This window comes from Humulus lupulus, chromosome 6 (assembly GCF_963169125.1).
Source record: "Humulus lupulus chromosome 6, drHumLupu1.1, whole genome shotgun sequence".
NCBI lineage: Eukaryota > Viridiplantae > Streptophyta > Magnoliopsida > Rosales > Cannabaceae > Humulus > Humulus lupulus.
This window is the reverse complement of record NC_084798.1, coordinates 5567225-5711403: the sequence shown is the minus strand read 5'-3', so window position 1 is coordinate 5711403 and position 144179 is coordinate 5567225. Positions and strand designations below refer to the sequence as shown.

Below are 144179 nucleotides of genomic sequence, written 5' to 3'. Positions count from 1 at the left end.
TAGAATAATACTTTTAGTTGTGGTATTATTTTAATTAAATTTAGAAAAAATGAGATGATTGCATAGAATTCTAGCTTGTTAGATAAATTGGTATCAAGTTATGTCTAGCTTAAAAAAAAATGGTTGAATAAATTTTGGAGAATAGATTTTAAGTTTTATTTAGTTGTTAGTAATTTTCCAATTATATAATGTTAGTCACGTAGTGACTACATTAGTTCAAAGTTATATATATACTTTGAAATTGAAAAAAATAGAACAATAGATGATAGTATGATATGGTTATTAAGATATTTAAGTATTTGACTTAGTCAAATGTGGAAACTAAAATAATAATGATAACTAAGTAATTGAGATATAAGTAGTTAAGAATTTCCGTATGTGAAGGCTTTTGTTTGAGGTTAGTATATTGATAGATTAAAAAAAAAAAAAGATATTTATTGTTATTATAGAGAGAGTTCGGTGAGTAGAATTTGTTAAAGAATGATTTTATATAAAAAATATATATATAATTACTTAGTAAAGGATGAGAGAAATTTCGGATAGGCTAGTATTAGTTAGGGTCAAGGATAGTTATGTGGGAGATAGATATTTTAGGACTTTCAAATTTGAATAGTTTTGAATATTGAAAATTTAAAATGGAAACGTGATATTTTTTTTTAAAGCCTATAAATAAGAGTAGTCAATAGATAGTGAAATTAAGAGAAAATAAGTGGCTTTTGGGTGCTTGAGATTTTGGCTGGTAGAGTATTCAAGGTATGGTTGAGTTATTTATTTTTAGTGATTTAAATAATTTTTTTAGAAAATCATTGATGGGGTTTTTGATGATATTAAGGTTCAAATAATTAGCGGCTAAGAAGGTGGTCTTTGTTGTTTCGATCATATTCTTGGGGTTCTTCGTTTTGCAATCTCTCGCACTCGTTATTTGATAATCTTTGAGGTAAAATTAGATAGTTTAGTATTATGATCCAGTGTATGATATAGTTTATTTTTGTATGACCTAACATTTCAGGTACAATAAAGGGGTAAGTGTGTCTGGACCTAAGGTGTCCAATGATGTATGACGGACTATGTCCGGTAGGTTCGGTTGCCAAAACTCTATGACGGACCTATGTCTGGTGTATGACGGACTTTTTTCCGGGGCTTAATTGCCACCTCTGTATAAGCACTTATCTTTTTATTATATCTGATTTGTTATTTTTAGTTATGATTATGAGTTATGACCTATGATGTATGATCTATGACCTATGACTTATGACTTAGAGTATGACCTATGATTTATAGATTATGATTTAGAATTATCTCTTAAGATATGATATTATCTAGATGTTTGTGTGTTGTATGACTATGGTGAATATATGTTATGTTTGATTATATGACTAACCCTTGTTTGTATTTTCCTTACTGGGCTTAGAAGCTCACTCCTTATGATCTTGTTATTTAAGGAAATTAGGGATAGAAAGGCCGGTGGCGAGTGGGACCTAAGAGCTTCGTGATGTATTCGTTGGGGACCATATAGTCGAGCAAGATCGAGCGGGCCAAATTATTTATTTATTTAAACTTTTATTTTAAAATTTTGTTTTATTTAAATGTTGCTCATTTTTATGTTAAAGACAAGTATTTTATTTTTTTATAAAACCATGGATCCATGTATTTATTTTTAAGCTTTTATTAAATAAAAGAGCAATATTTACGATTATGACCCAACGATGTGTTCTTGGTAATCTATGAGAAATTAGGGCGTTACAGGTGGTATCAGAGCCACGACTATATTGGTCCTGAACGTTCCCACGAAATACACACGATAGCTACAAAGGACCTACTCGTTACCAAGTAAGTATATACATTGTTTTTGAAATATGTTTGTAATGTTTTTTTTTCTTGTATTATTTTCATAAATTAGCTCAATGGACAAAGGTTAAAGCTATAAGAAAAATACCAAACACTGAGTATTATAATGGATCCGATGTGGAGGATTAGACGCATATAAGAACACATCGTTAAATTTTAGAATATTTTCACTAGTTAAAAAAAAAACATGTTATTTGCTTTTATTGTTTAGTAAGTGTTAAGTTTTTATTTTTTATTTTTTGGATTCAATTGAAAGTGTAAAGTTTAAATTCCTCTCTTATGGGTTAGCCTATTTGTGAAGGCCCATTTGCTTTGCATTATTAGATTGGATCTAATTTAAACGAATAACAATTAATAAAGCAAGGGTTTAAATTCCTGTCTTTTGGGTCCAAGTGGAAGTTAGGGGGCCTTGGTAGTGGGTACGATATACTGAACCCAGCCCTCCTCCATAGAAGATTCAATTGTTAAGGCCCATTTACCCGAGTTGGACTTAAATGTAATAGGGTAGTTTTAATAGATAGATGGACCTAATAGACAGTAGTACAATAGGCTAAGTTATAACCTCTACTTGTTTTGTTTTTCTTAGATTTTTTTTTTTCTTTTTCTCTTTTGGGGAAACAGAAAAGAAATATGGAACAAGAACCAAGAAGATCTGAAAGACTAAATGGCCATGGAAGAGGCCGAGGCAGAGGTCGAGGAAGGGGAAGGGGGCGAGGAAGAGGAGTAGCTGCCACCCCTTTATATGAAGAATTTCCAGCAACCCCAGGAGTGCCAGAAGCACCCAATGTAGTGGAAGAGTCGGCATCTGCTGCTACTCGAATAAATTTGGAAAGAGAAAATGCCCGTCTTAGGGCAGAGCTAAGGAGAAGGGAAGAAGAATTCCAAATAAATTCAGGGCAACAACAAGTGGCGCAACAACTCATTCCTCTAGCACAATTACTACAGTTGGCAGAACCTCGCTACGAGGCAGTGTATGAACGCTTTAGGAAGCAGCAACCACCGAACTTCGATGGTGGGTCAGACCCAATAGAAGCAGAAGAATGGCTTCGATCGGTGGAGTCTATTTTAGAACACATGTGATTGGGGAACGAGGACCGAGTCTCATGTTGTAATGACCCACTACTCTAGACTTTTTGGACCATTAACGAATCTATACATAAAACTTACATTTTTGCGGAAATACAATAATTTATTATAAACTTGTAGAAACATAGGTTACTTTCATAAAAATAAGTAGGAAATGGGTACCCATTGTCTTTAAAACAAAAATAACTTAAAAACTAAAAAGAGTTACATAGAAAATGCGGAAAATACATTTAAAACCATAAAAACATAAACAAGACTACATCCTCGAATCGAATAACGCTCGGCCCTTTGACTCCATTCACCATCGATACACATCCTCTAAGCGTCACGAATCTTTCCGCCTCTAAAGCTTATTTTCCTGCACATAAAACAGAAAGGAATGAGCCTAATGCCCAGCAAGGAAAAATCTAACACATAGTCATAAACATAAACATAATTTCATAATAACGTAAAGACATATTATAACACATAATTCACTTATTATAATGGCCATTATTACTTGGGGTCCCATAGACTAAACAAGCTTATGCCCATGAGATTAGTGGGGTCCTACCAGCTAAATAGGCATATGCCCACAATCTTTTTGGGGTCTTGTTAGTCAAATAGGGCATAAGCCCAAGCCTACAACAAACACATTCATAACATATCATAACATAACACATAAGATAACATAAACATAAGCATATAGATTCTAGCCTATTTTCCTTACCAAAGTTACCGGGATAAAATGGACTGAGTTGGGACTTTTTGGAACACTCCTAAAACCATAATGAACAAGAGTGAGTCTAAAGAAAGGAGATGAAATGAAAGAGAATAGGAAGACTAAACCATTAAAAGAAAATATGCTTACCACAACTTAAGTGCTTAAGAACTTGGATTCCCTAACCAAAATAAGAATGAGGTTAGGAAATTGAGTAGAAGACTAAGAGAAAGGAAACATAATACAGAAAGGAACTAGAGTTTTGGTTACCTCAAAGATTTGCAAGATCAATCTAACCTCCACCGAAATACTATAGAACTCACTTCCCAAAGTGTTTGATAAGCTTATGATGTTTAAGCTTATAGTTTTTCCCCAAACCAGGTGTTTACACTCTCACACTCACTTAACACTAGCAGCTTCTGAACTTAGAGCAAATGGTGAATAATGGCTGGGTACTAGGTCCTATTTATAGAGTTTGGGAATGAAAATATCTTGATTTTACTTGAATAAAGATAATGGCTTTTTAGGTGAAAATCATTTGAATAATCGTTCAGCAGAGGCTGAAGACTCGTTCAAAAGATGCTGGACTGTTGAAGGAGTTTGAATGGCTGAAAGGAAATGAATTCAAAAGAGTTTGAATCCATGCTGAAGGAGGCGATATATCGCCCCCTGTAGGAGATATATCGCCTGGGCCAGTATGCCCGAGGCGACCGTGCATCGTTTCGTGTTTTCCGTATCTACGTGCTGCGACATATCGCCCCCTATAGCTGCGATATATCGGCACACGCTGAATATTTAAACACGAAATTACACATTTTTAGCTAAGTTTGAATGGAGTAAACAGCCTTGACTAAGCCCTCAACGTACTCAAAGCTGCTGACTGACCCTATAACATTCAAACTTTACTCCTTATTATATTTAATCCTCAAAAATCTTTAATCCTTAATCACCATTCATAACATGTGCTTAAAATCCTATTGGTTGATGTCTAAACCTTATAATATAGTAAATATAATCCTTAATATCAGTCACATTAATCAACCTTAGGTTATACTTAATATTCTTAAACTATAGGTTAAACTTAGAAAATCTATAAGTACTACTATGAGTGTCCAAATAATTCCCGGTCTGAACCAAAAATCCATAGTAACAAAGATAACACTAAACATACTATAATACTACTAAACAATTAGCTAAGTAAAGTTCTTGGACTCTACAATTCTCCCCTACTAAAAAGAATTTCGTCCTCGAAATTTACTTATCACATAACTCCGGATACCGGCTCTGCATGTCCTCTTCCAACTCCCACGTTGCCTCGCGTTCAGAACTATCGCTCCATAGGACTTTGACTATAGGAAAGCTCTTGGACCGTAACTACTTCATCCCTCTATCTAGGATGCTAACCGGTCGTTCCTCGTAACTTAAGTCTTTCTGGAGTGCTATCGTATCGTATTTGAGGACGTGAGATGGGTCTGACACATATTTGCGTAACATCGAGATGTGGAAGACGTTGTGACTATCGGCTAATGCTGGCGGTAGGGCTAGTCTATACGCAACTGTTCCCACTTTGTCCAATATCTTAAAGGACCTAAGAATCGGGGACTAAGCTTGCCCTTCTTTCCGAACCGCTTGACACTTTTCATAGGAGATATCTTGATCTCCAACTTGGAATTCCACATTGCGTTGCTTGGTATCCGCATATCTTTTCTGATGGCTTTGAGCAGCAAGCATACGCTATCTAATAAGCGTTACTGCTTCTTGTGCTTGTCTAACAGCTTCGGGCCCTAGAAGCTGCCTTTCTCCTACCTCGTCCCAGTGCAATGGTGATCGGCACCTTCTTCCATATAGCAACTCATAAGGTGCCATTCCGATCATCGACTGGTAGCTGTTGTTGTACGAGAACTCGATCAGCGGTAAGTACTTGTTCCACGATCCTCCGAAATCAAGTATACACGCGCGTAGCATATCCTCTAAGATCTGAATCGTACGCTCTAACTGCCCATCTGTCTGAGGATGGAAAGCTGTACTAAGGCTTAATTTAGTACCCATAGCTTGCTGTAAGCTTCTCCAAAATCTTGACGTAAATACTGATCCTCTATCTGACACTATCGTCTTGGGGATTCCATGCAATCGTACAATCTCCTGGATGTAGATGTCTGCATATTGGTCTGCTGTATGAGAAGTCTTAACAGGCAGAAAATGAGCCGACTTGGTTAGTCTATCTATGACTATCCAAGCAGAATCATGCTGCTTATTCGTCTTTGGCAGACCCGTCACGAAGTCCATGGCTATATCATCCCACTTCCATTCCAGTATGCTAAGCGGTTGCAATAATCCTGCAGGCCGCTGATGCTCTGCTTTCACTTGTTGGCATACCAGACACTTAGATACATACTCTGCTATATCCTTCTTCATCCCTGGCCACCAATAGACTGCCTTGATGTCATGAGTCATCTTGGTAGACCCTGGATGAACTGAATACAGGGTGCTGTGTGCTTCTTCCAGAATCGTCTTCTTAATACTTTGATCACTTGGCACGCATACCTGATCCTTATTTCTCAATAAGCCTTGGCTAGATATTGAGAAATATGTATTCTTGCCTTCTCCGACTGCTTCCATATGTGCTGTTAGCGTGTCATCAGGCCTCTGACCAATCCGTTATGTCCTCTAGCAGATTCGATTGGATAGACAAGTTAGCCAGCTTGCCTACAACCACTTCCATTCTGGCACTAATAAGCTCCTGCTGTAGCGGCTTTTCTATTCCGGATAAGACTGCTAAGTTCCCATAGCTTTTCCTACTAAGCGCATCGGCAACTACGTTCGCCTTCCCTGGGTGGTATAGGATTTCACAGTCGTAATCCTTGACTAATTCTATCCACCTGCGCTGCCTCATGTTGAGCTCCTTCTGCGTAAAGAAGTATTTTAAACTCTTGTGGTCCGTATAAATCTCGCACCGTTCTCCGTAAAGATAATGGCGCCAGATTTTCAATGCAACGACCACCGCTGCCAACTCCATATCATGAGTTGGATAGCGTTGTTCATACTCCTTCAACTGACATGAGGCGTAGGCTATCACCTTGTCGTTTTTGCATCAACACGCATCCCAATCCTAGCTTTGATGCATCGCTTTAGACAACGAACTTATCGTTGGGTGTCGGTACACTAAGTACTGGTGTTGAGCAAAGCTTATCTTTAAGCAACTGGAAGCTTTCTTCACAATTATCGTTCCAGTTAAACTTTTATTGCTTCCGGGTCAGGTTGGTGAGTGGAGTGGCTATCTTAGAAAAGCCCTCTACAAACTTTCTATAATAACCTGCTAGCCCTAAGAAGCTTCTTACTTCCGACGCGTTCTTTGGTCTAGGCCAATTCTTCACGGCCTCTACCTTTGATGGATCTACTGCAACTCCGTCTTTCGATATGATGTGCCCGAGGAACGCTACTTGCGAAAGCCAAAATTCGCATTTCTTGAACTTGGCGTAGAGTTGATGCTCCTTCAATCGCGTCAAAATCATCCTCAAATGTTCCTCGTGCTCTACTTCATCCTTGGAGTAAATTAAAATGTCGTCGATGAACACAACGACGAATTTATCCAAGTAGTCTTTGAAGACCCTATTCATTAAGTCCTTAAATGCGGCTGGTGCGTTAGTAAGACCAAAAGACATAACCAAGAACTCGTAATGTCCATAATGAGTCCTAAAGGCTGTCTTAGGAATATCTTCTCCCTTTACCTTGAGCTGATGATACCCGGACCGTAAATCGATCTTAGAAAATACAGTCGCGCCTCAGAGTTGATCAAACAAGTCATCAATCCGAGGTAGTGGGTATTTGTTCTTAATTGTTACTTTGTTCAGCTTATGATAGTCTATGCACATCCGCATACTTCCGTCCTTCTTCTTCACGAATAGTACCGGAGCTCCCCATGGTGAATGGCTTGGCCTAATTAACCCCAAGTCTAGGAGTTCTTGTAGCTTTAACTCCTTGAGTTTCGTAGGTGCCATCCGGTATGGTGCCTTAGAGATAGGCTCGGTGCCTGGTACTAATTCTATCGTGAAGTCTATCTCTCGAGTTGGCGGCAATCCTGGCAAGTCATCGGGAAATACCTCTGGAAATTCTTGTATAACTCGAACATCTCCATCCTTAAGTGGCGTCTCCCTTTCCACGTTCGTGATGCTAGCTAAGAACGCTTGACATCCTTTCTCTATCCTTTGTTGAGTTTTGAGGGATGACACTAACGGGGTGTGTAATCCTGAAGCTTGTCCCATGAAGCATTGTCTCTGGCCGTCAGGGGTTTCGTACATCACCTTCTTGCGTTTGCAGTCGATCATTGTGCCATGCCGTGCTAGCCGATCCATGCCTAGTATTACGTCGAAGTCCTTGATCACTAGCTCTATCAGGTCTCCTTCTAGTTCTATGTCCTCAATGTTGATCGGTACGCCTCGTATTATTCGTGATGATAGAACTACTTTGCCCGAAGGCAACTCGGTTACAAACCTAGTTCTAAATATTTCACTAGGTTTGTCTAGTTTTTTTTCTATCATTCCTAACGAGATATACGAGTATATTGCTCCCAAATCAAGTGATACTAGAGCATATACTATCGAGGATAGGATCTGACCTGTAAATCCTTGTTACTAGCATGGGTTCCTCCTTGGGTCAATGCAAAGACTTTGGTCTGGAACCATCGTTTAATCCTTTTTCTCCTCACTAACATTCATCAGAATCCTTTCTACTTCGATTGCCGTTTCTAGAACATTGACATAGGTAGTGGTTCCCAGGTTTGCTAACTTAACCCCTAATTCCATCTTTGGTCTAAGTCTTCTGACGAACTTGGTCAACCTCGTAAAGTCGGTTGGGACCAACTCTGGTGCAAACTTGACTAATATGTTGAACTGACGAGCATATTCTTCTATCATTAGCGATGACTGCTAAGGTGTAATACTTCTTGTGGAACGACTCCACAAATCTTGTCCATATCATGGTGGTGACATCGTTAGTCTGCTGAACTAAGTCCCACCATATTCTGGCATCCTTCTTGAGTAATGACGAGACGCAGGATATGCGGTCCGTCTTACTGAGGTTCATGTGCGTAAGAATTGGCTCCACATTCCTTAGCCACTCTTCTGCCTCAAAGGGGTCTATAGTCCCTTCGAAGTTTGGAGCGTGCTGCTTGCGGAACCTTCTCATACACTGACTCCATATTCGGTACTGGATGTGGCGCGTAGTTCGTCACTGGCCATCCCCCATATGGACCAACTTGTTGGGGTGCTAGGGCCATTTGTTGTAGCTGCGGCTGCGGTTGCGGCGGAGGCTGAGGCTGAGTCTGCGCCTGTTGACGTTGTTACGGCAAGAGTTCCTCGACTTGTTGTTGCCGTCTAGCGATTTCCGCGGTGTTGTCAGCTGGCGGTGTCAGCGTGTTGCGGCTAGTAGTAGCACGCACTCCTTTTCTGCGAACTGGAGGGCATCATTGGTCGTTGGAACAACGTTGGAGGCGTTTCCGTTGGTGCGTGCAGATCTTCGGAGCGACATCTTCACCAAAAGTTCTAACAGTCGAGAACTTGTTAGAACTTACCCTAATAGGCTCTAAGGCAAAAACTTATTCTAAAACAAACATATCTCGGACCTATTTATTATGACTTCTTATGAAAAATTATATTGGTCTTTATTTATTATTAGAGTGGGTTTCTATACTTAGAAAAACAAGTCATCTTTATTTTCTAAGTGTGTGTCTAATCATCCTATATGACTTAATTCTCAGGCTCGAAACTTATCTTTGTTCCAAAGTTAACCATATTGAGGGAGGGCTGGGATCAGTAAAATCGTTCCCACTACTAAGGCCCCCTAACTCTCAATAAGGAAACTTGGTTCATTGATTTGTATCCACCCTCACTGAACTTAGTCATTATTCATTTTATTTATTACTTATTATGATTGTGAAAATAAAATCAAACTCATACATGATGATAAAATAACATGAAATTAATTTGGAAAAATAATAATTTTCACGTATTACAATCATAATATAAAGATTTAAACAAAACAAACAATGAAAAACTAGCTATTCTAAAAATCGGGATCTTCTACATCCGATCCTTCATCTAGCATATCATTATCTATCTCCTTATAATCATCATTGTCTTGAGCCTCAAAATTTCCTCGGGGAAGATTCAAGAAGATCCTATGTTGTTGCTCATTAGTGAATTGAAACTCTAAATCATAGGTGAACTTAAGTATGAGAGAATAATATCTTAGGGTTGCTTGTAAGTCATCATCATTATTTATATTCTCCCATATTTCTTCTAAAGTTAAAATTGCTGAAGGAAAATCTTTTAAAAGCCTAATTACTAGGACATATTGTTCTGCAGCTCTCATCATGATTTGCTTAGACTCTTGAAGGTGACCTATCTCTTTGTGGAACAAGATCAATCTTCGAGTGATCTTTTCTAGTGCTCCTACGGTGTTCCTTGGCTCCCTTATTCTTTTTAAAGCCTTAATGGCTCGGATATCCTCATTGCTTAAAGCTCCGTTCATTCTTAACTGAAAACATAAACACTAAAAGTGTTAGCTATACACATAAGTAACATAACTAGTAACTTAAGCACTTACTTGGCGGTCCGATTCGGAGCTTTGAGCGTGTGTATCGAGGAGAACTTCATGCAAAAGAACCGTTGTCTCTGATACCAACTGTAATGACCCACTACTCTAGACTTTTTGGACCATTAACGAATCTATACATAAAACTTACATTTTTGCGGAAATACCATAATTTATTATAAACTTGTAGAAACATAGGTTACTTTCATAAAAATAAGTAGGATATGGGTACCCATTGTCTTTAAAACAAAAATAACTTAAAAACTAAAAAGAGTTACATAGAAAATGCGGAAAATACATTTAAAACCATAAAAACATAAACAAGACTACATCCTCGAATCGAATAACGCTCGACCCTTTGACTCCATTCACCATCGATACAAATCCTCTAAGCGTCACGAATCTTTCCGCCTCTAAAGCTTATTTTCCTGCACATAAAACAGAAAGGAATGAGCCTAATGCCCAGCAAGGAAAAATCTAACACATAGTCATAAACATAAACATAATTTCATAATAACGTAAAGACATATTATAACACATAATTCACTTATTATAATGGCCATTATTACTTGGGGTCCCATAGACTAAACAAGCTTATGCCCATGAGATTAGTGGGGTCCTACCAGCTAAATAGGCATATGCCCACAATCTTTTTGGGGTCTTGTTAGTCAAATAGGGCATAAGCCCAAGCCTACAACAAACACATTCATAACATATCATAACATAACACATAAGATAACATAAACATAAGCATATAGATTCTAGCCTATTTTCCTTACCAAAGTTACCGGGATAAAATGGACTGAGTTGGGACTTTTTGGAACACTCCTAAAACCATAATGAACAAGAGTGAGTCTAAAGAAAGGAGATGAAATGAAAGAGAATAGGAAGACTAAACCATTAAAAGAAAATATGCTTACCACAACTTAAGTGCTTAAGAACTTGGATTCCCTAACCAAAATAAGAATGAGGTTAGGAAATTGAGTAGAAGACTAAGAGAACGGAAACATAATACACAAAGGAACTAGAGTTTTGGTTACCTCAAAGATTTGCAAGATCAATCTAACCTCCACCGAAATACTATAGAACTCACTTCCCAAAGTGTTTGATAAGCTTATGATGCTTAAGCTTATAGTTTTTCCCCAAACCAAGTGTTTACACTCTCACACTCACTTAACACTAGCAGCTTCTGAACTTAGAGCAAATGGTGAATAATGGCTGGGTACTAGGTCCTATTTATAGAGTTTGGGAATGAAAATATCTTGATTTTACTTGAATAAAGATAATGGCTTTTTAGGTGAAAATCATTTGAATAATCGTTCAGCAGAGGCTGAAGACTCGTTCAAAAGATGCTGGACTGTTGAAGGAGTTTGAATGGCTGAAAGGAAATGAATTCAAAAGAGTTTGAATACATGCTAAAGGAGACGATATATCGCCCCCTGTAGGCGATATATCGCCTGGGCCAGTATGCCCGAGGCGACCGTGCATCGTTTCGTGTTTTCCGTATCTACGTGCTGCGACATATCGCCCCTATAGCTGCGATATATCGGCACACGCTGAATATTTAAACACGAAATTAGCCATTTTTAGCTAAGTTTGAATGGAGTAAATAGCCTTGACTAAGCCCTCAACGTACTCAAAGCTGCTGACTGACCCTATAACATTCAAACTTTACTCCTTATTATATTTAATCCTCAAAAATCTTTAATCCTTAATCACCATTCATAACATGTGCTTAAAATCCTATTGGTTGATGTCTAAACCTTATAATATAGTAAATATAATCCTTAATATCAGTCACATTAATCAACCTTAGGTTATACTTAATATTCTTAAACTATAGGTTAAACTTAGAAAATCTATAAGTACTACTATGAGTGTCCAAATAATTCCCGGTCTGAACCAAAAATCCATAGTAACAAAGATAACACTAAACATACTATAATACTACTAAACAATTAGCTAAGTAAAGTTCTTGGACTCTACACATGTGCTTCGAGTTTACTAAAGAAAGATGCTCGCATCTGGTGGGATATAGTAAAATAGACTAGAGATGTGAACGTTATGACTTGGGATGAGTTTATCCAAGTGTTCAACAAGAAATACTACAGTCCTGCGATTCTAGCCACAAGGGTGGACGAATTCATCGCGCTTACTCAAGGGAATTCGTCTGTGACAGAGTATGCCAGGAAGTTTGATAAGCTGGCTAAGTTCGCAGCGGACATGGTACCCACTGAGACTCTAAGAATTCAAAGATTTGTGAAGGGACTGAAACCTATGATAGCCCGTGATGTGAAGTTGATTCAGGGGATAACCACTTATGCGGAAACATTAGAGGTAGCCTTGGAAGCTGAGCAGGTTGAAGAAAGGATTTGGAAAGAAGGCGCGGCCAGAAGGGACGCCAAAAAGAATAGCAATGAACAGAATGACCACAAACGAAAACATGACGGTGGTCAAAATCAAAAGGCTGATAAGAAGAACAAGACTACATCAGAAAGTAACTGGAATAAGAAGCCCTATGTGGAATATCCCCAGTGCCCTATCTGCAAGAGGAAGCATTCAGGAGAATGTCGATATAAGACAAAAGGTTGTTTCAATCACTACAAGAAGTTTGAGTAAATATTACGTTAAGATATAGCACCTTTTTTAAAGTGTTATTAATGATTTAGCTCTAAAATATTCGGGGAGAAATATTTAGCGCCAAGTGAATTTGTAATGGCGCCTTTACTTTTAATTTTTTTTATTATTTTACACAACACTCTCATTCTGAATATGGGTTCTCTCTAAACGCCTAAATCCCTTCATTCTCACCATTCATTTCATCGATTCTCTCTAGCCTCCACGAGAGAGTGCTCAAACCACACGGCGTCGTTCTCTGTAATGATCCACTACTCTAGACTTTTGGACCATTAACGAAACTATACATACAAATTCTTACTAAAACTTATATTTGTAAAAATACCATAACTTTATTAGGTAACTTGTAGAAATAAAATTTACTTACATAAATACCAAAAAGGATATGGGATCCCATTGTCTTTAAAAACAAAACATGATTTAAAATAAAAAAAACATTACATAAATAGTGCAGAAAATACATGTAAAAGACATAAAACCGAAACTACGTCCTCGAATCGCATAACGCTCGGCCCCTTGACTCCATTCACCATCGATACACATTCTCTAAGCGTCCACGAATCTTACCACCTCTTAAAGCTATTTTCCTGCACATAAAACAAAAAGGAATGAGCCTAATGCCCAGCAAGGAAAATCTAACACGTAGTCATAAACATAATTTCATAAGAAACATAAAGACATATCATAACACTTAATACATACACTTATTATAATGGCCATTATTTCTTGGGGTCCCATAGACTAAACAAGCTTATGCCCATGAGATTAGTGGGGTCCTACTAGCTAAGTAGGCATATGCCCATAATCTTTTTTGGGGTCTTGTTAGTCAAATAAGGCATAAGCCCAAGCCTACAAACATACACATTCATAACATATTATATTTCATAACATAACACATAAGATAACACAAGCAATACACATATAGATTATATCCTATTTTCCTTACCAAAGTTACCGGGATATGGTGGACTGAGTTGGGACTTTTTGGAACACTCCTAAAACCATATGAGAAAGAGTGAGCCTTATGAAGAAGAAGAAATGAAAATGAATAGGAAGACTAAACCATTGAGAAATATGCTTACCACAACTTATGTGCTTAAGAATTTGGATTCCCTAACCAAAATAAGAATGAGGTTAGGGAACTGAGTAGAAGGCTTTGAGAAAGAAAATAACATGAAACAAATGAAATAGAGTTTTGGTTTACCTCAAAGACTTGAAAGACCAATCTACACCTCAACCGAAATACTATAGAACCTCACTTCCCAAAGTGTTTGATAAGCTTATGATGTTTAAGCTTTATGATTTCCCAAACCAGGTGTTTACACTTTCACACTCACTTAGCACTTGCAACTTCTGAACTTAGAGCAAAAGGTGAATAATGGCTGGGTACTAGGTCCTATTTATAGAGTTTGGGAATGAAAGTATCTTGATTTTACTTGAATAAAAATAATGGCTTTTTAGGCGAAAATAATTTGAATAATCGTTCAGCAGAGGCTGAAGACTCGTTCAAAAGATGCTGGACTTATGAAGGAGTTTGAATGGCTGAAAGGAAAAGAATTCAAAAATGTTTGAAAACATGCTGGAGGAGGCGATATATCGCCCCCTATAGGCGATATATCGCCTGGACCATTGTTCCCGAGGCGACCGTGCATCGATTCGTGTTTTCCGTATCTACGTGTTGCGATATATCGCCCCCTATAGCTGCGATATATCGGCACACGCTGAATATTTAAACACGAAATTATACATTTTTAGCTAAGTTTGAATGGAGTAAACAGCCTTGACTAAGCCCTCAACGTACTCAAAGCTGCTGACTGACCCTATAACATTCAAACTTTACTCCTTATTAAATTTAATCCTCAAAAATACTTAATCCTTAATCCCCATTCATAACATGTGCTTAAAATCCTATTGGTTGATATCTAAACCTTATAGTATAATAAATATAATCCTTAATATCAGTCACATTAATCAAACCTTAGGTTATACTTAATATTCTTAAACTATAGATTAAACTTAGAAAATCTATAAGTACTACTATGAGTGTCCAAATAATTTCCGGTCTGAACCAAAAATCCACAGTAACAAAGATAATACTATACATACTATAATACTATAATACTACGAAACGATTAGCTAAGTAAAGTTCTTGGACTCTACATTCTCCTCCACCGGCGGTCAGATCGGTCTACTCCAACATCACGAAGTCGCTCTCCACCCCATCGACTCGACTTAGCAAACATCAAAGGTACTCTTTCTTGTCCTGACCTCACTCTGGTAATGGTTCCTACTCTTCAGTAAATGAGAGAGAGCCCTAAGCCGCTGCCCTCTCCTCTCTCACTCCTATCCGTTATTCTTCTTTTTCTTGGAAGAATAGGTGACGACGCCTGGCGGAGGCAGAGGCAAAGGCGAGGTCACGGGTTCGACGATGCGTGGGTCTTCTTCTCCTCAGCACACGACGGAGGCGAGATCTGGTCTGTTTCCTCTCGACTTATTTTTGTTGTTGTTGGTTGGTTCATGGTAGTCGAAGCCTTAGAATGGGGTATTTTAATTACTGTGTGTTTAATAATCTTATAGGTTTTCTTCATAGTATATGTTTTGTCTTTCATTTTAGTTATTATATGTGGATTTTTGAATATGAGTATGAGTTTAATGAAGTTTGAATCTGGGTGTTGTTCTTCTTTCCTAGTCACTCATTCCATTGTTATCTTTCTGGCCTCCCTCCCCCGTTCCAAAACCTCACCATTCATCTCTCAATATTGCTCCATCAATTTTGATTTCTGCAATTTTTTGTCTCATGTGTATATATAACTATAATATTGTGATTATTTGTGGGAATTTTTGTTTAAATTAGGGATTGAATATACTGTACTATGTTTGAAGCAAGAAAGAAAGTTTGTGAATCATTATTTACAGTTAGCATCATTTTTTTATTGGTTTATTGGAGCATAAAATGAAGGTATGAGTTCTCAAATCGATAGTATATTTTTAAATTTTACTTGTACGTTCAGGCTCGCGATGGACTCGTGAGGTTAGCAGAATTCTTGTGATGATTTTTTGTTCTTAATCTGATTGTGGTAATAATTTTTGTTTTCAAGTTCTCTCCCTCTTAATGTAATCTGTCATGATTTTTAGGCTACACTTTCCTAATTGCAAATGCTGCAAGGGTGAGAGCCTTCTTTGGATGCCCAGTTGATGAACGCAAGGACTTTCTGCTGCAGATGATGTATAGTCCTCAGGACTGTTGAGGTACTTTGTAAAATTGCAGATAAGTGAGTCTAGGCTTCAAAAGTGATGTTAATTTAACATACCATAGTTGCAGCAAGAATAAAAAATAATAATAATTCAGTGTAACAAACATTTATAGTTTTTTCAGATGACTGTGTTCGGTTGTTTTGATTATCAAGTTAATAGATAGAATCATTTTCTAGTTGATGGCTGATGGTACTTTAAACTCTTGTTCATTCTGAAACATGAATCTGGGCTGTTTTTTTAAATATTAATATAGATAAATGTGCCTTGACAAGGCTTTCTTTTAGAACATAAATACGCATGACTTGAGTCATATGGTAGATAATAGATATGCATATACATATTCACAAACGGTCCACATCACAAACAAGCAAATTATATATGAGCCAGAGCCTCAGAATCTAGATTGGTTCCATTGTCCTGAAGCTTCTGAATCTGGTAACTGACAGATTGTTCCTTCCACATGTCTTTTTCCAGATAAGTCTCGTAAAAGGTAACTTCACCATTTGTTTTTGCAGTCAAAGCAACACTGCTCCTAGTTCCATAACGACCCTGCAGATAAGACAAAATCCCAGGTTATGAACACTGACTTTTTTTATGGAACACTAACTTTAATGCATGTAAATGCAACTTTTAAACATAGACTGAATGAGTGATTCAATACTCACCAGTGGGGTGTCAACTTCAACTTTTAAACATATATGTTTACTCTATCTTTATTTGCCAAAAGTGATGCAGTGAGGTTTAAAGTTGTAGTGTTTATTGTAATCATCTTGAAAATTAAATTGGCAGGTAGTTTATTAAGTGTTTGTATCGTTTGTTTCCATTTCATAAGATTCCATCCACAAATGTATATAAGTTATATTTTTGAGTATTGGACAGTCCATAATTTTTTCTATAACTTGCTTTGTTTCTGGGTGTTTCATTCATTTGCCTTGAAACTATTTTATTAATTTACTACAAGAAATTTTTTGGGTGATATTTCTACTAAAGACCATAAGAATGCCCAATCGTAGTGTGAACATAATTGAAATGTCCTTGAAGTAACCATAAGTATGGCATGATTTAGATTTTCAATTCTTTTTATCTTAATAGTTCAACCCTTTTGACACTTGCCTGCCTCCTTTATTGAGCGAATTTTCAATTACTTCAGGTGACTATTATAGTTCTAGACCAAGAACTTGATTTCTCTAATGTGTTTTCTGTTTGAATCTTGTAGTTGATCCCTATGGCTTCAATCTTATAGCCTTGTCTCTTCATTGAAGTTATTTCTGTCTTTGCTTACTTTCAAAGAAGTAGAAATAAAGACACCAACTGTGCCAGTTTCTTCTTTCCTTTTCTTTCTTTTAATTTATTATTATTATTATTATTATTATTTATTAAAATAATTTTTATATGGATTTTTCATTATTTATGTGGATTAATGATATAGTTGGTGACCTCCATACGTTTTAGCCAACCTGTGAAATGTTGAGTGATACCAAGTAATTAACTGGAATTTGATTAACTCTTGAAGTAATATACGTGAAACCTTGAGTCAACCTGTTCAATGAAACTTACATTGTCAAAGAGCATTTGTGATATTGACCCTTCTTTTTAAGACATAAAAATTGATTCTTTCTATTTGTGCAACAAAGTTTTGATGCCTGATTAAAACTTACTGTACTGATCTCTGAAATAAGAACAGTATAAACTCTTTACTGTACTGATCTTTGATTTAGGATTAAAATATTTTTTTTGATTTGATTTCCATCTTTTCTTGATGCTTTTCTGAACATCAAAAGCTCCTTTTAATTTTGGTTTATGGGTGGATTTTTTTATTTTTATTTTGTTTTGGTATTCAGAGAGATGAATGTGATCTTCACAAGGTTTGCGAAATTAAAGCCTTGAAGAAGTCAGTAGAGAACCAAGAAATACCATAGGAATATTGGAGAGAATCACTCGGAGATTTCTTTTATTCCATAATCAAATAGTTCATCTCCAAGAAACTAAGCAAATAATGATGAGAGCTACGGAGCAATATATTTTAGTAATTAGGCTTTTTAGAGATTTTCCTTTTGTAATTGCTGCTTTGGAAGAAATATGGGAGACAATGGATGTTGAGAATGAAGTACCACCGGCTATGAGATATTATTTTCTCATAATAAGGCTTACATCTAAGATGGAATTCCAATTCACACAAGAACAAAAGAATATAATTTTTACCAATCTTCCAAGAGGAATTTTTGAGGCTCACGAAAATGATGATTATGAAGAGATAGATGATGACATGTTAGATGAAGGATCTGATGTAGAAGATCCCAATTTTTAGAAAAGATTAATTTATTTATTTATTGTTTTGAATTTATGATTGTACTTAGTGAAAATTGCTTTTCCAAATTAATATTATTGTTATTTTGATGACATGTATGAGTTTGATTTTATTTTTGCAATCATAATAAATAATAAATTTAATAAATAATGACTAAGTTCGGTGATGGTGGATACAAATCAATGAACCAGGTTCTCTATATTGAGAGATAGGGGGCCATAGTAGTGGGAACGATTTTACTGATCCCAGCCCTCCCTCAGTATGGTTAACTTTAGAACAACGATGAGTTTCGAGCCTGAGAATTAAGTCATATAGGATAATTAGAAACACACTTAGAAAATAAGAAAGATGGCTTATTTTTCTAAGTTTAGAAACACACCCTAATTATAAAGAAGGCTTATATAATTCTTTTCATAAGAAGTCATAATTAATAGGTCTGAGTTATGTTTGATTAGCTTAAGTTTTGCTTTAGAGCCTATTAAGGTAAGTTCTAACATGTTTTTCTCAACTGTTAGAACTCTGCTGAAGATGTCGCTTCGAAGATCTGCTCGCACCAATGGCAATGTCCCCAACATCACCCCTGAGATGAATGAAGCCCCTCCAATTTGCAGAAGGGGGAGGCGTCCAAATGCCAACCGGAATGCGCCGCCGCCGCCACCACCGCTGGTTGACAACACTGCGGAAGTTGCCAGACTACGACGGCAAGTTGAGGAATTACTGCAACAACAGCGACAGCAGGCTCAACCTCAGCCTCCACCTCCGCCGCAACCACAGCCACAACAAATGGCCCCAGTACCCCATCAAGTTGGTCCATATGGGGGATGGCCAATGGCGAACTATGCGCCATACCCAGCTCAACATGTGGAGCCTATCTATAAGTGGTTTCGTAAGCAGCCCGCTCCAAATTTTGAAGGGACAACTGACCCCTTCGAGGCGGAAGAATGGCTCAGAAATGTGGAGTCGATCCTTGTGCACATGAACCTCGGCAACGCGGACCGCATATCTTGTGTTTCGTCTCTACTCAAGAAGGATGCAAGAATATGGTGGGACTTAGTACAACAGACTCACGATGTCGCCACTATGACTTGGACCAGATTTGTGGAGTTGTTCCACAAAAAGTACTACAATTTAGCTGTCATTGCTTCAAGGGTCGAGGAATTTTCTAGTCTAAAACAAGGCAATTTGACGGTAGCAGAGTATGCTTGGCAGTTCGACCGATTAGCTAAGTTTGCATCTGAGATGGTTCCAACTGATTTTCTGAGGGTGAACAAGTTCGTTAGAGGACTTCGACCAAAGATCGAGTTAGGGGTTAAGCTAGCAAACCCGGGGAAGACTACTTATGCCGATGTTATAGAAACGGCAATAGAAGTGGAAAGGCTTCAAGCAAACATTAGTAAAGAGGAGGCTAGTAAGCCTGAGCCTAAGCAGCAGGGTCAACCCCAGAATGGTCGAAACAATAACCACAACAACAACAACCAGCATTCCAACAACAATAACGGTCAGAAAAGAAGGCATTCTGACAACAAGCAGTCCGACAACGATAAGAGGGCACAGACGAACAATGGAGGAAATAGGCCGGGTTATGTAGAGTACCCGCAATGTGCTAAGTGCCAAAAGAAACATCCTGGTGAGTGCTGCACAAACACCAAGGGATGCTACAGCTGTGGTCAGGAAGGGCACCAGAAGAAGGACTGTCCTCAGCTCAAGTCAGAGGGGAAAAAGGATGATAAGATGGTTCCTGCCAGAGTTTTTGCTCTCACCCAAGGAGAAGCTGATGCTAGCAATAAAGTAGTTACAGGTCAGGTTTCTATTCTCCATAATAAGTGTTATGTATTATTTGATTCGGGAGCCACTCATTCGTATATCTCGTTAAGAATGATAGAGAAATTAGACAAACCTTGTGAAAAATTTAGAACTAGGTTTGTAACAGAATTATCTTCGGGTGAAGTAGTCCTATCATCACGGGTCGTACGAGGCATACCAATCAAGATAGAGGATGTAGATCTAGAAGGAAACCTGATAGAACTAGAGATTAAAGACTTCGACGTGATATTGGGAATGGACTGGCTAGCAAGACATGGCGCAACCATCGACTGCAAACGTAAGCAAGTAATGTTCGAGACTCCTGACGGTCAGAGGCTATGTTTTATGGGAAAGGTTTCAGGTTTACATACACCGCTTATTTCGTCACTTAAAGCTCAGAAGATGATAGAAAAAGGATGTCAAGCATTCTTAGCTAGTGTTACAGATGTCGTAAAGGAAATACCACTAAAGGTCAGAGATGTACGTATTGTAAGAGAATTTCCAGAGGTATTTCCTGACAACTTGCCAGGATTGCCACCAACGCGGGAAATTGACTTCACAATCGAGCTAGTACCGGGCACCGAGCCTATCTCCAAGGCACCATACCGGATGGCACCTACCGAACTCAAGGAGTTAAAGACGCAGCTACAAGAACTTCTAGACTTGGGTTTCATCAGACCGAGCCATTCACCATTGGGAGCACCAGTTTTTTTGGTGAAGAAAAAGAACGGCAATATGCGGATGTGCATAGATTACCGCGAGCTGAATAAGGTGACAATTAAGAATAAGTACCCGCTACCCCGGATTGATGACTTGTTTGATCAACTTCGAGGTGCGACCGTGTTTTCAAAGATTGAATTACGGTCCGGGTATCATCAGCTCAAGGTACGGGAAGAAGACATTTCTAAGACAGCCTTTAGAACTCGTTATGGGCATTACGAGTTTTTAGTCATGTCTTTCGGTCTTACCAACGCTCCAGCCGCATTCATGGATTTAATGAATATGGTCTTTAAGGACTACTTGGATAAGTTTGTTGTAGTATTCATTGACGATATCTTGGTGTACTCAAAGAATGAAGCCGAGCACGAGAAACATTTAAGGTTAATGTTGTTACGACTAAAGGAGCATCAGCTTTACGCCAAGTTCAAGAAGTGCGAATTTTGGCTTTCACAAGTAGCATTTCTTGGCCACATAGTATCCAAGGACGGGATTGCTGTAGATCCATCTAAAGTAGAGGTTGTGAAGGATTGGCCAAGACCAAAGAATGCGTCAGAAGTAAGAAGCTTTCTGGGATTAGCAGGCTATTATCGGAGGTTTGTTGAAGGTTTTTCCAAGATAGCCACTCCGCTCACCAACCTGACTCGAAAGCAGCAGAGGTTCAATTGGAATGATAAGTGTGAAGAAAGTTTCCAGTTGCTTAAAGATAAGCTATGGTCAGCACCAGCACTTTGTGTACCGACACCCAATGACAAGTTTGTAGTCTATTGTGATGCGTCGAAGCAAGGGTTGGGTTGTGTGCTGATGCAGAATGACAAGGTGATAGCCTACGCCTCAAGACAATTGAAGGAGTACTAGCAACGCTATCCAACTCACGATATGGAGTTGGCAGCGGTGGTCTTTGCATTAAAAATCTGGCACCACTATCTTTATGGAGAACGGTGTGAGATCTATACGGAACACAAAAGCCTAAAGTATTTCTTTACTCAGAAGGAGCTCAACATGAGGCAGCGCAGGTGGTTAGAGCTAGTGAAAGATTATGACTGCGAAATTTTATACCACCCAGGAAAGGAAAACGTAGTTGCTGATGCGCTAAGTAGAAAGAATTATGGAAGTCTAGCAGCGTTAGCTGGAATAGAAAAGCCACTACAGCAGGAGCTGATCAATGTTGGAATAGAAGTAGTCATTGGAAACTGGCTAACTTGTCCATTCAGTCAAGTCTTTTGGAAGATATACAGAATGGGCAAGTGCATGATAACACGTTAGTAACACATATAGATGCAGTTAGAGAAGGGAAGGCCACGGATTTCTCAATATCAAGTTAAGGGTTATTAAAATATAAGGATCGGGTATGCGTGCCAAATGATCAAGGGATTAAGGTGAAGATTCTAGAAGAAGCGCACAATACCCCATACTCAGTTCACCCAGGGTCGACCAAGATGACTCACGACATCAAGGCAATGTATTGGTGGCCAGGAATGAAGAAGGATATAGCGGAGTACGTGTCTAAATGTTTGGTGTGCCAGCAAGTGAAAGCAGAACATCAGCAGCCTGCAGGCTTATTGCAACCACTCAGCATTCCAGAATAAAAATGGGACGACATAGCAATGGATTTCGTGACGGGTTTGCCTCGCACGAATAAGCAACACGACTCGGCTTGGGTAGTAATAGATAGATTAACCAAGTCAGCTCATTTTCTACCTGTCAAGACGTCATACACGGCTGAGCAATACGCAAATATTTATGTTCAAGAGATAGTAAGACTGCATGGAATCCCCAAGACAATAGTGTCCGATAGAGGATCGATGTTTACATCGAGATTTTGGAGAAGCTTGCAGCAAGCTATGGGTACCAAGTTAAGTCTTAGTACAGCATTTCATCCTCAAACAGACGGTCAGTCTGAGCGTACCATACAGATTTTAAAAGACATGTTGCGCGCTTGTGTACTTGATTTTGGAGGATCATGGAGTAAGTATTTGCCACTGATAGAGTTCTCCTACAACAATAGCTACCAGTCAACGATCGGGATGGCACCTTACGAGCTACTTTATGGAAGGAGGTGTCGATCGCCACTACATTGGGATGAGGTAGGAGAAAGGCAACTACTTGGACCCGAAGTTGTTAGAGAATCTCAGGATGCAGTAGCGCTGATTAGACAGCGTATGCTCGCTGCTCAGAGTCGTCAGAAAAGTTATGCGAATGCCAAGCGACATGATGTGGAATTCAAAGTCTGAGATCAAGTTTTCTTAAGAATATCTCCTATGAAAGGTGTGAAGCGGTTCGGGAAGAAAGGCAAGCTTAGTCCCAGGTTTATAGGTCCTTTTGAGATATTGGACAAAGTGGGAGTTGTTGCATATAGATTAGCCCTACCGCCAGCTTTAGCAGATAGTCACAATGTGTTCCACATCTCAATGCTGCGTAGATATGTGCCAGACCCATCTCACGTCCTCAAGTATGATACGATAGCACTGTAACGCCCTGGCTACCCCAGAACAGTTACGGTGAACAGTGAACCGGAAATTTGACTCGCTACCCGAGTCCTTTGGTTAAAAACGTGATCTAAGTGTTATTATCAGGTTAAGGTGGAAAACCAGTAAAAATGAAAGGATAAATTTCATTAAGTAAATAAACTGCTCATGAGCCTTTTAAAATGTTTACAAGATGTTCATAATACAAAAGGGTTTCTACTGTAGCAAATTTACAATCCCCGCCGGCCTAAGCGGCAAAAATAGGGTAAACCCCTAGTCCCTCTGAGAACTCCTTGACCGTGGTGGTCAAGCGGCCCAGTATGTACACAACATCGCCCAAGCTCTCCACTCAGGGTTGGGTGAGCTTCTCTTTCCCTTTACCTACACCACATAGCACCCATGAGCCAAGGCCCAGCAAGAAAACACAATAAAGCATGATATAATATCAACAACGATCATAATAACCATTCAGGACTATCAGTCCAAACAAATAGGTGACAATAGCCAAAAGTCACAATAATGAGCACAGCTTCTTCTAGCCATGTGACGATAGGGTCACCAGGGCTCAATTGATAAGTGGTTCTTTCATAAGTTTGATCAGGACAGGTGTATGGTGATTGGTCACCAACATAACCTTCCTCCCGACTCTAGAGTCGTAACTATGGACAGCGTCCCCTACCCATGTGACAAACAGTCACCGGGGTCATATACCTTGGCTATGAACATCTGGTCTTAGACCAGGCAAGCGCTTATAAGTTCATCGACCTTAGGGTCGGTCTAGCATTAATGCCATAGAGCCATTCAATGCGTGTTCATCGACTCTAGGGTCGGTCCCTGACTAGTCAGTGCCATAAACAAGTAATCAGCGTTCACTAGCATTTGATATGCAATCCATGTTCACATATATCAACCAACATGCTTCAATAACAAATCATGCATGTCATATACCTATACAGGGTGCAACTGTATTCATACACTGTTTTCTTACCTCTGGTTCGAGTGATAATTATTATATGAACGACCCCTGAGAACGATCAACCTTTAAATTCTTTGACGGTCACCTGGTCATAACCAAGATATAGGATTCATCAATAAAAATGATCACAGAGGGTTCCTAAACCAAAACCCAGCCTCCGAGACATCAAATACTACCCAACCGGGTACTAGGTTCAACCCCGAGGCCTAAGGTTTGAATCCCCAAGCTAAAAACATGATTTTGGCTGAAATGACCTTAAGGGTCACGGCCCTCCCCTGCTGCGCCGCGGCGCGCCCTACAGACAGAAGGGCTCTCCCCTGCTAGACGCCAAGGGCCGCGGTGCACCACAGCCGCGCCGCGACGCCCAGCCCAGACTAGCAAAAACGGCCACACGCACCAGAAATTCTCCCCTGTGTTTTTCCTGTCAAACCAGCCCTTCAAACCATCTCCAAACTTCCTCCAAACACACAATTAAACCCCCAAACAACACCCATAACTCACCCTCATCAAATCCCAACCAAACATACACAAAAACTCCCCTTGATTCCCACTTTCTACATCAAAAACCATAAGCTAAAAACTAAAAGGAAAACAGAGCATAACCTGAGTTCAAGACTATAACTCACCTTAAAACCAGCTTTGAAACCTCCTTCAACAGCTGAACTAAGCCCACCACCTCAGCCTTTGAGTTTCCTAGCTTAATACCCCACCTTAAGCTCAAGAACACCAAAGAGAAATATGGAGAGGAGTAACGTACGGGAAGGAAGAAGATTGTCTCTGTTTTAGTCTACAACTTTCTACAGCCAACAGCCACTTAAGTCATATATATCCAAACTTAAATGACCAAAATACCCTTGAGTCATCAAAAGCTTCTCAAACTATCCTAAGGGTAAAATTGGTACTTTCCACTTATCCCGTTAATCATAATTAATGCTTCCCAATTCCCACTAATCTCAATATTCTCAAACTCTAATAATTCATATCCTGTTACCCTATAATCCCCAGTAACGCTCTAATCACTAAAATCACCCCGAGACTCACCCCGAGCCCCGAGCTCAAACCTGTTATGACCAAACCGATAAATCATGTTTAAAGATCGTCTCATGCCGAGATACTCAAACCAATCCACATTATAATGTGGTCTCACAATATATCATTGACATGCAAACAAATATACATTTATACCCTCAACGGGCCAAATTACCAAAACACCCCTGTAAACATATGGGAACCCACATGCATGCATTTAACATCATATTATAATATAATTCTCATAAACATGCATAAACACATTTAATAGCATAATTAAACAGTTATGGCCCTCCCAGCCTACTAATCAAGCCATTAAACCATATTAGGGAATCCGGGGCATTACAACTATCCCCTCCTTACAGAAATTTCGTCCTCGAAATTTACCTGAACAGCTCGGGAAACTGACTCCGCATATCTGACTCCAGCTCCCAGGTTGCCTCCTCGACCTTGCTGTTCCTCAACAACACCTTAACCAAAGGTATCGTCTTATTCTTGAGGACTTTATCTTTCCTGTCAAGTATCTGAACAGGCTGCTCCTCAAAAGAGAGATCTGGCTCAAGCTCCAGATCTTCATAACTCAAAACATGTCTCTCATCAGATACATACCTCCGAAGAGCGGATACATGGAACACATTATGCACGGCCGACAACGCCGGAGGCAAAGCTAGCATGTAAGCCACCTGACCATTCCTCTCCAGGATCTCAAATGGACCTACAAACCTAGGACTCAGCTTGCCTTTCTTCCCAAACCTTCTCACCCCTTTCCATGGCGAGACTCTAAGGAAGACATAGTCTCCTACTTGGAACTCCACGTTCCTGCGTTTGGGATCTGCATAGCTCTTCTGTCTACTCTGAGAAGCAAGCATCCGAGCTCTAATCTTGTCAATAGCCTCACTGGTCCTCTGAACTACCTCAGGACCTAAGTATCGCCTCTCACCTGTCTCATCCCAATGAATGAGAGATCTACATTTCCTACCATACAGCATCTCATAAGGTGCAACCCCAATGGTAGACTGATAATTATTATTATAGGAGAACTCTATCAAAGGCAGATACTTACTCCAAGATCCACCAAAGTCCAGCACACATGCCCGCATCATGTCCTCTAATATCTGAATCGTCCTCTCAGATTGCCCATCTGTCTGAGGATGATAAGATGTACTGAACTTCAATCGTGTACCCATGGCTGTCTGTAAACTCTTCCAAAACTTGGAAGTAAAAGTAGGGTCCCGATCTGACACGATCGACCTAGGAGCTCCATGGAGGCGCACGATCTCTCTCACGTAGAGATCTGCATACTGGTCAACGGTATAAGTAGTCCTCACTAGAAGAAAGTGAGCTGACTTGGTATAGCGATCCACTATCACCCAAATGGAATCATGCTGACCAACGGTCCTGGGTAAGCCCACCACAAAGTCCATTGTGATGTCTTCCCACTTCCACTCTGGGATATCCAGAGGCTGCAATAACCTTGCCGGCCTCTGATGCTCAGCCTTGACCTGTTGACATGTCAAGCACTTAGCCACGTACTCTACTACATCTCTCTTCATCCCCGGCCACCAATACAATGATCTCACATCTTGGTACATCTTCATGGTGCCTGGATGCAAAGAGTAAGGTGTAGTATGAGATTCATTCAGAATCTCCCGCCTCAACGCAGTGTCTAATGGAACACAAATCCGTCCCTTATATCTCAACAACCCCAAATCAGACACTATATAATCCCTGGATGCTCCAGCCAAGACATCCTCTCTAATCTTGATCAGTTGTGGATCTCTCAACTGACCCTCCTTGATCCTCTCTAGCAGCGTAGACTGTAGCGTATTATTGGCCAACTGGCCCACCAGCAACTCTATACCAACTCTGGTCATATCATCAGCTAACTCCCTGGCTATCAGCCTAATACCATGAATCTGTCCTGGACCCTTCCGGCTTAAAGCATCAGCTACCACGTTGGCTTTCCCTGGGTGATACAAAATCTCACAGTCATAATCTTTTACTAACTCCAGCCAACGCCTTTGCCTCATATTCAAGTCCTTCTGGGTGAAGAAGTACTTCAGGCTCTTGTGGTCTGTATAAATCTCACACTTCTCTCCATAGAGATAGTGCCTCCATATCTTTAAAGCAAAAACCACCGCTGCCAACTCCAAGTCATGAGTAGGATACCTCTTCTCGTACTCCTTCAACTGACGAGAAGCATAAGCTATAACCTTCTCTGATTGCATCAAAACACGGCCCAAAACCTGATGAGAAGCATCGCAGTAAATCACAAACTTCTCCTGGTCTGTCGAAAGACTCAGAATCGAAACTGTAATCAACCTCTGTTTCAATTCTTGGAAGTTGTTCTCACATTTATCTGACCACACGAACTTCTGACCCTTGCGTGTTAGCTCAGTCAACGAAGTAGTAATCTTTGAGAACCCTTCCACAAAACGCATGTAATACCCTGCCAATCCAAGGAAACTTCTAACCTCAGAAGCATTCCTTGGCCTTGGCCAATCTCTGACCGCTTCAATCTTTGCTGGATCTACTTTAATCCCCTCCTTACTGACAATGTGCCCAAGAATGGATACCTGAGACAACCAGAACTCGCACTTCTTAAACTTTGCTAATAGTCTGTGTTCCCTCAATCTATGTAGGACTAACCTCAGATGTTGTTCATGCTCTAACTCAGTCTGAGAATACATCAGAATATCATCGATGAAGACGATCACAAATTGGTCTAGATCCTTGAACACTTTGTTCATCATATCCATGAAAGCAGCAGGGGCATTAGTCAATCCAAATGACATAACTAGAAACTCATAATGCCCATACCTAGTATGAAAAGCGGTCTTTGGTATATCTCCCTCCTTGACCCTCAACTGATGATAACCTGAACAAAGGTCAATCTTAGAGAATAACGTCTTACCCTGCAATTGATCAAACAGATCATCTATCCTTGGCAAAGGATACCGGTTCTTAATTGTCAACTTATTCAGTTCTCTGTAATCTATACACATCCTTAGAGAACCATCTTTCTTCTTCACAAACAGAACTGGCGCACCCCAAGGTGAGAAACTAGGTCTGATAAAACCCAAATGTAACAACTCTTGCAACTGTACTTCTAATTCTTTCAACTCAGTTGGGGCCATTCTGTATGGTGCTCTAGACACTGGCTCTGTCCCTGGTGCCAGTTCTATAACGAACTCAATCTCTCTGTGTGGTGGCAACCCTGGTAAATCTTCTGGAAACACATCCAGAAACTCACATACAAGTCTAGTATCCTCTGGTCTCACTGGCACGACCCGAGTGGTATCAACCACACTGGCTAAGAATCCAATGCAACCTCCTCGCAATAAATCCCTAGCCCTCAATGCAGAAATCATAGGAATACGGGGTCCATGCACAGCACCAACAAACATAAAAGGATCCTCACCCTCAGGCTCAAAGGTGACCATCTTCCTTCTGCAGTCAATGGTTGCCCCATACTTTGCTAACCAATCCATACCCAGTATCATATCAAAGTCAGTCATAACCAACTCTATCAGATCAACTGACAACTCTCTGCCCTCCACTATCACTGGCAAAGATCTGACCCATTTCCTGGATACCACTAACTCCCCAGTGGGCAACAAAGTACCAAACCCCACAGCATAGAAATCGCAAGGTCTACACAACCTATCAATAATACTACTAGCAACAAAGGAATGTGTAGCACCAGAATCAATCAATACATTATAAGCGGATCCAGCACTAAGAAGCTGACCTGTAACAACTGAGGGGGAAACCTCAGCTTCTGTCTGAGTCAATGCAAACACTCGCGCTGGGGCCAAGCTGTTTGCCTTCCTGGGTTCTTCCTTTCTTGCCTTAGGGCAATCCTTTTTCAGATGACCCACTGCTCCACAAGAGAAGTAAGTCCTCGCCCTACACTCTCCCAAGTGATGCCTCTTGCATCTAGGACACTCAGGATAAGACCTCCAGGCTTCATTACCACCTGGACGACCCATAGAAACACCACGGGGCCGTTTGTCAGGACCTGGAACTGGGAAGGTGTCAGGAACCTTCCTCCTCTAATCACTGGGGCCAACACCCCTACCAGAACCCACAAATGGAGGACCCGGCCTCCTAAAATCCCTTCTGGCTGCATTGTCATGCCAGATCTTAGTCTCTGCCAACACTGGCCAGACTAAGATCTGTTTTCAACCCCAGGTAGTTGCCCAATAACTGGCACCGACACAGAAGGTGCCTCTGCAACACTGGCCACTACCGGCACTTGCTGCTGTCTTAGGAGACGAAGCTCCTCTCCCTGTTTCAGCACTGTAACCTGCAATTCCTCAAACATCTGCTGCCAGTTTGCAGGTGCTGGCTGTGGAATCTGGGATTGGTCATTCTCTTGACCCTGACTGTTATTATTCTGGCCTGGATCACTCTCGCCAGCTGACATGTCTGTCTGTCCTGGGTTCATTCTGTCACTGATACCGTACTGAAACAATAATCAATACGGCCGGTCAGGTAGTAATAACTAAACCTCTTGCCGCCTCACGGTCCAAGAACAAACAGACAACTATCACATTCCACAGTCATTCAGTATTCACAAACAGATACATGTTTATGGCATTCAGCACTCAGCATGTATCGCATAATAATTCATAAACAACCATACTAATAAGCAGATGCCAGCAATCTCAGTACTAATTAGCACACATTTGCTGAAGATATAATATTTCAGGGCACAAGCTCAACATGATATCTCATGCGCATAGGTAAAGCATATATATATATATCACATTCAGACAATTATACATGTAACCACATAAATAGTTACCAAACCATGAGTCGAGCTTGACTTCGGTGATGTGTGTACATGCCCAGCCAGTCTACAGGAACCTTAACCTTGGCATTGCTCTGATACCAAGTTGTAACGCCCTGGCTACCCAGAACAGTTACGGTGAACAGTGAACCAGAAATTTGACTCCCTACCCGAGTCCTTTGGTTAAAAATGTGATCTAAGTGTTATTATCAGGTTAAGGTGGATATTGATAATTCCAGAAGGGCATCAATTTCACTGCGCCATTAGATTCGATCTCACGGCTTCAAACAATGAAGTCAATTACGAAGCACTCATCGCCGGACTGAGATTGGCCAAAGACATGAGTATAAAAGTGTTGGATATTTATAGCGATTCATAGCTGGTAGTGAATCAAGTCTTAGGGGAGTATCAAGCACGAGGTCTGAAAATGATGGCCTACCTGAAGAAAACCAAGGACATGTTGGCGCAATTCGAGAAGTATACCCTCCAGCAAATACCTCAAGATCAAAATTCAAACGCAGATGCCTTAGCCAAACTCGCGAGTGCGAAAGATGCTGACACTTTAAATATAGTGCCAGTGGAACGGCTACGTGAGCCGAGCATACGAACAGATGAAGAAAATATGGAGATCCGGTTATAAGATACATGGATGGCGTCGTACTTGGAATATCTCACGAATGGTGTACTATTGGCGAATAGAAACAAAGCCAGGACTCTGCAAAGACAGGCTGCTAGGTACATATTGGTCGATGGTATTATATATCGAAGAGGATACTCCATGCCATTGCTCAGATGTGTTACACCAGAAAAGGATAAAGAGCTGATGAGGGAAGTACATGAAGGCTTCTGTGGGGATCACGCTGAGGGGCAAAGCTTATCAAAAAAGATTCTGAGGCAGGGTTATTTCTGGCCGACTATGAACGAAGACTCAATGGAGTTTGTACGAAAATGTGATAAGTGTCAGAGATTTTCCAAGATCCCACGCGCAGCTCCCAATGAGTTAAAGCAAATGCAAAATCCATGGCCCTTCGCAGTATAGGGTATCGATCTAATTGGGTCCTTGCCAACAGGAAAAGGTGGAGTAAAATACGCAGTTGTAGCAGTCGACTACTTCACCAAATGGGCCGAAGCTGAGCCACTCGCTACCATAACGAAAAGAAAGTTCTTGACTTTGTCATCAAGAACATTGTTTGCCGGTATGGATTGCCTCGGAAGATTGTCTCAGACAACGACACCCAGTTTGACAGCGACCTATTCACAGACTTCTGCGAAAGGCACGGAATCGTCAAAAGCTTTTCTTCAGTCGCGCATCCACAAGAAAATGGGCAAGTCGAAGCAGTGAATAAAAAACTTAAGGATACCCAGAAGAAAAGGCTCGAAGAAGCTAAAGGAGCATGGCCGGAACAACTGTCCGAAGTACTCTGGTCATATAGAACTTCTCATCGAACAGCAACAGGTCATACCCCGTTTTCCTTAACATACGGGTATGAGGCTATGTTGCCAGTCGAGTTAGATCCGCCATCACATCGAAGAATCACATACGACCAATACCAGAATAGCCAACTGTTGGTGGAGTCCCTAGACTCGCTTGAGGAGAAATGAGAAAAAGCCCAACTCCGAGTAGCTGCGTACCAGCAAAAAGTCGCCTGGTATTTTAACTCAAAAGTAAAAGAAAGAAAGTTCAACGTCGGAGACCTAGTACTTCGACGAGTTTTCTTAAACACTCACGACCCAGCTGCTGGAGTACTCGTACCAAACTGGGAAGGACCTTACCAGATTGAAGAAGTCCTTCATCCAGGAAAATACAAACTTGCACGCTTAAATGGAGATCTCGTTCCGCGCTATTGGAACGGAGAACACCTGCGCAAGTATTATCAATAAACAGTCCTTCTTAAAGGACTGGCTTGTATTAACTTTTACTTTTTACAAGTTTTGAAAAAGGGTTAGTCATGTTATATGGCTAATCACTTATAAGTGTAAGATCTTTCTAAAAGATCACTCGTAAAGACATGTTTAGTCCATTTTAATACGAGAATTATAAGGGACTGTGCGCAGCCAGTCATTCTTGCCACCTTTGTAAACTTTTTTACAAGTATTTGTTCATTACATATGTTGTTTTGCTGTATTATCAGTGTTGCATTTTATACCGAGCAGTATTGTTCGTACAGGTCGTGGTCAAGGCAAGTGACCAAGGACCTAAAGCTCCTCAGTCACTTAAGGGGATATAAGGTACATCGATAGCAAAGCATACCAAGAGGTATGTAAACACATGAACAAAATAAGTGAAAGCATGCTATGGTACTTAGAGTATTTTTCAAAATTTATATTTTGTTAAATCAAGCCAAAGTACTATGCTATGGCCAAATCTCAACGAATGATGGAGAAGGGATTTCAAGCGTTCTTAGCTAGCATCACAAATGTGGAGAAGGAGACATCACTTAAGGTTGGAGATGTTCGAGTTATACAAGAATTTCCAGAAGTATTTCCCGATGACTTGCCAGGATTGCCGCCAAATCGAGAAATAGACTTCACAATAGAATTAGTACCAGGCACCGAGCCTATCTCTAAGGCACCATACCGGATGGCACCTACGGAACTCAAGGAGTTAAAGACACAGCTACAAGAACTCCTAGACTTGGGTTTATTAGGCCAAGCCATTCACCATGGGGAGCACCGGTACTATTCGTGAAAAATAAGGACGGAAGTATGCGGATGTGCATAGACTATCGTGAGCTGAACAAAGTAACGATTAAGAACAAGTACCCGCTACCTCGGATCGATGATTTGTTTGATCAACTCCAAGGCACGACTGTATTTTCAAAGATCGATTTACGGTCCGGGTATCATCAGCTCAAGGTAAAGGGAGAATATATTCCTAAGACAGCCTTTAGGACTCGTTATGGACATTACGAGTTCTTGGTTATGTCTTTTGGTCTTACTAACGCACCAGCCGCGTTTATGGACTTAATGAATAGGGTCTTCAAGGATTACTTAGATAAATTCGTCGTTGTATTCATCGACGATATCTTAGTATACTCCAAGGATGAAGTAGAGCACGAGGAACATTTGAGGATGATTTTGACGCGATTGAAGGAGCATCAACTCTACGCGAAGTTCAAGAAATGCGAGTTTTGGCTTTCGCAAGTGGCGTTCCTCGGGCACATTATATCGAAAGATGGAGTTGCAGTAGATCCATCAAAGGTAGAGGCCGTGAAGGATTGGCCAAGACCAAAGAACGCATCAGAAGTAAGAAGCTTCTTAGGGCTAGCAGGTTATTATAGGAAGTTTGTAGAGGGCTTTTCAAAGATAGCCACTCCGCTCACCAACCTGACCCGGAAGCAACAAAATTTTAACTGGAACAATAAGTGTGAAGAAAGCTTCCAGTTGCTTAAGGATAAGCTTTGCTCATCACCAGTACTTAGTGTACCGACACCCAACGATAAGTTCGTTGTCTACTGCGATGCATCGAAGCAAGGATTGGGTTGCATGCTGATGCAAAATGACAAGGTGATAGCCTACGCCTCACGACAGCTAAAGGAGTACGAACAGCGCTATCCAACTCACGATATGGAGTTGGCAGCGGTGGTCTTTGCGTTAAAAATCTGGCGCCATTATCTTTACGGAGAACGGTGCGAGATTTATACGAACCACAAAAGTTTAAAGTACTTCTTTACTCAAAAGGAGCTTAACATGAGGCAGCGCCGGTGGTTGGAGTTAGTAAAGGATTACGACTGCGAAATCCTATACCACCCAGGAAAGGCGAACGTGGTTGCCGATGCGTTTAGTAGGAAAAGCTATGGGAATTTAGCAGCCTTATCCGGAATAGAAAAGCCGCTACAACAGGAGCTTATCAGTGCCGGAATAGAAGTGGTTGTAGGCAAGCTGGCTAACTTGTCTATCCAATCGAATCTGCTAGAGGACATACGGATTGGTCAGAGACATGATGAATCGCTAGCAGCACATATGGAGGCAGTCAGAGAAGGCAAGAATACCGATTTCTCAATATCTAGCCAAGGCTTATTGAGATATAAGGATCGGGTATGCGTGCCAAATGATCAAAGTATTAAGAAGACGATTCTGGAAGAAGCGCACAGCACCCCGTACTCAGTTCATCCAGGGTCTACCAAGATGACTCATGACGTCAAGGCAATCTATTGGTGGCCAGGGATGAAGAAGGACATAGCGGAGTATGTATGTAAATGTCTGGTATGCCAGCAAGTGAAAGCGGAGCATCAGCGCCCTGCAGGTTTATTGCAACCGCTTAGCGTACCAGAATGGAAGTGGGACGATATAGCCATGGACTTCGTAACGGGTCTGCCAAAGACGAATAAGCAGCATGATTTCGCTTGGATAGTAATAGATAGACTGACCAAGTCAGCTCATTTCCTGCCTATTAGAACTTCATACAAGGCAGACCAATATGCAGACATCTACATCCAAGAGATTGTACGGTTGCATGGAGTCCCCAAGACAATAGTGTCAGATAGAGGATCGGTGTTTACATCGAGATTTTGGGGAAGTTTACAGCAAGCTATGGGTACTAAGTTAAGTCTTAGTACAGCTTTCCATCCTCAAACAGATGGGCAGTCCGAGCGTATGATTCAGATTTTAGAGGATATGCTACGTGCGTGTGTACTTGATTTCGGAGGATCATGGAATAAGTACCTGTCGCTGATTGAGTTCTCGTACAACAACAGCTACCAGTCGACGATCGGGATGGCACCTTATGAGTTGCTGTATGGAAGAAGGTGCCGATCACCGTTGCACTGGGACGAGGTAGAAGAAAGGCAGCTTCTAGGGCCCGAAGCTGTTAGACAAGCTCAAGAAGCAGTAGCGCTTATTAGACAACGTATGCTTGCTGCTCAAAGCCTTCAGAAAAGCTATGCGGATGCCAAGCAACGCGATGTGGAATTCCAAGTTGGAGATCAAGTCTTCCTGAAGATATCTCCTATGAAAGGTGTCAAGCGGTTCGGGAAGAAAGGCAAGCTTAGTCCCCGATTCATAGGTCCTTTTGAGATATTGGACAAAGTGGGACCAGTTGCGTATAGATTAGCCCTACCGCCTACACTAGCCGATAGTCACAACGTGTTCCACATCTCAATGCTACGCAAGTATGTGTCAGACCCATCTCACGTCCTCAACTACGATACAATAGCACTCCAGAAAGACTTAAGTTAGGAGGAACGACCGGTTAGCATCCTAGATAGGGGGATGAAGTAGTTACGGTCCAAGAGCTTTCCTATAGTCAAAGTCCTATGGAGTAACAGTTCTGAACGAGAGGCAACGTGGGAGTTGGAGGAGGACATGCAAGGCCGGTATCCGGAATTATTTGGTAAGTAAATTTCGAGGACGAAATTCTTTTTAGTAGGGGAGAATTGTAGAGTCCAAAACCTTTACTTAACTAGTTAGATAGTAGTATTATAGTATTTATAGTATTATCTTTGTAGCTGTGGATTTTTGGTTCAGGCCGGGAATTATTTGGACACTCATAGTAGTACTTATAGATTTTCTAAGTTTAACCTATAGCTTAAGAATATTAATTGTAACCTAAGGTTTGATTAAGTTGACTGATATTAAGAATAATATTTATTATACTATAAGGTTTAGATAAGAACCAATAGGATTTTAAGCACATGTTATGAATGGGTGATTAAGGATTAAGTATTTTGAGGATTAAATTTAATAAGGGTAAAAGTTTGAATGCTATAAGGTCAGTCATCAGCTTTGAATACGTTGAAGGCTTAGTCAAGGCTGTTTACTCCATTCAAACTTAGCTAAAAATGTGTAATTTCGTGTTTAATTAATCAGCGTGTGCCGATATATCGCAGCTATAGGGGGCGATATATCGCAGCACGTAGATACGGAAAACACGAGACGATGCACGACAGCCTCGGGCATACTGGCCCAGGCGATATATCGCCTACAGGGGGCGATATATCGCCTCCTTCAGCATATTTTGAAACATTTTGAATTTGTTTTCCATTCAGCCATTCAACCTCTTGATAAGTCCAGCACCTTTTTGAACGAGTCTTCAGCCTCTGCTGAACGATTATTCAAATTATTTTCACCTAAAAAGCTATTATTTTTATTCTAGTAAAATCAAGATCCTTTCATTCCTAAAACTCTATAAATAGGACCTAGTACCCAGCCATTATTCATCTTTTGCTCTAAGTTCAGAGGCTGCAAGTGCTAAGTGAGTGTGAGAGTGTAAACACCTGGGTTGGGGAATTATAAGCTTAATCATCATAAGCTTATCAAACACTGGAGATTTAGAGCAAGCCATTTTAGGTGGTGATGATTGAGGTCTAGAAGAAGAAAGTCTTGAGAATGGAATCTCGTGAACACGCTGAGCCGGTTGTTCTTTGCCTTCAAGCAGTTGCGCAAAAAGATCGTCCTCGATTGGCCGCTCACCTCCCCACAAATCTGGCATTAAAATCTGCGAACAGAAAAATGGGGAGGTGAGGATGGAGAATCTAGAAAGTCTGTTAGAATAACGCTGGCGTGTATAAAGGTCAAACTTTTATACAACAACATTCTAATAAAAAACCAATTTTTCACACGAACAGTTTGAAAAGTAGATCAAAAAGTGAAAGTAACAAGTTTTTTGAAAAATCTTTTTCAACTCCTTTAAGGGCAGGAAAAACTCAGTTTTTCAACTAGCATAAAAATCGAATTTTTACTTCGGTTTTACGTCCTAAATTTATGATCTCGGTTATCAAATAACTCGTAACTCCTAAATGGCAAAGAAACGTCATCCTATCAAGTATCACTCGACAAATCTCCTACTTTCATGCGTCTCAACCCAGGAACACAGACAACACCAGAACTTAACAGTTAACTCACAGAGGCATGCACGGCAAAAATAAAGAGCAGAAAGGTTCTGAAACTTACCAAAGCAAAGATCGTGGAGGTTTGAAGGAGTTTCAAGCGTAGACGAACGGACGGATGATTCTTGAAACGCTGAAATATGGCTTTCAGAGAGAATGAAGGTTCTGATTTTAGGGTTTCTTGAAGGAGAAATAACTTGCGTAAAAAGGAAAAGAAGACTCTGAGAAGGCTATATATATTTTTTGTCCATGGCATGAAAGAAGAAGTAATCATCAGTGCCCTTTTTTCGAAGCATGGGGAAGGGTGATAGCCGTCAATAGGTTACTTGGGAACCGAAAAGCCGTGATTAGACAGGGGTAGGTTACTTTTCCCAAGGATGCACGAACTACTCTGACAGATCTGGTGGGGTAATCGAAGAGTCTTTTTCCTTAAAGTTTATTTATTATTGGTCGTAATAAATAAACTTGGGGGGCAAATGTTATCCAAAAAACAGGCACGGGTGACGTGGCAGGTGTTTTTAAACACGTGGCTGACACCTGGCAGAGTTCTGTTCGAACATCGACCAGTAAGACCTTCCTGGCGTGGCAGTTGAGTTTTCCCTATGACCAGCATGGTCGTACACTCTGCATATTTCAAGATGATCTTGTGGAGATCATAATCAATTCCGAGATTATCTCCAATGATTCCTGATTATCCGATTAATTAGGAGGGAATATCTGTAACAAATTCATGTAACCCTCCTTGAGCCTATAAATAGAAAAAGATAGCTCAAGGAAGGGACTTTTTGGCTTTTGGTTAATTGAAGATATACACTTACGAGAGAATTAGAGCTATTGAATTACGAATATATTGCTTATCCCTCTCAGGTTTGTGAAACTCAGAGAACCCTAGTTCTTTGATCACTCCTTTGAGATCTCATATCAATAAAAGCTTAAGTGGACGTAGGTCATTACTAGTTCCTGGGGTCGGACCACTATAATTTCTTGTGTTCTTTACTGTTTTTGTCATTATATTCATTCCAACACATCTATCCACATCAAGCGTTTTGACTCCGTGTCAGTTGACCAAAACAAGGGTCAACACGGTGGTACTTCATCCTCAACATCTATTGCCTCCCATATTTCTTCCAAAGCAGCAATTACAAAAGGAAAATCTCTAAAAAGCCTAATTACTAAAATATATTGCTCCGTAGCTCTGATCATTATTTGCTTAGTTTCTTGGAGATGAACTATTTGATTATGGAATAAAAGAAATCTCCGAGTGATTCTCTCCAATATTCCTATGGTATTTCTTGGTTCTCTAATCCTTTTTAAGGCTTTAATGGCTCGGATATCATTATATGATAAAGCTCCATCCATATCTTAACTGAAAACATAAGACTAAAATGTTAGCTATAACACATAAACATAATAACTAAAACATAAATACTTACATTGGCGGTTAGATTCGGAGCTTGAGCGTGTGAATTTCATGAAAAATAGACCGTTGCTCTGATACCAACTGTAATGACCCAACTATCTATGAAACTTAGGTCATTAAACCTACTAGACATAAACACAACTTTGAAAATAACATACATAAGAAAATTCATAACTTTATTGAGAACTTTAAAGAAACAATATTTGTAATACATAAATGAGCTCATTGTTTAAAAATAAAACATAACTTTAAATAAAATTGTTTACAAAGCTACATGCGGAAAAATACATAAAAACATAATTTTAAAGAGACTAAAAAAAAACGTTGTCCTCGAATCGACACACAGCCCATCTACTCCATTCACCTCCATACACACACCAAGCTTCCAAGAATCCTTCCGCTTCTGCATCTATTTTCCTGCATCATACTAAAAGAAAAGGAGTGAGCCTAATGCCCAACAAGGAAAAACTACTAACAACATAAACATACACATAAAATCATATCATAACATATGTTATAAACATATCATAACATATACTAAAAACATATCATAACATATACTATATAAGACTATAATAATAATGGCCATTATGACATGTGATAAACCATCTACGTCCCCTGTCTAATATTTGAGGTAGGTTAGATCACATGTAGTGTATGATAACCCATCTACGTCCCCTGTATAATATTTGAGGTAGGGTAAATCATAACATAACATAACATATAAAAAGATAAACTTATCATAACATAAAAAACATAACATATCATACAAACACACACGATCTAGCCTATTTTCCTTACCAAAATACCGGGATGATGGGAACAAGGTCAGGATTTTGGAACACTCCTAAAAACCATTAATAGAGAGGTGAGTTTCCTAAAAGAAAGAGATGAAGAGGAATGAACTAAACCATCGAGAAGATACTTACCAACAAGAAATCTCAAGTTCGAAGAACTTAGATGCCTAACCAAGAATAGAGAAGATTGGGTTAGGAATTGAGTAGAGAAAAACTATAAGAACTAACAATACAGAAAAGGAACTAAGAATAGGAATACCTTTGAAATTGCTATGACCGAACTACACCTCGAAACCGAAATACACTCTATGAACCTTACTTCTCAAGTGTCTAATAAGCTTAGAATGACAAAGCTTATAACGCCAACCCAAGTGTTTATCACTCTATAGTCTCACTAGCACCTAGAAGGCTCTGATCAATGCTTGAAGAATGAATGAAAAAGCTTGGTGCTAGGTCCTATTTATAGAGTTCTATGAATAAAAATCTTCTTTTTGGCTTTGAATAAAAATAATGAATTTAATTGAAAATATTTGAATATTCTTCTGCCAAAGGCTTATGACTTGGTCAACAAAGCTTGATTTTTAAAAACAAAAAAAATAATCAAAACAAATAGAATCCTAACTTCTAACTCCCTAAATCTCGTAACTCTAAACTAACCTACAGTAAAATCAATATATCTGGAGCTGTAGGACTCCGATTTAGAATATCTTTAAACCGTTAGAAAGCTAATTAAATTATCTACAACTTTTTAGAAATACTATTTTTAGAAATTCATAACATAACTGGGTCAAAAATAGGTCGGAAGTTACAGTACCCTAAAGTTACAAAAAAAAAATCTATTCAATTATCTAAATAACAACCTAATCCACAAATAAATAAAATTGTGATAAATATCATGCTCCTAACAGATTCTGGTGAAGACTAAGTCTTATATTTCCCTTATTTTATCATTCAAATAATAATTCCTTAATAATAATGCATATGACAAGTGTCATAATCCTATTGGCTCTATCTAAACCTTAGGAATAACTATGCTCATGACAAGTGTCATATTCTTATTAGCTCTATCTAAACCTTAGGTTATAATAATCATCATATTAATAACCAGCAATATTAATCAAACCTTATGTTATAATTAATATTCTTAAACTATAGGTTAAACTTATAAAATCAATAGCTATTGCTAGGAGTTTCCAACTAAATCCCGGCTTGAACCAAAATCCACAGTAATAAACAATACTTATAACTACTACTAGCTGTTATCCCAAAATTTGAAAACGGTGACGTGGCAATAGAATTGACACGTGGCATGGATTAGTTGGGTGATCTGGCTTAGTAATAGCCCAGTGCATCAGTGAAGAGTTTGGACTGCTTGAGAGATGTCATAATCAAGCTAAATGCACCCGAGGAGAATACTTGGGCTAAGGTTTGCTTGGCTCGGACCCTAGTCCGAGGAGCCCAAATGTTGGCTCGGACCCTAGTCCGAGGAGCCCTTAAATGCTTGGCTCAGACCTTAGTCCGAGGAGCTCTTAGGTGATTGGCTCGGACCATGTCCAAGGAGAGGCCAAAGTGATTGCCTCGGACCTTGGTCCGAGGAGAGCCAATGCATGTGGCTCGGAACTTGATCCAAGGAGGCCAAGGGAGAGAGTGGCTCGGACCTTGATCCGAGGAGCCCAAGGGAGAGCCAAGGTGAATTCCTCGGACTATCCGAGGAGAAGCCAAGAAGAATGCCTCGGACCCTAGTCTGAGGAGAAGCCAAGATGAATGCCTCGGATCCTAGTCCGAGGAGAAGCCAAGGTGAATTCCTCGGACCCTAGTCCGAGGAGAAGCCAAGGAGAATGCCTCGGACCCTAATCCGAGGAGAAGCCAAAGAAAGTGGCTCGGATCTTGGTCCGATGAGAGTAAGGGGTATGGTCCGTATGCAGGTGTTTAGCATGCATATGTCCGACCAGAAGACGATATTCATCAACGAAATAGACTAGACTACGTCAAATTCCCAGAAACGACTTCAGCAAGAATCGGTCTGGGCACCGCGGGAATCTCTCGTTCCTCACTCAAATTGAGGAATTTTTTGTATTTTGAATATTTCTTGTAATTTAAATATAACATGAGCAATAAAATATCCCGATCTTAGGGGATATCAGTTTAGGATCCCAAGCCTATAAATAGAGGGTTGATGGGATCAGAAAAGGACTTTTTGGCAATTTGAGAATTGGTCTGAGTTATAGAGAGAGAAAGTGCATTTTCTTTGAGAGAGAACCCTTTTTTGTATTTCTGAATATTTACACTGAAGAAACTCAGTTGACACTGGTTCATCTGATCTTGAGTGTGAATAAAGTAATAAAATCTCTAAGTGGATTAGGCTATTACCGACTGATCGGGGTTGAACCACTATAAAATCTCTTGTGTTGTTTACTTTTTTCTGGATAAAATTGTCTGTGTCGTTTACATTCTCTTGAAGGCTTGTCGTTATTGACGTTCTCACGTCGTTGGCTAAAAACAAGTCAACACTAGCTATTACTATTACTACTACTATCTAACTAGCTAAGTAAAGTTCTTGGACTCTACAGTGTAACAAACATTTTGTTAGTGTGATATGGTTTTTATATATCGCACGATGATTATTATGCTTATGATGTTTATTTATGTTTAGTTGAAAGTTTATGTTTTCTAGTTTGGGGAGTTATGTCCTACATAGCTCTTCTTACTGGGCGTTAGCTCACGGGTACTTTGTGTAGCACCCATATTATTTGGATATAATATAGCCAATAATCACATGATTGCATTGCATTACATATCATACAATATGTATAATTTGAGCATATGCATATTCTTATAAGTGTTTTGATGTATAAGTATAAAAGTTGTGTATGTGATGTCTATATGTATGCTCAATATTATTAACCTTGTGGCATTTAAGTTGTCTTTTATGGGTGTTTGATGTGCTTAAGATATAAGAAAGTATGAAAAATATGGACAAGGCATGGAATTAAGTGAGGAAAGTGAGATATAGAAGGAAAAATATGTTAAGTGGTGAAAAATAGTACAATGTCGATTACTAGTATTTCGGGGTAAAATTGAGTATTAGTGGATTTACCAAATATAATTGAGGTATGATTAAGGTCTCATTGATGAAGTAAAAATGTTTTTAGAACAATTAGATCAATTCTTGATGGGAGGTATACATAATCAGTGGTATTGATGCAAAGTGAAAACGAGCTTAGCATAAGTGCGCTACGCTCGATCGGGTAAGCATAACTATTGGGTATGAACTCATATGGACCTAAGGTTTGGTGTGAGTGTTTTACACATAAGGATAGTAGGCCTAGCAGATGATTAAGTCGAAATTATTGAAGTGATAAGGTTTTCATAAGTCAAAAGGTGAAATGATGAGGTGAAAGGTGTCAAATTTTGATACAATAAGGCCAAATCATTGAAAATAAAGAATTTTCATCAACCTTATCACTTTGCACGACCATTACTCTAAAAAACAGAGAGAAAAGAAAACCAAAAACCATTTCTTGGCTGGTTTGAAGAAATTCTAAGGAGATCCAAGTGAAATCAAAGCCAAAGAAGTGGATCAAGCTTAGTTCTAGCCTTTTTATGGTAAGTTCTTGTGCTTGGAAGTTAAACTATGTTTTTGAATTTTGCTGAGAGCTTATCTATGGTATCTCTTGTTAAGATATTTCTTGGTGTTTTCCAAGTGGTTTGAGGTTCAGAAAAGCTAGAAGAGATTGTTTTCGCCGAAAAGTTGCTCGGTAAGTGAAATTTTATGTTTTATGAGGTTTTTGGGGTTCTTGGAGTAAAAACTGATTTTTGGTTATTTTATTGAGTTTATAAGAGAGTATATATGTTTATAAATGTTTGAATAGATGTGGAGACTCATTTAATTTGGGTGATGATCTAGGAGATTAGAATTTTATCAAAATCGGTATATGATAACTTTATGATGAATCATGTTGGTATTTGGGATATATGGTTATGGCATGTTATTTGATGTTGATTATTGGTTGGTTTTGATATTTGAGGATAGCTATTAAGAGGAAACTCTGTCAAAATTTCTCCAAATGTCTAAGATAAATTTAACGCTCGATCTAGGTGGTTTAAGGCATTTTAGGCATGAATTGGATATGAAATTTGATATGATGTTTTATGGGTATTTTTAAATGAGAGTTCAATGTATTACTGCCATCATTATGATGAGAAATCCATGCCATTGTCAGGATAAGCACATCAACACCTAAGACACCACTTGTTACACGGTGAATTATATTTTGGACAGAAGGTAAGTAAAGTACTCAACTGCAACACAAGAATTACATGTTATGTGAAAGTATGCATTATATGAATATTTTGTGAGTAAGTGGTATTAACATACATTGACACTTCATCATAAATTTGTATGCATGGCATAATAGTGATATGGTAAATTATTATATGATATAAGACCATGCATGATATTATGATGATTAATTATATGATGCCTTTGCAAGTTTTGTGCAACATACAAGAAAGTTGTAATAAGAAGTTTAAGTTCAGTGCCACTGTTTTGAAAAGGCAAATGAAAGTGTTAATAAGTATAAACGGAGGCCTATAGTAGGCTTATAGTGGCTGCCCAATAATTTGGGCTAGGTTTTAGTGAACCAATTATATTGTTTGCCATGTGTCCGTTTTTATTTCTCCTCCATATGAGTTATTGTTATATGTATTGACACCACAGTGTGTGGCCGCCTTAACTCTTGAGCCCGACGGGGCAACGATGGAATAACGTTTTTAATGCGCCCTACTGTGGTGATGGTTAGCCGGAGGAGAACCCATGGGATTTTATATTATATGTGTAACAAGCCCTGCAGACATTGACCAATTCAAACAGTGTGCATAATTTTAAGGGGCCCAAAATTTAAAAAGAAGTTGTGTATGTCCATTGACATTGGGTAATCATTAGCATTGCATGCATTACTTTGCTTACTGAGCTTTAGGCTCACAGTTGTCTTGTGTTGCAGAAAGAAAGAAATGGTCCTGACCCTGATTTGTACATATGAACACATCGACCTTTTGTGGGTTATTTCAGTTTACCAATGTGATATTTGTAATAAAGTGTGAAGTTATGTTTTGAAAAAAAATTGGGTTATTTAATACTTATGTATAATATGTTTGAGACACACTTTATGTTTAATGTAAACAATGTGAAATAAGTTTTCAAGTTTAAAAAAAAAATGTCCAGACTTCCGCAGAAATAAATTATGATATAGTTTTAAAACGTAATACCTCAGATATGGTTTTAACTAAAATAAGTGAGGGTGTTACACTTTGTGTGCAGGTAAAGGCAAAGCAAAGCAGTGAGTAGTGCGGGCTCGAGGCATGGACGGAACATGTTAGAGGCTGGGCTCCAGTTATTTTATATTTTTAGAAATAAATGTTATGTTTTTAAATTTTCTGTAATAACCAAGTTTTTTATTTTATTATGTAGAACCCAAGTAGCCTAGCTAACTGATTACTTGTCTGTTATTTGATTATGTTCTCTTAAGGAATTTTGGTAACAATACTTTTAATTGTGGTATTATTTTGAGTAATGTTAGAAAAATAATTGCATAGAGTTGTATAAAGTTAGTTTATTAGATAAATTAGTATTTATCTTAGTCTATAGTTTATTATTATTATTTTTTTTTATTATTTTCTTGGTGGGTGTATAGATTGTTAATAATAGTGATAATTGCTTATAATGTAATATTGTAGCCACACGTGTGTGTGGTGTTTATTTTTTTGAATAGATTAACTTGTTTTATTTTATGTATTAGATTATATGAAGATGATGAGTATGATAGTGCATGGTTGATTCGGTCAACTTTTGTGGGCTAAGATTTGAATGTTAGTTTTTTTTAAGTTTTGGTTAACAAGGAAGTAGGGAATCATGTTGTAGTGAGATAGTTAGTATTTAAGAGATAAAGCAAGAAACCTTATTAGGTGAGTATTTTAATAAGAAAATAATAGGGATAGTATTTATATATATGTTATAGGATTTTTAGAGTAATCTGTTTGAGGAGATATTTGGGTTAAAGGATTGATATACATGTATTCCTTAAATGGTGGTAAGTATTTAGACTTAAGTTTATTTAAAATTTATATAGTCAAATAGTTAGAGTTGATTGGTGATACTCTTTGTTGACCGAGAGAAACAAGGTTGGTAGATATTTTAGGGAATTTCAAATAGATACTTTTCTAAGGTTGATACATCCTTGGTCTATATATAGAGCTTTCAAAATAAAATGAGCTTTCAAGGTGATAAGAAATGAAGAGAACGTAAGTGACATTTGGTGCTTCAGATTTGGCCTAGTAGAATATTCAAGGTACAATTTTGTTATTTTCAGTGATTTATAAAAATATTTCAAGAGAGTTACTGATGGTGCTATTTTTGCATTAGAGTTCAAGAGATTAGTAGCAAGGAATAATTGTGGGTATTTTGGTCACATTAAGACGAGGGTTGATCTTTGCAATCACTTGCGCCAGTTTTTGATTTCTTTGAGGTAAGGAAATTAGGTAGTTATTTATGTTAGAATATGCATGTGTGATATGTTTGTATGGAATATGTATGACTAATGTTACAGGGACAGGAGGGATTTTTACGTGAGGTAATGTGGCTCTAGTTTGCCTATTACGGTTATCTCTACCCTCATAAACTATATGTTTCGTTATTATGTATGAAGGGATATCCTTGGTATTTCTATAATCATGTTTGGATTAAGCTATGATATTAGTAAGGTTATGTATGGCTATGTTAAACATGAATATGAATATGATATAAAACTTGTTTAGAAATTCTCTGCTATGTGTTATATGATTGTTATGCCTACGTATTTGTTTGCATTTCCTTACTGGGCTTAGAAGCTCACTCCTTATGTTTTATATATGCAGATAAAGCCAGGTAGAATGTTAGAGTACAAGTTGATTCCAAGCAGCAGTGTGTGTATCAGTGAGAATCATATAGCTGATGGTGGTCAAAAGGGGCACGCGCGTTTTTTTTAGCACTTATTATTTTAAATAAGATATTAATAAATGTTGCTTCGTTTTGTATTACTTAATGCATTAAAAATTCTAAAGTACATTTTCCTTTTGACTGGGTACCCTATTGCATTGTTTATAATAAAAAGGGCAACATTTATTATTTTATTTTCAATGTTTAAAATATTATGTGTTTTTATTTTATAAAATGCGGATGTGACATTTTCAGACTTGAATGGTTATTTTCTTTATGTTTTTGTTATTAAACCTAGCGTCCAACATTTTTATTTTTAAATAATGAGATCACATTGTCTGCTTAAATTTTAAATAAATATTTTCTCTTAGTGTCTTAAAGTATTTATTGTTTATTATTTTTAAATTGACTCCCTAAGTAACGTCTCGGGAAATCGGGGAGTTACAGTGTGGGATTGCACAACTTTACCCGATCTTTCCCCCCACGGATCACGGGATACTGACTGTCACAAAACAGATGGTCTGAATTGTTTATTTAATAAAATACAGGGGTCAATCGAGTATTCAAGAAAAATAAAATTATTTGAAAATATATGTTTGTGACATTTTTTTGAATAAAATTACGTCGATAATATTTTTGAGGTTTATGCATTTATGTTCACATTTAAGTTGTTTATTTTCTTATGCCTATGTTTCTAAAAATATTTTTTATTCATAAATGAGAACTTATAGGTCATTGTTTATATTAAATATCATTTTTGGTGAAAAATAAAAAAATCGATACATTCATGTTGTATCATGAAAATTATCTGAACAAAATGAAACATAATATTACCTTAAAGTTTTATCACTTATAGATCAGATAACATCAACGATAAAGTTCAATTAACATATAATTTAGTTTTTCGTAAATGAATTAGTTTGGATTAGTCCGATCTAATTAGATTGATTTGCTCAAATATATAAATACATTAATAAATTGTGTTGCACCCAAATTTCGAGATTAAGTAAACAATCTTGGAATGTTGGCTTATAAAAACATAGGCTCGAAATGAATGAATTCCCATGTTACACTTGTGCAAATTATCATGGATCTTCTCTGAAGGACGAGCTCGACAAACTTAGCAAGGGAGGAGGAAGCAACAACGGAAATGATGAGCTTGAGGCTGTGAGCGATCTCGAAAGCGCATTGAAGCAATGTTCAAGCTCGACAACGTGTTTACCACATGGAAAAGTTGTTAGGATATTCTTATTTCTTTGGGATTAGTTAAAACCGTGTGTCTAATCCCTAATTTTATGAGATATTTGTTTAAACAACGCATTTAAGTCATATTATTAGAATTATTCAAACATTAATTTGAATTTGAATATATGTTGTAACTTCCCTAAATTAGGAGAAAATATTATTGTAGTCAGGTCTATAAATAGTATGAATCTAGTCATTTGTAATGACACACAATTTTGTATTGAGAAAGTCTGCCAAATTGTTTGAAGCTTTCGCACAAAGTCCATAATAACAATGACCCGTGGATGTAGGTAAATTATAAAATGATGAACCACGTTTAAAATCTTTTATCTTTTCTTTTATTCCAAAATTAATTATTTATTTCTCTACATAATTAAATTGGCGAAAACGACTTCAACAAATTGAATTTTGTATTCACTTAATTTATAATTTTGTATTCTTGAATCCAAATTATTAGACATGATCATGATTTGATGGCTTTCTTCCTCATATTGGCAGAGCTCTTTATGGACTCTCCTATATAATCACATTGATGACTGGTGTTTGTTTTCATATAAAACTCCTCTGTTTTCTTTCTTTAATCAAACTTTTGTTTTGTAATTTACTTAGAGACTGACACCTTTGGTTGTATTATTTTATGGCTAAACTGTGATTGTGTTTTTGTAGAAGAGGGCAGCATACGATTGAATTCATATTTTTCTGTCAATGTTAACATATATTTTTCTTCATTTGATTCTAGGCATATACAATTGAATTAGCTTTCTAACGAAATAAAGATGGTCAAAATCGGAGTCATACAGCTCCAGTTATGTTGATTTTACTATAGGTGAGTTTAGAATTACGAGATTTAAGAAGTTAGAAGTTATGATTGTATTTGTTTTTATTATTTTTATTTTTAATTTTAAAAATCAAGCTTTGACTCCTTAAACCTACCTGAACGATTTGACCGAGTCATAAGCCTTTGACTGAAAAATAGTATGCTTATATGATATGTTATGATTATATGAATAAAAATCTTCTTTTTAGCTTTGAATAAAAATAATGAATTTAATTGAAAATATTTGGTGACGAGATTTTAGGTAATATAATTTTTGCAATTTAATAAACTAGTGAGATGACTTTCAAATATTTAATTTTTTTTGTTTTACTTGCACATTTTATACGTTTTGAATTGTTCCCTTCTCCTATGTATAAAATTTTTTTTTTGAGGCTTTTTATGTTATATATCATATTTGCACTTTTAATAGTTATTTTCTTACTTTCTTATTTTTTCCGACCACCAAATAAGAAAGTACGAAAATAAAAATGAGTTACTTGATAATATCATAAACAAGACAAGAATATTGAAAACTATTGGCTTGTTACTTGTGAGAATTGTAAACTATTTGTATCAAAGCTAAAGCTATAATAAGAATAAGAACGATATCTTCTATCTTTATTAAAATATTAGAGATGAAAAAGGATCTTCTAAGTCATTGAGAAAGCAAACGCTAATATACGAAAGTGCATATAAATATATGATTTTACACAAAAGAAAAATTAGAATCAATTACTCCCAACAGATGAAGTTAAGAATATATAAGATAAAGATAAAAAAAAAAATTATTGCATATTACTTTACTATTGCTTTTAATGAAGTTAAGAATAAAGTAAAGAGATAAAGATAAAAAGAAGAATATAAATTATAGGATAACTTTTATTTTGTACATAAGCATAATTGTATTTATCACTTCATTGCTTATTTGTTACATAAAATTGGAAATATTATTATAGTCTTATCTAAATTTAAGATCATCATATTCTTCACGTGTCTCATATGTTATTAGTTGTTCAATAAACTAGTTTAATTCCTAGTAATTATTTCAATATATTACTATTAAATTTGTTAATAAAATTATCAACTTTTTAATACAAATAATTGTGAATATTGTAAAAAGGAATTAGATTAAGGCTACAACACTGAATACGAATGACTTGTAGCTTACTTTTTAATAAAAAGGTAAAAAAGAGTTATAAATTATTATTTAGAGAAAGAATTTCATTAAATTTTACATGTCTATTTCTATTTTACAAAACAAAATTTTAATGGGTTTATACATTTTTGGACCCTGTGTTTTTTCCTATTAGCTGTTTGGACCATACGTTTTGTAAAATGGTTAAAATAAAATCATAAATCCGATTTTGGTCAATGTTTTCTCAACTAAAATCACAAATAATTTACTAAACTAACAATTGAGAACAAAAATAAAATCATTCCGTTTAAAAACTGTGTTGATACATTAATTGGTAAATCATGTTAAATTAATGTGCCAAAAATTTCTTTATAAAATCTTTGATCTAATCAGTTGCGGATATATATTCAGACAAACCAAATTAAATATCACATGAATTTTTTTTTCTTTGTTTACAGTGTTTTGTTTAAGAGTATAATATTGGTTACTTATGGAATGAGTAAAGCAATTGATTTTTAGCTAATAAAGAATGTATAAGAAAATGTTTTATTTCTTTAATAAAAGAGAGAGAGTCTTCTAAGTCTTTGAGAAGAAAATATATATATATACAAAAATATCTAGCTAGTACAATATATTGTTGCTTTTAATTTGAAAAATTATAATCATATTTTCTCTACTGAAGTTAAGAATAAAATAAATTGATAAAAATAAAAATAAAAAGAAAATGTATATTATAGTTTTTACTTTGTATATATATATATATACAAAAATGCCTAGTTTGTACTATATATTGTTGATTTTAATGAGAAAAATTGTAATCATATTTTCTCTACTAAGGTTAAGAATCAAGTAAAGAGATAAAGATAAAAACAAAAAAGAAATTTATATTATAGCTTTTACTTTATATATATATATACAAAAATGTCTAGCTAGTATTATATATTGTTGCTTTTAATGAGAAAAATTATAATAATATTTTCTCACCTAAAGTTAAGAATAAAGTAAAGAGATAAAGATAAAAAGAAAAAGAAAATGTATATTATAGCTTTTACTTTGTTCATATATATATATATATATACAAAAGTGTATAGCTAGTACAATATATTATTGTTTTTAATGAGAATAAAGTAAAGAGATAAAGATAAAAAGAAAAAGAAAAAGAAAATGTATATTATAAATTTTACTTTATATATACAAAAATATCTAGCTAGTACTATATATTGCTTTTAAGGAGAAAAATTATAATCATATTTTCTTTACTGAAGTTAAGAATAAAGTGAAGAGATAAAGATAAAGATAAAGAGAAAGAGAAAGAAAAAAATAAAATATATATTACAGATGTCATTTTTTAAATTAAAAAAACCAAAAACAAAACAAACAAATATGTTTGGTAAACTATTTTTGACTTATGTATTTTAAATTTTAATCAAAATTTTAAAACACAAGTTTTTTACACTTTTAATTTTTTTTTAAACAGATTTTTTATGGCTCCTCCATTTTGTCTGATTCTCCATTTTTAAAGATAAAAAAATAAAACGGTTTACAGAATATAATTTTATTTTTCAAAAACCAAAATATCAAATTATTTTTATTTTTGTATTTTAAAAAAACTAAAAAATAAAATCATTCCGAAACGCAGCCATAATTTTTACTTTGTACATATATATATAAGAAAAATTAAATTAATTAATTATTTTAGAATATTTTAATTTATAAATTGACATGAATCTCATTTAATATTAAATTAAATTTTAACACTATATATTATTATTCCAAGAAATGAATAAGATGTTGGTTGGGAGATGGGAAAACCCTTTTTATTTTAGTTAAACTTTTTCTGTTTTTATCTTTATTTTTAATAAATAGATGAAAAAGAATTACATGACTGAGAAGCAAATATATATTAATTCTTTGTCACAAATATATAATTATTTTTCACTCACTTTCAATTTGGAATAATTTACAAAGATATTTCATTTGATTTCATTTTGTTATAATGACACCCTTTTTTTTTTACAAGAGTTCCTTTTCCAAGGATTCTATTTTATTTCTTAATTAAAAATATCTACAAATAGACTTTTTCATAATAATAAAAAACAAATCAATGCGGTAATTAAGACTGATCAGATACTTCATATGATATGCATTTTTTTTATTTAAAAAAATACATATTTTCGCTTGTTACTGTAAAAAAATAATAATTAAAAGTAGAAAAATGTAATTTTGTAATTTTTTTATGAAAACTACCTAACCTTTTTGTTTGTATAATCTATATGTGAATTGGTGGAGTGCTCCATTCAGTTGAGCTATAAAGTTAATAAAAATGAAAACGTTTTCTATCTTTAGTCAAAGAATGGAAAAGAGTTAAGTCATTCAGAAGCAAAAGAAAGAAAGAATGAAAAAACATGTACAATAATGCTTAGTGCTTTTTGACCATAAAAATTGGGACCATATGTCTTCTATTGAAGTTAAGAATAAATTAGACACAATCAAGATATGTATAAAAAATATAAAGAAAAAGAAAGTATATATTACTTTAACTTGTTATGTAGGGAATAAAGTGTAATTATCATTTATTTGTTACATGGAAAAAAACTATAATATATTTATAAAAAATATACTTTTACTTATTGTCTTGTTATTCTAATCTTATAATAATAATAATAATGATAAAATATATTTATATTAAGAATTGATGGAAAATTTAACACATCTCATATATTTTTTGTTGTTCGACAAAACTATGTAGTTGCTAGTAATTAAGTTATTACTTTAACATGTCTCAAATGTTATTATATATATTGTATAACTTAATATAAAACTGTGAGAGAATTGATGGAGAACAATTTTCGACATTTCAATATTGAGATGCACTATATACAATCAATTTATTAGAAATATATTTCGTTTGCGATCGCGACTATTGTAACTATCTCATCCACATGTTGAGCTTATCAATAATTATTTGCATAGCACACACTCTCTTAGTCTCCTAAAAATATCTTCATTGGAGACTTCTATTCGCTGCTTTTACTGTGAGAATTCATTCGGAGATGATTTGCTTACACTTGCAAAGAGTGATTTCTACATGCATGTCAAATGTGGTTTGATCCCGCAACCCACATTGATAACAAACCACGGTGTTGAAGAAGAAGAAGATGATGATGATGATAATCATGGCATCATTCAATTCTCATGCCATCAACATTACATTTTGAGTCCGTGAAATTAATATTTTTGTTTATTTTTCAAGACGAGAGAATTTATGAGATGATTTGTAGTTATTTGTACTCTATTTTTTTAATGTGAGTAGTAGTGTCGTTCCAAATAGTTCTTTTAAAAACATGATTTTTTTTTTCTTTTTAATGATATGATCATCAATTCTTCATCTTTTGTGTAACTGAAATTAGTATTTATGTTTACTTTTCAGGATGAGGGAACTGATGAGATGATTTGTGTGTTTATTTGTACTATGTTTTTTAAAGTGAATATTACGGGAGACTTCTATTCGTTGCTTTTACTGTGACAAATCCTTCGGAGGTGAATTTGCTTACACTTGCAAGGAGTGTGCTTTCTACGTGCATGCCAAATGTGGTGTGATCCCACAACCCACAATAGCATGTGATGATCATGGCGTCATTCAATTCTCATGCCATCAACATCCAATGCCACTTGTGGTCGAGCATGGAGATGGTGAAGATATTATTCTTGGTAAGAAATGCATAGCATGTCAATTACCTTGCTCCTATCCAGCCTACTCTTGCACAACACATTTATGTCTGAATTTTTTTCATAAGTCCTGTGTAGATAAACTGCCACAGAAAATTCAACATCCTTTTCATTCACACAAACCTCTTACCCTTAAATTCAGTAACCTTCAATGTGATCTTTGTTATAAAAAGGATTGCAGACTCGTTTTTAGCTGTCGTGAAATTGGGTGTACTTTTAAGGTTTGTACCGAATGTGCATTTCTCGATGCAATAATTGTAAGATGTCGAAGTCATGATCATTTGCTTTGTCTTGTGGAAGGAGCATATTTTGACAATATCAAATGCGATGCTTGTCAAAAATCTTATATAGAGTTGAACAATCATGCTACATCTGAAATTCATTCGACTCGAGCATTCCTATTTCGTTGTATGGAATGTGATTTTAACCTCCATTTCATATGCGGTCCATTGCCATCAACCATTAAATTCAACTACCACATACATAGTTTAACTTTTCTTAATTCAGTCGTTGAGGATAATTGTTACGAATATTATTGCGATGTGTGTGAAGAAGAAAGAAACCCAGACTTTCGTATTTACAGTTGTTTTAATTGCCGATACGAAGCGCATATACATTGTTTGATCGCTCAGGTACGGAATTGCATAAATTAATATTTAGATATATACCTGCTTTAATGTTTAAGTTTTAAATCTATTTTACTTTTACTGTAAATTAAAGATATTCATATTAATTGAGTACTTTTTATTTTTAGAATTATAAGTGATTTTGAATTTGAAAAAATATTGTATACAGTACTGTTAAAATATATATATATATATTAATTCAACGATTGTGCTTTTCTTTTTCTTTTGCTTTTTTTTCCTCTGTTATTAGATTATTATTAATATACATTGTCTTATTCTAAATTTGTGATTCAAACCAACTATAGACGCTTAATATATACATTTTAAAAGAGAAAATTTAAGCCAAATAAACTATCTATGTAATATGAAATTTCGTAAAAAAAAATTGTATAATACTTGGCATTTCTATTTGAAAAATTGTAGAATTTTGAAAATAGATTTTTATAATTTACAAATTTTGTATTTAAAAAAAATTCTAGAGATATTAAAATATTTTTTGAGCTCCAAACAATGAAGTTGTGGAATTGTTTATAGATATTTCTTTGAAATATTATAACACAAGCGAAAATTTTAATGTTAAATAAAAATAATAATATATGTTTTGATAATTATAATAATTCAGTAATATGCAATTTATTCAACACATAAAACACAAATGTTTCTCTTAAAAGCATAGAAAGTGTTTTGAAAAATCGAGTAAATATATATTTACTTAGTTCATATAAATATTTTTATAATGCAACTTAAGTTTTGGATTATATATCAGATTATGAAGTTGATGAAAATGAGCAACGACATTAGTAATGATGTGGAGTTTTGGGCTTTGGGAGAAAACCGATGGAACTGGACAATTGCAATTGGAGAAAAAGATTATAATAATACTCACAAAGTGACACTTGGGGACCTAATGAGTTGTCTAACCCAAGAAGAAAAGAATAAGCTACTTTATCCATGGAGTGCTAGTTTTAGTTATGAAATAAGTAAGCATGATAGTTACAAAAATGTTAATTCTCGATTTCATCAATTGGGAAGATCTATTGAAGATTTTGAAACAATTACTGAATTTTTCCAAAAGTTTGATAGCTTGGAAGATGGCTTTGATATGGAGATTTTTTGGTACACTCGTGAAGAAGGAATATCAAAAGTAGAGGATAAGTATTTAAGGCAAGAGGTTATGGAAGTTGATGGTAAGTACAAGGTACCCAAGACACTGGCTCCTATTTTGAAAACATTGCTTGACAACTACTATGGAGGAGAAGATCTTGGAGGTCGTTCAAGTTTGAGCCCTGCAATGAGGAGTGTGTGTGCAACAATACTACTAATTGTCATTGACAAAATGTGCAGAACCAAGATTGAAGATGTTACTTGGGATGAACTCAAAGAATGGTATTTTTATCTTGATTCCATTAAATCGATTACAGAGTTTAAAGTCTATAGATACTTGGTTTACTTGAGAAAGAAATTCATTCGACACTACAAATAAAGGTAACCTTTAGTGACAACTTTTTAGTCACAACATATATTTTGTGTGACTAAATGCCACTTTTAATAACAACAAAAAATTACTTGTGACTAAAAAGTCATACTTAATCACAAGTTGTCACTAATGTAGTTTTAGTCACAACCTATTATTTTTAGTGATAAAGTTTGTTGTGACTAAAAATACATTTAGTGACAACAAATTGTGATCTTTGTGACTAATACTTTTAGCCACGGACTTTTTAGTGATGACATAGATATAATGATTTTTCCTTAGTCACAAATTTTATGTTTTTAGTCACAAAATTTGTTGTGACTAAAACTAAGATTTTTTGTAGTGCGAGACTATTGGAGTTTCAAAGTCATAAGATGTAAACAAGACTCCAAGAATCAAATAAATACAAAGATTGAATTTTTGAAAGCTGAATTGAAAAGATGGGAGGAGAATCTTGACAAATTGGAAGAGATAGATATGAATGGTTTTTTGAAAACTCACGCTTTGCCGCTGAAGAAGATGACTGTTGATGATGACATGGATTACTCTGAAAACTTTGCTTGGCATCTAAAGCATAAGACTGTTGGTGACAGGTTTTTTGAGTTCGTAGATGAAAACTTAGGCTAAATATTTGTGTGTGTGCATGTACGTACGTGCTTTCACTTTTTTTTTTCATGTTTACAATAATCATGTTTCTTTCTTTTGCTTTTTTACTTTTTTAATTGAATGTAGTGTTGTAATACTCAACCAAATTAATGAACTTACATTCGCTTTTGTGTGATTAAAGTGTTCTCATTAATTACTTTATTTTTTTTGTTGTATTAATACAAACCAACCATTAATACCAAGCTTAGCTTTAAATACACATAAGAGATCTCTATACAAAATTACCCATTAATAAGAACATGAGTAAATCCACTAATTAGTTTTTAGATGGAACCTCATGATTCTTGTCATGGTATCACAGGATTCGCATAATGCAAAAAGACACTTGAGATCCAAAAAAATAAGCGAACTGAAAAAAAAAAAAAAAAAAAAAGTTACGTGATTCAAGATTAAAATAAGTGTAAGAATATTAAGTGAATAATAAGAACATGAATAAATCTACTAATCACCAATTATTTTTTAGATGAAGCCTCATGATTCTTGTCAGCATACACAAATTCAATCATGTCATTTTCAAAGCTTAATTCCAAGTAGTATTTTCTAGTTTGATGCCTCTATTTCCTCCAACAATGGTATAGTTCTCAACTACAAGTTCATACCAGGTAATAATTTATTATAGTTTTGTATTTGGTTGTAAATCAAGTTTTGTTTTTGTTAAAAAAATTGAGTACATACTGGAAAGATTAGTAGCATTAATTTAATTGAGTAACTTAGGATAGCTTAATCCTACACAATCCCCATTTTATGTGTTGGATTTCATGTTTGTAAACTCTCAGCCCATTAGCCATTAACAAGCTTTGTTTGTTTCTTGAATTAGTATATTATTCTAGAAAATGAGACATTGTAAGTCTCATCTGCTATTGGATTATTGGATTATGTTATATAATTTTTATTTTTTAAACCACAACATATGGTTTCAACTTTATGAGTTAACCCCTTGTTGTGATAGAAAAAGTTGAAAAATCTATAATTTTAAAAATAGTGGTAAAATTCAATAACTAATCAAAATTTAAGAATAATAATAATTTATATTTAAAAGTGTGAATAAATAAATTATATTTATTTGCATAAGATATTAAGAGACTGTGAGAGTATATGAAATTGAAAAAAAAAATCTAAGTATAAGAGTTTGAGATAATTAAACTATTCAAAAAATGACAATTTGGGACTTTTATTATAAAAATCAGGTATTTGTAAAAAAATTGGAAAATTTTATGAAGTGATATGAAAAAAAAAATGCATTTGTAGTCATTTCTGTTTGTAAATTTATGCTAAGTTTTCTACATTATTCAATGTCATTTCAAAGTCATAAATATATATATGCTTCTAAAGCCTTTGAAATCATGTACTTCTATGCCAAAACTTTAATACAAAGATTTTAAATGAGATTTTGGCTAGTTTTTAAATTTATATTTTAATTAGTTTAATCATTTAAAAGTTGGCAAAAGCAAATATGCACACGAAAGTTCACAAATTATTTATTAATTTATTTGTGCAATAAGTACAAATTGGTTTAGGATTAAATATGATAAAACAATTAATTAAATTTATCGTAATTTATTTGTCTGTAAATGCACATTATTTAAAATTAAACCTAGTTTACCACTAATCACTAATAATAGCCAAAAATATATTAAAAAATAACTATTGACTTGATTCAATGCACTTAATTATTAGGTCATGGATGATTATACCAATTAAGAAATTAAATAGCTTAAAATTAAGACGAGTTATATTTACACTTTCACAGATAAAAATAAAAATAGAATAAAATAAAATTGTGTGTATCTCTTTTTTTTTTTAAATGATAAGTTTTGAATTTTTCTTAATAAAATAAAAAAAAATTATAATTGTTTGATACAATATCATAAATATAATTTTATACAAATATAATTAAAAACAATTATTTTGATATTATATGATTTATTTTCAATAATTATTTTTTATTGTTGTGTTGTTATAGTAAGGAATATATGAAAACATTAGAAAGAGCTAACTTAAGAAGAAGAAAAATAGAATTGGAAGTACTACTAAGTTTAAATATTTCTAAATAAAATTAAAGATTTAAAGTGGTATATATATTTTTGTCATGGGTTTATACATTTTTAGACCCTGTGTTTTGTCTTATTAACTATTTCGACTTTATGTTTTGACAAAAAAAATTTTAGACTCTATATTTTGTAAAATTGTTCAAATAGGCCCCTAAATATAATTTTGATGAACAAAAAATTGAATATAACAACACAGTTCTTAGGCAGAATGACTGTATTTTTGTTCTGAGTTGTTAGTTTGATGAATTATTTGTGATTTAATTCAAAAAAAATTGATCAAAATTGAGTTTAGGGGTCTATTTGAACTATTTTATAACACACGGGGTCTAAAAAGTAATTTTTCAAAACACAAAGTCCAAATAAATAATGAGACAAAACACAAAGTTTAAAAATGTATAAATCATTTTGTCATTTTGCTCAAGGATGATCATACTTGCACCCCAAAAAAATTATATGTATATAGGCACCCCATTTTATTAAAAATATTCCATGAACTTTTCCCAAAAAAAAAAAAACATATGATGTGAGACATTAATGTGTAAGGATATATAACAAAGAAAGTATATAAAGAATTAGATTATGACTAAGATAATATTAGATTTATTTCCTTTATTTTGTGATCACTAAGATAATATTAGATTTATTTCCTTTATTTTGTGGGCCACTAAATAAAATAACATAATCAATAGTCATCTTACTATATAAATATGTATATATATAGATTGTCATATATATCTATATATATCTTAGTATCAATTTTGATAGGAGAAGACTTTTAAAGAATGGGGAATTTCAAGAGAGTGTGTATATTGTGGAAGCAGTTTTGGGAACAAACAGATATTCATTGATGCAGCTCTTTATCTCGGAAGAGAATTAGTATTATTTTCTTTCATTCTTCTTCTTCTTCTTTTTTCTCTTTATATATTTATATATGTATATATAGATTTTGATATATATATATATTAAAATTTGCAGGTGAAGAGGAATATAAATTTGGTGTATGGAGGAGGGAGTGTGGGTCTGATGGGATTGGTTTCACAGACAGTTTTTGATGGTGGATGTCATGTTCTTGGGTAATTAAACCTATATTTATATATATATATATACACATATAAGCTTCAATTTTTTTTAATTTGTATTTTATTTAATGATGAACAAAATTGCAATAATTTAGCCTTTTTTTGGTAGGGAGAGACATCTTTTTTTTTTCTTTTTCTCATTTAATATTTGCTTGAAATATGTAATGTCAAATAATATTGGAAATTTATTTGATATTTATTTAATTTAATCTTTTGTTTTTGTTTTTGTTTTGGTTAGAGTTATTCCCAAAACTCTTGTTTCAGTTGAGGTATAATTTAATCCTCTCTATTATTTTTCTAAATGTTGTGAATAATAGTAAACTAATTTTGTTTTATTTTTTTCTTTTGGCAAATTGTTCTTTGGGTTTTAAAAATTTGTGGTTGAAAATTGAACAGATTTCTGAAAATTCAGTGAGAGATGTGGTGATTGCATTAAGTATGCATGAAAGAAAAGCTGACATGGCTCGAATGGCTGATGCTTTCATATATTATTATTACAAGAAAGGAATAAGATGTTAGTTGGTTAGGAGATGGGTAAACCCTTTTTATTTTAGCTAAAGTTTTCTGTCTTTATCTTTAATAAAGATATGAAAAAGCATTACAAATTGTAACTGAGAAGCAAATATATATTAATTTTTTGTCACAAATATATATATTTATTTTTCACTCACTTTCCATTTGGAATAATTTACAAAGATATTTCATTTGATTTCATTTTTGTTATAATGGCACCCTTTTTTTTTACAAGAGTTCCTTTTCCAGGACTCTATTTTTTTTCTTAATTAAAACTATCTACAAATAGACTTTTTCATAAAAATTAGAATCAATTACTCCCAACAGATGAAGTTAAGAATATATAAGATAAAAATAAAAATAAAAATGATTGCATATGACTTTACTATTGTTTTTAATGAAGTTAAGAATAAACTAAAGAGATAAAAAGAAAAAGAAAAAGATAAAGTATATTATTATAGCTCTTACTTTGTATATAAGCAGAATTGTATTTATCAAATTTTTTGCATGTCTCATATGTTATTCGACAAACTAGTTCAACTCCAAGTAATTATATCAATATACACTACAAAAAATGTTAGTTTTAGTCACAATAAATTTTGTGACTACAAGTAAAAAAATTTGTAACTAAAGAAAAATTATCTTACCTGTGTCATTAGTCACAAAAACCACACTTTATTGTCACTAAATATATTTTTAGTCATAACAAACTTTATCACTAAAATTAATAGGTTGTGACTAAAACTACATTAGTAACAACTTATGATTAAGTACGACTTTTTGTCACATATATTTTTTTGTTGTGACTTAAAGTGGCATTTAGTCACACAAAATATATGTTGTGACTAAAAGTTATCACTAAAGGGTACATTTATTTGTAGCGATATTACTATTAAATTTGTTAATAAAATTCTCAACTTTTTAATACAAATAATTGTGAATATTGTAAAAAGGAATAAAATTATATTGGTTACTAGCTTAGAGATGGATAAATCATTATATTTTAAGAGGCTACCAACTCTTAATATGAATGTCTTGTAGCTTAATTTTTAATAAAGAGGTAAAAATGAGATATAAATTATTATTTAGAGAAACAATTTAATTAAATTTTACATATGTATCTATTTATTTTTTACAAAACAACATTTTAATTTTACTAATAAGTTTTCTATTCTTTAAAAAAAAAACTGCAAACTCTTTATGATAATTAAGTTAGATATTTGAAAGTGAGTTACACAATACATCAAATAATATATTTATATATAGAAAATTTCCATCGCAATTTTCAAAGTAAACAATACATCTTAAAAAAATCAATGTTGTAAAATCTTGTATGGAAATTGAAACCATATATATATATATATATATTATATATACAAAAAAAGCATAGAATTTTATCAAGAACCAAGAAAGGAATGAAAAATATTGGTTGCTTATGAGATGGGTAAACTATATTGCATTTTAGCTATAAAGTTACCAAGAATGAAAATGTTTTCTATCTTTAGTCAAAGAATGGAAAAGAGTTAAGTCATTCAGTACAATAATGCTTAGTATTTTTTGACCATAAAAATTGGGACCATATGTTTCTTCTATTGAAGTTATGTAGGGAATAAGTTAGACTAAAAGATATAAAGAAAAAGAAAATATATTACTTTAACTTTGTTACGTAGGGAATAAAGTGTAATTATCACTTATTTGTATAATCCTTCTTTTTCAAATGTCACTGATTCGTTAGAAATTGTTTTACAAGCTGTAATAAATATTTTAAAATAATTGTGTTATTTCTTTTTCGAGAATTTGGCAGGTAAAGCATTATTATTTCATTTTTAAAAGTTGTGTACAAAATGTTACTATATATATATATATAGTGGTATAGCTTAATGTGATTTTGCATATATATATACATTATGACTGATTGCATATAAAAATATAAAAGTATAATATTTGGAAAACATTAGGTATTAGGTATTTTAAATGTAATTTACTCATATAAATATATATATACCTTAATCACGCAGCCAAAGTTTTTACTTTGTACATATGTATATAAGGAAATTGAATTAATTAATTATTTTAGAATATTTTAATTTATAAATTAACATAAATCTTATTTAATATTAAATTAAATTTTAACACACTCTTCTCTTCTCTAGTATACATAATATTTATATATATATTATTATTACAAAAAAGGAATAAGATGTTGGTTAGTTGGAAGATGGGTAAACCACAATTTTTTTTTAACTAAAGCTTTTTTATCTTTATCTTTATATTTATTTTTAATAAAGAGATGAAAAAGAATTACAAATTATCAACGATAAGCAAATATATATTAATTTTTTGTCACAAATATATATATATTTTTAACTCACTTTCGATTTGTCACCTTTTTTTTTACAAGAGTTTTTTTTCCTAATTAAAAATATCTACAAATAGACTTTTTCATAATAATAAAATAACAAATCAATGCCGTAAGACTGAGATACTTCATATGATAAGCATTTTTTTTATTTTAAAAAAATGCATATTTTCAATCGTTACTGTAAAAAATAATAATTAAAAGTAGAAAATGTAATTTTGTAATTTTATTATGAAAAACTACCTAATACACAATTTAGTTATTTCAAAAGAATGCGGATAGAGACAAAAAAAAAAAAGGAGTCTAATCAATTAAACCTTTTTGTTTGTATAATCTTTCTTTTTCATATATATATATATATATATATATACTTTTCTTTTTTTATCAAATGTTACTGATTCGTTAGACATTGTTTTACAAGTTGTAATAAATATTTTAAAATAATTGTGTTAGTTCTTTTTAGAGAATCTTGCAGGTAAAGCATTATTATTTCACTTTTAAAAGTTATGTACAAAATGTTACTATATATATATATATATATAGTGGTAATAGCGCTTCTATTATATTGAACTAGTCAAAGTTATGTACAAAATGTTACTATATATATATAGTGGTAGCTTAACGTGATTTTGCATGGTTTTGCTTCTATTATATGAACTAGTCAAATATATACACTATAACAGAAGTAATGAATGAGATTCAACATTTTAGTCATCGGCATCCTCTATATGGATTTGTGGGTTTGTGGTGGCCTGTTGTATTCACTTGTGGTATGTGCAATCAGCCACTCGACAGATGTGAAGTACATTACGAATGCCGCCGTTGCGACTATCAAATCCACACGGCATGTGCTGAGTTGCCAGAGCTTATCAACAACTCTTTGCATGGCACACACTCCCTCAACCTCCTTAAGAGATCATCATTGGAGACTTCTATTCGTTGCTTTTACTGTGACAAATCCTTCGGAAATGAATTTGCTTACACTTGCAAGGAGTGTGCTTTCTACATGCATATCAGATGTAGTTCGATTCGACAACCCACAATAGCATGTGATGATCATGGCGTCATTCAATTCTCATGCCATCAACATCCAATGCCACTTGTGGTCGAGCATGGTATAGTGAAGATGATGAAGATGATGGAGATAGTGAAGATGATGAAGATATTATTCTTGGTAAGAAATGCATAGCATGTCAATTACCTTGCTCCTATCCAGCCTACTCTTGCACAACACATTCATGTCTTAATTTTTTTCATAAGTCCTGTGTAGATAAACTGCCACAGAAAATTCAACATCCTTTTCATTCACACAAACATCTTACCCTTGAATTCAGTAAGCCTCAATCTTGTGATCTTTGCTATAAAAAAGATTGCAGACTCGTTTTTAGCTGTCATGAAATTGGGTGTACCTTTAAGGTTTGTACCGAATGTGCATTTCTCGATGCAATAATTGTAAGATGTCGAAGTCATGATCATTTGCTTTGTCTTGTGAAAGGAGCATATTTTGACAATATCAAATGCGATGCTTGTCAAAAATCTTATAAAGAGTTGAACAATCATATTACATCTGAAATTCATTTGACTCGATCATTCCTATTTCGTTGTATGGAATGTGATTTTAACCTCCATTTCATATGCGGTCCATTGCCATCAACCATTAAATTCAACTAGCACATACATAGTTTGACTCTTCTTGATTCAGTCGTTGAGGATAATTGTCACGAATATTATTGCGATGTGTGTGAAAAAGAAAGAAACCCAGACTTTCGTGTTTACAATTGTTCTAATTGCCGATACGAAGCACATATACATTGTTTGATCCTTCAGGTACGAACTTGCATTAATTAATATTTAGATATATACATGCTTAAATGTTTTAGTTTTAAATCTATTTTACTTTTATTGTAAATTAAAGATATTCATATTAATTGAGTGCTTTTTATTTTGAGAATTGATTTTGAATTTGAAAAAAATACTTTATACTGTTTAAAATATATATATATATATTAAGTCAACAATTGTGCTTTTCTTTTTCTTTTTTTCCCTCTGTTATCTGATTATTATTAATATACATTTTCTTATTCTTGATTTGTGATTCAAACCACCTATAGACGCTTAATATATACATTTAAAAAGAGAAAATTTAAGCCAAATAAACTATATATGTAATATGAAATTTCGTAAAAAAAATTGTATAATACTTGGCATTTCTATTTGAAAAATTGTAGAATTTCGAAAATAGATTTTTATAATTTACAAATTTTGTATTTTAAAAAAAAATACTAGAGATATTAAAATATTTTTTGAGCTCCAAACAATGAAGTTGTGGAATTGTTTATAGATATTTCTTTGCAATATTATAACACTAGCGAAAATTTTAATGTTAAATAAAAATAATAATATATGTTTTGATAATTATAATAATTCAGTAATATGTAATTTATTCAACACATAAAACACAAATGTTTCTCTTAAAAGCATAGAAAGTGTTTTGAAAAATCGAGTAAATATATCTTTACTTAGTTCATATAAATATTTTTATAATGCAACTTAAGTTTTGGATTATATATCAGATTATGAAATTGATGAAAATGGGCAACGACATTAGTAATAATGTGGAGCTTTGGGCTTTGGGAGAAAATCGATGGAATTGGACAATTGCAATTGAAGAAAGAGATTATAATAATACTCACAAAGTGACACTTGGGGACCTAATGAGTTGTCTAACCCAACAAGAAAAGGAGATCCTTCTTCATCCAAGGAGTATTAATTTTAGTTTTGTAATAAGTAAGCATGATAGTTACAAAAATGCTAATTCTCGATTTCATCAATTGGGAAGATCTATTGAAGATTTTGAAACAATTACTGAATTTTTCCAAAAGTTTGATAGCTTGAAAAATGGCTTTGATAATGAGATTTATTGGTACACTCGTGAAGAAGGAATAAGGTTTAAAGTAGAGGATAAGTATTTAAGGCAAGAGGTTATGGAAGTTGATGGTAAGTACAAGGTACCCAAGACACTGGCACCTATTTTGAAAACATTGCTTGACAACTACTGCGGAGGAGGAGATCTTGGAGGATTATCAAGTTTGAGCCCTGCAATGAAGAGTGTGTCTACAACAATACTACTAATTGTCATTGACAAAATGTGTAGAACCAAGATTGAAGATGTTACCTGGGATGAACTCAAAGAATGGCATTTTTATCTTCATTGCATTGATTGGATTACATATTTTAAAGTATGTGGAGACTTGGATGACTTGAGAAAGAAATTCATTCGAGGTTATTGGAGTTTCAAAGTCATAAGATGTAAACAAGACTCCAAGAATCAAATATATGAGAAGATTGAATTTTTAAAAGCTGAACTGAAAAGATGGGAGGAGAATCTTGACAAGTTGGAAGAGATAGACATGAATGGTTTCTTGAAAACTTACGCTTTGCCGCTGAAGGAGATGACTGTTGATGAAGACGTGGATTACTCAGAAAACTTGGCTTGGCATCTAAAGTATAAGACTGTTGGTGACATGTTCTTTGGTAACTTAGATGAAAATTTAGGCTAAATATGTGTGTGTGTGTGTGCATGCAAGTGCTTTCACTTTTCTTTTTTTTCATGTTTACAATAATCATGTTTCTTTCTTTTGCTTTTTTACTTTTTTAATTGAATGTAGTGTTGATACTCAACCGAATTAATGAACTTACATTCGTTTTTGTGTGATTAAAGTGTTCTCATTAATTACTTTTTTTGTTGTTGTATTAATACCAAATCAACCATTAATAAGAAGATGAATAAATCCACTAATTAGTTTTTAGATGGAGCTTCATGATTCTTTTCATAGTATCGCGAGATTCGTATAGTGCAAAAAGACACTTAAGATCCAAAAAAATAAGCAAACTAAAAAAAAAAAAAATCACGTGATTCAAAATTAAAATAAGTGTAAAATTATTAAGTCAATAATAAAAATATAAGTAAATCTACTAATCACCAATTATTTTTTAAATAAAGCCTCATAATTTTTGTCAGCAAACACAAGTTCAATCATGCCATTTTCAAAGCTGAATTCCAAGTAGTATTAGAAAAATAATTTTACGGTAGACCAAACAAAGATTATATATGGGACAATAAACTCAAATGGGTTTGGTGTATTTTATAGTTTGACGCCTCTATTTCCTCCAACAATGGTATAGTTCTCAATTACAAGTTCATACCAGGTAATTTATTATAGTTTTGTATTTGGTTTTAAATCAAGTTTCGTTTTTGTTAAAAAAATTGAGTACATACTGGAAAGATTAGTAACATTAATTTAAGGAATAATTACATCTTGCACCGTAGTATAAAAAAAAATTCGTTTTATATGATAAATTACAAAAATATGGCTCGAAAAAGCTCTATATATATGTTGACATTTTGTTATCTTAATTTTTAATAAGAATTTAGTATATCAAATAATATAATAATAATTATAGTTACTACCTTCAATAAAATAAAACAAAGTAGATTAATTTATTTTTATTTAAAATGAATGTATTTATTAATATTAAAATTAATATTTATACAATTACTCAAAAAATAAATAAATATTTATACAAGTTACAATATGTTGTTAATTAAAATTAATATTAATAATTATATGTCACAATATTATTATTCTTTATAAAAATATTATATATATTTTTTAAATCATAACTAGTCAAGTCTAAACACTCAATGTTGAACCAAAATCATAATATAATCCAAGTTTCAAGTTTTGTTACAAAAATATATTTAAAGTTAAAAAATTATTTTTGTAAATCTTTGTAATAAGCATGTTAAATAAATTTATAAATATTTATGTAAATGTGAGTTACAAAAATAAACTTTTTAGTTGTGAAATTAGTTTTGTAAATTGTTGTTACAAAAATATAAAACTTGTTTTAAAAAAATATTGTATTTCACCACTATATTCAATAAAGTGTTTTATAAATAATGAATATCTTAAATTTGTATTTTTAAGTTGTATAGTATAAATATGATGGTTCATGTAATTTTTTGGTACAATATTGTAACAATATGGAAAAGTATAATATTTTTATGTATATTTTGTTTATGATTTCTTTACTATAAAATATTTTTGTAAATGTTAGTTATAAAAATATATTTCTTAGTTGTAAAACTAGATTTGTAAACTATTGTTACAAAAATAAAAAAATTAGTTACGAATTTGTTTGTAAGATTTATCTACAAAAAAACAAAATCTACAATTCTATAACTGATTTTATAAATATTATTTACAAACACGTAACAGATATTTACAAGTTTGTAACAGATGTTTACTAGTTTGTAAACGTTGATCACAAAGAATTGTATTTTACAGCTTTTATTTATTATTTTGTCACTCCGTATTTAGAATTTTTCCATTCCGTGTTTTTATCCAAAAATTCTGTATTTTTGTAATGTACCGTATTGTTGACGCGGTTCTTCGCCAACAGGTAATTAAGAGAAAGGGATTAGTGCTGAATATAGAACCGTCACAGATATAGAATCTTAGAGAATGAACTAGGTGACTCAAGACACGTTTTTAAGTGGTTTGAAGGTTAAAATCCTTCTACTCCACTAGTAAATATTATTGATATATTCTGGGTATTTGGTTACAAAGCATATATCTCTTCAGAGACTATTTTTTTCAACCCTTATCAACTCCCAGGTTCTCCATATTTATAGGAGAAGACACCTGGAAGTTGGTAAGGAGGTCATCCCGTGACCTTATTATTGGTCATATCAACTCTGTGGCATTCATGATTAATTCCTAAACCTGACACATAAGTATGGTCAAATCGATAGGTAAGAAGATAATGGGCCGCACGGCCCAACCCAGCTGTAGGTTTCAGAACATGCACGTTCCTGCTGCGTGTCCGAGAAATCAGGGAGATATCGGACACGTGATGTCAGATATATGCACGTTTATCTTGCATGTGTTGACTTCACAGAGGGTCAGAGCTCCGTATATAGCTCATGCCACGAGCTGCTCCCATGACCCGACCTTCGGCCTTCAGGTTCTTTCCCCCAGTCCTGGGCAACCTTGGCGTGTCCTTAGGGATTGCTCGAGCTAAGAAGGTACGACCTCGAAGCGGGAGCTCCGGTCTTGGGGATGTTCATGGACTAATCGTGATTAGTCAGTGACTCGGCCTGCTAATCAGCCCGTGGGAAAATCAGGGCGTACACGTATTTTTCAAATTTTTTTTAACTTTTAATGCATTTTTGTAGATTTCCTGATCCTACACAATCCCCATTTTATGTGTTGGATATTATGTTTGTAAACTCTCAGCCCATTAGCCATTAACAAGCTTTGTTTGTTTCTTGAATTAGTATATTATTCTAGAAAACGAGACATTGTAAGTCACATCTGCTATTGGATTATGTTATATATTTTTTATTTTTTAAACCACAACATATGGTTTCAACTTTATGAGTTAACCTCTTGTTGTGATAGAAAAAGTGGAAAATCTATAATTTTAAAAATAGTGGTAAAATTCAATAATTAATCAAAATTGAAGAATAATAATAATTTATATTTAAAAGTGTGAATAAATAAATTATATTTATTTGAATAAGATATTAAGAGACTGTGAAAGTATATGGAATTGAAAAAAAAAATCTAAGTATAAGAGTTTGAGATAATTAAACTATTCAAAAAAATGACAATTTGGGAATTTTATTATAAAAATCAGGTATTTGTAAAAAAATTGGAAAATTTTACGAAGTGATATGAAAAGAAAAAAGCATTTGTAGTCTACATTATTCAATATTCTTTTCATATATATATATATATATATATATATATATGCTTCTAAAGCCTTTGAAATCATGTGCCAAAACTTTGAGGAAAAGAAACAACAAAAAAAAAAAAAAAAGAGAAGTGATAGCTCAACAACCCAACTTTAATACAAAGATTTTAAATGAGATTTTGGCTAGTTTTTAAATTTGTATATTAATTAGTTTAAATGTTGGCAAAAGCAAATACGCACACGAAAGTTTACAAATTATTTATTTATTTATTTGTGCAATAAGTGCAAATTGGTTTAGGATTAAATATGATAAAACAATTAATTAAATTGATCGTAATTAAGAATATGCAATTAAAATGGTCATTAGAAAATGATATTTAACTAATCATGCTTAAAGCATTAGATTAACAAGCCTAAATCAATACTTTGACACCATTTTAAGTTTTTTTGTTTTTAAATTATTATTATCAATATTATTACCATTTATTTTAAGAGTAATGATATGTGCACCCAAAATATATACCCAAATTTTACGTACAGTGACGTGTCACTGTTTTTTTTAAATAATGGATCCCAATTTTAAAATAGTGGCTAAACTACCACATCACTGTATATAATATTTGGGTATATATGTTGTGTACACATATCATTACTCTTATTTTAATCAATAGTACCATAATGAGAGCATGAGATCTTTTCAAAAAAATCAATTTGGCCCACATTTTGTGATAATTTTGTCAAAAAATTCACATTTAAAATTAAATCTAGTTTTTTAGTTATGATTTATATGTATTATTTTTCTGCACTTAATTTTGTAACCAATTTATTTAAGTTATGTTTTGTTTTATCTTCAAAACAATGGGATCCCATATCCTAAATGAATTTTTATGTATTTAACATTTACTTTACAGTTTTTAAATAAATTTATGGTTACTTCATATGTACGTTTTCTTAAGATTAGTATAGTAGTTATTAATGGTCAAAGGTCTAGATTAGTTGGGTCATTACAAATTATTTGTGATTTTAGTTCAAAAAACTTTTATTAAAATTGAGTTTAGAGGTCTATTTGAACCATTTTGGAAAATACAGGGTCCAAAAATTAATTTTTCAAAACACATAGTCCAAACAAGTAATGAGACAAAATATAGAGTCTAAAAATGTATAAACCCTTTTGTCATTTTGCTCAAGGATAAACATATAATAAAAAAATATTTTCAAAAGATGATCATACTTGCACCCAAAAAAAAATTTATATGTATACAGGCACCCCATTTTATTAAAAAAATTCCATGTACTTTTCCCAAAAAAAAAACATATGATATGAGACATTAATGTGTAAGGATATATAACAAAGAAAGTACATAAAGAAATAGATTATGACTAAGATAATATTAAATTTATTTTCTTTATTTTGTGGGCCACTAAATAAAATAACATAATCAATAGTCATCTTACTATACATATATATGTATATATATTATATTAGAAGACTTTTAAAGAATGGGAAATTTCAAAAGAGTGTGTGTATATTGTGGAAGTAGTTTTGGGAACAAACAGATAATCACTGATGCAGCTCTTGATCTTGGAAGAGAATTAGTACTATTTTCTTTAATTATTCTTCTTCTTCTTCTTTTTTCTCTTTATATATATTTATATATGTATATATATAGATTTTGATATATATATATATTAAAATTTGCAGGTGAAGAGGAATATAAATTTGGTGTATGGAGGAGGGAGTGTGGGTCTGATGGGATTGGTTTCACAGACAATTTTTGATGGTGGATGTCATGTTCTTGGGTAATTAAACCTATATTTATATATATATATATACATATACATATAAGCTTCAATTTTTTTTTTTAATTTGTATTTTATTTAATGATGAACAAAATTGTAATAATTTAGCCCTTTTCTTGGTAGTCTTTTTCTCTTTTAATATTTGCTTGAAATATGTAATGTTAAATAATATTGGAAATTTATTTGATATTTATTTAATTTAATCTTTTGTTTTTGTTTTGGTTAGAGTTATTCTCAAAGCTCTTGTTCCAGTTGAGGTATAATTTAATCCTCTTTATTATTTTTCTAAATGTTGTGAATAATAATAAACTAATTTTGTTTTATTTTTTTCTTTTGGCAATTTGTTCTTTGGATTTTAAAAATTTGTGGTTGAAAATTGAACAGATTTCTGGAAATTCAGTAGGAGATGGGGTGATTGCATCAAGTATGCATGAAAGAAAAGCTTAGATGGCTCGAATGACTGATGCTTTCATTGTTCTGCCTTGTATTTATTCATATAATATATATAGTGATTAATTTTGGTATATATATATATATTTTGATGATTTATGAAAGAGGGTATGGTACCATGGAAGAGTTGCTTGAAATAATAGCTTGGTCTCATCTTGGAATCCATCACAAACCAGTAAGTTATTAATTATTATTTTTTTGTGTATTTTAGATTTATGTATTTAATTAGTTTTAAAAAATTAATAATCATTTGATCAATCTAATTATTGATGGAACGATTATGAGCCGAACATAATTCATTTCTTTATTGAAGGAAATTTTTAAAACTTGAACGTTTAATATGTAGTTATTAAAGAGCAAAACTTTGTTTGGAATCAATAATCTTACCTACTTTTTAATATTAACAACCCTAGATGATATATTTAATTTCACATGTGAATAGATAATATGATTAAATGTTGGCCATGAAATGACTATAACTTGGAACCAACCACTATGGGGCCAAAATAATAAAATATGAAGCTTATATATAACCAATATTTTTTAATATTTTGGCTCTTATGTTTGTTCACAAATATATAATTGACCTCTGTATTTTATTAAATGACAATTCGGATCATGTATTTTATTAAATAACAATTCAGACTATGTATTTTATGAAATAAATCAAAATAATACTTTATACCCAAGTTTGGTAAAAAAAATTCAAATATAATATTTTATTTTCAGTTCCTCGAACACTTCTTAGTTTCTCAAAACTCACCGCATCACTAACGACCCGAGAATTGATCTTATAATTGAAAATATTTTGATAAAATTTGGGTATAAGGTACTATTTTGATCTATTTTGCAAAACACAGAGTCTAAATTGTTATTTAACAAAACATAGGAGTTAATTGCATATTTGGAAAAAACACAGAGGCCAAAATAATATTTTTCTTTTATATATCATCATATAATTAAGTTGGTTTTTTATTTTATTTTTGGATTAAAAACAGATAGGTGTGTTGAATATTGATGGGTATTACGACAACTTACTTGGACTATTTGACAAAGGTGTGGAAGAAGGATTTATTAAACCATTTTCAAGATCCATTGTCGTTTCTGCTACTTCCTCTGCTCATCTCATAACCAAGCTTGAGGTATTTTTACTCTTATTTTTTATTATTATTATTATTATTATTATTATTATATGTAAAGTAATTATAGCACAATTTATATGTAAAGTAATTATAGTACATAATAAAAGTAAGATTTTGCATAATTTTGAAAGCTAATGTTTTATGATGTAATCAATTTTTTTTCTTTGATTAGAATAGTGATAAAATATGAAATTTATTAGTAGAACATGGTTGATTAATAGGGAAATTAAAAATTCTATTAGCACTTAAAATAGTTTTTTTTAAATAAAAATAAATAAATTGGTAGAGACTTGTTTCTTTAAGAAGAATTTTCAAACAATACTTTTAAAAGAAAACTTAATATTTGTTTCAATTTCTCAAGTAATAAAAGTAAAAGCTAAATCACAAGAGAAGTGGGCTGATTTGTTTTTTATTTTTAAATATGAATTTAAAATTTTATATTTTAAAAACTAAATAAAATTATAAATATTATTATTTACATTTTTTATCAAGAATTTGGTATGTATTTTATTTTGAATATTAATATTTCTCACAACCAATAAAATATTTCAACCAATTATCATGTCTTTGAATTTGTAAAAAATATTCATAATAAATTCCAAACCAACTAGTGTGATGGTCCACAAAATGAATCATATGTTTTCTATGAGAAGCATTGCATATTTAATTAATCTTACTTTATCTTAGCTAATGATGTAATTTGGTTAATTAAGCCTTAAAATCACTTTTATTTTATTTTTTGGTAGGAATACATACCACAACATCATCAAGTGGCACCAATTCAAAGCTGGAGTGTAGATTAATAAGTTAATTAATCCTAATTTTATTAAATTCATGGAAATGGGATTTATAATCTATTGTTTGGCAAAGTTGTGCAAAAACAAAGGCTAAGAAAGAACAACACTAGAAATTGTTTTGCTTCATTTAAATGGCTTACTTTTAATTTTATATATAAAAATTTGTATTCTTATCTCCATAGTCTTTTTGTCTTGTTTAAAATCAAGTGATGGTTTGTAACATTAGTAGAGAATAATTAATGTTGAGAAAAATGGTAAATAAAAAAATAAAGTTAAAATTCATTAACTTTCATAATATAATCAACATTTAGGATAGAAGAAAATTTAATTAATGCAATTATTGCTTATTAGATTGGAATGAAGATCACAAGAGGAATGGTGCAAACTTCTAATAAAATTATATATTCAAATGGTAATTAGAGAAAGTAAACTATTATTTAATCAAAATTATGGGATTTTAGAATTAATTTTTTAAAATGGAATCTTAATTATTTAATCAAAATTATAGGATTGATAATTTTATATAAATGTAAATTTTGAAGGAAAAAAAAGATATATATATTTACTTAAGTTGTTTTCTTTATTTAATCATTTTGTATTGTGTTTAAGAGTATTAATGTAGTTATATATTTAAGAGTTAATTAACTTTTCATATGGAATAATATATTTATTTATAAAATTCATAATGTCATAATTTTAAATTTAAATTTTTATTTGGTTTTCGGAAATGTTTTTTTCTCCCTCTCAGCTTCTTCTATTTTTTTTTTTTCCATTTCCAACTATTATTTTCCATGAGTCTTTTTAATCTTTGTGTTTTTGGTTAGTTATTGTAATTTTTATAACTTAATCATGCTTTATAACTTATTTATTAATATTTTTGTACTTGATTTTCAAAATTAGGAATTTTTTGTCTTTTTGTTTTAACTATGGGTTATTGGTATTACTAGTTTTATTCTAGTTTAGTAACTTGTTAATTTTGTTAGGATTTTATATATTGGCTTATTAGACATTGTTTGATTTGTTTAGTATCTAGTTACTGATTATTTCATTTCTTAAGTAGTTACAATCATGCTTTTGATTTTTTTTCTTGTCTTCCTTGTTTAGTAACTAGTTACTTCATATAACTAAAAATATGAGTAATTGGTTACCATTACCATGTTAGTTTGTCATTTAGTTTTTGCTGATTTTTCTGGTTTAATAATGGGTTCTAATATTTTTCAGCTTCTAAGTGGCTATAGGTTACTAGCTGAAATTTGGATATTGGAATAGTTATCGATTATCGTCTTATTACTAAGAAATATTAGTAACTACTATCTTATCACTAAAATATTAGTAAAGGGTTACTATTATGTTACTAGTTATTTTGCAACTAGTAAATGTTACCACTTTGAAACTAAGAGAAAATTGATAATAAATTACTATAATGTAATTTCCAATTAAAAAAAATAGATTTAATATTCCACACAAAAAATCAATTGTACGCTTTGATCTTTTTTTTTTTAACTAGAACGGTAATTTGATACCCTGTGTTTTTTCAAAGTATCATTTTGGTACCCTGTGTTTACAATAATGCTTATTTGGTACATTGTATTTTGAAATCGTATATATTTGATACCCCAAACTCAAATTTAATTAATAAAATTTTATAAATTTATTCAAAATGCTCTCAATCATACGAATTCCAAATTTATATTTAATTACATATAACTGATGATAACTTGGTCATATTGACAAAATTTTATCTATCAAATCAAAATCTAGGGTACCAAATATGTATGATTTTAAAATATAGGGTACAAATGAGCATTATTGAAAACAGATAGTATCAAAATGATACTTTATAAAATTACAAGGTACCAAATGAGTAAATTTCCTAACTACAAATACAAATATGTTAGTTTTGTTACAGATTTTTTGTAGCAATGTTAGCAAGTGCATCTCCAATAATTTACTGTTTTTTTAATTTCTATTAGATTATTATATCATTTATTATGTTCTATCTTTTGAATTCTAATAAGTTTTCGAAGTTTTATAAAGAAAAATAAATAAATAGATTTTACATATATTTAAATCTCCCAAACTAATAGGAAATAACACATTCTTAGAGGAAAATTAACAAGAACAAAGGTACCAATAGATGATTAACTATAACATTAACATTTGATAGTTATGTCACCCATTTTTTTTATTTGTTACAAAAGTGTTATAAATTTGAAAAGAATTAGTATTTTACTTTATAATAATTTCATTATTTAGTTACAACATTAGTTATTTATTTTTCAAAATTTATTATCACATATGAAATAATATTTTTATTGTAAAACATTTCATTATTTTTTTTTACACATATATATATATATATCAACATACCTTTAAAACCTTACAAATTAAATATATTTAAGTTTCTATGATTTTAAAAGGTACAATGTCAGACTATATATTATTGTGATGATAAGCATAGTCGAATGTTACCACATCTCTCCCCCAATGTAAAAAAAATAAAAAAACAATTATATATATAGGGAACAATTTTCCCCTTTCTTTGTAACACCAGTATATCTTTTTTCTATTTCGGCACCTGGATAGATATAATCTCAAATTTTTTTATATGACGGTGTACATTGTAGGTATCTAGAATATCCTGCAAATTTTCAATAAATTCTGAATAGTTTACGAAACCGAAAATAGAATTCAAACTGTCAAATTTTACACGCATACACAAAAAAACAAGCACGTGTACAACAGAATGTTTAGACCATGTTTTGGTCTCATAATTTATTCATAATTTCTTGAAAATTTGTAAGATATTCTAGATAGCTATAATGTACACCATCATATAAAAAAAATTGGGATTATAACTATTCAGGTGCCGAAATAGAAATATGATGCACCGGTGTTGCAAAAAAATATAATGTGTTGTAGTCGCTCCCTATATATATATATATACACACACTAGGTGAAAACCAATGTGTAAATATGCACGCTTGCTTATTTATTTTTAATTATGTTTTTTTAATTGTTATATAAATTTTAAATTACTAAATAATATCATGCATTATAAAAAAAGATGTTAACATATTAGAGAAAAAATAAATAAACCAAAACATTATCTAAATTTTTATTTTAAGTTACTTCATATATATCCCATCTAAATTTGATATATCATGTTGTAGGGGACTTTCCGCACATTTCCAGTAAATTTTAGATTACTTAGGATGCCGACATTAGGATTCAAATAACTTGTTGCACACTCGTATAAATATCGAAACAAGCATGCGTGCAACAAGATATTTGAATCCTAATTTTGGTATCCTAAACTATTCAAAAGTTCTTAAAAATTTGTGGGAGATCTCATGTAACTATATTATACACCATCATGTAAAAAAATAGAATTGTAACTTATTCATATGCCAAAAATACTAAAAATACTTGTAAGTAATGATTTTTTTTTGTTGGTTGAACGCCCCAAAATGATTTAATAACATTTAAATTTATATTATGAAAAATACTATTTTGGCCTCTGTATTTTTTCTGAATGTACGATCAGCCCATGTATTTTATTAAATAACAATTTAAACTTTGTATTTTACAAAATAGTATCATAGACCAAATTTTTGTTAAAATATTTTCATTTATAAGATCAATTATTGGGTCGTTGGAGGTGTAATGCGTTCACAGAAGCAGAGAAGGTGGTCGATGAGCTAAGAAAGAAATAATATATTTGAAAATATTATAACCAAAATCGAGTCAAATGTACTATTTTGATCCATCTTGTAAAACAGATGGTCTGAATTGTTATTTAATAAAATACAGGGGTCAATCAAGTATTCAAGAAAAATACAGGGGGCAAACTAGTATTTTCCCTTCATGTTAATATAATTTAATAATAATAATATTTTATAATATTTGAATTTATATTAATATAATTATTAAATATCTAGTTTACTATTTTTTTTAATTAGTTTTAAAGGCATATTCTATTAAATATTTATAAGATTTCATTAAAGTACAGAAAAAAAAAATTGTTAAACCAAGACTTCGTTATATACACATTTTTTATATATACTGAGTAGAAACAACGTGCAATGTACGTTTGCTTAGTTTTAAAGTTGTAAACATTGTCTATAATTTTAATAAAATCTGGTTCACTATTTTTTTAATATATATATATATAATAGAATGAATTATAATTCTATAGTATATATAAATATGTATATCAATAATCTCTACATAAATGACATATAAACACAACATTGTCATGGATATATATTTACATGGCTACATAACATATATATATAAATTACAATAATATTTAAAAAATAAATTAATAATAGAAATAAAATAAGAATAGAAAAAGTCATAGTGTAGACAGTAGTATACATTTATCAATTATTTTTAGCTTCTAATGTATCACAATGCCCTTTGGTGATTTTGATGTGTTGACCGCGTTAATCACTTGATAAAAAATAAACTATCATACAAACTTATAAGATAAAAAAAATGATATGTGTTGACCGCGTTTTTGACCAACGACGTGTAGACATCAAAACGACAAAAAACCTTCAAGAGAAAAATACGACACAGACAATTTTTATAGTGGTTCAGCCCCAACACGTTGGTAATAGCCTAGTTCACTTAGAGTTATGATTATGAATCTACACTCAAGATCAGATGAACCTGAGTCAACTGAGTTTCTTCTGTAACGTCCTGCGTTTTCGAGTACCTTTAAACAACTCAGGTCGGGATTTTCCCCCCGGGTTAAGAATATTATTTTAAATAATATTATATTTTGTTTGGAAGTATTCCATGAGTTATTGCTAGCCAAAATATGAATTTTGTGATTTTAAAAGTCAAGATAAGACTTTCGGTCCTAGACCGACACAAAAACCCTAATCAGGTAACAATCTCGAAAAATAAAATGAAAAATTATGGCAAATATATTTTGGGCATAAAATACATTCATAAAAGTTAAAGTTTGGTAAAAAATAATAAACCTAAAAGAAAATGGAAATTTTAGGGCATTTTGTGTTAAATGCCTAATTTTACCAAAATGAGGAATTTTATTCCATGAATAGACCTTAGGTTAAATTTTATTGTGTGATTAATTAAATTAAATGTAAGAGACATTTAATTTAATTATTTAGTGTTAAGTTTTGTGTTTAAAACTTAAAAAGAGTGAAAAAGGTATAGAAAATCAATTTGAACTTTTCTTCTTATGAAATAATTATTAACCTTTATAAAAAAAAATGAAATGATCACATATATAACAATTGGTGGCCGGCCATGTGATATTTTGAAATTCCATTTATTAACTAATTGAGTTTAAATCCCATTTATTTAAAAGTTTGGGATAATGTAAAGTGGACAAGTGGAAGTAAAGCACTTACGTGTTTTTAGGAATTTTAGAGTGTGATAAACTCTTCCAACCCTCCCCAGCCGACCACACCACTCTCTCACGTTCACTCATCTGATTTTTGAAGACCCTCTCAAAGTGTTCTCTCCATTTTCAACCCTAAGAACACCAAGGAAACTTGGAAGCTAAGTCTTGGTCGAGGAAGGGTTTTCCCTAAGGTAAAGTTTCATTAATCTAGACTTTTGTAAAGTTTTAAGCATAGAGTTTCAAATAGCTAATTAACTATGTTGTTGGGGGAAGTTGGTTAGGGTTTTTGAAAGGTTTTGAAGGAGCCAAAGCTAATAGGAAGGTCCAAACCTTAAGCAAGAACACCAAAGAGGTAAAAAGTTTAGTTTTGATGATTTTTGTTGTAGGGCTTTTAGTTTTATGCATTATTTTGTATATTTAATGCTTACAGTTTCTTATTGATGATGTAATAAAGTTATGGTAGTTGTTTTATAATTTTTATGATGCTTGTGTATTGATTTTTGAAAAATAGGAACCAAAACCCCCAAGGGTTTTGTAGGAAACCCTAAAACAAAACATGTTTTGAGCTGTGACTTCCAAGGGGTCAAGCAGCCACTGTATATTGATTTTGTAAAATTAAATTATACTGTGATATTTTTGAGATTGAGTACATAAAATTGAGCTTTTGAAACACTAAAAAATGTTTAGAAATGAGTAAGTTATGTTATTTCAAGGTTTAGGTAAAAAATTGTTTTTTCGTATTCTTATTTTCGGAACCAAGTTTGGACAGCCACTGTATAAGGCAAATGAACCTAGTTTTTTCTAAAATTTTGTGGACATATTTTTGGCATAATCTAGTATTCCACTGTAAAATTTGGTAAGAATATATTGAATGGTTTGAAAGTTATTAACTGTCAAAGTTTGGAAAAAAATAAGGTCATTTTTACCTCATTGTTGGAAAATGATTTCATCAATAAAAAACACTCATTTTGACCTAAGATTTTACAAAGACCTAAATGGCATAACAAAAATGGAATTGGAAAATTTTGGTAACAATTGGGTAAGTAAATTTCAAGTTATGAACAAACGAAGTATGTAGTTAAAAATGTGAAAAATAGACTTTTCACACTTGGTATAAAAACGGGATTTTGGAACATAAGATAAAAAGTAAAATTTTGCTTATTTCAATATATATATTGGTAAGTCTTGAAAACATATTTTCACTAAATTTACCAATTTGAGTTTAATGTGAATTATTTTTATTAAAGATTTTTTATTCTTTTTAAAAATAAAAGATTTAATTTATTAATAGTTAATAAACTAAAAGAGGGTTTAAAACCCTATATTTTGATAAAATATTTAAATGAATTATTTTTCTAGTAAGTAAAATTGATTAATTGATTTTGGAAAATTAATTAGTCAAGATGGAAAAATTTTAACGGTTTTCCTAATTAAGACAAATTAGACAATTTTCTTAAAACGGTTTTTAGAGATTAAAACCTTAAGAAAAATAAAAGGGAAAAATTAAGAGTTTATTTTCTTTAAAAATAATTAAGGAATTTGTTAGTATTTTCTGGATATAATACCGGCTAAAATCTTACATATTTTAACCGACTAGTCGAAAGTGCGGGTTAATATCAATACCTTGAAAGAATAAGATTTTTAGCGGATTGTGGGAAAATACCATTGTGATACCCGAGCCTAGGTATTGAGACCTTAGGATAGGTCTCCCCGAGACTTAGGGTTTAGTCTCAAATATTTTGTATGAATTTCCTTAATAGGTTTAAAACCAAATAAGGATCATAAATCCTTACAAATGATTTTTATTAAAATGATCAAACTGCCCAAAATAATAATAATGAATTATGAGTGCCATAATTAATCCGAGTATACTGGATGGATAACTACAATATTGACTAAGCATAATTGGACTGAACATTGGAGGGTGAAAACCTGCTGAGCGCTAAGGACTCCAAGTAAGTCAACTTATATTGTATGGCTGCAACATGAAACGATTATTGTCTTGTATGTTAGTATAGGGATACATGCACATATATAGACTGCCATAGCAAGTTGCTTAGAGACGTTAGTCTAGTGAGTGCTGATTTAGAAAATATGAACGGTAGATATCTCTACGCCCTGATTTTCCAACGGGCTATTAGCGAGCTGAGGTATGGCCTAATTATGTCAGCCACGTGGATCCCCCATGATCGGATCTGATGTTGTCAGGTCCTACCTTGTTAGCTCGAGGTATCCAAAGGTTCGCCAAGATTACTTAAGGACCGAGTCAGGACTGTGAAGGCCGCAGGTCGAGGAGGCCGCAGGTAAGGATACGAGCTGGAGTTGGAAGCTATGACCTTTTATAAAGTCAATCACGCAAGGTAAACGTGCATATATCAGACATCACGTGTCTGATATATCCCTGACTTCTCGGACACGAAGCGTGAACGTGCGTATTCAGACACCCACGACTGGGTTGCGCCATGCGGCCCATTATCCCCCTTGCCTATTGATTAAACCACACTTTATTTGTCAGGTTTTAGGAATTAATCATGAGTGTCACATAAGTGACATGATGGGTAAAAGGGTCACGGGATGACCCCTTTTTACCAACTCTCAGGTGCCCTCTCCTATAAATATGGAGACCCTGGGAGTTGGAAAGGGTTGGATTCTATTGTGTAATGAAATACCCTGTAAAGAATACCAGAAATATAACAATAATATTGGCTGGTGGAGTAGAAGGATTTTAACCTTTGAACCACCTAAAAACGTAATTGTGTCATCAGTCCATCTAAAGATCATTCATCTGTTTCGGTTCATTATTAAGCACTAATCTCATTCTCTTATTCTCTTAATTACCTGTTGACGAAGAACCGCGTCAACAGTATCCTTCATATCCTAGACGATTGATCCCCGTCACACTGCTTGATTTTATTATGTCCGGCTCATTATCGCGACGAGTGGCCAAGAGGTGAGGATTAGCTCGTTAAACCTAGGGGCACCAAAATAAATGGGACCTAGGCCCTCTTGCTTACTTAATCATTGAACGATTAGAACCCGAGCAAGTACTCTGATAAGTTATTCCCGGATAGCAGCCGAGAATATTGGCCATTCAGTGAGAGTGCCTAGAGATACTAGGGGTTGCCAAGATTGAGTGAGGCTGAACACCCTAGGGGCAATTGCTCACCAGCACCACTGATTAACATAGAAGTCTCCGTAAAACCATGTAAATTGGATTACACTCTTGGAAAAGTAGCGACGCCCTAGGTAACACGATAGTTACCCTTGATGAGGATATTTATTGGCTAGATCTTAGTGTGGAGACTCGGTTCTCTTTTACAGATTAGCAATTATGTTGGAGGGCACGTTATGCCTGAATTGTTGGATATTGTAGAGCGTTGGTCTCGGATTATATTGTGATATAATATATCTGCTTGCTCTGGGATTTTCTAAGTGCAGGGATATAATTGTTGATAAGAATTAGTTACGATATAATATATCTGATTGTTCTGGGATTTTCTGAGTGCAGGATTTTATCTGTTTTATAGGAAATAATTTATCGTTGGTTATCAGGCATGACCATAAGTTTGCCAGGACGCTTTGCGTTCTTGAAATTGATTGTGTAAGGTCCGGATGGATCCGGAACCCTAGTTCTCTACATGCTTTTGTTTGAAAGTTGATCTTACTAAGCGTTTTCGCTTACCTAGTTGTTTCATGTTGTAGGTAAGAGCAGGGCAAGGCAGAGCAGTGAGCGCTGGAGTCTTCCTTGCAAATGAACATGTGGACCGACCTTTTGGGAAGCCGTTTTATTTTTGGAAATATTGTGTAATTGTAACACCCTGGTTACCCCAGAACAGTTACAGTAAACAGTGAACCGGAAATTTGACTCGCTACCCGAGTCCTTTGGTTAAAAACGTGATCTAAGTGTTATTATCAGGTTAAGGTGAAAACCAGCAAAAAGGAAATGGTACATTTCATTAAGTAAATAAACTGCTCATGAGCCTTTTAAAATGTTTACAAGATGTCCATAATACAAAAGAGTCGCTACAGTTTCAAATTTACAATTCCGCCGGCCTAAGCGACAAAAATAGGGTAAACCCCTAATCCCTCTGAGAACTCCTTGACCGTGGCGGTCAAGCGGCCCTGTATGTACATCGCATCGCCCAAGCTCACCACTCAGGGTTGGTTAAGTTTTTCCTTCCCTTTACCTGCACCACAAAGCACCCATGAGCCAAGGCCCAGCAAGAAAACACAATATAGCATGATATAATATCAACAACGATCATAATAACCGTTCAGGACTATCAGTCCAACAAGTAGATGACAATAGCCAAAAGTCACAATAATGAGCATCGCTCCCTCTAGCCATGTGACGATAGGGTCACCAGGGCTTAACTGATAAGTGATTCTCTCATAGGTTGATCAGGACAGGTGTATGGTGATTAGTCACCAACATAACCTTCCTCACGACTCTATAGTCGAAACTATGGACACGTCCCTTAGCCATGTGACAAACAGTCACCGAGGTCATATACCTTGGCTATATTCATCTGGTCGTAGACCAGGCAAGCACTTATAAGTTCTTCGACCCTAGGGTCGGTCTAGCATTAATGCCATAGAGCCATTCAATGCGTGATTCTCGACTTTAGAGTCGGTCCCTGACTAGTCAGTGTCTCAAACAAGTAATCAGCGTACAACAGCATTTGATATGCAATCCACGTCCACATATACTAACCAACATGCTCCAATATCAAACCATGCATGTCATATACCTATACAGGGTGCAACTGTATTCATACACCGTTTTCTTACCTCTGGTTCGAGTGAAAATTATAATATGAACGACCTCTGAGAACGATCAACCTTTAAAGTCCTTGACGGTCACCTGGTCATAACCAAATTATAGAATTTATCACTAAAAATGATAACTGAGGGTTCCCAAACCAAATCCCAACCCCCTCGAGACATCAAATACCACCCAACCGGGTACTAGGTCCAACCCCGAGGCCTATGGTTTGAATCCCCAAGCTAAAAACCATATTTTAACAAAATTGGCCTTAAGGGCCGCGGCCCCCCTCTGCTGCGCCGCAGCGCGCCCTCAAACAGAGAGGGTGCTTCCTCTGCCAGACGCCAAGGGCCGCGGCACACCCCTGTTGCGCTGCGGCGCCCAGCCCAGTTCAGCAACATGCCCACGCACAAACCAGTTTTTCCCCTGTGCAATTTCCTCTCAAACTAGTCCTTCAAACCTTCATAAAACCCCTTCCTAACATACAATTAAACCCCCAAATAACACCCTTAACTCACCCTCATCAAATCCCAATCAAACTAACAATAAAACCCCATTTGATTCTCACTTCCCACATCAAAAACATAAGCTGAAAACCAAAAGTAAAACAGAGCACCAGCTGTGATAAATGGCCAAAACTCACCTTGAGACTAGCTTTAAACCTCCCACACAAGCTAAAACAAGTGCTCCAACCCAGCCTTTCAATTTCCCTTAGTTGAATCTCCACCAAGAACTCAAAACCCTCAAAGGAGAAGTGAAGAAGATGATGTACGGGAAAGAAAGAAGCAAATCCTTGTTTTTGTTCTGTTTATTCTACCACCTTCTACAACCACACAAGTCTCATATATCCTCCCAAAAAGACCAAAATACCCTTGTGTCATCTTAAGCCTCTAAAGCCACCTTAAGGGCAAAATTGGTACTTTCCGCCTATCCCGTTAATTATAATTAACGCTTCCCAATTCCCGCTAATCTCAAAATCCTCAAACACCAACAATTCATATCCCGTTACCCTAAAATCCCCGGTAACGCTATAGTCATTAGTAACACCTCGAGACTCGCCCCGAGCTCAAACCTGTTATGACCAAACCGATAAATCCCGTTCAACGATCGTCTCATGTCGGAATACTCGAACCAATCCACATTATAATGTGGTATCACAATATATCATTAACGCACATACAAATATACAATTATACTCTCAATGGGCCAGATTACCAAAACACCCCTGTAAACAAATGTGGACCCATATGCATGCATTTAACATCATATTATAATATAATTCTCATAAACATGCATAAACACATTTAATGACATAATTAAACAGTTATGGCCCTCCCGGCCTACTACTCCAGCCATTAACCATAATAGGGAATCCGGGGCATTATAGTAATTTTCCTAAACTAGGCTCACTCTATTCTTTATAAAATATGTTTGTAACTAAATGTTAAGTATGACCATACGACTTTTTAAAAAGTTTTTTTTATACGAGTTTTTGAGACATTTTGTTAAATGAAAAAATTTATATTTTCGCATTATTGAGTCTTGAAAATCCGGGTCGTTACATCTTCAGTGCAGATTAAAAGAATACAATATTTCTCTCAAGATACAAATATTCTCTCTCTGGAAAATTAGAATCCGAATCCCCTTTATGATGCCATGAGCCTTGTATTTATAGGCTCAGAATCGTACAAATGAAGTCCCCCATAATCGGGATGTTTTGTTATTCTACTACATTTAATTAATAATAATATTCAAAATACAACAATACACTACTTTTGCGGGATAATCTGAGAGATTCCCGCATAGGTACGACCGACTCTTGCTTAAGCCGTTACTGGGATCCTTTGCATAGCACTATTCTGCTTAGTCTGTCCACATCACACCCAGGAGGAAAACTGAAAGGCCAAAATACCTCACTGGTCGGCCAAGACAAGTAATTGGTCAGCCAACACATGTCTGGTCAGCCAAACACTTGGCTGATCGGACAGGCACCTGACTGGTCGAACAAGCACATGACTAGGCGGACAAGCACATGACTGGTCGGGCAAGCACATGGCTGGTCGGTCATGACACTTGACTGGTCAGTCAAAAATCTTCACCAGTCTACCAGAACACTCCTAAGCCAGATTACCCAGCCATTCCTTGCCATTTGTCACTTTTATTGTCACGTCATCATTTTCAAATTTTGAGGATAACAATATGTATGTCTTTATTATTTTTAAATAAATATGCTTTAATTATTTAAATTATCATAAGATATCTTATAAATATCCTATTTTTATTTATTTATTTTTGTTTAAGTTTATTTTATTCTAGTTTTTAAATTTGGTAGTGGAAACAAAAGATTATGTATTATATATAATATAATATTAAGTTTAAGTTTAATTAAATTTTATTTAAGTTATAAAATATATGGTTTTATTTTTTTTAAATAATTATTATTGTAAAATATCTCAAAAACATCTTATTTTAATTTGTTTAATTATTTATTTATTTATTTTATTTTTACAATCTACCGTTAAATATAAAAATATTTTGTTAAAGTTAGCGGAAAAAAATAAAAAACAATTAAAATCAATAATTTCTAATATTTTTGAGGTTTATGCATTTATGTTCATATTTAAGTTGTTTATTTTCTTATGCTTATGTTTCTAAAAATATTTTTGATTCATAAATGAGAACTTATAGGTCATTGTTTATATTAAATATCATTTTTGGTGAAAAATAAAAAAATCGATACATTCATGTTGTATCATGAAAATTATCACAACAAAATGAAACATAATATTACTTTAAAGTTTTATCACTTATAGATTAGATAATATCAACCAATAAAATTCAATTAACATCTAGTTTAGTTTTTGGTAAATGAATTAGTTTGGATTAGTCCGACCTAATTAGATTGATTTGCTCAAATATATAAATACATTAATAAATTGTGTTGCACCCAAGTTTTGAGATTAAGTAAACAACCTCGGAATGTTGGCTTGTAAAAAAAAACATAGGCTCGAAATGAATGAATTCCCATGTTACACTAGTGCAAATTATCATGAATCTTCTTCGAAGGACGATCTCGACAGACTTAGCAAGGGAGGAGGAAGCAACAACGAAAATGATGAGCTCGAGACTGTGAGTGATCTCGAATATATTGGGCGCCTTCCGCCTAACTCGCTCAAATATATTGGGTGGGTTCAACATTAAATATTTATAAGATTGTATTCAAGTTTTTTAAAAAAAAAATTGTTAAACCAAGACTTTGTTACATTCACATTTTTAATATATATTGATATTTTATATGCATGATCTTGAAATTATTTGAAAATATATGTCTGTGACTTATTTTTGAATAAAATTACGTCTGATAATATTTTTGGGATTTATGCATTTATGTTCATATTTAAGTTGTTTATTCTCTTATGCCTATGTTTCTAAAAATATTTTTGATTCATAAATGAGAACTTACAGGTCATTATTTATATTAAATATCATTTTTGGTGAAAAATAAAAAAAAAATTGATATATTCATGTTGTGTCATGAAAATTATCATAACTAAATAAAACATAATATTACCTTAAAGCTTTATCACCCGTTTGGTATGAGGAGTTATCTGATTGTCTGGAAACTTACATCATTGTGTTTAGTTGTGCATTGTAATCTTATTATCTATGATTCATGGAAATATTAATTTCTGTGTTTGGTTGTGCATAGGAATCTGTTAAATTTTCATATTTTTATAAAATTAATATAATAATATATTTCATCAAAATAATTTATAAATAATTTTACTCATGAAATATTTTTTAACAGAATTAAAAAAAATACATCTATTGAATACTAGAATCAAGCATAATTTTTAAAATTACAAAAATACCCTTATTTTATTTTTAATAATATTTCATTTGTTATTTTAAACTAAAGTAATGATATAACGACTTTACAAATCAATTTCTTTAAATAAACAAATATTATTTATCATTTTTATAGTTTGATATATGTATATTTGTTTTTATATTATAAGCTTCAAATATAAAATAAGTCGTTAACTAAAAAATTATTGATTTACAATTTTTTTTTAAATAATAATAATAATTTTGAAGTGTTTCACATTCCTGTATATCTAAAAACCACTTGTCATATGGGTTTCACTTGAACCTAGAATCAGGAAAAGTTAAAACTCCTGGAGTACAGATTCTCAGGTTAGAAAAACTCAAACCCAGTACCAAATACGGGAAAGTGTTCAGATTCTCATATCCGTGTCTAGATTCATGCATACCAAACGACCCTTTATAGATAAGATGACATGGAATTTAGGCTCTGGTTGGTAATGAATTTGGATACAATTTTATCAACTTGAAAACTTAAAATACACGAGGCCCACAAAAATCTCTGATTGGTAGGTTATTTTTGGAAACAAAATCTAAATCAATATTCTAATTTTGTATTGTAAGATAGAAAACAATGATTTCAAGTTTTCTTCGTATTTTGAAATTTTCTTCCAAAATCTTAAAGTCAATATCCTAATCTTCAATTTTTCTCTGCTCTCCTCCTCTCTACCAATCACAGATTCATTTTTTTAAAACTCAAAAACAGTTTAGTGATATTGAACCAATCACATTTTCGGAAATATGTTTTCAGTCACTAAATTTAGATTTTCATTTCAGAATCTCAGTTTTAAAAAATACAATTTTCTAATCGCGAATCAATCAGACCCGGTAAATAAATTAGTTTGGATTAGTTCGACCTAATTAGATTAATTTGCTCAAATATATAAATACATTAATAAATTATGTTACACCTAATTGTCTTCTTATCATATTGACTTTACTTCGTGCTAAAATGACAAATAGTGTTCCAACCTGATCACTTTCAATTTGCTTGGTAAATCTCTCACCACCATTTTGAGCTAATACAATATTTTAAGTGATAAATAATATTTCGTTATTCAAATTCTTTATTTTTCTATTCGAGCTAATATTATCCATCTCAAAAATTGGGTATAACATTCTTCAAACCTTTTTAATTACTATTCAATATCTTTAAAGATACTTAAATTTAAACATTAAAATAATCTAATTAGAAGTTTAAACTTTAACAAAAAAAATTAAGCGGATTTGGCACTTTCCGCCCAACTCGCTCAAATATATTGGGCAAGTTCAACATTAGGTTTTTGTTGATTAGACTTTGCTAACCCGACTTTGAGAATGAACAAATAAAAAATTATTGAAATCTGACTAGTTCGACCAATAAACACCCCGAGCAACCCTAACTCAAAACTATATTATGAAAAATTAAAGAAAATTGCAAAAAATGCTAAATCTATCCTTCACATTCTCTTATCTGATTATTTGACACATAATTTTTTTTGAAAAATATATAATTTATGTCAATTATTTACAATAAAAAATATTTTAAAAAATAAAATGAAAGAGAATTTAATCTAATCACGTATGATTTTTTTTTTAAATTCATAGAATTTATTAAAGTGTGAACAAGGGTGACTCAGCAAACCGAACCCATTCTCTCTCTCTTAAATTTCTTGATTTTTTATTTTATTTTTTCTATTTGTTTGGTTACTCAGAAAATTCCCACTCCATATTTTCCCGTACAATCAACCAAAACAAAGCACGCATAATTCTCTGAAAGATTTTGCCGCCCTCACTCGTTTCGACCAATTTCAACATCTTTCTCTAGATTCGAGTTTCTCCATTACTCTTTTGACTGTCTGATGGTTTCCTAGGGTTTCCGTATTTCGTTCGTCAACAATGGAAGTAAGTTTAACAGGTTTTGTATGATTATATATCTTTTTTTTGGAGATTCGAACTTATAATATCTACTGTGAAAGCTCATTTTTTGAATGAAAAAAAATGTTGATTATAATTTTGATGGAGCTTGTGGAAGAAGTCACGCTAAGTCAATGTTTTGCAGGCTTAGCAGGTTTGGCGATTGGGAAAAGCTTTTCACATTTTGAGGAGATGTTGACTAATGTTTTCAAAATTGTATGTTCTCTTTCTCAGATTGAAGGATAGTTTATGATTGGGGTGTGTTTATTAACATTGTTATGCTTGTTCAATTATACATGTATATGATGGTTGTTACATTTTCGTTATTGATTCATTTGTACAATTGACTTAAGTAATTAGTTTTGGGGGCTTTGGTTTTAGTTTAGAATGCTTTCATGCTCACTGTGAGAATAAGTGATTAGTTGTGGTAGGTTGTAACAACATTAGTTTTTTCAATTGTGAGAATGAGTTTGCGACGAGGAGAACCTCACGTGTTGGTAACATCAGTTTTTCCGAATGAATTACTCTGGAGGGTCTTAATTTTAAGGAGTTTAGACATGTTCATGTTTTTGGCAGTCTTTGGAAACTTGTTAATGTTCTTTTAGACTCATTGCTTTTTTCTTTCTTTCTTTCAAGAGATAGACTTAGATTCAACACTGTTCTTTATTGACAGTTACTAGTTTCCTAGTTAGTTACCAATCTTTTTGGGGATTTATAAACTAATTATTTCTACAGGGAGGTCTTCATCAAATTTCATGGTTCCAATTTCTTCCCCATGAATCAGATTGGATATCTATACCCGATAAAAGGTTAGATTACACGGGTTTACTTTCTTTTATGATTAAAATCGATGTAATGATTTTACTTCACTGATTATACTCTGGAAACATTTTTGTCACATGTTTTAAGCATAACTAAAGGTAGACTTATTGGATGCGCAGTTTGAAAGGGGAGCAGAAAGATGCTGCTACGATGCTTGTGCTTTCATCACATCTGCAGTTGCAGAAGGAAGGATTTCTCAGCACTTGGACTAATTCCTTTGTTGGACCCTGGGATCCATCTCAGGGTTTGCACAATCCTGGTGAGATAGGCATCTGTGGTATTACTGTTTGTGCGTTAGTATTCTGTGATAAGATGATAAAAGAAGAAATTTAAATATCATACCTGTTGCTATACCGTACAGCATTTGATTATGTAACTTAATTGCTTAAAAATACACAGATGAGAAAATCAAGTTGTGGCTTTTTCTTCCTGGACATCATTCATCTGTCACTGAGTCTGCTCAAGCTGCCGTATCTCGACTAAGAGGTAGCACTCATTCTTTCAGTTTTTGTTGTTACCATCTTGTGAGTTGTGTGAGAACTTCTGAGAATAAGGCTACTTTTTGGGCCTTGTTAACATGTATTTCGACAATATGTAGGTAGTATATTCATTTTGTGCTTTGAAATGGTTGATTTATTTTATTTATTTATTTTGAGGCAGTTGTTAAATTTGGGCTTTGGTTGGCCCCGGGAGACTCTGAAGAGGTTGCCACTGCCCTTTCACAGGCTTTAAGGAATTGCATAGAAAGGTTAGTAGGTTATAAATCAACCATTTTCTTGAATTCAAATTATTAAACATGATCATGATTTGATGGTTTTCTTCCTCATATTGGCAGAGCTCTCTATGGACTCTCCTATATGAGATACGGAGATGTGTTTTCAAAGTTCCGTCCATCTCAAAGTGAAGAAACATTCAGGTCCGTTATAATCACATTGATGACTGGTGTTTTCACATAAAACTCCTCTGTTTTCTTTCTTTAATCAAAGTTTTGTTTTGTAATTTACTTAGAGACTGACACCTTTGGTTGTATTATTTTATGGCTAAACTGTGATTGTGTTTTTGTAGAAGAGGGCAGCATACGATTGAATTCATATTTGCTGCAACGGAAGAGGGAATTTTTGTGCATGCTATAATATCTTCAAAGTACTTGAATTTCACACCTTGTATGTTTCCTTGAATCAATTTTTCTGTCAATGTTAACATATATTTTTCTTCATTTGATTCTAGGCATATCCGCGCTCTTTCAAGTGGTGACTTAGAGAGAGTGTCGAAGCAATCTTCTAATAACTCTAGTTACAAACTTCCAGGTTGGTTTACCTCTTTGAAGGGATGAGAAAATTAAGGTTTTTCTGGTGCTTCTCCTCCTCTTCCCCGCACAAAGGAAAAAAAATCCCTTTCTTGTTCTACTTCTACATGAGCATTTCTATTAATTTTTTTTTAACCTCAACTTATATTTGCAGTGGTTGTTTCTCCTCATGGAATACGTGGCAGACTTACTGGATGTTGTTCTGATGATCTCGTAAAACAGTTATACTTAGGGTAGGCTTTACCCATTTAGTTGGAATTTCACGAGTTGGTGACCATTGATCTGAAAAATAACTCCTTTAATTTTTTTTGGTGCTCTTTTCAAACAGTTCCAACAAGTTTAAGGCTTCAAGTGGTTTAATTGGTCTTCCAAATCATGTTTCTCAAGGATCTGGTTGCCAACTTGGGGGACAACATTGCTATGTTGAAGTAACCCTTGGTTGCAATAGATCAGAAGGTGATGGGCAATTGAATTCAAACTCAAATTTCAACAAGAATACACCCCAGCACCATGTTGCTGATTCTTCTGCTTTGGGAAAAGCTGATCAAAAGGGAGCTGTTGATAACATATCAGTTTACGAGAAAACATTTCTATATCCACCGGAGGCAGTGCTTGTTCCGGTCTTGCAAAAATCATTTACAAGATCCTCTCTTAAAAGGTACATAAAGTTAATCTGCACTAGCCATTGCCACTTTTTTTTTGAAATAATATGGTGATCGACACATTTGGTCCCTTGACTATTTACGCTGTGATGGTTTGGACCTTGCCTTTTCAATTTGGCACATTTGGTCCTTATTAATTTGTGACAATTGATCCTTGAAGAAGGCTATGGTCTTCATTAATTTGGTTTAGAGAAAATGAAGAGAGAAGGTGATGTTAGAGATACTGAGGAGAGAGAAGGTGATGTTAAAGAATGGGGATAGAGAAAGTAAGGATAATTTTTTTTTTTATTTATTCCGGAAAATACAGGTTTCTTCAGCTATCATTTAAAAAAATTAATACAAGTTTTGTTTATTTTTTAAAAAAAGAGAAAAAAAAACACTGTAAACAACTTTTTGTTCTTATAATTTCCTACTTTCCTTAACTTTGTTTTCGAAAAATTATTCTTTGAGAAGAATGCCAAATACTCTTATTTCTTCTCATAGAACAATTTTCAGAAAACAAACAGCCCTTAACTTTTTGTTTGGTTACTGTCTTGTTTTTCTGAATAGTGAATACAATATTCATATGAACAAGAACTTTGTTGAAGATTCAGATATAACTCTTTGTAATCATGTGGCCTTTATGATGTTGGTTGCCAACATATTCCCGTAGCACAAAAAAATTATGAGAAACTGAAGTCCTAAAATATTTTTGTCTGGTTTTTGAACTTTGACATGCTTTGAACTGGCAGATTTTGGCTGCAGAATTGGATAGGACCCTCATTAGCTGGCTCAGCTTTTTTTGTGCAATGGTTAGTTAATTTGCCTTTTATTATAATTTTTTCATATGTTTTGGGTTGGTTATTTTTTCGACCTTTTCAATTTCATGTATTCCCAGTTGTTTTATTTATTCTAGTTTTCTATGAAACACTAGTACTTAACATGCCCACTCATATCCAGACACTAGACTGTCAGCATCTTATTACAAATCTTTTTTTAATTGTTAATCTATACAGACTAAATAAATTTGTTTTTTATTTTAGTTTGATTTAGTGGTTTTCATTTTCTATCATCACATCATTGTCTCTAAACTTTTGTATATATGCCCTGAATTTGGTCACTTTTATTATTTCATAAATTATCTGTTCTGTTTCATGCAGTGCTGACAATGTAGATTGTTTGGAAGGATTGAATGAAATCAATAATAAACGCTCACAGCATGGTTATAATAGTAGCAGCAACAGTAATAACAGCAGCATTAGTAGCATAAGCAGCAGCTCCAGTGATAGTGATTATAAGATGACCATTGGCACCAGTGAACTTGAGGCTGATGCCGATTCATTGACCTGTGGACAATCTGGTTTATCATCTAATGATCAGATGGAGATGGATTTTCCCAAATTGGTACACTGTTTTTTAATTTACAAAGTAGCTTCTGTATTAGACATAAAACTTACTGATATAAGAGTATACTGATGAAATCATTGCTGGCTATGGAGATTCATAAGTATCACCTTGGAAAAATATAGGTACCACTGTAGAAGACATGAAACTTACTGATAAAATCATTGGCTGGCTATAGAAATGCATACTGACTTTTGTACCGTATTAGGACCTCTTTCTCTTGTTTGTTAGGTTTTCTTTGGGAACAATATGCTTGGAACTTCTTATGTTTTATTGCTTCCTAATTGTGAATTGATATACTTTTGTTTTGTAATATTTGCTCTCTGGCTATTAGTGTATGATGTGTCAAAAATTTGGCTGCCAAATAAAGCTAAGGTAAACTGTTTTGTACATGTTTAGAGTAGTATTAACTAATCCTGAGAATTGGGAAGTCAGTTTTCAACAGGGAGGAGAGTTTTTCATGTTACATATGCAGAAAATGATCGTGCCAATTGACTAGGAGATTGTTCTAGTTTTTTTTTCATACAATAGTTGAACTTGGATCTGATATTTGACTTCGGAGATATTCTTTTTTTTTTTTGCACTGTGCATTTTCCTTTGCAAGTCTAAACAATTTATCTTCCTCGTATTGTAATAAAATGAATAAATTTCTTGGTTTGGAGTACAAATGATCTTGGTGTATTTGTGGTTTGGAAGGTAGGAACTGGGGAGTAAAATTTGATGTTAACTTTGGGGTTGAAAACTTATTATTATTGCATGAAATATATAGACTGACTAAGAAAAAGGAGAGTACAATTTGTTTTTTTCTATCTTGCATTAGTCTTTCTGATTCTGTCTTTATGAGAATAAATTTAAACTATTTGTTATGACTAGCTTAAGTCCTATACATCATGAATGACATTTCTGAGGTAGACTCCAATTTTTTCTAGATCAATGAAGTTGTGCTTCACTGTCAACAATTGAGGTAACAATATTAAAATCAGTGTGTTCATGTAAAATAATTTTGCAATCTTAAAATGTATGGAATTTGGTGATGTTTTATTAATTTAAATGTTTGGTTAGATCAATAATTCAGTTTCAGAAGAATAAGGAAATTATAACTTTTTAATAGGGTTCCAAGCGTCCACGGCCAGGGATGACAGAGTCATACGGTCAAATGGGCGCTGCTTCAAATTTTCCCATGCAAGATTCATACAAGTCTGATCTTGGTCCTGGAGAAGTCAATAATTCAGTGATTACAGGAGTTGCAAACGAGCAGATTGGATCTTATTGGGATTGGGATGATGACGATAGAGATGTGGGTACAGATATTCTAGCTCTTCTTCATGAGTTTGGAGATTTTGGCGACTTCTTCGAAACTGATGCCTTACCTTTTGGAGAGGTATATCTGTTACTTTTACATATGATCCATAAAGTGGTCATATTGTTAAACTGAATGTCTTTGGTTTCTAGTTTTTATTTTCTCCTCTTTCAGACATGATATCATAACTTTTGAAGCTTCTTCCCTGAGTTTTATTTTGAATAATTTTATCAGCTTTAACTCTCTTAATGAATTTATATATTTTACCTTACGTACAAAATTAGGATAGAATTTTTTTTGGTCCCGTCAGAAGTAGAAAAATACTAAAGATATAACAATCTGACTTTATTTCCCATTTATTGAAACAAATTAGATAATTATGTATATGCTCTTACATGTCAAAATTTTAGTGGATACTTTACTTATAATATTATTTTTGGTAATGAATAATATGTACATGAGGATGTTATGTAGAAGTTATTTTTTTTCCTACTTCTGTTGCTACTGGGTAAGTAAACACTAAAAGGGATCATAAATGAAGTTTTTGAAGTCTGAACATGTTTACTTTGTTTTCTTGAAGCCCCCCGGAACTGCAGAATCACAGGCTCTTATGTTCTCTGCACCAGATTGTGGTGATATACTTAGCAGTCCAGGTGGGATCATGGATGTTTCAGATCCATTGCTTTCAAATGACGGTTTTACTTCCTTTGACAGCTTTAATCCACCTCAAGCAGCTAATGACGAGGTTCTCAGCAAAAATCAAGGAGTCATAAATACCTTCTCTTCATTGAATTTAGTAAATCAATCTGTAGCATCTTCTACAATTTCTAGTGAGTTTGATCATATTATAAAAGCTGAGGCTCTGATGACATTTGCCTCTGAATTTGGGGCAGTGGAAGCTCCGTCAAGTGAGTTATCTTCATCCATCTTCAGAAGCCCATACTGCCCCAAATCTCGGAAAGTGGAGAGTTCAAGCTCAAGCTCAAACAATTACATATATGGTGCAACACCTCCGAGTTCTCCTTGTTTTGATGGAACTGATGAGAAAACTGGCACACTCGTGAATCCAAAAACTTGCAACAATTTAAAGCAAAATTCAAGTACTACTGTCCAGTCAAAGAACTGTTACACTCTTGTAGTGAGTGTGAAAGACCAACACGATAGAAGATCTTGTAACAACAGCATTGTTGCATCTGATGGTGTGGCAGCTTTATCTTCGAATGTCAGTTCCATAAATGCTACTAACTCTGCCCAGAGGAAACTTCATGATAGCACATTTGATTCAGATAATCTATTTCTCTCTAAGAAAACCGCGCTTGCAACTGAAGTTGAATGCCTTATGTTCCAAGCTTCCATGTGTAGGATTCGACATACCCTATTATCTTCAAGTAGCTCTACATCAGTAGGTTTAAGCAGGTTAAATTCAAACACTATTTTAAATCAGCATCCTAGTGAACCAAGTATGATGACAGACAATCTATCCAGCAAGTATGAGGTGAAGAAGAAAGAATCTATACCAGTTAGAATAGCTGGTGATATTGATGGAAGAATGCTAGATGGGCATCTCAATGCTCCTGTTGGTGTTTGGCGCTCTGTTGGTGTTCCTAGGGTATCAAAACCAACAAATTCACCAAGCATGGAAGTTAGCCCATCTTTGCCTCATAATACCTTCAACGAGGAAGGTATTCTTTCTTATGGGCAAAGACAACCACTTCAAGAGCTTCTCGATGGAATGACATTACTTGTCCAACAAGCTACATCCTTCGTCGATCTGGCTCTTGACGCGGAGTGTGGTGATGGACCTTATGGTTTGCTTGCACTACAAGAACAGTGGAGGAAGGGATTTTCCTGTGGGCCTTCCATGGTTCATGCAGGTTGTGGGGGAACTTTGGCATCTTGTCATTCCTTGGACATTGCTGGAGTGGAGTTGATTGATCCACTTACTGCTGATGTGAGTTCTCTTTATAATGACACAATTTCTAGAATTATTTTAGATACTCTCATTGTTACCTGTTATGCAAGTATGCAAATCGTGGGTTTGATTTTTAGAACACAATATTTATTTGCTGTCAGGTATATGCTTCCTCCGTTGTTAGTCTGCTGCAAGCTGACATTAAATCAGCTTTAAAGTCTGCATTTGATGCTCTGGATGGACCATTGTCCGTCACTGATTGGTGCAAAGGGCGTAACCAATCAGGTGAAGCAGGGAACACAGGTGATGGATATTCTGCTGAATCAAATCTAAGTGAATCAAGTTCTGCAGCAGTATCTATCGGGGAACCAATGAGCCCATCTCAAACTTCCAGTGGACCATCTAGCCTCAAAGGTATAATTAGACCTATGCATTTATGCTTGTTACGATGCTAATCCTTAATTTGTTTAGTTTCATTATAACAATCAGTTTGACCATTTGGCTCAATGCCTAGTGCTGCAGACGGTGTGAAAATGGATGAGACATGCCAAAGGAGATTGAACCAAGAGAACTGTAGTTCTGAAGCAGATCCGTCAGTAGGCTCTCGGCTTAGGCCAACGCTTTTTGTTGTTCCTTTGCCTTCTATACTTCTTGGGTACACCTTCTGCTCAAACTTTTGCAACAAAGCTATATTAGATATCGATTTTCATTAGCAACACTTGTAATATGCATAAGATGTCTATTGGAAAATTATACTGAATTCTTAATGAATGTGAGAATAATCCCGCACCTGATGGTCTTTATTTTTGCCCTAATCAGATCTTGTGATGGACTATTAAATAGTGATTTCTGTAACAGGTATCAGGATGATTGGCTTAAGACATCAGCGAGTTCTCTACAGCTCTGGGAAAAGGCTCCCTTTGAACCATATGCCCTGCCCAAACCTGTAAGTTTATGGAAACCAAATTTTTATGTCTATTGGAAGACATTTATCTATTTATAACACACTAATTTTCTGCGAAGAGTATTTTTGTAAGCTCTTGCACTTCTCAACAATTTTTTACTTGTGCAGATTACTTACTGCGTAGTATGCCCAAACATTGATCCACTTACTTCTGAAGCTTCCGATTTTTTCCAACAATTGGCAACTGGTGAGTAAAAATAAATTTGTTAGAAGACGTGAAAATACAATGGAGTTTGGAACTTAAATGTCTGCATAAAAAATTCTTAAAGTGAAGGAAATCTTTAATTAACTTTTACTTCCTGGCATTTGTGTTCAATTAATATAAATTAGGGGACATAACTGCAGGGTTCTTAATTGTTTCACAGTTATTTTCTTCTTCAAATAAAGTAATTGCACAATTGTTTTTTAAAGAAATAAATTGAATAATTTAATGCAACAAATTGAAGTCTACAGAGCTTCAACTTAAACATAAATGTAGGTGTACTGACATTTGCAACAATAAGTATAATGGTGGCATTCCCTTCTACTATGTTTCCACTTTGTGCTTTTATAATACTCTGTCTCCTCTCATTTTTTCCCAGTTTATGAGACATGCAAGCTAGGAACTCATTTACCTCAGAGTTTTGGGAATCAAATGGATGTAGATTCTGGGAAATTTTCAAATTCTGGGTTTGTTTTACTCGATTGCCCTCAAGCAATGAGGATAGATAGTCGTAATGCATCTCTTGTTGGCTCAATAAGTGATTACTTTCTCTCTCTTTCCAACGGTTGGGACTTGACAAGTTATCTCAAGTCTCTCTCAAAGGCTCTGAAGGCTTTGAAGCTTGGCCCTTGCATATCCACAAATGCGAAAGAAGGAAGTAGTACTTCATGTATTGTAAGTTACATACGTGATTGTTTGATGTAGCTTGTCCTTTTCTTCTTTTATTGGTTATTGTATTTAGGGGTACATTTTGTCGTCATTTCCCTGACACAGTAACAACTTTCTTAGGATATTTTAGCCATTTCTCTCATTACTAGATGCATGTGTGGGACTATGTTGATTTTCTTGGTCGATCAAACTCAACACATGCAGACTCATTTAGTTGTTGAGACATGTCACATTAGGGAGGGTGAGTAGGGTTTGTGCAGAATGGTTATCTTAGAAGTACTTCCAGTTCCTTTACATTTACACTGCAAATTGTTAAAGTTTTCTTTATTTAGATATGGCACGTACAAATTTAATTTATCATGTCTTTAGATTTATGTTATACATTTATTGACTCTCACTGTCCAGGTAATATATGTGGTATGCCCTTTCCCTGAGCCAACAGCTGTTCTACAAACTGTTGTTGAATCTGCTGTTGCTCTTGGTTCAGTTGTTTTCCAATCAGACAGAGAAAGAAGATCTATGCTGCACAGTCAGGTTGCCAAGGCATTAAGCTGTTCTGCAGCTGTGGATGAGGCGTCAATATCAAATGTATTAGTGCTTTCTGGGTTTAGTATTCCCAAATTGGTGCTGCAGATTGTTACAGTTGATGCCATTTTCAGAGTTACAAGTCCATCACTTAGTGAACTTGTAACTCTCAAGGAGATTGCGTTCACTGTTTACAACAAGGCTCGTCGAATGTCACGTGGATCTTCTAATGATGTCGTCCACTCATCATCATTGTCCGCTAGGCCTCATTCGGTCTTATCACAAATGACTTCCCACACTCCTGGAATGTGGAAGGATTGCATAGGTCCTCGGATTACAGGGCATTCCCTGCCAAGAGAGGGTGAAATTGATTCTAGCTTGAGGTCTGGTGCCTGGGATAATTCATGGCAAACAAGAGGTGGATCAATTGCCTGTGATCCAAACAGAATGGGAGATTACTTTCTTCATGATGAAATCCGTTACATGTTTGAGCCACTTTTTATCCTTGCTGAAGCTGGTTCTTTAGAAAATGGGTATACACCTTTTGCTTCTGGTAGTTCAGCCTCAGAATCTTCAAAGTCTTTGTTGGACGATAGTAGTGGAAGCTATATGCAGAGTTCAAGTTTGGTGGGAAGTGGTGATGCTGCCTCAAACTCTCACATTGATGGATCTGATATGGATAAGAACGCTCCAAGCTTGCACTGTTGCTATGGCTGGTCTGAGGATTGGCGTTGGCTGGTATGCATTTGGACTGATGCTAGAGGTGAATTGCTTGATAGCCAAATATTCCCTTTCGGTGGAATTAGCAGTAGGCAAGACACAAAAGGTCTAGAGTGCCTTTTTGTTCAAGTTCTGCAACAAGGCTGTCATATACTTCAAGCTTGCTCCTCTGATTCCGGTGTTGTGAGACCCAGAGATTTTGTGATTGCACGCATTGGAAGTTTCTATGAACTTGAATATCAAGGTAATTCAAGTTTTGCTCTGGCATTTTCTATTTTGAATTTCACATTTGCTTGTTTATATGTTTGATATGTTATATATTTTTTAAGTGGATTGTGAATAATATATCTATATATTTTATTCCTATATATAAGAAACGTGTTGTATATTGATAGAAGATGATAAGGTGTCATTAGGAAAATACAATCAAGCATGCTAGACAAAATCTAACACAATAGAAATTACCTAAAAAAAAAGATGTCAATCATTTATTAACTGTGAATATGGAAAGCTTAAAAATTCAGTGTGAAATATCCATAAAACCACCAAATTATTAACTTTATTCTACATGGAAAGAGACATCAGCATCCACGTCTTGAAAACTCTATTGTTACTCTTTTAACTTCAACGCCCCACAGAATAGCCAGGACTGCAACATTTCCCAATCTCTTGCGTCTCCTTCCAGAGATACTTTCACAACCATTATACCTTCCAAATTGACTAAAAATATCCTGGCAAGAAGTTGTAAATGAGCTAATAATTTGTTACGAGTTAGTAACTTGTAGTTGTTTCCCTTGTGATTTTCTCAATATGACTTCAATGGCATAATGTTGTGTTTTCCATCTGACTATAAACAGAGTGGCAGAAAGCCATCAATTCAGTGGGGGGTTCTGAGGTGAAAAAATGGCCCTTGCAATTGCGGCGATCTGTGTCCGATGGGATACCTGCAAGCAGTAACGGAACTTCCTTGCAGCAGCAGGAGATGAGTTTGATTCAAGAGAGAAATCTACCTTCTTCACCAAACCCTCTTTATGGTAGCCCTCACTCAAAAACATCAAGCTTTATGAAAGGTGGCTTAGGAGGTCAGCCTGCAGTAAGGAAGCACATTATGAGTGGACACACAGTGATTGACAATTCAAAGGGCCTGCTTCAGTGGGTACAAAGCATCACCTTTGTTGCGATTTCGATTGATCATTCCTTACATCTAGTTTCACAAGCAGATTCACCATCTCCTGGTAAGCAACCCCTCATCTTGTGGGAAAGTGATACTGTTCATTTGTAATTTAGGTTTACTGTATAACTTAAAGGTCTGATAGATATATAAGACTTAAATATAGCCAGATGGCATGCATGTATGGAACTGCATGTGGTATGTGTTCTTGATTATCTTCTGTAGAGAGATAAACTTTGTTTAGGCTCATGTGCATGGAACTGCATATTCCACAGTTTCTGTGTGTGTGTGCTATGACCACGTTGAAAATCAGTACTGCAATAGAATTACCAAAGTAACCTTCACAGCCCTTACCTTAATTTGGAAATGATTTTTAGGAAGCTGTTTGCTTTTATGACTGGAAAATCTGTTTTTGTGGAGAATTTTTAGTTTTTTTTTGTATTATTATTATTATTTTTAGCTTTGACTTTTATTAAATCTCTGTTATTGAGGTGTGTTTAGCATGATATTTAGAGCTTTGTGATTTGCTAGAATTCAGGTGCCAAACATTATTTGAAAAGTTGAGTTGTGCTTCTTTTCCTGTCTAAAAGTGAAATTGTGCAATGTAGATACAAGTTTTCTCCTGAAGTTTTTTTCTTCTGTTCACAATATAAAGAAAACTAGGGAATTTCACTTTTAATAGTTTTCAAATTAGTGTTGTTTGATGTGAATGTTTATTTTGTAATCATACGTGCTCATTTTGACCTTTGTGCAGGAGGAACACAAGCTGGTCTACACTCGGGGTCCTCGGGATATCTGGAAGGATTCACCCCAGTGAAGTCTCTTGGTTCTACATCGGCATCTTACATATTAATCCCCTCACCGAGCATGCGTTTCCTCTCTCCAACACCACTTCAGCTTCCCACATGCCTCACTGCCGAATCCCCTCCACTCGCTCACCTACTTCACAGTAAAGGTTCTGCGATCCCCCTCTCCACTGGTTTCGTGATTTCGAAAGCCGTACCATCTATGAGAAAAGATAGTAGGCACAACTTAAAAGAGGAATGGCCTTCAGCTCTCTCAATCAGTCTCATTGATCATTATGGCGGAAACAGCTTTAATCTCGAGAAAATCACCAGAGGTCCAATAAAACAAGGGAGAAGGAGTTCAAGTTCAGATCCAAAAGAATTCGAAACCGATACCCACTTAATTCTCGAGTCTGTTGCTGCAGAGCTGCAAGCGCTCTCGTGGATGACTGTGAGCCCGTCTTACTTAGAACGACGAACGGCCTTGCCTTTTCATTGTGATATGGTTTTGAGACTTCGAAGACTTCTTCATTTTGCCGATAAGGAGCTTGCTCGGCATTTAGAGAAGTCGCAAACTGGGTAAGAGGCTTACGAATCGGCCATTATCTTGGTAGATATTTTCTCGAAGAATGCACTTTTTCTACCAGAAAATTGTACATGATTATGAGGGTGATGATCTTTAGTGATAATTTTGTTCTTTTCTACTTTGTAGAGTAAAAATGAAAATAGCTTGAGTAGTGAGAGATCTAATTATTGTAGCTATTGTTATTGTAGATTTTGAAAGATGTATATTAACCTTAATAGAACTTATTTAGTCAGTAAATTTGTTGGTGGGGTTGATATTTTTCTCCCCAAGCTAGAAAGTAATTATCTTTAGAACCCAATTTTGTCAGTCATTTTTCTTTGATCATTTTTGTAAAACTGATTATATCTCTTCCTTTTTGGTCTGATAATTTCTTTGCTATTTATAATAGCTTATTTGCTCACTTGTGCTGAATCTTTCACTTCTTACAAGTTTTGTACAATTCACGGGTTTGAATTTTTATTTTTTTTTGTGAAAATTACATTTTATATGGGCTTTTCAATAAAATTTTAAAAAATTTGATTTTTTTTTATAAGTATTATTTTATGGTTTTTTAAAACTTGTATTCTATTTTATGAGATTTTTTTCCCATATTTTTGTAAAAAAATCATTATTATGCCATATTTTTGTAAAAAATTATTATTATCTCATTTTTTTTCCTCATAATTTGATTTTTTTTAATTAAATTTGTCCATACAAATTAAGAAAGGTTTAATTACCATATTTTTGCATATTAATAGCTAAAAAATATATTTATAAAAAAATCTCTTTTTTTTTTTTAAGTAGAAACGAAACTAAGTATTTAATCATTAGAATGAAATACAAAGAAATCGAATATTCAACATTTAATCCCATCGAATATAAAAAAAGGGACCTATTTTGATGTAACTTTGGCATAATTTTAGGTTCTACAGAATATTCTTAGATTTCAATTTATAATAAAACAAATCCATCTATAATTCAAATCAAAATAACATAAGACTAAATTACTAATGGTCTAAAGTTTATTGACCACTAAAATGTACCAAAATGGCCTGATTGGATATGTTTTGAGCTGTGTTTGTTGTTTTTATATTTCCCTTTCCTTTAATGGTTAGCGGAGTAGGTTAGAATCTCATTTACCGTTGGCTTATTTAATGTAAAGGATATGCTTTTAATTAATAAAGCACTTTTTTTAAAATAAAAAATATACATATATAGAAAGAGTGGTAAACATTTGGTACCATGTTTTTATAAAGTATTATTTTGATTCTTTATATTTACAATAATGCTTATTTGATATTATGTATTTTGAAATCGTACATATTTGGTACCCTACATTTTAAAATCGTACATATTAAATACTCTAAACTCAAATTTAATTTATAAAATTTTATCAATTTAATCAACTATTATCAATTATATGAATTCTAAATTCAAATTTAATTACTTAATTACATATAATTGATGACAATTTAGTCATATTGGTAAAATTTTATTTATCAAATCAGATTCTATAGTACCAAATATGTATGATGTTAAAATACATGGTATCATATGAGTATTATTGAAAAAAAGTACCAAAACGATATTCTGTAAAAATATAGGGTACCAAATAAGTAAATTCCCAATATAAAGCACTAAAATGTACCATTTTAAAAATCAAGTTTACTACGAACTTATCTAATATTAAATACCACACACTAATATAAGTTAGCATTAGTAAACAATTTATATTTTTAGGCCATTAATCAATTAAAATAAACTAATTTGGTTCATGACTTCACACTAATACAATGTCCTATTTTGATTCAGATAATATTATCTCTTACTAAAATAAATTCAGTTCACACTAATTGATATTTTTTTATTGGAAGAAATTAATTACATTACAATTAATGAATGTTGACATTAAACTTGAGTTGTTCAACCCATTAGGAACTAAAGAGTATTTTTTTTTTCTTTTAAAAAAGTTTAAACTTGTCACTAAGTTTGTAGCAAGTATCCCTATGTTCATGGTGATTTTACTAAAATATTACAATATAATTTTATAGGAAATTTTTAAAATTAATAATTGTAATAATTAATACAATATTCAATATACAATATATAATGCTTATTCAAGAATCCAACATTTGCATATGTTTTTTTCACACCTAATTTAGATCATGGATACCCTTTTCAAATATATATATATATGATAATTTTCGGGCTTCACTCTAAATTCTATCGGTGAGGCTCTCAGTATTCTCAGTGATTTTTTTATAACTGTGTATATTGTAGCTACGTGATTTTTAGAAAAATTCTGAATAATTTATAATATCGAAAACTAAGTTCAAACATGTTGTTGAACGCAAAATTAATTTTTTTTATGTGCGTGAAAATCAACATGTTTGAATCTAATTTTCGGTATTGTAAACTATTCGGAATTTTTTGAAAATTTATAAGATGTTCTAAACAGCTACAATATACATGGTTATAAAAAAAATCGCATAAAAAACTATTCACGAGTTGAGAATAGTGAAAAGCTCTACCGATAAGCTTAAAATGAAGGTTTATAATTGTCCTATATATTTTTAAATAATGGTGTCATTTTCACCTAAAATCCAATAAAAAACATTATTTAATGGAATGAAAAAAACAGTTTGAAAACACAATTAAGTGAGACAAAGGTTTGATCAACCATTTTTGGCACAAATCATGTCTAAGAACTTGGAAATAATATTAATAAATGCATGTTTATCCAAAAACCACTCAAAACAATTAATAATAATAACAATAAATATTAAAAAATATAAATAAAAAACAAATTAAAAAAAATGTATTAAGCAAAAAAAAAAAACCATTTTCAGAATTTCTTGATCTCTTCCTCTCAACTTTTTTTTTTTCCTCAATCCATTTCCTCCTGCGCCACCGTGATTCTCAATCCGGTCGCCACCTCTCTCGCCGGTTTGCTGAAGTTACTCAGGTTCTTCTCCTTTGATTTCCAGAGAATTATATATATATAGTTTGATTTTGTTATGGGTATGCTTTTGTTTGTTTGATTTGGAAATTTTTTTGTAGCTTTGGTTTGTTTCTTCTTAGTTTGATTTCCATGCTCGTAAAGCTTCTTTCTTTTTTATTTGACTGTTATCTAGCTTCATCTGAAACCAAGTCATTGCCGATTTGAAGAATCAGTGTTGCTAAATTTGAACAATCTATCTACTTGGGTATTTGTGATTACAATATACACATATAACAATGATATATATATGTATACATACATATATGTAGTTATGCATGCATACATAAAGGCTCAATTAGCTCAGAAAGAGAGAAGCTTTGAGCATATCTGAAATTTCAAATTGATTTCAAATAATTGATGAGTTTGAAGAATTTGAAAAGAAAACCTTAAATCTTATATACCATAACCCAATGAATGGCTAGACAAACCTTGTTAAAAAGCACAACAAATTGTATTACATGTGTTATATGTTTATGATCATCTATATAATATATATATATATATTTTATACCCTGAAATCTCAATAACTTACTTAGAGGTCCAAGTTTAAAATCATATTTGGAAAGCAAGAAACTATAGTGATTTTTGTGTTTGTGAGAGACTTGGACTTTAAACTTTGTGATAACAAACCACAAGCTGATCGTTTGAGCTACTCGTCTTGGGTATGATGATCTATATTCTACATAAACAGACAATTTTTATCAAGCTTTCCATTACTCCATCATCTAAAATTGGGTTCTTTGTGTGTTTATAACTACATTATGCTTATGAAGGACATCATTGTTAAAGTTTGGGGATGCTTTCACAGTCGTGTTTGTAAATGAATTTATTTTAGTTCATTGCTTTCTTGGGAAGGTCATTACAAAATTATATTGCTATCAAGTTTCCCATTTATAGTTGAGCTCACACTTTTAATTGATTTTTTTGGCCTGCAGTGATCCAGATTTTGAAGGATGAATGCGGTTGGGAGGCTAGGGAGCTACATCTCTCGAGGTGTATACACAGTCTCTGGGCCCTTTCATCCATTTGGTGGTGCTGTGGATATTATTGTAGTTGAACAACAAGATGGGAGCTTTAAATCGTCCCCTTGGTATGTCCGGTTTGGGAAGTTTCAAGGGATGTTGAAAACAAAAGAGAAGATTGTTAAGATATGGGTCAATGGAATTGAAACTAATTTTCACATGTATTTGGATCACAAAGGGGAAGCTTACTTTCTCCGGGAGATAGATGACGTGGAAGAAGGGGAATCTGTGTTGAATCCTTCTTCCTCTTCTAGTGATGGGACAGAAGGGAAATCCCCAGATAATCAGACACCATTGAAGTCTGAAACTGGCAGTTTTGATGCTGATACTTTAAAGGAAGTTGATCAAATTGAGAAGAGCAATGAGAATGTTATAATCAGGACCAATTCACGTCGATCAAAGTTCCTTGGAATTTTTGGAAGGTCTTCAAAGAAATTGAATGGCAATGGAGAAGAGAATGATATACAAAGGGCTGATTCACTACAGCGTGCAGAGTTTGCAGCTAATCTTTTAGAAGTGAAGTGGTCCACCAATCTTGCCACTGAAATACCTAGGAACAATGATGCTTTTTCATTTTTGGCTACTGATGTTTTGGATGATCAGACTCATCACGAGGAGCGTGATAATAGTAAAGAAGGAAATGTGAGCTCGTCTATACATGATAGCCAAGAACGTAGTCTAGAAGAGGAGACTTGTTCCGACAATGAGCAAGTGATCCTTAGTTCTCGGTCTATCTTTGATAGTGTTGAGGAAGCCACTGTGAATGAAAGTGCTGTTGTCAGTAATGGTGAGGTAGCATTGAACTTCTCCAAATGTGCTGATGGAGTCCTTTCTGAGATCAGTGAAGCTGATTTGCTAGTTGCACAAGAGCTTGAAGGTTTTCCTGGCACACAATTCAACGAGGAAGAGGTTGTTACTAGAAGAGATGTTGTATTACCAAGTTATCAATTTTCCCAGGATGGTGAAGCTGATGAGATTCATTCTGTTATTTATTGTGAATCATCAGAGAGCTCAATATTCAAGGGGGACGCTACAAGCGAACAAACTCATGAGACTCTGCACATTGCTAGTAGCAAAGTTGGGGAATTTCATGTTCACGCTGAAACTGAACCACTGTCTGAGGTAAGCTTCTATCAGTATCTGCTCTTTCAGGGGAAAAATAAGAAAAGAAAAATAAAAGAAGAAAGAGAGAAAGAATCCTTTTTAGCAGTCTTGTAGTTTTGGATATAGATTATGTAATTTATTGAATGTTGTAAAAAAAAATTTGCTGGTTAACTTATTATACAGTGACGATTTGCTAGCTAAGAATGTTCTCTCACTTATTGTTCAGTCTATAGATTTTGTTGAGACTAAGGTATGCAGAGTCTTTTATCAGGATACAGCTTCTAATCAGCTCTTGGAGGATTTTGAATCCCAGACCGAGAGACCTAATGACCAATCAGAACAAACAAAACCCTCTCATTCTTGCACACATAACCACAATGTGGTCTTTGATGAACCATTCATACCGCCATTGGAGGAAGACTCATTGTTTTTTGGTGATATTGATGAATTTAAAACCTGTGGGGATGGGGACGTGGAATCAAGTTTTCCAGTAACCACAGGTGCAGAGGATTTTCCTGGTTCACAAGGCATTGAAGAGCTAAATGACTCAATTAGTAAAGATAATCAATCACATTTGTTGGAAGATAGAATTATTCAAGAAAATCAACCATCTGTTTTTGAGAATTCAATAGGAAATTTGGGGGTTTTATCAAGTCCTATAGGTATAACTAGAACTCATAAGGTCATCGAGGAAGTTGGGTGGCTAACAGAATCATTGCCTACCATACGTTCTCATATTGCCAGTTTTGACGAACACGATATTCATTGTTTAAGCCATTCACTGGATTCAAAGTCCAAATTGCTGAATTGGACACTGCAAAGAGAAGATGACTCAAGCCTTATAAAATCAGATGGAGACAAAGATAACCAATTAGAATCAGAAGTGCCAGATATCAAAAACGCGCTGGAAACAGGGGAGGTTAAAAATAACCCTGCCAATACAGTTGGTAAGAGTTTCTATAAGTACATCTTATATAATATTTTCTGAGAGCTTCTTTGAGTGATTAGATATGCAGTTCTATAATTTCCTTCTTTTGTGATTGTATTGAAGTGTTATATTTTCGTCCTGTAGTGAAATCATTGATAGTTTCTATTGATATCCATATAGGATAGATAGCTTACCCTTTTTTTTAAGATTATGTTCATGTTCTATCTTAAATGCCTTGCGCATTTGAAATCGAAAGCAAAATAGGATTCCTTTTTCCCTTTTTGGGTGTTTAAGTTCTTCTTAAGCAGCAAACTGTAGAAAGTCACACTAAATTGTGCTCTATGCAGAGATTTCTCTTTGAAAACACCTGTTTTTTCAAAGAGATAGATTCTGGTGCTGCTTCTCAAACATTTGATGTCCAAAAACTAGATTGAGAAATTTACTTCTCTAAGCCCTGTGGCTGTGCAAGATGATAGGCTTGTTGTCAGAATTATTGGTAGTTATTTTTCATGGGCTGTGGCTGCTCCTGTTGTTTTAGGGACAGTTTCACTTGGGAGTACACAAATATTTGAACCAGAAGGTGCAATAGCTGTTGACACGGTTGAAAAAACTATTACAGGAGATTCATCTAAAGCAAGTGTTTCTTCTAGTGGGAGTTGGAGACTCTGGCCTTTCTCCTTCAGGAGATCAAGATCTTGGAAGGGTGTGCAGCCACCTTTGCACGAGGTTAGAATTTCTGATGCTGAAGATGCTTCTGAGATCAAAAGTAGCATAGTTGAAGATAAAACTATGCCTGAACCCAAGATGGGAAAGAAAATGGTTAGGACACTTCGTCCAACATCTGAGCAGCTGGCATCCTTAAATCTAAATGACGGGAGGAATACAATAACCTTCACATTCATGACTCCGATGCTGGGGAAGCAACAAGTAATTTTTTTTTTTTACTAATATCGCTCTTGGTCAAGTACTCTCATTTATATTCATTTCCATATATTTTTGAAGTAATATTAGCTTTGCTTGAAATATACATCTAGATTCTTATTGCTTTCGTATAACTATATGGCACCATAGGTTGATGCCAGAATATATAAATGGAAATGGAACACTCGTATTGTAATCTCAGATGTGGATGGGACAATTACAAGGTAATTCTTTATAGTACCCTTCTAATTCTGTGAAAAATTCTAATACATCATATAGAGGCATATAGAGGCATGCGGAGTTAGAAAGTAACTTCGTAAGATATTTTATGGAACACACATGCTTCTAGAACATTGGACTTGATTGTTTCAAACCTTCATTTTGTTTATGATTATGTTTTTCTTTTACTGTTCAATGCGAAGGATTCCAGGGTTGCACTTGGCTCGCCCCACTAATATAACCTGTGCTGTTATTGCAGATCAGATGTTCTTGGTCAGTTCATGCCCATGGTTGGAGTAGATTGGTCGCACACAGGTGTTGCACATTTATTTTCAGCTATTAAGGTTTGTGAATTCCATCTTATGCTTTTGAATTCTATAGATTTTAGGATTTCATGTTGATTACTTATTACAGCATACTGTCTAATAGGCCATCTTATCTTGTCTTTAGCCCACTTATTTCAGTCAAAACATGCTTCGGTGGCTCCACACGTTGAAATTGGCCATGTAGTTTAGCCTGTTTATTTTGTTATGTGGTGTTATCATGGGACAAATCCCAAGTGATGTATCGGTCGCTATGTGAATTTTTCTTTTCATATTCTTGGTTGGTAGTTTTGGATCTAATAAATGATCCTTTCTGTATACAATATAATTGATAACTAGCAAGGACTAATATTTCTTGTCATGGATTTCAGGAAAATGGGTATCAGTTGCTTTTTCTGAGCGCTCGTGCAATTTCACAGGCGTATCTTACTAGACAATTTCTTTTTAATCTTAAGCAGGTGACATATTAAGAACTAATGATTATTTTTTTTTCTTCTTTGTCTGGAGGTATGAAAATTTAAATACTATATATGTTTTCTGCATCATCCATCTCATTTCCTTTTTGCAGGATGGAAAGGCTTTACCAGAGGGGCCCGTGGTGATATCGCCTGATGGGCTTTTTCCCTCTCTTTACCGAGAAGGTAAATACGATTTGCTTTGTATTGACATCTTAAATACTTGCATTTCGATCAACTTAATGCTTTTTATTAAAAATGAATAAAAAATTAAAATTTAAAGATCAGATTGAAGCATTTTCCTTGGTTTAGTTCGTAGGTTTTGGACTTACAAGATTTTCTACAACACTCTTCTTCATTGTTGGTTTAGAAGAAGAAGACTATTTTCATAATTAGAAGTTACATTGAATCAGATAAATCAATGAAGCTGTCCTTTTTTTCAATTAGAATCTAATTCAATGAACTCTCTATTTTGATCTCATTCTATAATTATATATCTTTTGAGTTGTCATTCCTGTTTTTTATTATTAAAAGTGCCTTGACTGAGACATCTTTTTTTTTCCCTCAGTTATTAGAAGGGCTCCTCATGAGTTCAAGATTTCATGCTTGGAGGTTGGCTTCTATTTGGTCCTATAACTTCTTATTTATTTATGTACAACAAGAATTATATATTTATTCATTTGATTTCTTCTAGTATTCTTATAGCTTGCGAGTCTTCGATTTTTGTGTTGATTTTGTGTATAGCGCTCCTTCTGTTCCTTTAAACAGTGGACCAAAAAAAAAGAGTGAAGATGATTACAAAAATGTCAGATGGTTTTATTGAAGTAACATAAAATCCAGAGTTTTGAGGAGTCATTTAATATATGTGAAAATATTTTCAGTTGGAGGGAGAGAGAGTGCATGGGATAACCATTTGCTATAATCCAATTATGATTTTCCATAATGTCATATTTTATATATTTCTTTGAAGTAGAACCTGTTTTATGATCTCTACAGAGATTTCTTTGTATTAACTAGAGTTTTCCAATTTTCTCAGGAAATCAAATCCTTGTTTCCTGCCGATTGCAGTCCATTCTACGCCGGTTTTGGAAATAGAGATACAGATGAAGTTAGCTACCTTAAGGTCGGAATTCCACTAGGAAAAATCTTCATTATCAATCCCAAGGTAAACAATACAAGGTCTATAGATGTCTAATAATTCAGAATTCCAACTCTCTTTCTAATGTTCTAATCTTGTCACAGGGAGAGGTTGCTGTTAACCGCCGTGTTGACACAAAATCATACAAATCAATTCATACTCTTGTTAACGGCATGTTTCCATCCACGAGTTCTTCCGAGCAGGTTCGGCTTCTATTACCATATCTCTAAAGTTCTTTGTCATCGTGATGGTTGAATGTTGAAGGTCATTTTACAGAGCCACAGAAAGTTGAATCATGATCTATGCATCATCCTTACCTCACTGAATTATGTCTTTTAAATTTGGTGTCTACACCAACAACTATTTGGCTTCATGGAATAATGACTAGATTCCAATTATTACAGGAGGATTACAATTCATGGAATTTTTGGAGGTTGCCACCTCCTTCTATGGATATCTGAAGGTACAAATCAGCAGCATACATTTCTTAACCCTTTTGAAATTGAGTGTGCGGTTGGCAATCTTGTACAAAACCGTAAGGTATATATATATATATATATATATTATCACTTTGGCTCATTGTGTTTAAGCTCATTACCAAATTTAAACATGGTTTTCAATAAAAAACTAAAAATAACTCTGTGATATATTTAAGAGAATTTACTCATTTGGTACCTTATATTTTTGCAAAGTATCACTTTGGTACTTTTTGTTTTCAATAATGCTCATATGGTACCTTGTATTTTAAAATTATACATATTTGATACTCTAAATTTAGATTTGATAGATAAAATTTTGTCAATATTATCAAACTATCATTAGTTATATGTAATTAAGTAATTAAATTTAAATTTAGACTTTATATAATTGATTAAATTGATAAAATTTTATTAATTAAATTTGAGTTTAGAGGACCAAATATGTATGATTTTAAAATACAGGGTACTAAATATGTACGATTTCAAAATACTGGGTACCAAATGAATATTATTATAAACACAGGGTATCAAAATGATACTTTGCAAAAACACAGAGTACCAAATGGATACCTACCCTATATTTAAATCTAAAACAAATGGTCTCTTAAAGACAAACATATCCTCACTTAAGATTCATTAAAATATTTATTCTTTTGTATTTAATTTTACTTATTTTCTTAAAAACTCAATTCCAATAAAGTTTATAAATTTATTCTGCATTTTTATAATAGTATTGACTCTATATATTATGATATTTAGTCATTTTTGTTTCAAACTTGGCATTGGCATTCACACTTGCATTGGAAATGGTCATTGCTTAACTGCTATATTAAGATTTGGTGGGAATTGTAAAATTTCTGTGTGTAATAATATTTTCCTGGAAAATCACAGTTCAGAAGTGGTCAATGCTATTGTCAACATAATTAGGGAGGTGAGGTGGCCAACTATTATTGGCCACTGACAAACAGCTCACAGTAATGGAAGAGTTGAGGTCCAATCCAACTTGTCTGTCTGTATTCCAATTTTGTATGAATGCTTCAAAATCTGACCAACCAAACATTAATTTCATTTTTGTACAGTACTAGGCATTTGATTCAATCAACTGATTTGATGTATGTTTAGTCACCTAAGTTTATTGTTTTCATGTACATATGAACCTTTAATGTATACAATATTTTTTCTCATATTAAAAATGGAAAAAATAATCTGTATTTTGAGTCTGAATAACTGCACTTACAAACTCATAATTGATCCCATAAAAGGGGTTAAATTTTGATATTTGGGCTAATATTTTTCTCTGTAGTTTACTGTGTAAAGTTTGTAACTATTAACTAATTCCTCCAAAATTAATAGGGTTTATAATCTTTTGGATCTTGTGTTTTGTTCAATTACTTGTTTGGATTTTATATTTTGATAAATTATTTTTTGGATACTATGTTTTGTAAAATGGTTAAAATAGAACCCTAAATCCGATTTTAGTCAATGATTTTTCAACTAAAATCATAAATAATTTACCAACTAATAATTCAGAACAAAAATAAAATCATTCTACTTAAAAACTATGTTGTTATATTCAATTTTTTCTTTATCAAAATTGAGTTTAAGGTTCTATTTTAACTATTTTACAAATCATAGGGTCTAAAAAGTAATTTGTCAAAATACAGGGTTCAAACAGGTAATTGGACAAAACACAAGTCCAAAAAAATATAAACTCAAATTAATAATTCATGACATTTAATGTAATATCATGAAACCGATTGTGTTCTATAGGCATAATTTAATATCTCTAGTAATTAATAAATAAAATAAATTAGCAAATTCTAACTTTCATGAAAACCTATTTTTGATTCTTGTATTAATTCATGCATACATTGGTAACTTATAAACAATAAATATATTTAGACTAAATTAGTGTGTAGATAATCATATTAATTTAAAATTTATTAATAACTCATATTAAAAGTGGTGGTATAAAGTTTTAGGAGTAAAAAGAATAATTCAATTAATCTCAACCCCTTAAAAAATGCAAGATCAAAATATGATCCAATATGAAATTAAGGACAAAAAAATTTGGATTTTGTAGTGCAAAATCAAATTTCTTGATTAAGATATAATACAAAATAGCAAACAATAGCTGTAGATACTAATAATACTATTACACAAGGCACCAAATTTCCAACTAGAAAAGCAGTGGCAACAATATACAAACTAAGAACTAGAAAAGTCATCAACAACTACAAATTTAATGAAAGTCTTAAAAGATATTATTTATCAAATAAGTTTATAGGAAGCCACTACAATGCATCCTCCTTTTTTGCAACATCGGTGCATCATTTTTCTATTTCGGCACTTGAATAGTTATAATTACAATTTTTTTTATATGATGGTGTACATTATAGTTATCTAGAATATCCTACAAATTTTCAAGAAATTCTGAATAAATTATGGTACTGAAACATGGTCTAAACTGTTTGTTGCACGCGTGCCTGTTTTTTTGTGTACGCATGTAAAATTTGACAATTTGAACTCTGTTTTCGGCTTCGTAAACTATTCAGAATTTCTTGAAAATTTGCAGGATATTCTAAATACCTACAATGTACACCGTCATATAAAAAAATTTGGGATTATATCTATCTAGGTGTCAAAATAGAAAAAGAATGCACCGCATTGCAAAAAAAAGGGATACATTGTAGTCGTTCCCTTAGTTTATATGTTATTCTATATTTATCAATCAATACAACTCTACATGTTCTTGATTGAGTTGGGTTCCATTATTAATGAAAATATGTTATTTTTAGTCGAAAATAATATTAAATAAAAATAATAGTATATAATAAGTTAGGCCCTTTCCATGCCAACCAATCCTTTAAGGCAGCTGCCCTTGAAACTCTCTCTGTCTCTCTTTCTATTCCTCTCAAGTCTTATAAATAGATCCATAATTTCATTCTCCAAACATCACAACTCTACAACAACTCCAAAAATCTTCTTAATCACTCCAACTCTCAACCCTATTTTCTCTTTGAATTTTCAAAAAATTTCCAAGAGAAAAATGGAGTCAATGAACAAGAAGTCCATGATGGTGTTGTTGATGGTTGTGGTGATGATGGCCTTATTCTCAGCCATCCCAATGGCCTCAGCTGCCGATGCACCAGCCCCAAGCCCCACATCCGATGCCACCAAGTTCATCCCAGCCTTCTTTGCATCTCTTCTAGCTTTGGCTTTTGGCTTAGTCTTCTAAGCTCATCTTCATCACCATTTTTCATTCAATTTTTTTTGCTTAGATATGTATACACCACTATATTTATCTATGCATATTCTTCAATAATATTTCATGGTGGGGGCTTAGTTTCAACTTTTGTTAATAATGGGATTGTTGGATTTTTTGTTGTGGATGTGATTCATCTAGTGGAATATTATATAAGATTCTTGTGTTACAAAGTTTTTTTTTTTTTTTTTTGTGATTTTTCTATTCAAGTTATTTCTTATTTGAGATTGATATTTTATATCTATTTTAAGTTTAATATTTTTACATTGTTTCGAAGTTAAAGTTTATTACATCAAATTGGGGTAATTGATAATTTTATTTATAAAAACATTAAAACCCTAATTAAATTAATTATATATTAAATATGATTAAATGTAAATCTATAATAAGATTCATGGCACATAAAAATGTGGAATGGTTGTAAACAGTTATATATGATTTATCTGTAAAAAAATCTAAAATATAATTGTGTTGTCATATTCAATTTTTTTTTCTTTATCAAAATTTGGTTTATGGGTCTATTTTAATCATTTTAAAAAATATAGGGTCCAAAAAATAATTTATCAAAATACAGAGTCTAAATACTTGAGACAAAACACAAAATTAAAAAAAATATAAACTCATTAACTAATCTTGGTCTCAACCAAACTCATTATATGAACATCTATTAACATTTTTATTAACACCCACAAAACTATCAACATCAACAAATCATGAATCCACTTATTCATAAAGTAAAACACTGTGTTATCAATGAACCTTTGAGAAATAGCTAGTTTTTTCTTGGATCAAAACTAGAGTTTTTGAGAATTATATGGTCGAAGACAAGAAAAACATGTAGATCCAATCATGGTTACACTACAAAAAATCTTAGTTTTAGTCATAATAAAATTTGTGACTCCAAGTAAAAATTTTGTGACTAAAGAAAATCCATCTTACTTATGTCATCACTAAAAAGTCCATGGCTAAAAGTATTAGTCACAAAAATCACAATTTGTTGTCACTAAATGTATTTTTAGTCACAACAAAGTTTATCACTAAAAATAATAGGTTGTGACAAAAACTACATTAGTGACAACTTGTAATTAAGTATGACTTTTTAGTCACAAATAATTTTTTGTTGTGACTAAAAGTGACATTTAGTTACACAAAATATATGTTGTGACTAAAAGGTTGTCACTAAAAGATATATTTATTTGTAGTGTTACAGGATAGCGTCTTATACTTAACATGGTGATTATTAATTATGTTTGAATTAACGAAAATAGTTGGGAAGCCTTGGATTGACATAATTGAAAAGGAAGTTTATGAATCTTAACCATTTGACAAGTACCACACAAATCAAACTTAGATTTTTTTTTTTCAAATTACAGGGATCAAAGACATGTTGCATGACTAGAAAAGCAAGGTGTCCTAGACATTGGCGCCAAATGTTGAGGTAGGTAGGATTTGTGGAGAGTAGTAAAATGTGAAAGTGGAAGTTGGAGACTTCGTAAAGACCACGATCAAGGAGTCCCATGAGCAGAACTTGCTTGGTGACCTGATCTATAACAAAGAATGAGTTAATATATAATTCAACAAAGGCTTGATTACCACGACATAGCTTTGAGACATTGATGAGATTTTTGGTAATATAGGGTGTGTGATATATATGTTTTAACGAAGACTGATGAGGTAAACTTGCATATCCATTGTGAGAAATAATGAGTTGTTTGCCATCACCAAATATAACATTATCATCACTGGTGGAAGACATTGATGAATTCATCATTCCATAGTCAAGGGTAAATGCTGCATCTGCCATCAAAAAGAGCTTTTGCAAAAGATGTATGCCTTGTGGGGAGCAAGACTAGTGCATATAAGTTAGGGTAGGAAGAGCATTAAGAGCATGTTGAATTTAATATTGGACGATAATGATAATTTAGAAGGAGTTAAGTTGTGACCCACTAACTTTTCACCGGCTAGAGAGGCCCTCTTTAATACATTAAGAAAAGATGTTCACAGGGAGGAAAAGTCGATTTGTTGATTCCCAGTGGAAGTCATTATGGCTCTGATACTATAAAAAATAATGCACCGTGGTAGTGAAATAATTTATTATAGAAATGGAATATGAGCAAGATCGAAGATAAGAGAAATGTTTGTATTGTAAACTCTTGCTATATATTATATGGTGACATGCGACTATATATATATATAAAATAATTGCATAGAATATATGTACATATGTATTGTACATATGTACTATCAAAGTACATATATACAAAACCAATCAATCAATCTCAACGATATGTATTGTTAAAAGAAATCAATCAAAATATTTATAGAACATATTTACTGACAAAATAAATCAATCAATTTTAATGATATTAAAAAAAAAGTAATAGTTGCATCTCAAAACAAAACCCTATGAAGGTAAGAGTACTTATTTACAATGAAAGTGTGAGACATATTTCATCAATATATATATATATATATATATCATATTATTGGTAAGAATATCAACAAGACAAACTCCATTTAGAACCATGGGAAGGACAAAGAATTGGGATTTTGTAGTGACAAAATCAAATTATTCCTTGATTAAGATATTACATATTAATAGGACATATTCTGTCGTTAATGTAATATGTCATCAATTCTAATTTTATGCATAGTTATTATAGGAGAGAGTCTTGGGGTGCAAGACCTTTTAGTTTCCTCTTTTTGATGATGTAATTTGTATATATCTGAATAGGGGTGCATACGGGTCGAATTTTCGAGTTTCGAGTGCATCGGGTTCGGGTGGATAAAAATAGTATCGAAATCGATCCAAAAAATTCGAGTTTTTGTGAGGTTTCGGGTTTCGCGTTTGTTCGGGTCGAGTTTCGGGTTTGATTTCGGGTTGGGCTGGGCCTATTGGGTTTTGGGCCGAAAAGCCAAATTTTGCAAAAATACCATTTTTTACACTTTTTTTTTTCAAAAATACCATTTTTTATTCAGATTTTGGGTTTGATTTCTGGTTGGGCTGGGACTATTGGGTTTTGGGCCAAAAAGCCAAATTTTATAAAAATACCATTTTTTTCGGATTTCGGGTTTGAACCCGAGTTTACAAATTTTAAAACCCGAACACGACTCGACTTTTGTCGGGTTCGGGTCGGATTTAACCCGAATCCGACGGGTTTTCGGGTTGCGGATCGAGCGGGTTTGTGGGTTTTTCGGGTCAAACGTTCACCCCTACATTATGTGAGCATTGCATTTTGAATGATATAGAGAATTGAGATCAATCTTGGCACATATTAATAGAAGACAAAAACAGCTGCAAATACCACATAATCTTGATTGAGTTGGGTGACATTATGTTATTTTTAGTTGAAAATAATGTCAAATAATAAATAAACCCTAATAATGGACTAAGTTTATAATCAATCATACATTGAATTTGGAAAGATATATATATATATATATTTCTAAAAAAACAAATAATTAATTGAAATGAATAAAATATCTAAAATAAGTAGTTGTTAGACCCCTTCCATGCCAACCAATACCAATCCTTTTGGATCTGCCCTTGAATATCTCTCTGTCTCTCTTTCCATTCCTCTCAAGTGCTTATTATAAATAGATCCATAATTATCCAAACATCATCACAACTTCACAACAATTCCAAATCTTCTCTCTCAATCACAATCACTACATTTTCTCTTTGAATTTTCCAAAACTTTCTAAGAGAAAATGGAGTACTCAAAGTCTATGATGATGGTTTTGTTGATGGTTGTGGTGGTGATGATGGCCTTATTCTCAGCCATCCCAATGGCCTCAGCTGCCGATGCACCAGCCCCAAGCCCCACCTCAGATGCCACCCAATTCATCCCAGCTTTCTTTGCTTCTCTTCTGGCTTTGGCTTTTGGCTTAGTCTTCTAAGCTCTCATCTTCATCATCACCATTTTTCAATTACATTTTTTTTTTGCTTAGATATGTATACACTTCTATATTTATCTATGCACATTGTTCAATATATTAAATAATGGGGTTTAATTTCTTCATTCATTTAACTTTTGTTGTAATTAATTTATATTTTGTTGATAATGGGATTTTGTTGTGGATGTGATTAGTGTAATAATATTATATAAGTTTAAGTTTCTTTTGTATACGATCGAAGTTTTCTATTAATTTATATCTATAAACATTTTGTGATTTTTTTATGTTGGTTCGGTTCGTGGGAACACAAAAAAAAGTAATATTTTCATAATTATTCAAAGTTTAGTTGTGAATAAATTATTATAGCATTGAAAATAAAATAAAACTTTGTGTTATGCATTAATATATTAACCTTAATCTCTAGCAAACTAGCTATTATATAACATCTATATATTAACACTTTTGTATTCTTTTTTATTTTATTTTTTCACCATTATCTTCTTGCTATTTGATTATCTTTAATATATCACATAATATATTGTGTAATGATTGTAAAGAGTTACTTAAATACAGTCCATTGGCACACTAAAATAACATTATAATAGTTATGGAGAATTGCTGAGGGGTACCAGTGGTGTCCAACACCAGAAGAATGTAACATATTCCTATTGATAAAATTCAATATCGGGCTCATATAATTCAATTTAATTATTATTATGAGGTATCGCTAACCAATAAAATAGGGACACATTTTGCAGTGTTAGGCACCTTATAGTGCCAAATAGCAACACTCAATAGTATGTGGGACAAAGAAAAACAAAACAAAAACCTAAAAAAGAAATAATAATAATGTATATATAATTTGTATATAATATCGTAATTAACTCTAATTTTGTTGTGTTCTCATACATATTGTAAAGAGTACTTAAATAGACAAATTTGCATGTGTTTTGTCAAAATTATATGTACTTAAATGGACAGATTATTTGTGATCTACACATGAGCTTTTGGATTGTCGTTTTGTTCTTTTCTTGTCGTATAATAAGATAAGACAATATATAATTTCTTTTTCAAAAAAAAAAAAAAAAACTTGCGTTTGTGCTAGGAAAAAAAAGAGATGAGTTTTATAGAAAAAGATAGAAAATTTACTATTTCTTCGATTTAAATCTATTATCAAGTTTAATTTTGAGTTTTTAAAAAAAGCTAAAAATAATATTTTATTATATTAAATAGACAAAATTATCTCCTTTACATGTTTTTGTCCAAATTTTCTTTAAAACAACAAAATACCTTTATTTAAAATTCATTCTTTATTTTATTTTATAAATCTGAATAACAAAAACATACAATAATCTAACATAAATAAAATCCAAACTAAAACAAATATAATTTTTATTTGTTTTAGTTTATTAACCAATTTTATTAATTATTTACAATATATTATAAATATAGTAATGCATAAAAAAATGAATAATTTTATGAAATTATCTTTATTTTATAATTTTATGTTTTGTTAATCAATTTTATGAAGTATATTTTAAAAAATAAAGATATTAATACATGTTAAGTGAGAATATTTTTTTTTATTTTGTTAAAAAAAGTTTTCACTAAAATTATGAATAGGGGGCTAGGAATTATATACTATTTCAGTACATGTTCTTTACTCATTATCATTTTACTACCTTGTATATAACATATTACTATATTTTATTTTTTAATCACAATAAATTTTTTGCTATAAAAATATAAATTTGTGCCAAAAATTATTTATTGTGACTAAACTTTGTTTGTGAGTAATTTAATTATCACAATTATTGGTAAGATAAGAGACCACATAGCCAGGTGAGTGTGGGCTATTTCCGGCCCACTTGAAAATATATTTATATATATATTTTTTAAAATAATATAAATTTGTTTTCAATTTTTTATTTACAAATTCAATAATTTTATATTTATATTTTTAATATTATATATTCTGTGACTTGAACTTATGGCTACGCCAATGATAACACTGTAGTCTGGACTACTAATAGCTAAATTATTATTATTATTATTATTATTATTATTATTATTATTATAATAGAACAAATTAAATTAATAGAAATTATTATGTTTAAAAAATAAAATTAATTAGTTTACTTAATTATGCTCCAACAGACGCATGTGCTGGCCAACCTATAGTATCATTAGCATCTAACAATGAAAGATTCTAAATCAAAATTTTCAAATTGCCAAACTTTTTTTCTTTCTTTTTGTGAAAAATTATCACTCAATAAAGTGCATCATTTCCCTTCAAGTAAGTTATCATATGAAATAAGTTTCACTTTTTCTTCTTTTTCAATAATAATTCAAATTAATTATGGTTAGTATTATTTGATCAAATTAAATATTATTCATATCATGGTATCCTAATAATCTAGTGTGGTTGGTTCCATGTGAAATTATTTATGGTGTGAAAAAAAAGTATAGGTCTCCATACATAGTACCCTCACCATACAAATAATTTAACAAATAAAAAGTAAAAATAATAAAATGAATATATATAAAAGGTGAAGTGTCCTCTTTGTGGGGTGGTTGAATTCACATTAATTACACAAGTGAAAAAGTGATTAATAAGAATCTCTAATTAACCACTTTGGATTTTGTAAAAACCTAAACAAGAAGGGCATGAAACAAGGGTATAATAATCATTATTATAAGGGTTTATATTTTTTTGGACTCTGTGTTTTTTCTCATTACTTGTTTGAACCCTATGTTTAGTAAAATGGTTAAAATAGAACCCTAAACCCGATTTTGGTTAATGTTTTCTCAATTAAAATCACAAATAATTTATCAAACTAACAATTTAGAACAAAAATAAAAACATTCTACTTAAAAACTGTATTGTTATATTCCATTTCTTCTTCATCAAAATTGAGTTTAGGGTTCTATTTTAACAATTTTACAAAACATAAGGTCTAAAAAGTAATTTTTCAAAACACAGAGTTCATACAAGTAATGAGAAAAAACACAGGGTCCAAAAAAGTATAAATCATTCTTATAATAATAACAATCATAATAATAATTAACATTAGTTGTGATTTTAGTGAGAGTTTGTTCATGTGGGTCCAAGCTAGGGTTTCTTAGAACAAATCCAATCAAGCAAAGCATGTGATGTTTGTCCACTAGTTCACATCAACACCATATATATCCAACTAGGGTTTGGCCCTAGCTAGCTTTGGAAACTTGCTCTCTCAAGTTCATACCTACCAAATAATGAAAAATAGCTTTCAATGATTTATGACTAAACAAACTGTGCTTTTATTACCACAAATTACCTTTGTTTTAGTTTAAAAATACCATATTCCATTCCATTCAAGAATAAAGACAAAGTTGGTTCTAAAACAATATCTTTATAGTAAAGCCATGACCATGAAAGTTTGTGCACTAAAACCCTTTACTAGTTTGTGGTTGAAAAATGTTATCTTTTTACACCTTTATAGTAATATTCTTTTTTCTTCTTCTTAAATATCATAAATTTTACCAACATTGAAAGAAAGAATGCACTTATAATATGATTTTTGTCATGAAATAATGTACCTTACACTACTATAGCAAAACATCTCATAAAAATTATATATATATCTATATTTGGGATAATAAGGACAAAACAATTTTGGTTTTGAGACATCACAAATTTGAAAAAGAAAAAAAAATGTTAAACTATTGTTGAGCTATAGCTTGGGTCTCTTGTAAATGCTCTCATAAAAGAGTAATTTTTTTTTTCATTTTCAAATTAAACCATTTTGAAAGATATATTGTAATAATAGCAAAAAATTTGTAAGATTATTAATTTTCCTTCTGCTAAAGGCATACATAACATGAAAATTATTATTGTTAAAGCACATGTCATCACATGACTTGTCACAAAACATGCCTAGTTGGCTTTTTGTATTATTAATTATTTATTATTATTATAGAAAAAGAACATGGCAAAGTCACAGCTGCCCACATAAAATTCCTAAAAGGCCCCACATTTACTGCAATTTTATGATTACATATCACATGGCATTGCCAATCTTATTAGAATCTGCCAAGCAATTCCAGCTGTGATCTTCCTCATAAGATATTTTCATAATCACCACACAATTGCAATTTTGCCATTAATTTCCTTTTCATTTATTTTAATTTCTTAACTCCCAAATACTGTGTTAAGCCATTAATTAGCACTAAAAATGATATTAACTAAAGAAAGAAGGAAAAAAGAGGTTATTAAGACATATGGAATCTAACAAGAATAATGGAATTTTTATTAATATAATGAGAGAACATAAATATATAGTACAAAAAAAAATAGAAGATTACACAAACAAACTTAATATACAAGAATCACACCCAAAAAAAAAAAAAATTAAATCCCATTTCACCTCTCTCTTTCTTTCTCATCACACACAAAACACATCTCCATATCCACTTCAAAACTCCATAAAAATGGCTTTGGAAAGAGAAAAGGAGAAATGGGTTAGGAAGAGAGAAACAAAGTAAATATGTCTAAACAAAAAAAAATGGTGATATATGAGAATGAAAGATGATGAGCTTAGAAGACCAAGCCAAAAGCCAAAGCTAGAAGAGAAGCAAAGAAGGCTGGGATGAATTGTGTGGCATCTGAGGTGGGGGCTGGGGCTGGTGCATCGGCAGCTGAGGCCATTGGGATGGCTGAGAACAAGGTCATCATCATCATCATCATCGCCACAACCATCATCATAGACTTTGAGTTTGAGTACTCCATTATTATGTCTTAAAAAGTTTGGAACTTTGAAGAGCTTGAAAATAATGTAGTGATTATTATTGAGAGAAAGAGATTATGTATATATGAGAAGATTTGGAATTGTTGTTGTGAAGTTGTGGTGTTTTTGAGAATGAGTGTATGGATGTATATATAGGAGAGAAAGAGAAGAGAGATTCAAGGGTAGCTACCCAAATAATGGAAACGTTCGAAAGGGGTTAACGCGCGTGTGTGTGTGCGTGTGGTAAAGTCATATTATTATTGGGTTAACTATGACTATTTTGGCTCCATTGTATAGCTATGTATATAGTTACATTCACACCTCTTATTCCTCTCTCTCTCTCTCTCTCTCTCTCTCTCTCTCTCTCTCTCTCTCTTTATATATATATATATGACAATTTTTGTATAGGGTTTACTTCAAGTCCTACCGGTGAGACTCTTCAGTGTTTTCGACCTGTGAACAGTTTTCAGCACGATTTTTTTATAACCGTATATATTGTAGTTGTTTAGAGCATCTTCAAATTTTTAGAAAATTTAGAATAGTTTACAGTACCGAAAACTAGGTTCAAACATGTTGTTTTCTATGCGCATATAAAAAAAATTAGTCACGCATGTAACATGTTTGAACTTAGTTTTCGATATTGTAAACTATTCGGAATTTTCTGAAAATTTGCAAGATACTCTAAATATCTACAATATATACGGTCATAAAAAAAGTCATGCCGAAAACTATTCACGGGTCGATAACACTGAAAGTTTCACTGGTAATGCTTAAAGTGAAGCACCTATATAAGAATTGTCCTATATATATATATAGCTACGTACAATTAAATTTAACTAAGTAGGATTCGATATTAGATTACACTGATAACGATAGAGTGTTGTTATTTGACACTTTAAGGTGTCTAACATCACATCAGGTAACATCTCATAATTAGTTAGCGATACCCCATAATACTTATTAAATTCAAATATATAAAATCCGATATTGAATTACACCAATAATAATACCTCACTTTCTTGTGGTATTGGATACCACTAATACCCCTTAGCAATTTTCATATCTGCATGTCATTTGTGGTGATGGACGCGAGCACTCCTTAGTAATTCTCTATTCGTAATTATATAAATAAATATGCATTTATTATTGATTGAATTTTCCAAACTAGAAAACTTCTCATATTCTTGTCATTGAAATGTTATGAATAGACAATTTTTCATAAATTTTGTAAGATTTGAATTTTACAACGTGGGCTATATATATATAGCGTGTGAGGGTAGAATTATTTTTTTTGTGTTGGGATTTTTTTTTTACTGTTTTTAAATAATAATTTATATATATATATTTATATAGCGTATGAGGCTAGAATTATTCCCATTTAATACCGACTTCCTCAAATCAATACCAAAAAAGGCTTAAATGATTATATTTTTTTATGTATATATATTTTGAGCGAGGGGTCCATGGATTTTGTATTTAATGACTTAAAGTTTATTTGAGTATTTTGATTTTGAATACTTATCTGTATTTTATATTCATTGTATAATTTTAATATACAAGTTTTTTTTAATGTATTATTATCACTACAAATCACAAAAACAAATTCACGTCGGTAGGACAAGAGTTGAAACTCAAAAAAAAAAAAAAATCTTTTTTTTAAACAGTTTGGTGATGATATAACACTAGTCAGACAAAATTTAACAGACAGAAAATACATATATAAATAGTAGTTTTAGACAAATTTCAAGAATATGTATTGATATTTTTAAAATTAATACTAGCTTATATATTAGTTAAATAAATTCTCATACTGCAATTATACTCGTAATCAGTGGTCAGATTAACAAATCGTTTAAAAAATGAACAAAATACAACTAAAGCAATATATTAATTTGCAATGATTATTATAGTTGTATGAGAATTTTATCAACCAAAAATAAAAAGTTCAGGACAAAACTCTAAATGAGTCACAAAGTTCATATTTTTTATAATAATAATAGTAATAAAATACATTGACTTTAGACCGACATAACTTATTAGATTTGTTTAAAACTGACATAACTTTTCATATTTAAAATCTATCTCAAAATATATTTTCTAATTCATTTGTAAAGGGCCCATTTAGTTTAGATTTTTTAAAAAGCTAGATCAAAGTGGCTTCTTAAATAATTTTTAAGAAAAAGATGTTTGGTAAACTTAGCTTATTTAAAAATTTATACTAAAATCACAGCTACAGGTCCAGCTGAATTAAGTTGGCTCAGACCAACTTTTGTCTTTTAAATTGTTTACTCATTTGATGAATAATAATTTATTCAAATAAACGTTTGATTTTATTATTTAAAAATAATTATTATTGTAAAATATTTTTAAAATATCATATTTTAATTTATTTAATTATTTACTATTATAAAATATCTCAAAAATAACATATTTTATTTATTTTATTTTATTTAAGTTTAAGTGTTACAAACTACCGTTAAATATAAGAATATTCTGTTAAATATACGAATATTTTATTAAAATTAACATTAAAAAAATAAAAAATCATTAAAACAAAAAATTTCCGTTATCTACACACTTATTATATAGAAGAGATATATCATTCATATTATGGCCTATATTGGTTAAAGAAAATATATAATTTTTTTAATAGTAATTGTTTTTTATTACCACACCAACAAACATATATATTATTACATGAATTATTAGTTTATAATAAAATATCTTTTTTACATAAAAACATGATAATGTAATAATTGATAATATTTAAAAAATAATGTGTAAATTAATTAACCTATTAATATGTTTTTCAATTAAGTTTTAGGTCTCAATTTATAATTATATTATAATTTACAAATTAAAATAAATTAATGTTATTATTATGATGTCTATTTAAGTAATTTTATATTTGCTAGCTATTCAGTTATATAATTTATTATAAAATATTCTGATACAGCACAACTAATTAAAATTAATTATTGCATTAAACTTTACCAAATTGGCCCTAACATCTCTCAATCCCTCTTTATGGACATTATCTCTATCTATTTCTTTTTTCAAAACATAGAAAATGGCCAAAATTTAGTGAACAAAAGTTAAATGACTTTTTTAGAAAGAATTTTCTAGAATTAATCACTAATTAATTAGTACTTGCAAAGACCAAAATGTTCATAATTTTTTTTATTATAAATGGAGAAAAACTAACAAAAATGACTACTACACCTTTGGCCCCATCTATATAGAAGAGAGAGTGACACTTACAAACTCAAATTTTTTATTTTTTGAAAAACATATTTTATTGAAACATTGATGTTCAACTATTGAAATTTAATTGAGTTAAAAATATATTTTAATCAATTAAACTAAATTTTTTAGGGAAACATTTCATGATTCTTATTTAATTTATAAATAATAGAAGTTGAGAAAAATATATGTATATATATAAGGAGACATTTTGAAAAAAGAAAGTAATTATAGCTCAAAAATATGAAAATTACTAATAGAGAGATAAGTGTTGAGGCCTAACCTAAAATATCTTAAATAGGAAATAAATCATAAATAATATTTCCATTTTCCACTCATTTTATGAAGTAATTTTATTTTGGTAAGGATTTGATGAAGTAATATAAGCTTTCTTAAACCTAATAATACCAAACAAAAAAATTATGAGTGTATATAATTGTTATCCGTGTTTTCAACGTACGACAACGTGGCCTAAATGATCCTAATTTTTATAAAATTTCGGTAAAATAAATATTGATAAATTATTTTAATATAAATTTAAATATTATAAAATATAATTATTATAATAATATTTAATACAAAACTAGATATTTAATAATTATATTAATATAAATTCAAATGTTATAAAATATCATTATTATAATAATATATACTCTTAATTTTATTAAAACAATTATCACTTATATTTAAAAAAGAAAATATATATGTTATTTTTTTATTACTTAATCTAATTTTATATAAATATATATTCATATTAAATAACAAAAAATATTATAAATACATTGTATATAAATATCTTGCGCGTACAAATAATATGACTTTGTAAATAAATAAGAAATTAGAATAATATTTTTCTTCTATAAAAATAAATAATTTTTTTATCAAATTATTACAGTGTGATTTGAATAATATCATAAATATTTTTTCACTCTAAATAAGATAGTTTGTGTTATAAAAAGTTATCATATATATTTTTTTTTAAATATAATCCCATAAACAATATTAAAGTTTAAATTTTCTTTTAATAAATCAATTGGGTTTATGATTACAAAAATCAGATGAAAATATAAATTTGAATATCTGCCAAGCCATAACAGCTCATCACAACATTTCATGCTCACAATTACAACTTTGCCTTTTCCTTCTTTATTTTTTCCTAAAGTTGTTTAATATATACTAACAAGTTTCAGAATCGTGAAGTGAAGAAACAAGAATATGTTTATTGCAAGATTGTTGAAGAGAAAATTACAGAGAACAATTACAAAGAATGCCTTTTATATAAGAGGCTAAACCTATTCTATGCTTCGGTTAAGGCTAAACCGAATAACTAATATAACAACTTAACTAACCAAAAAGCTAATTATACAACAAACTATTTTCCTAACTCTAATAAAGTAAAAAATAAATAAAAAACTGGAACATACCAGAATAAGGCCCCTTAATACCCCCCCCCCCCCCCCCCCCTCAAGATGGAGTGTATATATTGTAGACACTCATCTTGGCAATATGGGATTGAAGAATAGGAGAAGTCAGTGGTTTTGTGAAAGCATCGGCCAACTGCAGTGAGCTGGGGACATGAGCAAGTCGGATTGTGGAGTTGTTGATTTTGTCTCGGACAAAAGGGCAATCAAGCTCTATGTGTTTGGTGCGTTCATGGAAGGTAGGGTTATTGGCAATGTGAATTGCGGATTGGTTGTCACAGTAGATAAATGAAGGAGATGTTTATGGAACATGAAGATCAAGTAGGAGATATCGAATCCAAGTTATTTTGCTTGTAGTGGCAGCCAAAGCTCTATATTCTGCTTCGGCCGAGCTCTTGGAAATTGTTGGCTGTTTCTTGGTGCGCTAGGAAATGAGAGAATCTCCTATAAAAATGCAGAAACCAGCTACTGAACGACGAGTAATAGGACATGATGCCCAGTCTGAATCCGAGAAACCCCTTAACTGTAAGCTGGAAAGTGATGAAAAAAGTAAGCCTTGGCCAGGATTTCCTTTGAGATACCGAAGTAAGTGGTGCACTGCCTGTAAATGATTAGTCCGAGGGGATGCCATGTGTTGGCTCAAGGTGTTGACAGCAAAGGTAATGTCTGGTCGTGAGTGTGTTAAGTACAGTAAGCGTCCAATAAGCTGTCTATATGCAGAGGGGTTGTCAAGAAGTTGGTTGGTGTCATCGTGCAGCTTGACTTTAGGATCCATAGGCGTTTTGCTGGGCTTGCTGCCGAGGAAGCCAGTATCCGCCAAGAGCTCCAAGGTGTATTTTCGTTGGGAGAGAAAAATCCCAGCTTTTAACCGAGCAATTTCAAAGCCTAGAAAATACTTAAGAGTGCCAAGTGCCTTGAGCTTGAACTGTTGGTGCAGGGATGATTGAAGTGCGTTTAAGATGGATAAATTAGGCCCTGTTATTATTATGTCGTCGACATAAACAAGCAGAGCTATGTAAGTATCATCTGCTCCTCTTGTAAACAGAGTGTTGTCCGCTTGAGATTGTTGAAAACCTTCCTTTAAAAGAGCATATGACAACTTTTTGTACCACTGCCGTGAGGACTGTTTTAAGCCATATATCGATTTTTGTAGTTTACAAACCAGATTAGAATCTGCAATAAAGGATGTAGGTATTGTTAGTCCTTTTGGTATGGTCATGTAAACCTCCTCATTGAGGTCACCATTCAAAAAAGCGTTATTAACATCAATTTGTAAAGTATGCCAATTCTTAATGGAAGATATAGCTAATAATAATTTAAAAGTAACCATTTTAGCTACGGGGGAAAAGGTGTCAAAGAAATCAATCCCTTCTTGTTGCGTATACCCTTGAGCAACAAGACGGGCTTTGTACCGTTCAATGGATCCATCACTGTTATGTTTGATCTTGTACACCCAACGACATCCTAAGGCATGTTTGTTGGGTGGTAAAGAGACAAGAGTCCAAGTGTTATTAGCAGTGAGAGCTTGGAGTTCAGCTTGCATTGCATTGGTCCATTCTTGTTTTTGTATGGCTTGCTTGTATGTCTGAGGTTCCTTTTGAGCAGAAACTGCAAAGACAAATTCTTTGTGAGTGTTTGAGATATTAGAGTAAGAAATAACTTTATCTAATGAGTGAGGAGTTGAGGAAAGATCCTGTAATGTTGAATAGCATTCAAAGTCACGCAGGTGACTCGGGGGTCTTGGAATTCTGGCAGATTGTCTTGGGGCAATGATAGACGATTCATGTTGTTCAGGAGCTATGTCAGAATCTGATCCTTGGCCATTATTTTGTTGTTGTGTAGAATCTGGAACCTGTGAATGAGTATGAGGAGGACAAGGAGTGTCTAAAGTATAATCATTGACAGGTGTGTTAGTAACAAAATGGTTAGGAATGACAACATTAAAAAAAGGATCTACTGTGCTACACTCAGTATTCAAATTGTGGAATAGAAAAATAGTTTCATGAAATACCACATTTCTGGAGTTGAAAAATTGGTGAGTGTTCAGATCATAAAGTCGATATCCTTTGATTCCTTTGGGGAATCCCATTAGAACACAAGCTCTTGCTCGAGGTGAAAACTTGGACCTATTAACAGTTAATGTAGAGGCAAAAATAAGACATCCGAAAGATCTCAAATGATCATACTCAGGTAGTTTATTAAAGAGCAGTTCATAAGATGATTTGTTATTTAGAATCGGTGAGGGTATTCTATTAATTAAGTAAACAGCAGTCAAAATGCATTCAGACCAAAATTTGATAGGGACTTTAGATTGAAAGAAAAGTGCTCGAGCTACATTTAGTAAATGTTGATGTTTTCTCTCAGCTACAACGTTTTGTTGTGGCGTTTCCACACAAGAAAAATCATGCAAGATACCCTTTTCAGCAAATAAATTTTTGAACACCAATTCTGGTGCATTATCAGATCTAAACTGTTTAAAAACACAGCCAAATTGAGTCTGTATATAGGCCAGAAACTGTGGTATAATATGAAGAACATCAGATTTGTTTTGCATCAAATAAATCCAGGTAAAACGTGAATGGTCATCAATAAGTGTTAAAAAATATTTGTGATTACAGTGGGAAGTAACTTGATATGGACCCCAAACATCACAATGCATAAGATCAAAAATATGTTCAGAAAATGATGTATTATTTGGAAAGGGAAGTTTCCTTTGCTTAGCTAAAGGACACACATAACATGTAGAATTATGTAAAGGAGAGTTTTTACAATTCAAAGTATCTCTAAGTATATTGAGACGTTTGGAGGAAGGGTGTCCCAGCCTTGTGTGCCATGTGTCAACAGTAACATTGCCTACTTGAGGAGGATCGGGTGTGGTATCCAGGATATACAAATCTTTGACATTTTTACCTTTGCCAATCATCCTCTTGCTGGCATTGTCCTGCATAGTAAATATATCAGAATTAAAAATGATAGAAATAGAAGCTTTTTGAGTTAGATAGCTCACCGATATTATGTTATATTTGAAATTAGGAGCATAAAGCACATCAGTTAGAACAATGTTACTGTCAATGATGACAGTTCCAACTTTATGCACAGAAACATGTTCATTATTTGGTAAGAGAAGCTTAGTTGGAGTTATCTTACATAGTGATTGAAACATGTTGATGTTAGAGCATATATGGCGAGTAGCTCCGGAGTCAACAATCCAGGAATTAGAAATTGGAAAATTTGAAAAATGCGACATAATGATACCTCCGTTATTTGTCGAAGTGGTAGGTTTTGTAGGAGGCATATCAGAATTTTGAGAAGCAAGAAGGTTAAGGAGTTGTTGATACTGAGTTGTTGTCAGTTGAGGGAGAGTGGCATGACTATCTTCTGTAATGCAGAGCCCTTCATCACTGGATTGAACTTGATTAGCAGAGATATCTTTGGGTTTATTGTTCTTATTATAACCAGGAGGGTAGCCGTGGATCTTGAAACACCTCTCAACTGTATGTCCCAAAACATTACAGTGAGTACAAAAAGGGCGATTTCTTTTTGGAAAATGGTTTCGGTGTGGCTGAGTGTCATTTTTCTGATTGTTGAGTCTATCTCCTTGGAAGGCAAAAGCCATAGCCTGGTTAGAATCAGTACTGAAAGAGGATGAACTTCTTTGATTTTCTTCCTGGGTGACAAGGTGAAAAACACGGCTTATGTCTGGTAGAGGGTCCATAAGCAATATGCTCCCACGAATCTGTGAATACGAATCTGACAGCCCCATAAGAAAAGAGATGATGTATTCCATATTGTGATGATCTTGAAGCCTTTTGACTCCTCCACATGTGCATCCATTACACGTACAAGAAGGCCTGTAAATGTTTAACTCTTCCCAGATTGTTTTCAGCTTAGTAAAATACAGACTTATGGATTGGGAATCTTGTTTAAGATTCATCAGATCTTTCTTGAGGTTAAAAATGTAAGGACCATTTCTTTGATGAAAACGTGTTTTTAGATCATTCCAAATTGCAGATGCAGATTCATCATAAAGAATGCTTGAAGAAATCTCTTTTGAAACCGAATTCAAAATCCATGAAATCACTATATTGTTATTTCGCAGCCAAGCATTATAAAGAGGCAAATCAGAGATTGAGGGTTTAGAGATAGAACCGTCCAGAAATCCTAGCTTGTTCTTGACCGATATAGCTAGCTGCATTGCCCTACTCCAAGTGACGTAGTTGTCTTGCCCAGTGAGGAGTTGAGATACAAGAGTATTTCCTGGGTTGTCGGCATGATGCAGGTAATAAGGATTCGCAGGATCTTCGATTGGGCTTCTTGATGCAAGAACCTGCATGTGGTGGTCGGTTCTAGCAGAGGAGCGTTGCTGTTCTTCAATGGCGGTCGGAATCAATGCGGGAGTGGAGGTTTGGCGTTCTGGTTCGTCTGAAGACATTGAGATTGTCCAGAAAAAAAAAAAGAACAAAGATACGAGAAAAACTAGAATCACTAGTCGGATCAGAGTGAAGTGCGGAAAAGGAAAAATGCGCAACCGTGCCGGAGATAATAAAGGCCAGTCGGAGAGGAAACCAGAATCAATCAGGAAAGCTCAACTTTCCTGCTCTGATACCATAACAAGTTTCAGAATCGTGAAGTGAAGAAACAAGAATCTGTTTATTGCAAGATTGTTGAAGAGAAAATTACAGAGAACAATTACAAAGAATGCCTTTTATATAAGAGGCTAAACATATTCTATGCTTCGGTTAAGGCTAAACCGAATAACTAATATAACAACTTAACTAACAAAAAAAATTAATTATACAACAAACTATTCTCCTAACTCTAATAAAGTAAAAAATAAATAAAAAACTGAAACAGAACAGAATAAGGCCCCTTAATATATACCAAAGGTGCTAAGCATGTAATTGGTACCAGTAGCTTTGAAAGGTATAAATTTCTTTTAGAATATTGCAAAACATAATAAAAAGGAAATAAAAAAAGATAATAATGGAATTTTATTAATATATACAAAATAAATAAAAACAGAAATAAAATTAGAATGACAATACTTTGAATATTTATGAAATTTACCTTCTCTAGAACTGTATTTCCAAACCCCACATTCTCACAAAACCAACCAAAGTAGAAAAGTGCAAAAAAAAAAAAAAAATTGTTATGCAAAAGAATCTCATAAATATTACTCTCCATTGGAAAACAAATATGAGCTTAGAAGACCAAGCCTAAAGCCAAAGCCCACAAGAATAGAAAGCAATTGAAAAAGAAAAGTTAAATATAAATAATTCATAGTTTATAGGGATCAACATAAATATAATTTTTATCTGATACTATATATTAAATATTCAATTTTTAAATGTATAAGATCATTTACTTTTACAGCTATATATATTTTTTTCTCTCTCTCTCTTTCTCTCTTTTACATTAATGTTTTTTTTCTTTCTGTTTCTTTTTTTTTTATTTAGTAACCTCAGTAGTGAATAGTAAAATTTGTCACTTTTTGCGCTCATCATTTCAGCAAAAAAAAAAAGATAATAAATATGATCTAAGAGCACTTTTTTGAAGGGTGATTTAAAATAACTAAATAGTTAAAATTATACTAAAATGAGTCTCCAATAAATGTTTTATCTTTTAAAAAAATCTACCTTCATTTATAGTACATGGCTATATTTATAGCATATTATTCATCTACGTAAACATATAATATTAATTTTTCATATTATTTCTTACATTATTCACAAACACATAAATATATATATGTTTTTTCTCTTTTTTTCCTCTTTTTATATATTTATATATAGTTATATAAGTAAATGAGTTTTATTTATATTTTATAATATTATTATATTTTATTTTTTAATAAATTTTTATTGTTATTTTTTTATGGGTAGTATTATAATATAATTATGTGATATGATGTAAGAGTATAAATATTAAAAGATATTATGATATTATTGATAGTTAAAGAAAATATTTAAAAATATACTGTTTAAATTATATAGAGAAAAAAATAGAGAAACTGATGTATGGTGTAAAAGTTAGAGATAAAATAAAAAAAAATTGTGTTTTTGAGAAGTATTTTAAAGAATAGAGTAGAACATCCATTGAGAGTGCTCTAAGAGCACTTAGATTAGATTCTCTATTTTATTCTTTTTAAAATGCTTCACAAAAATCTCACTTTATTTATCTTATATCATATTTTTACATTACATTATACATCAAATTTTTTATACATAAGTATGAAACTAGTATATATAAAATAGTGTTGTTTATTGATACATTAAGTTAATTGTTTAATATTATATGATGTGACATTTTATATTTATCGATACACTGTAATATTTATTAAATTTGTAATATTTATTAAATTCAAAAATGTAATTGTGCTGATCAAGAGCAATGTCCATCTACTCATGAGTTCAGCATAACCATTTAACACCTCATTTTCCAACTCACTACTCTCATGCTCCACAGAAAAGACCTCACGTAATTATTGTTCTGATGGAGGTCACATAATTACTGTTCTAAGTGCTCTTTACTTTTTAGCTCTAGTCGATTTATATATCTATAAATGTGAATGTTTTACTAGTGGAGAGAAAAAAGAATAATGATACAAATATTAAAGAGCTAGAAAAATGATGAAATGTGCATGTAGAGATAGTGTGTTTGTAATCATTGATCATTCCATGCATTTTATATTATATAACTGTTCAATCTTAAAGAAATTAAAGATATTTGTGCAATTTAATAAGACTGATTAGATATCGCTAACTAATTAAAAGGTGGTAACTCGTGTGGTATTGTATACCTTAAAATGTCAAATAACAACACTTATATAAATATGTGAGATAGTTCACTTAAGTGTAGGAAAAAACCTAGCTTATTTCAATTTGTAGATATAACCAATTAAAAGGTGGCAACCTGTGTGGTGTTGGACACTTTAAAATGTAAAATAACAACACTCATATAAATATGTGAAATGGTTTACTTACCTGTAAGAAAAAACCTATCTCATTTCAATTTGTAGATATAAATAGAGAATTGATAAGAGGCACGTGGCCAACAACACAGAGTTAGCATATAGTTATTGGTGCAATTTAACAAGTATTATGAAGTATCGCTAACTAATTATAAAGTGACAACTCGTGTATTGTTTGACACCTTAAAGTATCAAATAACATCATTGGTACATATAAATAGGTGAGATGGTTCACTTACAAATGAAAGAAAAAACCCTAGCTAGCTATAGCAAGATTAATATAAAGATGAATAATCCCAAATCTAATGACGAACACCAACAAGATCATGGTGAGAAAGATATCGATCATGATCTTGATCTTGATCAACTTCCCAAAACCCAAGGATGGTTAGGCTCTTCTGTTCTTTCTCTCTACCAAGGCTTCTGGTGTCCATCCAAAATAGTTCCAAACATCAAAGCCTTCCAAGCACACTTTCGACCTCGCAGCCAAGACATCATTCTAGCCTCGTCCCCAAAATCAGGCACCACATGGCTCAAAGCTCTACTCTTCTCCATCGTCAACCGCTCTCGCTACAACCTTTCCAACACTCCCTTACTCACTTCCAATCCACACCAACTCCTACCCTTCCTCGAGTTCACCACCTACGCCAACGCCAAGGCCCCTCGCGACGACGACGACGACGCTGCTACTCTCTCGTCGCCACGCCTCTTCTCCACGCACCTTCCGCACCAGCTGCTGCCCGAGTCCATCGCCGAGTGTCCGGATTGTCGCGTCGTCTTCATCTGTCGCAACCCTCTCGACGCCGTCGTCTCCTTCTGGCATTTCGCCCACCGAGACCGCGCCGAGAGCCACCAGCACTCGATGGAGGACTACGTGGACAAGTGCTGCCGAGGCGAGCAAGGGTTCGGACCCTTTTGGGATCAGGTGTTGGGGTACTGGAAGGAGAGCTTGGAGAAGCCAGAGAAGGTGTTGTTTTTGAGGTACGAAGATATGAAGGGAGAAACCGAGGTTCGTGTGAAGAAGATTGCTGAGTTTGTGGGGTTTCCTTTTTCGGCGGAGGAGGAGAGCCAGGGAGTTGTTGGTGAGATCTTAGAGCTTTGTAGTTTGAGGAATTTGAGGGATTTGGAAGTGAACAAAAGTGGGAAGTTCATGCCAAACTTTGACAACAAATGTTACTTTCGAAAAGGAGAGGTTGGGGATTGGGTTAATCATCTTAGTTCGTCCATGGCGGAACGCATCATCAAAATCATTGAGGAAAAGCTTAGCGGTTCTGGCTTGAAATTTAAATATCAAGAAGAAGACGAAGAAAAAAATTAAGGCTTGAATATGTATATTATTGTTCTTACGTACGTTTTGGTGTATGTTGTGTGTGGTCGTGTGAGTGAAACATATATAATCTTGTTTTTTTTTCTTTATATTTTGTATTTTGAGTGAGAGGAGTCCATATATGGATTTTATATTTAATGCCTTAAAGTTTAATTTAGTATTTTTAATACTTTTTATTTATATTAAATGTATAATTTTAATAAATTTGATGAGTTTTAAGTATATATGTAATCAATATAGTTATATTTAAGTTTTTTTATGTATTATTATTAATTAGAGTAGGATTTTATTTATTATAGATCACTTCAAATTACAAAACACAAAAAGCAAATTCATGGCGGTACACTACTACAAAATAAAGCTTTTATGACTTTATTTGGGAGACATTAAAAGTCTATAATGTCTCCCACCAAAGGAGACATTAGAGGTGATGTTATCGTATCTGGGCTTTTAACATCTCTCATTAGGAGACATGAGAGATATCTATGTCTCCTAATGGGAGAGGCTGAAGAGTGTCCAAAAATATTAACTTTCAATGTCTCTCGTTGGGAGACGTGAGATGTCTCCCACGTCTCACTATGGGAGACATTGAAGGGTCTCTCAATTTAAAAAAATAATTAAATTGTAATTGATTTAATAATTAATTAAATTTAAATAGATTTAATAGTTAATTAAATTAAAATTGATATAATTAATAAAATGAAAAAAGCGGTCAAAACTAATAAAACATAATAAAGTGGTTGGTGACTTTTGATTATTGGTAACATATTTGTAATACATTCTTGTCGCAACTCATCAAATCTTTATACTTATAAACTCTAGCAATTAAGTCACTAAAAACTCATTAATCAACAAATTAAAACATATAACTTTAATTTCACACATCTTTAATTTTTAAAATTATTTAATAAATAAATTTTAACAAAACATAATATATAATCAACCAAGCTAAAATGCTAATAAAAAATTTAAAAATATATAATTTTTTAATTAAATAATAATAAAAATTAAAAAAATTCATAAATATATGTACATTAATCAAATCTATATAAAATTAAATTATTTTCTACATTGTCAACAAAGTTACTATGTTAGAAACTCACTTAAAATCTAATAATTATCAAAAGTAATAAAGAAAAATATCACTAAATATCATTTTAACAATAATTTATTCTTGTAAGTTTAAAAATTTACCTCAAATGTGTGTTTGAAATAGAAATTTTGAGTCAAAAATCTCACATTCCAATCTTACTCCAAGAACACCCTACAAATACATTATAAAACTCATAATCTTAAAAAAAAAACACACATAAAATCGCATATAATAAATTTATTCCTATTGCAAAATCCATAGTTTATTTCATAAAAAATTACATCAAACCCTTGAAAATGGAGTAAAATCCATAGCTTCCAAACCCTAAAATTGCCAGAATTTCTCCCAAATTCGTCTTCCAATGGAAGACGTTAGATATGTATCCTGAACTCGTGTTGGACACTCAGTTTGCAAATGACTTACGTACAAATTTAGTCATTAATAAGAACTTTCAATGTCTCCCAACATATAAGACATTAAAAACACATCTTAATTTTTAATGTCTTACATCATAAATGTAAGGCATTAGAGGGAGTCATTGAAACAGAAGACTTAAAACACAATAATAATAATAATAATAATAATAATAATAATAATAAAATACATAGATTTTTAGACCGACATAACTTATTACATTGGTTTAAAACTGGCATAACTTTTCATATTTAAAATTTCTATGAAAATATTTTTTCTGATTCATCTAAGGGCCCTTTTGGTTTAGATTTTTAAAAAGCTAGATGTGGCTTCTTAAATATTTTTTAAGACAAAGATGTTTGGTAAACTTATTAGCTTATTTAAAAAAATTATATTAAAATCACAGCTAAAATTTAGTCGAATTTTGATGAATATATTCAGTTATCTTGATTTAATTTATCAAAGCTTCAAAATTTACTCCTAAATTTTAATTCCACCATTCCAAGGGTTCTGTTGATAATTGTTATACCCTATAATCTAGATAAGGACTTTTGCTCAGGAAATCAAGGAATAAGTTATCATCTCGATCCAGATGCAAATAATTGGCTCGAAATGCCTGTTGTCATCTCAGCTCGAGTAAAAGACAATTATATTAGCTCGAAAGACAATTGTTATTTTATCTTGAAAAGTCTGAAAGATCAGCTCGAAAGTGTGTCAAAGAGAGATCAGAAAGGATAGAAAATCAATATTTAAATAACGATTTCACTTTTATAGGAATCTGTGCAGATATTTACTAATATAACCGTTTTCTTGTATTTTGAATTCGAATTAGATATTTTGTAATTCCACTCAACAATTTTATATCTCATCTAATTTTTTTTACAACACAACTAAATTTGATTATTACATAAGTTAATTACTATCTACAAAATTGGCACTAATCATCTCCACTCTATCTCTCTTTTTGGACCTCTCTATCTTTCTTTTTTTCAAAACATAGAAAACGGCCAAAAATTAGGAGTAAACAAAAGTTGAATGACTTTTTTAGAAAGAATATTAACAAATTTTTTTATTAGAAATCGACCAAAAAAACTAACAAAAATGACCACACTTTGGCCTTGGCCCCATCTACAAAGAAGAGAGAGACACTTACAAACTTCTATCCTTTATTGACACAAATGCTCAATTTTTTTATTTTTTTGAAAAACATATTTTATTGAAACATTAAATGTTCAACCATTGAAATTTAATTGAGCAAAAAATATATTTTAATCACTTCAATTATTTAGGATTTACCAAAATAATGATTCTTATTTAATTTATAAATAATAGAAGCTAAGAGAAAATATATATTTATGGGACACACTTTTTTAAAAAGAAAGTAATTATAACTCAAAAATATGAAAATTACTTGAGCTATATATCAACAAATGATAGAGAGATAGGTGTTGAGGTCTAACCTAAAACATTTAAAGAAATAAATCCTAAATAATAGGGAATTTTACATTATACACTTAATTTTCGCTAAAAAATTACATTTTTACGGACTGACAAATTTTTTTTAAAATTTTACAATTTTAAGAAATTTTTTATATTTTTACGGTTTTGCTTATTTTTCATCTTTTGTATTATTTTTTTAGTTGTTTTTATGTTATTTTTTTAGTTTTTTGGGTTTATGCATAGTTATTTTCATGTTGTTTTTTATTAGTTGTTTAAGTTTATGTATAGTTATTCTGTTGTTGTGTTAATGTCTAATTGGTGTTTAGATGTTTTCAATTATATTTTGAATTTTTGTTTTAAAAACGTGTTAGTATGCAATGGGTTGATTTTTAGTTGTTGTCCAATTATTATTTTTTAGTTATTTTTTAATATGTAAATATACATTGGGTTGATGTCTAATTATTATTTTTTAGTTATTTTTTTAAAACCATGATTAGTAAAAAAAAATTTAAAACAAAAATATATATATTTATGAAAAAACCCCTAAATAATATTTTCATTTTCAATGAAGTAATATAAGCATTCTAAAACCTAATAATACCAAAGAAAATAAATTACGAGGATATAATAATAAATCATGTTTTCCATTCCAATTAATATATATAAATTCCTACATATCTCAGTCAGCAATATTCTTTTTTAAGCCTCTAATTAATTATTCACATGGGAATGTGGCCACAAGTACTGACATTTATGATTACAAAATCACATGACAATATAAATTAGAATCTGTCCAAACCATAACAGCTCATCACAGCATATTTCATGCCCACAATTACAACTTTGCCTTTAATTTCCTTCTTTATTTTTTATTATTTTTTTTCTAAGCATGCAATTGGTATGGTACCACTAGCTTTGAATGTTATAAATTTCTTTTAGAAAATTAAAAAAATAATAATAATAAGGAAAGAAAAAAAAAGTTAATAATGGTATTGTATTAATACTTTGAATATTTATGAAATTTACCATCTAGAAATGTATTTCCAAATAACCCCACATTCCCATAAAACCAACCAAAGCAGAAAATTGCAAAAAAAAAAAAAAATTTGTTAAATACAAAAAGAATCTCATTTATTACAATACAAAAGTCTTTTTTTTTTCTTTAAGTTGTTTAAGACCATAGGTGCTAAATATGCAATTGGTACCACTATCTTTTGAATGTTTTAAATTTCTTTTAGAAAATTAGAAAAAATAATAAGGAAAGAAAAAACAAAAGTTAATAATTATGGTATTTTATTAACATATAAAAAACAAGAAATCAAATTAGAATGACAATACTTTGAAAATATTTATGAAATTTACCATCTATAAATGTATTTCCAAACCCCACATTCCCATTAAACCAACCAAAGTAGAAAATTGCAAAAAAAAAAAAAAACAAAAATTGTTAAATACAAAAAGAATCTCATTTATTACAATACATAATTAAACAACACTTCCTCCCACATTATTAACAATAATAATAATAAAAGAAATTAAAGCCCATTTCTTCTTCTTCTTCTTCTTCTTTTTCTTCTTCTTCTTCTTCTCTCCATTGGAAAACAAATCAACCCCACCATGAAATATTGAACAAAATATGCAAAGATATACACATATCTAAGCAAAAAAAATTGTAATTGAAAAATGGTGATGATGAAGATGAGAGCTTAGAAGACCAAGCCAAAAGCCAAAGCTAGAAGAGATGCAAAGAAGGCTGGGATAAATTGGGTGGCATCTGAGGTGGGGCTTGGGGCTGGTGCATCGGCAGCTGAGGCCATTGGGATGGCTGAGAATAAGGCCATCATCACCACCACAACCATCAACAAAACCATCTTCATAGACTTTGAGCACTCCATTTTCTCTTAGAAAATTTTGAAAAAAAACTCAAAGGGAAAATGTGATTGAGAGAATTAATGAGAAAGAAGATTTGGAATTGTTGTGATGATGTTTGGAGAATGGGATTGTTATGGATCTATTTTATAAGCACTTGAGAGGAATAGAAAGAGAGACAGAGAGAGCTTCAAGGGACAAACTGCCCTAGAGGATATTGGTTGGCATGGAATTGGCCTAACTTATTTTAGATATTTTATTTTTCCAAATTCAATGCATGATATATTATTATTTATTATTAACTTAATAATTATTTTTATCAACACTAATTAAAAATAACATATTTTGTGTAAGAGTGTGATGAAGTGTTTACAGCTTGTGTTACTATTAGTTAATTGCAAATATTCTAGGGTGGAATTGATTCTGTGAGCTGTGATTAGTTTGCTAGGATTTTATTCTTTCTCAACTTTATTTTTTTTATATTATTATTATTATTAGAAGAGGAATTGGTGAAAATTGTCTCTTTTTGAAGTGATTTTGTACTTTTGATTACTTTTGATAATTTAATGCAAAATGGCATATGTTTAAAATTTGACCAGTTGTCTAAATTTTTCTACTAATTGTCTAAAATTTTCGACCGGCTGTTTGAATTTTTCGACCACCTGTCTAAATTTTCGACTAGCTGTCTAAATTATGAGATGTCATTTTGCAAAAAATTATTAAATCTAGGCTAGAGTGCAAAATAACTTTAAAAAATAGATCATTTTGCCAAAGACCCATTATTATTATTATTATTATTATTTTCTTCTTCTTGCTTAGATAGATATATATTCTATGAAGAATTAATGAGCAATATTCCTTTTATTCTCTTTCTCTTTATCTTGTAATAAAGTGTAAATATGATGATTGAACTATTTTATTGAACATAACAAGCTATAGCGTGGTTGGTGAAATAATTAACTTAATTTTATAGAAAACTTATACACTTGTATACAAATATTTAAGAAATAATTACATGTATGACATATATAAAAATATAAATAATATAAACACAATACATTTTTAAGCTATATAAAAAACAACTCAGTCTTGTAACAAGAGCTTATGTTAATTGATATAGTAAAAGTGGAGTCTAATTATAACCACATATATATAGATATACATAATGTCATATTTTCTAAAAATTAATGAAAATATTTAGAATTATTCAGAAAAAATTATAATATTTATTCTTAAAATTTATTTGAAGAAATGGAAGCCTAAATAATATAATATATAAACATGATTAAAAACAAATTGATTACTATTATAAATTATAATAATCCACACTTTTGACTCACTTCCTAATTGCCCAACCAGACATTTTATAGGATATTTAAATATTTGGATTTTATAAAAATATAAATTCTATTTTGTTAACTCTAATATTTTTCAACAATCTTTAGCATTGACATGGGAGTCACTCTTTGTATGAACAATTGATAAATGTCAATTTATATGTGACTATTGATATTTCCTTTTTTTTTTACAAATTAATTACTATTATTATTATTATTAAAAATAAATAAATAAAGACGACCATAGAAATTTTTATATGTCACAATACCTCCTTAAATTACAGATTATTACATATATTTTTAACTACCACATTAAACTATTTTATGTTAAACATTATATATTTGGATATAATGCCTTATATATAAATATATAGATTTATTAAAAATACAATTATATTTGCTTTGAAGGATTCTTTTTTTTTGATGAATTTTATTCAAATTTATTTGTGTCAATAAACTTATTTGTTGATTTTCTTTAATACTATTCCATTTTCAAAACACAGAAACTTAAAAGTGGTCCCACAATTACTGCCAGTTCTTATAAAAAATCACAAGACAATATTAGAATATGACAATCAACAACAGCTCATCACAAACTTTCATCACCACACATTTGCAAATTTGCCATTTTCTTTTCATATATAGTAATTTGACCATTTAATATGATGCTAGTTTTGATTCAATGGCATGAACTTGATTTTACAGAATCACTAAGAAACAAAAAATAAGAGCTGGAGAATACAAGAATATGTGACTTTGATTAAATACCAACCAAAATATAAAAAATACACAAAATTATTAAATTAAAAACATAATATACATATAATCAAAATCCCACAATCACATCATTACAGCAATAATAATCAATGACTCAAAAAAAAAAAATCTAAAACATCATTATAAGAATGTGACTTTTATTAAATCCCAACCAAAATATAAAAATTACACAAAAGTAATAAATTAAAAAACATAATATACAAGAATAATCAAAATCCCACAATCACATCATTACAACATTAATAATTAATGACTCAAAATAAAATTATCTAAAACCCCATTAACCCTCTCTTTTTCTCTCACTCACAAACTCCATACAAATGGCATTAGAAAGAGAAAAGGAGAAATGGGTCAAAGAGAGTGAGAAGAAGAAGAAGAAGAAGATTGAACAATATTAATATGCATATCTAAGCAAAAAATATGGTTGAAAAATGAGCTTAGAAGACCAAGCCAAAAGCCAAAGCTAGAAGAGAAGCAAAGAAGGCTGGGATGAACTTGGTGGCATCTGAGGTGGGGCTTGGGGCTGGTCCATCGGCAGCTGAGGCCATTGGGATGGCTGAGAATAAGGCCATCATCACCACAGCCATCAAAAATACCATCATAGACTTTGACTCCATTTTCTCTCTTGGAAAAAGTTCGGAACTTTGAAGTTGTGATTATTGTGAGAGAGAGATTGAGAAGATTTGTGTGTATTGTAAAGAAAGATGTGATATTTGGAGAATGAGATTGTAACTATAGATATATATATATAAGGAGTTTGATTGAGATGATGAGATGGGTTTGTGTGTGTGTGTGTGTGTGTGTGTGTGAGAGGACAGAGTGGGCATAGACAATTGTTGCCAAACAGCTGTCTAGTTTGGCTTTGTGGGTCCCCACCTTTTGCTGTCTTTTCTTTCTTAATTACTGTGTTTGTCATTTTTGCTTGTTTGTATTCTTTTCCTTCTTTTTTTACTATTTTTATTTTTTTATTTATTTATATTGGG

At 32.7% G+C, this 144179-nt stretch overlaps 8 protein-coding genes, 1 long non-coding RNA gene and 1 pseudogene across 11 annotated transcripts; 9 read left to right on the top strand and 1 right to left on the bottom strand.

Annotated features, from left to right (window-relative positions):
- Positions 1 to 15246: 15246 nt before the first annotated feature.
- Positions 15247 to 16292, top strand: LOC133783736 (uncharacterized). Its single transcript, XR_009870938.1, has 2 exons — positions 15247 to 15336; positions 15998 to 16292. It is a non-coding gene; the product is annotated as an uncharacterized LOC133783736 (long non-coding RNA).
- A 35977-nt stretch (positions 16293 to 52269) lies between these two features.
- Positions 52270 to 53951, top strand: LOC133781511 (protein VACUOLELESS GAMETOPHYTES-like). The gene is made up of 2 exons (XM_062220542.1): positions 52270 to 52732; positions 52858 to 53951. The coding sequence occupies exon 2, from the start codon at positions 53093 to 53095 to the stop codon at positions 53807 to 53809; it is 717 nt and encodes a 238-aa protein (XP_062076526.1). The 5' UTR covers positions 52270 to 52732; positions 52858 to 53092; the 3' UTR covers positions 53810 to 53951.
- Positions 53952 to 62612: 8661 nt separating this feature from the next.
- LOC133784570 (uncharacterized) lies at positions 62613 to 65686 on the top strand. Its single transcript, XM_062223865.1, has 4 exons — positions 62613 to 63098; positions 63195 to 63353; positions 63596 to 63751; positions 64498 to 65686. The coding sequence occupies exons 1-4, from the start codon at positions 62613 to 62615 to the stop codon at positions 65482 to 65484; spliced, it is 1788 nt and encodes a 595-aa protein (XP_062079849.1). The 3' UTR covers positions 65485 to 65686.
- Positions 65687 to 70185: 4499 nt separating this feature from the next.
- Positions 70186 to 73041, top strand: LOC133781512 (probable cytokinin riboside 5'-monophosphate phosphoribohydrolase LOGL1; annotated as a pseudogene).
- A 15522-nt stretch (positions 73042 to 88563) lies between these two features.
- On the top strand, positions 88564 to 102208 carry LOC133781510 (mediator of RNA polymerase II transcription subunit 13). Its single transcript, XM_062220541.1, has 23 exons — positions 88564 to 88789; positions 88947 to 89017; positions 89537 to 89610; positions 89743 to 89882; positions 90023 to 90109; positions 90284 to 90371; positions 90459 to 90539; positions 90689 to 90766; positions 90851 to 90930; positions 91084 to 91162; positions 91258 to 91587; positions 92323 to 92382; positions 92731 to 92974; positions 94086 to 94355; positions 94855 to 96225; positions 96348 to 96600; positions 96709 to 96841; positions 97045 to 97132; positions 97259 to 97337; positions 97732 to 98027; positions 98427 to 99510; positions 100124 to 100501; positions 101192 to 102208. The coding sequence occupies exons 2-23, from the start codon at positions 88994 to 88996 to the stop codon at positions 101803 to 101805; spliced, it is 5931 nt and encodes a 1976-aa protein (XP_062076525.1). The 5' UTR covers positions 88564 to 88789; positions 88947 to 88993; the 3' UTR covers positions 101806 to 102208.
- A 2388-nt stretch (positions 102209 to 104596) lies between these two features.
- Positions 104597 to 112588, top strand: LOC133781508 (phosphatidate phosphatase PAH2-like). Of its 3 annotated transcripts, none has more exons than XM_062220539.1 (13): positions 104597 to 104752; positions 105724 to 106932; positions 107186 to 107861; positions 108462 to 108769; positions 108914 to 108987; positions 109242 to 109326; positions 109677 to 109763; positions 109874 to 109946; positions 110329 to 110372; positions 110797 to 110925; positions 111003 to 111101; positions 111303 to 111438; positions 112269 to 112588. In XM_062220539.1, the coding sequence occupies exons 2-12, from the start codon at positions 105742 to 105744 to the stop codon at positions 111357 to 111359; spliced, it is 2823 nt and encodes a 940-aa protein (XP_062076523.1). In that variant the 5' UTR covers positions 104597 to 104752; positions 105724 to 105741; the 3' UTR covers positions 111360 to 111438; positions 112269 to 112588. The 3 variants fall into 3 exon arrangements, with proteins under 3 accessions (XP_062076523.1, XP_062076522.1, XP_062076521.1); XM_062220538.1 differs by having other exon boundaries at positions 108387 to 108769; XM_062220537.1 differs by having other exon boundaries at positions 108381 to 108769.
- Positions 112589 to 114194: 1606 nt separating this feature from the next.
- LOC133781509 (uncharacterized) lies at positions 114195 to 114798 on the top strand. Its single transcript, XM_062220540.1, has one exon. The coding sequence runs from the start codon at positions 114229 to 114231 to the stop codon at positions 114613 to 114615; it is 387 nt and encodes a 128-aa protein (XP_062076524.1). The 5' UTR covers positions 114195 to 114228; the 3' UTR covers positions 114616 to 114798.
- A 3475-nt stretch (positions 114799 to 118273) lies between these two features.
- LOC133781507 (arabinogalactan protein 13-like) lies at positions 118274 to 118815 on the top strand. Its single transcript, XM_062220535.1, has one exon. The coding sequence runs from the start codon at positions 118354 to 118356 to the stop codon at positions 118540 to 118542; it is 189 nt and encodes a 62-aa protein (XP_062076519.1). The 5' UTR covers positions 118274 to 118353; the 3' UTR covers positions 118543 to 118815.
- Positions 118816 to 122807: 3992 nt separating this feature from the next.
- On the bottom strand, positions 122808 to 123435 carry LOC133781506 (arabinogalactan protein 13-like). Its single transcript, XM_062220534.1, has one exon. The coding sequence runs from the start codon at positions 123305 to 123307 to the stop codon at positions 123116 to 123118; it is 192 nt and encodes a 63-aa protein (XP_062076518.1). The 5' UTR covers positions 123308 to 123435; the 3' UTR covers positions 122808 to 123115.
- An 11714-nt stretch (positions 123436 to 135149) lies between these two features.
- On the top strand, positions 135150 to 136492 carry LOC133783735 (cytosolic sulfotransferase 15-like). The gene has a single exon (XM_062223374.1). The coding sequence runs from the start codon at positions 135166 to 135168 to the stop codon at positions 136255 to 136257; it is 1092 nt and encodes a 363-aa protein (XP_062079358.1). The 5' UTR covers positions 135150 to 135165; the 3' UTR covers positions 136258 to 136492.
- Positions 136493 to 144179: the final 7687 nt, after the last annotated feature.

What these genes read in the sequence shown, in the direction of transcription:
- LOC133781511 (XM_062220542.1), top strand. Translation starts at nt 53,093, where the DNA reads ATGCCACTTGTGGTCGAGCATGGAGATGGTGAAGATATTATTCTTGGT.
- LOC133784570 (XM_062223865.1), top strand. Translation starts at nt 62,613, where the DNA reads ATGAATGAGATTCAACATTTTAGTCATCGGCATCCTCTATATGGATTT. An exon ending in TGATGAAGATATTATTCTTG is followed by an intron (nt 63,099 to 63,194) that starts GTAAGAAATGCA and finishes AGTCCTGTGTAG; the next exon opens with ATAAACTGCCACAGAAAATT. An exon ending in CTTTAAGGTTTGTACCGAAT is followed by an intron (nt 63,354 to 63,595) that starts GTGCATTTCTCG and finishes AAATTCAACTAG; the next exon opens with CACATACATAGTTTGACTCT.
- LOC133781510 (XM_062220541.1), top strand. Translation starts at nt 88,994, where the DNA reads ATGTTGACTAATGTTTTCAAAATT. An exon ending in ATGCCTTACCTTTTGGAGAG is followed by an intron (nt 94,356 to 94,854) that starts GTATATCTGTTA and finishes GTTTTCTTGAAG; the next exon opens with CCCCCCGGAACTGCAGAATC. An exon ending in CATATGCCCTGCCCAAACCT is followed by an intron (nt 97,133 to 97,258) that starts GTAAGTTTATGG and finishes TTACTTGTGCAG; the next exon opens with ATTACTTACTGCGTAGTATG.
- LOC133781508 (XM_062220537.1), top strand. Translation starts at nt 105,742, where the DNA reads ATGAATGCGGTTGGGAGGCTAGGGAGCTACATCTCTCGAGGTGTATAC. An exon ending in GTGGATGGGACAATTACAAG is followed by an intron (nt 108,988 to 109,241) that starts GTAATTCTTTAT and finishes CTGTTATTGCAG; the next exon opens with ATCAGATGTTCTTGGTCAGT. An exon ending in TCTTCATTATCAATCCCAAG is followed by an intron (nt 110,926 to 111,002) that starts GTAAACAATACA and finishes ATCTTGTCACAG; the next exon opens with GGAGAGGTTGCTGTTAACCG.
- LOC133781509 (XM_062220540.1), top strand. Translation starts at nt 114,229, where the DNA reads ATGCCAACCAATCCTTTAAGGCAGCTGCCCTTGAAACTCTCTCTGTCT.
- LOC133781507 (XM_062220535.1), top strand. Translation starts at nt 118,354, where the DNA reads ATGGAGTACTCAAAGTCTATGATGATGGTTTTGTTGATGGTTGTGGTG.
- LOC133781506 (XM_062220534.1), bottom strand. Translation starts at nt 123,307, where the DNA reads ATGGAGTACTCAAACTCAAAGTCTATGATGATGGTTGTGGCGATGATG.
- LOC133783735 (XM_062223374.1), top strand. Translation starts at nt 135,166, where the DNA reads ATGGTTCACTTACAAATGAAAGAAAAAACCCTAGCTAGCTATAGCAAG.